Below are 142,332 nucleotides of genomic sequence, written 5' to 3' on the forward strand. Positions count from 1 at the left end.
ACTCCAGAACCGCCTGGACACAATCCTTTACCATGTGCTCTTGGACGACCCTGCTTGACCGGGGAGGTTGGACCACTGTGGTCCCTTGAAACCTGACCGCTCCTGTGATACATATTTGTTTTCTGAGCATTTGTAAGGAGACAGAGGGGTGGGGGAAAAAAAGAAGAGTTAAGACAGGCGCGGCCAGGAGAGAATCGCCCCGGTAGGCACAACTGCGTGACGATTACTACGGAAATTACTCTTTCCACACTGGCAAGGGAAGCGGAAAGCGCTGCCGTGCCGGGGGCGGCGCTTCCCTGCCGGCTCCCGCAGCCATGGCGGCTCCCGGCGGGATGGTGCCGGTGCTGGCGGGGCTCTACGTGGGCGGCGCGGACTCCTGCGCGTCCCCGGCGGCGCTGTCGGCGGCCGGGGTGGTGGCGGTGCTGACGGTGGACGCGGAGGAGCCGCCGGCCGTGCCGGGGCTGCGGGCCATGCACGTCCGGGCGCGGGACGAGCCCGGCGCGGACCTGCTGAGCCGCCTGGACGAGTGCGCCGCGTTCCTGGGCGCGGCCCGGGCGGGCGGCGGCGCCGCGCTCGTCCGCTGGTGAGCCCGGGGCCGCGGCGGGGCCCGGCGCTGGCCGGGGCCGCGGCGCTGCCGCTGACGGGCCGCCCTTGCCTTGCAGCCACGCCGGGGTGAGCCGCAGCGTGGCCGTGGTCGCCGCCTACCTGATGAAGACGCAGGGGCTGGGCTGGCAGGAGGCGCTCGCCGCCGTGAGGGCCGCCAAGCCGGACGCGCAGTGAGTGCCCCGCCCGCGCCCCTCGGCCCGCCCGGCCCGGCCGGCTCCCCCCTCACGCCGCTCTGCTCTCGGCCCCGCCGCAGGGTGAACCCGGGCTTCCAGGCGCAGCTGAAGCTCTACGAGGCCATGGGGTGCGCCGTGGACACCAGCAGCGCGCTCTACAAGCGGTACCGGCTGGAGATGCTCAGCCAGAGGTTCTCCGGTGAGTGGGAGCAGCGCGGGTGCGCGGAGCAGAGTCCCAGCAGGGGAACAGGCTGGAACAGGCTGTCCCGGAGTGAGCCCTGTCAAAGGAGCTGGACTTCAAGTCTTACCCTCAAAGGAGCCAAGCCTGCACTTGGCCAGGGCAAACATTCACGTTACACCAGCCCTAGAGAATCCCAGCTCATCAGTGGGGGAAAAAATGTACCTTTGAGAGATGCATGGGAAATGAGATCTGTAAGGAGCTGCGACCTTTAGCAAAGTGTGAAAAATGGTGAAGGTCAATTTTATATTTTTCGTGATTTTTACATCCCTGGCAAAGCAAACAGCATCCTCAGAAAATATGTCAATGTGATGAAAAAAATAACATGCAAAACTTGAGATAAAGTTGAAATGCAGGTAATGAAGTAAACTTTCATACATTAATTTTCAAGAGATACGTGTGCATCGGTGTAATTTTATAATAAATTTATAATCTGTAGCTTTTCTTGCACGATCTGAGTGTTGCATCACAGTACTGTTGCCTTTTGTGTATCATCGTCCTTAGCAGTTTGCAAGCTGACTTTGTCAAATTGTCCCATTTGCAAGCTGACTTTCTGTATTTTGGGCACTCAGACATTGGCACAACTGCTCAGAAACCTCCTCTACCTTTAATTTCTGCTGAAGTAAGAACACAGAGCAAAATATCATTATTTTATCATGGTTGAGGCCATAGTCTAGATCCCAGTTCCTTGCATTAAGCAAACCTCCGTCTTAGGCATGGCAGGATGAGGCTCTTTTGTTTTTAGCTTAATCTATTGGAATTGGTGAGAGGGCAAATGAAAGGGAAGAAGGTGGCTCCTGCAGGCTGTGACTGGGACAGAGGCGCACTCCTGTCTCCTTCCCAGGAATGCAGCATGGCTGAGCTGGCCTGATTCACAACATGGTCCTGACCCCTCTGCAGAACCTCAAGACTTGCCCCGAGAAGTCTTTGCAGTTGATCCTACTACTATATGTCAAACTTTGAACACAGAGGTTCTCTACAGATGCAGGAAATGCAGGTACTTAATGTATTAAAAAAATATGTATTTTTATATATTTATAAAATACTTTATATTTCTCCTTAAAACATCATTGTGAAATCTACTCAAGAGTAGAATAACCAGTGTGAATCAATGGGCATGTCATTGTTGTCAGGTCAGGAATGAGCTGTTGCCTAAGTTTCCATACTGTGTTTGCGAAAAAAAAAAAAATCAAAACTACAAAACACAAAACCTTTTGTTCCCTGGAGTGGTGCTTGTGAACCTTCTAGACTAATCAAAAACATGTATAATTTGTACTCCTGTTTAAATATTCAGTCAGGAGGCCCATATGCCCATTTTCTGTTGTCTGTAGATTTGCCCAGTTAAAAACCCGTTTGTTTTACTTCTTTTTTCCCATGTTGTGGAGGACAGACGTGCTCTGTTCCGTAGCTCCAGCATTTTGTCCCACACGGAAGGAATGGGACCCACAGCCTTTGCCCACAAGAGGATAACAGAGTCTGCACGGCTTTCTGGGAATGGCCAGGAAAAGTGCACCTCCTACTTCATCGAGCCCGTGCAGTGGATGGAACCGGCATTGCTTGGAGTAATGGAAGGACAGGTGAAGTGGAGCATGCGCTTTTTCTTTGCATTTTTGGTTTGGGTTGGTTTTTTTGCAGAGGCAGAATTGTGTTTCTTCCCAGAAAGGAAAATCCCCACACAAGGTCCTAGGCCTCCCCAGCCTTTGTGATGTAAATTTTGCAGCTTACGGGCAGATGCTTAAATGTAAAATAGTCTTTCACAAGGAAATGCTCTGCTTGTGCTGACAATACCAGCCAGGATCTTGGAGAGGGTTTATCTGCTGTTTGTTTCCATTATGAGAAAGATTTCTGGCACTTCAGAAGCCTGTTGTGGTCTCAGGCTGACCGAGTCCTTTGGACCCTGGTAAAACTCTTGGAATCCCACCAGGTCCCACCAGCTGCATCTGCACACCGTCCCATCTGCCAGCACAGCTGCCTGCTACACCCCAGGGCTAAAGAGCCCTTCCAGTTTGGCTTTTTGGCCTCTTTCTAATTAGGTCCACATCAACACATGTCTTAGACTGAGTCCTGGGTTTTTCTTGCAGCTTCTGTGTCCCAAATGCACGTCAAAGCTGGGCTCCTTCAGCTGGAGGGGGGACCAGTGTTCCTGTGGCCGCTGGGTGACGCCGGCCTTCCAGATCCACAAAAGCCGAGTGGATGAAGTGAGGACATTGCCTGTTGGTAACTTCCAGACTGCCAAAACCTGAACTTATCGCTTCACTTCATGGATTTCTTAACATCTACTGAGAACTACTAGTCCATGGTTGCCAGGAAATGAGCTTATGACTTCGAACCCTTTGTGAGGTGGCGAAATTACTTGGAACACCTTCAGCTTGACGTATCTCTTAATATATTCTATGAAATACCAGAACACTTTATTCAAAGAGGTGTTACAGAGTGGTCAAATCTACAAAATGGGCCAAGTGTGATGTTTTTAGTGTATTCTTCATTTATGGTGTTGCTGTTTACAGAATGTCTCAACTCCTTATTCAGAAGGAGTTGCTGTGGGCAGTAGTGCTGCTCAGCTTCTGATCCAAAATGCCAACTGCCCTCAAATGGTACAATTACAGTTGTTCTGCATGCGTGGCAGCAAAAGGCAAACTTACAGTTACACTTTTATTGTATTAAAAGTAATCCTAAAAATACCTGCCCCAAGAGTATTTACTACTTTGTAACGCTTTCATGTAACGGGATTGTGCAAACTCTAATGGAATAGGAGAACTGAAGTAAAGAGTCCATGCCAAATTACTGCTTGCAGTTTTGAAAAATTCCTAAAGTGATAAAGTAATTTCTAAGCAAGCTCTCACCTTTTGTGATGGGCTGCTGTGTACACCACTGTTTAGCATAGGTTTGGTTTGACATAAAAAAAATAGGACAGATAAAACCTAATTTAAATCAATTTTATTTTCATTGACTTGAACAATTTTTTTTTAATTTATTTTTTTACACAATTTCCAGCAACATACATTATGAAATATACAAGATAAAGTAGGTGGTGGGGTTCTGCCCATGTTGTAATTCCTCCCACAGCTGTGGAAGGAAGACTTGCAGGACACAGTGAACATCAGAATCTCAACACTGAAAACAGACACAAAACAAAAAGGACAAAAATATATATGAAACTTTGAACTGGTCACACTTCAGGGCCAGGTACAGCACAATAAATATTAGAACTGCATTATCTTAGACATCTTCTGTAAAGTTTATAACATCCTCTATTTAAAGAGATAAGAACATCTGGTTTCTAGCATGAAATGCTACATTGTACAGTGGTGAAGGGTACAAACGATGAGCCCAGCAAGGGCTTGGATGGTGACTACTCATTCACACATGCTCGTTGATAAAATAAGCAGCATACACCAAAAGTTTAGTGAGCTGTAAACTTAAGCGTTCACTACCAGAATATCAGCTGCAGGAGCAGTTTCTTTTCGGGAGAACCAAAAATAGTCAATCCCTTTAAGTTTCAGCTGGGCTCTCCCCTGACAAACAGTGGGTTGATACCATAATGGAAGTGGCAGCATTTGGTCCGTAGCACAAGATCCCTTTGCATCACTACTGTTCAAAGCTGGCGCCGGTGGAAATACTTCAGTTCAGAGTTAACGCTCACACAGGCACGGTGTCACCAACAACAGGTGCTGTCTCAGGACTAACAAAGCAGTAGGTGGCAGCTGGAACCCAGCTGGGCATGGGATGCCACCTGACACAATCAAGAGGGAGAGACTGGAGAGGATGCCAGCATCTCTCTCTCTTGCACTCTGGAGCAATGGGATGAGTGCTGGGCTCAGGGAGTTTGACATAAAGGCTGCGCTCTGCTCATTCCTCATCTCAGTCTAGTTTTACCAATAAAAAAAGCCCAAGAGACAGCAGTTTCAGCTGCTTGACAGAGTGCTTCCACAGCACAGAGCAGAAGACCAGAGCCACTGGTTTCTCTTGCATCGTAATCAACAAGGCAGGAGTAAATACATTTTGTACTCTTCAACCTTCCCCCATTCATCCCCTGCCCCCAGCTGAGCATCACACATTCCTCTTACATAAGAGCTGGGGACCTTCTGTGCCACCACCCAACAGGCCAGGTGAGCACAGGTGGAGGAAGAAGGCCAAGCACGTGCTTTCCTTTCCTTGGCATAACCTGGGCATTGCACTGGGGGCAACTGCACTGGCAGAGCACCACCAAGGAAGGACCACGCTGTGGTCAGCACGTGTGGCATCACTGTACCTTGCCAACCATGCCCTGCAGTACATGGCAGCATCACAAGCTTCACAAAGTAAAGCAGCTGAGTGTCAGGAAATTTTATGGGATGAAAGGGAGCCAAGAAGGTAAAATTCTGCTGGAAGCTGAGCACCTGTGGCTTTGATTTTAGCTAATGCTGAGTCCAACAGTCCTATCTGTATTAAGCAGGAAGATAGAATTGTATTTCTCCAGTGTACAAAATTATACCAGTTGCATATGCTCATCTTCTAGTTAGTCCCTTCTTGAAGGGGACCAGAACTACCACATTTCAGTACCAAAAGACTCAGCTGAGAGACTCAGAAATGACAGAGTAGTGAAGAATTTTTGGTTGTGTCAATATGTCATCAGAATATGGTCAAAAATTCTGTTTGAGAACAGGGAGTTCTATGTCTGATAGTCACTTAGCAAAGTGGCAGGTGTAAATGCCCTTCCCACTGCCAGCTCGCAATGTACTGCATGACTGCATGAAGACCTACACCTCCTCTGCCAGTGCAGCTCAACTGGTTACACCCCGAGGTGAAAGACTGGTTACCAGGAGAGCTGGGAGAGGAAAGATGACATTTTTCCCACCCTAGAAGTGTACAACAGCATTTCCTCACTCAGCCAGGCCCATTCACACATCACTCACCACTTCAGATGCACAAAGCAATGCCAAATACAAACTAAGAGGAATGTTTCTTGTAAAGACACTCTCTGAGTATGAACAGGGGAAACACAGGGTTATTTATCAACTCAAGTACTGTTGCATCATTCTTGTAAGGTAGGGAAGCAGAGGAGCTGAGATGAGGAACTGAGAGGACAAACTGGAGTGGTCACAGAGGTCGAGTCTACTCTTCCAGATTTCGAAATGCATTCTGCATGTCCTCAAACAGCTGAGCATAGTCCGCCTTGATTTTTGTTTCACCATCTTTGACAGGGTCCTGAAAGAACACAGCAAGTAAACAGATCCATCAGGAAAAGCCCATGGTAATTAAGTCAGCCCTGGTTTGCCACTGCTGTAACCTCTTGACTCGGGATCAACACTTGCCAACTGCAGAGCAGGCACTGTAGCTCTGTCTTTGCATCCTGTCTGTCTCACCAACAGCCACAGGGTTTAAATCTCATTCTCTTCCCACATTAGTGAGCAGGCAGAATGGGTACTGGAAAAAGATTTTTTTTTTCATGAGCAGTGGTTATTGTACAGTAAAGCAACTGATTTGGAAAGCAATCAAAAAACACTGAGGGTCTTGGTTAATGCTGTGTGATTTAAGAGCTGCAGTGATTAATACCAGCTCCTATCCCCACACCAAATGCAGTGCATCCCCAGTAAGTGGAAGAGTTACTCTGCAATTACTTAGAGGTTGTTTGGTTCAAATTAAAATGTATTGTGTAATCATTAAAATCTCAAAAATATCTTTGTACAGCTTCATTTTCTCAGAATATTTTTCATGAAAGACAAAGGCAAAACATTTATCAGCTTTGCTCTGGGGCTGCAAGGTTTTCTCTGCAAGAAGCATGAACTGTTGGGCTGTGAAATCTGTTTAACATCTTCACCATGCTCATCTGGGTCAGTGCAACTCTTGGTAAACAGAGAGGCCTTACATGTGTGGATGCACTACTTCTTACATTGTCTCTCCAAAGTACCCAAACCACAGGATGCAGGACATCTGAATCCTCACACCTGTCCAACTGTGACCTGGGGAATACAATTTTACTTTCATAGCTATTAGAGGTCCAGCTCCACTTAACATACATTCACTCTCTGGATTCCCTTTTTCAGCCATGCTGTCCACTGCTCTGCTGTACCTCACACGCCTGCTGGTGAGCCAGGGTTTGTAGGGAGTGTTTTAATTATTCTATCTACATAGGCAGCTCTTAAAGAAGCTCATGTCCCCAAGGGCATCTTGTTATGTTCTCGATGCTTTGAGAATATATACCAGGAACCCATGTACTGCAGAAACAAGCCAGTACCCTGCAGGAACAGAATACATTGGCATGGCAGAATATTTAATTCTAAACATATTTAATCCAATGCTACTTGTTCTTCAAAGATTTGCAGTATTGACTTACCCAAGTTTTAACAGAGTAAGCATTTCATTTCATTGAGGAAATCAGTCAGTATCACAGGTTACCATTGTCCTACCAGAAACTGCTACACCAGCATGCTCTGGAGGAGTTTTAGTAAAGCTGTACCCTAAAATGACAGCTACTGAAGTTACCCAGGGCAGGTGCTCCAATCCACTTGTTTTGTCTTAAGCCCATGCTAAAGTTACTCCTCCCTTCCTCTCCCCACTTCAAGCAGTCTCTTTTATATTAGAGACAGGTATAAGCAGCCTGGAGTTTAAATCCAGGAGAAACTGAATGATAGAAATGTCAACTGAGCTATTGTAAATAGAAGTTAAGGAAAGAAATGCTCCTGCAATAGTATGTGACGTGTCCCATGTTTGGCTTCAGGCTGCTTCTCTCTGACAATAGTCTCCTTAGAACATGTTATAATATTTTTACAGAATTTTATCACAAAACCCTCAAAGCAAACTAGAAAAGATGCTTGTACTGTTACCATGACTATATGTAACATAAAAGAGAGTGCTGAAGGTGGGGTTGCCAAGGCTGCACAGTCAGCATAAGCTGACTGGATTTCTGCACTGACCAGTGCTCACAAACCAATTCTTAACTGCTTTCAAAATTATAGCAAAGAGTCTCTGTTCACAGACGTTTATCAAAGGTCTTTGGTGTGTTTACCACTTTGTGAGTCAGTCTTCCAGAGGCCCTGGAAGCTCACAGGAAGCAGGACAACCCAGTTCCTTACAAACATACCTTGAACTTCATGGAGGTAAGTCTGTAGAGGATTTCGCTCATGTTCTCTCGGATGATGGACCACGTGATCTTATTGTCACTCTGAGCTGTGGTTTCTACAGCACGGCGTGCCATGTCATAAAATGCAATCATGTTGGAAAGCATTCCCACTGTTTTATAGAAAGGGCAGAACCTGATGGAATAGAAGAGGACCTGTCAGGCATCTTGGAACAGTTATCAGCATCCTCCCCTGACAGAAAGAGTGCCAGCCTGCTTTATTCCAGGGATTTTTAATGGATACTGCCAAAGGAGAGGGGCTGCCTCAAATAGGTCCCACATTTTTAAATGGTCAAATTGCAGGCCAAGACAATCATCCTGAAGCTGACTGAAGTTGAGGTTTTTGAAGCAGTACCCAAACATTCAGGCAAAACAGGAGTGAACAGGAACTGCTGCTCTACAAGTCTCACATTTCAATCTGTGCCAATGCTAACAAGTAAAGGAAAACAATGAGCAGCCAACAGAATTCCTCCTTCCTGTTTTGTCCATCAAGGGAGCAGGCTTCCTCCTAACAGGCTGGGATGACAGCTCTGCAAGTTTCTTTGCTCACATGAAAAGGAGTTTCTCTATGACAGGAACACTTCATGCAGTTCCATTTTTAACGGGTAGGTGAGTGCCATAAAAGGTACCTCATTATTATTTATGTGCTACTTCTGTGCTTCCTATAGCATACACACACACCTGTCCTAGTAACCTGATCAAAGGCAGACACTGTTACAAAATTATGGATGTTGACATTTCTACTGATGACATTTCTCGAGACTTCCTGATCTACCTGGACTAGAGAGTGAGATGAAGTACAAAAAGACCCCTTGTCAGGCTGTTAAAACACAAGCATAGCACGGAAAGAAGAAAAGTTCACTAGGGAGAAAGAGTAAGGTTTTTTTTGATGAATTGAACTTGACTCAAGAAATATGCAATAGTAACTGAAAACAGATTCTTGCAGTCCCCTGTGTATTGAAGGAATAAACAGGAAGACTTTGGATGTTGTCTATGAAAATAAAGCAGTCCTGTCCTCCTCCTCAGATGTTCTACTGCAGAAACATTGGCTAACAGAACAATAGAGGAGGACCTGGGAACCTCAAAGTTTTCTGCTTTCAGAAAGGGTCTGCATGCCTTGGGTAAGACAATGTGAATGCACTGTTGAATGAGCTACCTAAGCACAGTTCTTCCACTTCTTCACACACAGTAACATTAATTTCTGCACTGGTCAGCTTCCATGTGAAATAACTGTATCAACCCAGACTGCATAGGACTAAGAGGGCAGAGTGGCCAGTCACATCTCACCTGTCATAAGGCGTGTAACCATTCTGCTGCAAGAAGTCATCTTTTATCAGCTTGGCAACCTCCAAGGTAATTTTATCTGTTTCTGCCAAGGAAGCCTAGAAAAGTAAGGTAAACAGTTAGTTTAGTACTCAAGTCCATGAAGACACAGGATGTCCTGGCCAAGAACAGCTGTCTTTCAGTACCTGTCTCCCCACCCTCCTAAGACAGGATTAAGCAGAACTCTTGTCTTTTGGGTATTTCTCACCCCCTGCTATAGAATAGCCAATTTAACTGATTGCCAGATTAAGATGAGCCAAATACTCAGTAAGTCTGCTTTAGGTCTATCTGATGATAAAGGGAACTTCCTTCCCATTGTTTAAGATCATGGAAAAGCCACCAGACACTGAAAATCCAAACAGCTTTGCTATTAGATACATTGAAACATCACCCTCCTACATAAAGAGAAATTAATTTTTACCTTTCTCAACCTTTATGGAAGAAAGACTAGCATGCTAGATCAAGAAGCAAACTAAAGAATTTGGTACTAGTCTGCACCGTTACCAATGTCCTTTTCCCACCTGGCATTCAAGAAAAGAAACGGAGTTGATGAAAATGCCTCTCATACTCCACAGGAAAGCCACAACTGCTGCACACTGCTGCTCTTGGCACCACTTGGCTCTTGGTTGCTCTTCTCCACCTTCATCATCCTTTTGCTAAAGAGGCCTGATTAAGCTTTAAGTAGCCCCACTTGCTTACTAGATAGGAAGCTTGAACCTTCCTTCATGAGGAGACTAACAGAATTCAGAGCTAAAATAAAAAACTATACTGACTGTACTTCCAGAATTCTGCCTTTCTAAAGGTTTGTTGCAGTTGTTAGCCAAGCCCTGACAGAAATAAACTGTCAAAGATAACATCTCTGAGAAAAAAATGACCAGTTCCAGTAATTCTATCGTGAGAACAACGCCTAGTCACAAGTACTGGCTTATGAACATCCCTTCCACATCAAGGACCCAATCCTACCCTGCTTTGCAAACCACTCTTTTAGAAGATGGTTTTGTAAACAGAGAACTGCAGAAAGTCCTATGACCCCATTTCCTTTTCTTCAAAGACACATCAAGAGAAGAGAGCTCTGCTAGGCAAGATGTGATGAAAGGTCTTGTCTTGGTGGGACTAGAACATCAGTGAAGAGACAGAGCACCATGAGCAAACTTCCTCCATGTAACTACATTTAATACATGTTACTACACACTACTACAGCTCTGTAAATCACAATAGCTCATCTGAACATCACAGAATTAAAGTACTGTCAAGTATGTGCCAGGAACCTGCCAATTATCATATTTACAGTGCTAAGCTGAAACACAGTTTTCACTGGGTCCTTTCTGAGAGCTTTCAATGGAAATTTTCCTGTCCAAGTTTAGCTTTCTCTTCAAAACACTGAAGTGAAATAAGGAAATTAAAGAATGCCTGCAAAATGGAGCCATATGTCACAGGTTTCCGAAAGAAAAAACCAGATAATCACAAGTTCTTTAAAAAGCAGACTTCACATTGTTTCTACAGGCCAACTTGTAAATGCCAACACCTCTGTCCTGAAGCTGGCAACATGGTTTCTAATAAACTGCAACCCTTCAGATTACTTCAATAGTAAAGGTGGGTTTGCATAATTCCTCTACAAAGACTACTTCCAATGGAATAGTACTTTAAGTTGCAGCAAAGGGCATTTCAGCAATAGAACTGAATAGAATAGAACACTAAAGCAAGTGAACTTTAAAGCAAGCAGTAGATGTCCCAGTATCATTTACACGAGAAAAGCAGCACCAAGACAAGGTTTAGCAAATCTGAAAAGCTATCTGTCATTAGAAGTTAAACAACATGTAGGAAAGTTGGAATAAAGCACAGTTTGAGATGAGAGAGTCTGACACCTCCCAGTGATCTTTTGCGTGCAATGCACAAGTCTGCTCTAAGACATGGCCAAAAGCCTGCACTAACCATAAGAAAATGGAGGATATGGCTCAATGACACCACATCTGGTCACTCACCTTCCCAACAAGCTGCACAATCTCTGCAAGGTCCTCTTCCTCCTGTAGGATCTCTTTGGCCTTTGTCCTGAGAGGGACAAATTCTGTGAAATGTTTGTCATAGTACTCGTCCAGGGCTCGCGTGTATTTGCTGTAGCTGATCAGCCAGTTCACAGACGGGAAGTGCTTGCGCTGGGCCAGCTTCTTATCCAGGCCCCAGAAAACCTGCCAGGAGCCAGAAAGGTCAATCAGCTCTCCAAATCAAAAGTGAACTAAAATAATTTAAGGCAATTAAAAAAAAATAAAGAGAGGAAGTCAAGCAAGTTGGAGTTAATGCAGCATAGCAAAGGCTTCACAAATGGAAGCCTGGGAGCCCGGTAACTATAGCAGTGACATTCAAATAACACTTCTCAAAAAATGACAACTTCTAAGCTGAGTTCAGATTTCTTCAGCTTGAGATTTTTCATGAGGGAGCAGTTAGCCACAGCAATGTCAATATTGGAGTCTACGTAAAGCAGAGACCAAATAGATGTAACGGCTTTTCCCAAAACTGCAAACAGTTGCAAGACACTCCCAGTCAGCTTCTCTGAGGATTTTTTGTGGTTTCAGTGCACCTATATTAAGAGTGGTCTGCTTTCCATCTCAGCTAGAACAGATAAACTTCCAGTGCAGCTCAACAGGCCGCACTTAGAAAGCACACAGACATCCCTGAGCAGGCAGTGTTGGAAGGAATTGCTGCCTTCACTCCTTCTTCCAAAGGGATCTCAAACACATCAGTTTGAGACCATGTCACAAGGTCACTCTTCACAGTGTTAGGACATTTTCCAAAACACCCTACAATGCTGCCTGTGTCAAATCAAAGCTCACCCCAGCCACTGGCACAAATGTGCTGAAGTACAACCATATGGAGTCTAACAAAGTGGACAGAAGAGCTGCAACATTGTGGGACGTACCTGAACAATGCCCAGGGTAGCAGATGTGACAGGATCAGAGAAGTCACCACCTGGGGGAGAGACACTGAGCAGGAAGAGATAGGGAAAGGTTATCAGAGTTACTTTCACAGTTCAAACTGAAGTACTGAACATATGACTGACTGCATAGCTCAGTGCAGAGAAACCAGAAAAGTCAACATGATTTCAAGTAAATAACAGATTGCAATATGTTTGCACAAAGTGCTTGATGAATACCCACACAGGGGTAATATCAAGCATACCATGAAATAGTTACATCAGTGACAGATTGACAGTATTAAGGTGTAATTTCAGTCATGTTAGCTGCAGATAGTAACTCCAGCTTGGATCATCAAACCTGTCTCAACTCGAACAGATTCAGCATGAGTGCTGATAGAACACCATGAATACACGGTGTAGTGATTTTACAGAAAACAAGATGCCAATTTGAAATTATTTTTGATATTCACCTATACAGTCACTACTTCATTTGTGCTTGACACTCCAATACATGCCTTCCCAGAGATTAAAAAAAAATTGTCTTCCAATCTCAAAAGCAGAAAGCCCTTACATATGTATGTTGTGAACAGAACTAAGCAGAGCAAAAAATCAGCTCTGGGTGTTCTTGCAGATGCCCGGGGCCCTCCTGAAAACACAGGGAATCCACTTTGCCCAGGATATGATACACAAACCAGTATTACCTAGGAGAATGCCTACGGACAACATGCTCCTCACAGCACATCACAGCCTGAGATACACTGCTCCATGGAATTCTACTCTATTTGAGCATAAGAGTCATGATTCATTATGCCTCCAAGTGCACACACTGCTGCTCTAACTGCCCCTTCTTTCCTGCTCTGAGCATAGTTTGACATACTTTTCAGAGAGCCCTAATGACATTCTTCCCTGAGCCACTTGATCCGATTGCTGTGCCTGTGATTCCACAGAGCTACCTGTCCGCATTCATTCCTTCTGCCCCCACGCACAATTTAGCAGCAGTTCTGGACGAACAGAGACTAAGCATCTACCTACTCACTCTCATATTTTTAAGTTCTGCAGCTGCACAGAGCAACGAGACCTTTTTGTCTGAAATAAAAGGTACTGTGTCATGTTGCAGTGTGATGTCATGGTTAGCCTCAGTTTCCCGGTGGTCCTTCCCCAGGTGCCAATCACCACTCCTTTCCCCCTCCCTTGCCCCCTGCGGAGTGCTGTCTGTCAATCCAGCAATCCAGAAGGGTGATTGGCAGAGTCCAAAAGATGCCTTTCGGCCCTGGGGGACATTAGGCCATCCAGGTGTCATTTGTCCCCTGAGACTTCCCCCCCCCTTACCTGGTTGGTGGGATCCCTACCCCTTCCCTCCCCCTCTCCTGGGGTTAAAAGACACAGCAACCACACGGTTCGGGAGTTCTTTGGAGCTGTTGCTGCATTCAGAGGTCTGTGGGCCAGGAATAAAGCTCTGGATCAAAACGCTCCAGAAGAACCCAACTCCTTTCCTTAAAGCTTCTCCACCAGAGGTAAACCTGAGCTCCTGCATGCCTGGACTTGTCCCAAGTGCCCAGCTGCAATATCCAGCTAGCCAGGGGTGTCTCTGAGGTGAAACCACCACAGCTGCTGCCTTTGGTCAAGCAGCAAGGGCCAGACGAGCCCAGGCATGTTCCATCCGGATATATTGGTTTAATTCCAATAGTGTCATACAAAGCAGGTGCAGAGGCAAAGCAATGCAACACTCACGCTCCGACAATGCTGACGCTGCCTTCCCTCTCAGGATTCCCCAGACACTTCACTCTCCCGGCTCGCTCGTAGAAAGAGGCCAGCCGGGCACCGAGGTAGGCTGGATAACCACTGTCTGCAAACACCAACACACGGAGATTCAGTCAGAGGCTCCCAGTTTGAAGGGCTGCATTTACAAGCCTAGACTGAGGAAAGACTACTCACCAGCTGGCATTTCAGCCAGTCGCCCTGAGATCTCCCTGAGGGCCTCAGCCCACCGGGAAGTGGAGTCTGCCATCATACTGACATGGTAGCCCATATCCCGGAAATACTCGGACAGGGTGATTCCTGTGACAAAGACAACAGCCTGCTGCAGGATACAGTGCAGAAAGGAATTCTATGTCATCACAAATACGTAAATAAACTGAATTATTTGATTTACATTTTGATGGAAACAGACAATGGAAGTTACTCTTTCTTCCTGCTTATGTCCTTGCTGTCTTTCTTTTTGCAGTTGCAATTTAGTTCTTCTCACTCACCTCATTTTTGTTTATGAACCACTCAGATTCATCTTACGTTCATGTGTATTTCTTTGAAGAGACACTGCAATGTCACTGATGCTACTCTTTCCTCTCAGGGTCTCTAGCTGGTCAGAGTGACCCCAAGATACATGAGAAAGTCTCTTTTCCCAGTTTTCCCAGCCCGGTGCTTGAAGAAGGAGTTGGAGCTCTTCATTTCTCGGTCTCAAGGTTGTTTATTGTATCTTATCTATAAAATTTTTTCTCCTGACCTGCCGAGGTCCGCTCAGCAGGACAGACAGAGGCACACTGCCTGCCCCTGGGCCGGTTATCTTTTTATACTAAAAACTACATGTACGCTATTTACAATAACTTTCCAATACCTATCACCTATGTTAGACAGTGAGCTTCTGCTCTAAATCAATCTAAAAGTGCCAACATCACAGCAGAAGATGGAGGCCAAGAAGAAGAAGGAGAAAGGCTGGACATGCCAAGATTCCTCCATCTTGCCCCCTGAACCCCCATTCTAAAAACCCCAAAAATCTATTTTTCACCCTGTGATAAATTCACTGTCATTCTACTTAAACTTTCATGGCTTGTAATTCTTCATATAAGGTTGGTAATTGTTTTTTCCAAGGGCTAAATCAAAGGCACAGGGGTTTTGGGCTCTGTGCCAAGGTCTCTGAGCTCCCTGGGCAAGGGCTCGAGTCCTCCAGGGCAGCCAGAGGAAATTCCTGGGTTCCAACACTTTTCCTCACTGAAACCATGAACAAAGACTCTTCTAACTGTAAAATGTCTCTTTCCCCTTCAAACCACAAGAATACAAGAGTGAGAAAAGGTTGTGTTTTATCTGAATTATCTGACAACTGTTCATAAAAAAGAACTTTTAAAAAAGTCTTTAAGAGGCTGCAAAGGAAATATTAGTCTACCAGCTCAGAGAATACTATTCCTGTCCTATTCCTATTAAGTAGCTGTACTTGTCAGCAAAAAGCCAGTCAAAAACTAAACCTTGCAGAATTAACACATGCAGAAAACCTACACAAGTCTTGGCACAGTAAATTCACTTTATAAACAAAATTTACTCAATATTCAGAAATGGCAATTATATGCAAGCAAGCCAGATTCAATTAGGATACTAAGACTTGGTGCAGGCAAGGTCTGAAAGGGTTTACTTCTGAAACTAAACTGGCTTCTTGACATGGTCATCTCAGGAACTGAATATACTAGAGCATGATGGCTTGCTTTATACAACTTTATCTTCTTGTAAATCTTACCAGTATAGATGGAGGCTTCTCTGGCAGCCACAGGCATGTTGGAAGTATTTGCTACTAGAGCTGTTCTCTTCATGATGCTTTCTACCTTGCCATCAACTTCCATTGTTAACTAAAACACAAGAAAAGGAAAAACACGAAAACTGTAACAATAGCAAGATTTTTTTTGGTTAACTTTTTGCTGCTTGGTTTTTTTGTTGTTGTTGTTTGGGTTTTTTTGGTTTTTGGGGTTTTTTGTTTGTTTTTGGTTTTTTTTTTGTGGGTTGGTGGTTTGGGTTTTTTGTTTGTTTGTTTGTTGTTTGTTTGTTTGGGGTTTTTTTTTCACTGTTTTACTTGCCTTGTATCAGGATACTCCCCTCAGCTACTCTGAGAGTAGAGATGAGAGTCAAAATTTTGGTATATGTTGGTTTGTCTTTCAGACTGCACACAGCTTAATTTTTTAATGTACATGCTTCAGCCTCAACTCATCTTCTGCAACTGCCAAATCCCTGTTGATCCCATTCAAGTAAGTAATGACAAACCCACTGCACTAGGAAGCACATGGTCCTCTCTCAGATTTCCAGGCTGAAAGAGCTAAAAATTCTTAGCCTGCTGTCATAAGTCCATTAGGATTTAGAGAGTTTTTCCCCCCCCATCTACAAGAAGCCAATTAGTATTTGACAACTGGACATAAAACCACATTTTTAACCTCAGTGAAGCCTTAAAAGCCCCTGAACAACAGAATGCACACCCTGACATTTGTGTAGAATTCCACTTATGAATACCCTGGGATTTGCCTTCTTCAGGGCTATCTCAGCTTGACTTTCCCACTTTGTCACCAACCAACACATCCAAGCCTTTTAGCCCCTATTTCTGACAGTGAAGTTTCTACCTGACAGTTTATACTAGCTGACCCTGGCACAACAACTTCAATAAAACATAGTAAGAGGTACAAGGATTGCTAAATCTGTTGCTTGGTCGTTGTTTGTTTGTTGGTTTTTTTAATTAACAAGGTATTTTCTACTTCACTCAAAAGGTATTCCAAAGCTTAACATGTCAAACTAATATCTGGTAACTGTATCACCACCCTGCAACTTGTAAATGGATGCAGCATTTTCTATGCATGGTCAAGTTAGAGACACGACCAGCGACAGGTGAGATGCTTACAACTGTGCTAAATTCTTCTCTGACATTCACTCTAGCTTTATTTTAAACAACTTAGAAGGCACACCCAAAAACTCGTCCAGATGTTTATTAAGGGACCACTGAAGTAATTATTGAACAAGCCAAAAGGGATTTTTGCCAGAGCTTCATGGCAGGTAAGATGATCTTTTCAAGTCGCTCTACCAACATGATATTTTACTTGGTTACAATACCAGTATGATAGCAAGTCTTCCCAGGAAGGTTTACTCTCCATGAAATCTCCATACTAACCTCAGGGAAATCTCTCAGTACTTCAGACATTTCATTTCCTCGTTCTCCACAGCCTACATAAATGATGACATCACTGTTGGAGTACTTTGAAAGAGACTGTGAGATCACAGTCTTTCCACAACCAAATGCCCCAGGAATCGCTGTTGTACCCCCTTGTACACACCTGAGTAAAGAAAAAGGACTGTGATTTGCAAGGAACTAAAAAACAGCTCTTTCCCATCTTAGAATATATTTTCCATTAGAACTCCCACATCAAAAGCAGAATGACAGGGGTCACATTCAACTATCTAGGTGAGAAACACAGAGGTATTTCACTAAACCAAAAAATCAAGGAACTAAACCATCCTTTTCTTCTCCTGTCCTTGAAGTATGTGACTTATGCTGATACAACAGCATGACTTTTGGGCTTGAGACATAGCGGCTTTCACAGCTGGAAGCAGCGATGGAATGGAAATACTAAGAAAAGAACAACTGTACTTAGCTGTGCCTTATGGAATAAGCAGCACAATATTTCAGGACCAAAATAACTGAATTCAATGTCTTAGAAGTTAGCTGCTTAAATGAGCAGTTTGTTACAGTTAAGTGCAAGTGTTTTCCTAAAAAAATCACTGGAAACTACACATCCTCAAGACCATGGAAAGATATCCTACTCATGCATCCAAATGAAGATAGCAAGCTTGAAAGTTCTAGCCTTTCTGCAGATGTGACATGGTTAAGTTTATGCACGTCCAGTTTTTTCTAGATTAATGCACTAGAACAGTTTTGCTAAACTTCCTTTTTCCACCAGTGGGTTCACCTGCCAAATAAATACGAGAAGTTCAGCTTAATATTTTTTAAGATTATGCTGTGACACATGGTGAAAGCTTACCCTTAAAAAAACCTAATGCTCTAAGGCCTCCTGCTTCTGCTTCCCCCTAAGGGAGAGATTTGTTACACAGTAGAAATAAAAGGAAGTACTTACGGGAAGAGGGCATCCAGGACTCGTTGGCCAGTTAACAAAGGATGATTGGCTGGTAACTTCTCGGTGACAGGACGGACCTGGCGTACAGGCCACACCTGCACCATGGTGAACTTCTCCTTCACACCTTCAAACTCCAGCTCTAACACAACATCCTAACACAAAGACATGTGAAGTAAGCAAACAGCTGCACACTGGACCAGCACATAAATTCTCATTGTAACTACTCTGCACAGGCTTTTGGTAACACCACAGAGCTCTTAGAACCTCAACATGCAATCATCACCTCCCAAGGGAAGGCTCTTTCCCATATTTACAAGGCCTCTGGGGGAAAACAGAGCAAGATACACCAAACATTAAAAGTAGGCTTTTGAAAAGCAAGTGAATTTTACATATTCATAAGATATTGCAGATACCCACAAAGGTCATCAAACATGGCACAGTGGAATGCCATTGGGAAGCCATAAACATAGAAAATAGCTGCACAAAATAATGCAACTCCTGCAGGCAGGGTAGCAGAAGTGATCATTAACTCAGACACCTTGTCGCATGAAACACTTTAGCTGGCCTCATGCAGAACAGAAAGAGTACATCAACCTTATAAAAGAGACATGGAATACACCAGAAGCTGCTGTTTGGGAGACTTACTGAAGTGTCATAGTTTCCTGGAGGAGCAATGTATGTAACTGTACCCCTGTTCCGTGGGGGCAGCATGATTTTGTGTTTGATCAGGGAGTTTTCATTCACCACACCATAAATATCTCCACCAGTGATGTGGCTGCCAACCTAAAATCAGAACAGGTCTATTAGTCATAACTTTTAAAAAAGAACCTTTACAAACTGTAAAAAATACTACAGCTATTAAGTCTAGCACTGTGATTACCCCTTTTTTAAACGTTCCTTGTTACAGCACAGTAGCTCATTTACATAACTCATTACTCCAACAGCATTGCTAGCAACATTACCTGTGCTCAAGTGCCTTTCAAGGCTCAGACAGGAGCAATTACTAACAGACAAAAGAAATTTTCCTCGTTTCTTTTCCACCTCTCAACCTAATGTGCTAAGAAGAGAAAGGATAGCAAATGCTAACCTGCAGGGTTGGAAAAAAGATGCTGCAAAGGGCTAAAGCCATGACATTTTCCAGCTCTAAGGCTACCTTCACCATTTGCAAAATGTGTGCTGCAGTCATTCTTTTTTGCTCAGGTAGCACTTGCTCCTGCTAATACTTACTGCCATTCCATGAGTTTCTCTATGGTTTGGTAAATACACCAAAACTCTGTAAATTTCTCATATGCAGCAGCAAGACACCATAAGTCATATCAAGTAAGTTTTGGTGATCTCCATCCAGTCTCATACACCACTACCACCTCCTAGCACTCCTTTTTGCAAACTTAATAATGCAGCATTAACCACAGGTCCCAGCAGTCACAGCCTTAGCACACTGCTCCAGGCCTAACCTCTGGGGGCAGAGGAGCAAGGGGGGAACACAGGATTGTCAGAACCTACCCGCAGATTTTTGGAAGGTGTGAAGTCCCATTTGACATCTCGGCTCAAAGCTGACACATTGACACCTCTAGGGATATAGATACTTTTGGTCAGGGTGCTGATGTCTGAGAGAGGTCTCTGGATACCATCAAAAATAGCTCCCATAATGCCAGGCCCCAGCTCCACTGATAGGGGCTTCCCAGTACGAAGCACAGGATCTCCTACAGAGACACCAGCTACAGAATTGCTGAGGAGAAGTTCATCCAGAACAAGGGAAAGAAACCAGGCAGAAGTCATCAGGTTCACATCATACTCTCAAACCCCTTTTCTGACTTTAGGGTAATACTGTTCCTATGTTACACATCATCATTCGAGAAGCATGTAGGCCTTATAGTAAATTCTGAATTTGCTCAAACAGCAAAGTTCACCATCCTCTAGAGAGGCAGAGTAGTGGCAAATATTCTGCTTTACAATCATTTGTTCAAGTCAACTGTTGTTGGCAACTAATGTCAGCTAATATGGATGAGTCCACTGGAGTGGCAGGCAGTGGGATGACAAAACATCACACATTCCTTACATCTTCAGACCCAGAAAACAGATTAGGCTGTTTAAGTCAGATAATGTTATGAAGTATGGAATTTTTCACTTCAAAATTTGTTTAGAGAACACAAGTGCTTTGGTCTTGAGCCTTGCACAGCTTTTTTCAATAGCAGCCTAATTTTATAAAGAGTTTGTCTAAGACCAGCACTATTGCCCTCCTATCTTGTATCAAATTGTCAGGTCTGTGCACTACATAAGCTCCAAAGATTCACAATGGACTTTTCTCAGCAAAGAGCTGGCACCTTAGCAGAAGGGCCTGCTAGAATTCAAAAGAAACCTCCAAAACTTACACAAACTCAACAAATTTAATACAAGTTGACTTCAGAGAGGCCTACGACCAAGTTTCCTCTCAACAGGAGATTGAAAGTAAACTATACTCAAACTTGTTCCATGTACTGATGGAAAACTACTTGATACTGTAACAATGATGCCATCTTAAATGATAAATTATTAGGCAGAGACAGGACCTAGTCAGCACAGCAGTTTGCCAGCAAGCTCTTCAGAACCAAGGTTTGGGAGCCAGCACAGCCTTTTTCCTAGGCTCTACAGATACACACAGCCCCCTTGGGAAGGGGAAAGAGGCTTGCCTTCAAGTTTTATGATTTCTTTTTTGACATTTTCTCATATATATATATGTAATAAAAAATACATTTTACATTGCCTAGCTTTTAGAATATATGCTGCATCATAGCTGGACCAAGATACTGTAAGCCTACTGCAGAAAAAAAAAAAGTGTAATCTGTTATGCTTGGCAAAATACTCTGTGTCCAGAAGAAGGCATCCTGCCCACTTCATATTTCTATTTAAGCATTATACAAGCACAGTTATGAAAAGCAAAGATGCAACAAATATTGCTTAGGTTTGTAATTTATGATTGACACTTGTCAACTGCTTTAACAAAGAGGCATCAAAATGCACTTGAATTCTAAGATACACTTTGATTCCCAGTCAAAAAAGCCTCCTTGTTACACAGCCCCACAAGGAAAGATTCACCTCAAACCCATCAAAATTTACAAAACAGATGCAGAACAGATGTCCTGCCAGATCCCAGAGAATCTGGCAGCAGAGAGGGAGCAGTGAAAAGGATACAAGTTTCCTCATACACCTGGACAGTTGCCAGATCCCCTTCCAGGCGGATGATCTCCCCCACCAGCTCACTGTGTCCCACTCGCACCAGCTCGTACATGGCAGCACCTGCCATGTTGCAGGCCGTGACCACTGCAAAAGACAAGCACATAGGCGAGTTATTTTTCCTGCAGCTCAGGAAACCTACCCTTCACAAGTCTGTAAGAACTGCACAGCATATTCACCCACATGGTGAATATTGGTATTCACCCATATCAGACACACACTCTTGACTTGACAAAAGGATGCCACAACTCCTGGTATTTCTAGTTTGAAGTCAAAAGAATAAGTTTTCCTACAGTTTTCACTCTGTCCTTTATCCAGAAGAAAAGGACACTATGAGAATGTAGTAATTCACAGGACAATTCAGGCCATAATTTCTCTTATCTGTCTTGACAGATTGCAAACGTTGAGGGTGTGAGATGCTGTAAACTTTGACAAACAAGTTCTATAGGCACTTCTCCCTTGCAGTGAGCTGGGCCACATTCTCATCTGAATAATTAAAACACACAAGAAAATGGCAAAACTCACTCGATGCCTGCTAGTTACACAAGCCTGTGGTTCAGGGGCAGCATTTTCAAGTCACTAAACTTCTGTTTACCTTGGTAGCATCTGGATGTTGACATAAACATGGATAGATAGAGCCAAGGCACCTGCTAAATACCCTTGCATCTAAAGCGATGCCTAGAAAGCTTTTAAGAAAACACTATTTTTTGCTTTATTTTGTAGAAAAACTACGTCTATCTTGGCAAAATACTCTGTCCAGAAGAAGGCATCCTGCCCACTTCACATTTCTTATTTAAGCATTATACAAGCACAGTTAAATTAACTTTCAACAGATGAAGGCTGTTGTGCAGCATGTTTTGGGCCTGAAACTTCTTGCTGCTTTGAGTTAGATTTCAGCAGGTCATATACAGAGTCCTGGCTGCTTTAGAACAAAATTTACTATGTCTTGCATATTATGATCACAGTCACATATTTACACAAAAATACATTTTCCACTTCCTGGAAAAGAAAGCTGTGTCAGTTTGAAACTGTTTCTAAGCACCACCTCTGCATTTACAGAATGTACAGTTAAAAAATTGTGCCTGTTTAGGTAGGGAATTTCTTATTCATCGAATACATTGCATTAACAAAAAAACTTGATAATCTTCTGTTCTCACATTCCCATCCTTTCCTTCAGCTCTTGAAGAGAATGCAGGAGGGAGCAGAAAAGCCAGTAGAGTCTGCATCTATTCAAAAGCTGCTCCTAGCAGAGCCTAAACTATTTCAGCTGATAAAGATGAAGAAAGAGTCCTCCTTCTCCCAGCTGCACTATCACCACATTCTATCACCTTCCCTGACTCTTGTGGCTCCTTGCTGAGCTCCCCAGCCCATGGTGCAGTAAACAGAGCAGCTTGACACTGACAGGGACTGAGGATATCAGAAAGCACAGGGATAAACCTTCAGCAAGAACAGACTATTTATTTCATACCCTTTTAGTGAAGCTTAGCATACTGGGCCCTGCAGATTTCCAACCAAGGGGCTTTTTCTCATACAGAAAGCTTGCCTTTTATTATTATTATTTTTGTTTTTATTCAACTGCCTGCTTCTGTTCATTATGTTTTTAAAAAAGGTTAATTAATAGTAACATCTTGTTAGCAGGTTTTTTAATAGTTTGTCACACTGTAAGTCAGTAATTCTTCTTGAAGTCCCCTACCCAAAAAAAAAAAAGATGAAAAGCACTACCCAGAGCTCTTTTATACTTCTTTCAAGTGAAGATTAACAAGATCCTAGATAAAACAAAATTTATTACTTCCTCTACAAAATAATACCTACCAGGTCCTGAGACTCCATAAACATAGCCAACAAAAGCCTCTCTGTCCTCATCACGGATTTTGGGGAGCTTGGAGAAGTCCATCTTGCCTGTTCAACTGAACAAAAGAAAAAAAAATAAGAGTCAGTCCTGAAGAACACACACACATAGTAGCTTCCTCCTCTTCCCTCTGCTCTCTTATTTTCAGTTAAAAAGAACTCTGAACTCATAGCCAGAAGCACCTTAGCCTTAAGCACTTTTAACTCATTTTAAAGCTGTAAAAAGTTAAAAAGTAACTGATTTAAACAAACAAAATATCTGAGATTCCTTACTGCAGAAACACAGGGATAGAACATCACCCCATAATATGCTCTACAAAATGCTACTGAATGAAAAAGATGCAGTGCAACAATGCCCTAACACGGTTTCATTCTTTTTAAGCTTGGTAATAGGATATTTAAATGACAGAAAATCTCTTTTGTATTCCACATCTCATTACCCTCCTTCAAAATATGGAGTTTTCCATGATTCTGAGTGAGCAAGAGAATGTTCTGGGTCTGCTTTACTGCCACCAGTCTCTAAAATGCAATACTACAAATATTAATTGTGAAAATTCAATTTTTGCTATCTTAAGGTGCTGAATCACAGTATTTAGAGGAAGAAACACAGATTTTCAGAAGCACGTGAATCCTTTCTATGTGTCTCACAGCTACATACTACGCAGTCTTTGCTCTCAGGGAAACCCACGGAGCATCACAGAAGAATTGTGCTGAATAATGGGCAAACCCCCCAACGTGCAACAGTTAAACAACAGGCTGTCATCTCATGCCAGTAACTGCTTAACAAATCTCAACAAGTGGCACTGGAAAAGCTGTTTTATCAAGAGACTTCCTCCATCCATGTTTGTCCTGTGGCTGGCAGCTGGGCTGTCCTGCTTCCAGTGCGGATCAGAGGATTTAAGGGTTTTGCTTTGTGAGCCCTTACCATGCTGTGTGTTACCTTGGAAACTGATGGGTGTTAAGAGAACTGCAAGGCCACACTCTTCCCATTTCTCCTGTACAGACACCCTTAGGACACAGCATTGGTGAAAGGTGCACCATGGCAGCCCCAGCACAGAATGCCCCATGCTAACCAGCAGCAAGGCCCCTGGGCTGGTGACATGAACTGGGAGGCATCTGCTGACACTCATACTCAAGTCTTTGAGAGAAACCTAATCTAACCCAGCATCTTCCACAAGGCAGCAAATACAAAGGCATACTCAGGCTTAAAAACCTGCCCTGTGTATAATAACCAAGACAACAACTCCATTGCCACCCTTTCCAGCACAATTAAAGGATACGTTTTTGCCTATTCTTTGGGAGCAGTAGCTGACTTGGGCTATTTTTTAAACCCTACAACTGCTTTCCAGCTTTTTCACACAGCAATACAAGTCCTCTGCCCCTCAGCCTCTTTACTGATCTATAAGTTTCAAATTGGTGGCACTGCTCTTTAAGAAAAAGATCTCCCACGATTCCAAACCCCTGCTCATCCTGAAGGAATAGCTTCTCCCAGCTCCATGTCTCTGTGGAGTGTACTGTCTATCATGGCTACCACTGATTTATTCCACAGCAGCTGATCATGGCTCAGTCACCACCAGCTTGGAGCAGACCTGCTAATGGGTCTTGAGCCCAAAGGCTAAGCCAGATATCCATTAGATCCCTCTACCCTCCATAGCCATAGGTTATCTTTCACACTTCCTGGTGTTTAGACCAGGAGACAATTCTAATTTCACTGTTTTTTTCTCAAATGCTTCCTCTGACAAATGGCAGAGGGGAGGTCCTCACAAAGCAATCTGCAGTTCCTGAGCAGCTGGTATGAGCTGGTTCTGATCTGACTAACACAACCATCTCATCTTTTTTGCTTTTAACAACTAAAACTCAAGGACAATTGCTGTTCATACTGAAAGAAGCAGTTGTTCTTATAAATTCAAATTAAACATTTACTTCAATATAACAATACAGAACAATGTCCAGTGTCTTACTATCAACATCTCTAAAAGCACAGTAGAAAGTCAAACCACATTCTCATAACTGAATTAGTGACACAGCTTGGCAATTAGACAACGTCCTATATGAAAGAGTCAAATTACAAAGGTAAGGAAAAGCAGGAACACTGGGCCAGTTTTAATTTAAATTAACTTTTCTTCATAATCAAAACCTGCTTGAAGTGACTGTTTACCTTTTAGGGAGGCAAGTAAGAACCTCAGAACAGCCATTCTGTGGTTAAATGACAACATCCTGACAGCCAGCACCTGCCTCTCCTGTTCCTGGCTGCCCTGCTCCCTCTCTCTTCCTGCAGCCACCTTTCCAAATTACTGGCCAAGCCAAGAAGAGCAGGGGATTTCTCCACTAGACCACCTAGCAACACACTAATAAACCCTGTCTTTACCATGATCTTTAGCATCTGCACCAACAGCTTTGAAACACATACCTATTAACTATTTCAAGTGTAAAAGATGTGAATTCCTTCTCACCTTTGTTTTACCTCCACTATACCTCCAAAGTACAGTCTACACAAAGCCAGTGCCCACCCAGCCAGGCTGACCTCTTTCTTAAGGGCCTACACATCTCTTAACACTGAATACAAATTAGGAAAAACAGCTGTTATCTACCTCTGCATCATTTTCTTGTGCTTGTGTACTAGCACTACAGATTTTCAATTTTTATGGAAAAGTCCTTGAGGATCAAAATGCTGTCTTACCTTCCTACGTTGTTAGATGTTTTCATTGCCAGTACTCAAAGAAAATTAAATTCCCTAGAGCATACATGTACCTTAGGAGCCATGGTAGCTGACCATTTTAGAAATCTACAGAGCCCCTGAGGCCTTTGAAAGGCCTCTTGCCAACACAAGATATTAGGCACTATATGCAATTCCCCCCTACTAAAGTCCACTAGCATACCTACATAGGATATCAGCTTAATTTTAATCCTCTTATGAGTAAAGATGCATCTTGCATCCTTTACAATTTATATCTTCCTTATCTAAAACAGTTCACCAATTGATTTCAAACATGGTCTTAATCTCTAGCAGTCATATTCTGATTAATAGTACCAGAAATCAAAGTATTACTTGGAGCAGAACCTTCTCTAACTAAAAGGTGATTTATTACACTGATTTTAAAGCCCTAACTAAACATGAAAGAGCCCACAACCAGAGCTTTCTATCTTGGTTTCTCCCCAGCACAGTAATCTGGTTACACAGTAGCCTAAAAAATGTTAACTGCCCTGCTCTCAACGTTGGAGAAACCCATTTTGCTTCACTGTTCCTGGGTTTTGCATCCAACATTTGATCAGATGCAGAATTTACATTATGAACTGTCTTAACACAAAGATTTTTTCAAAATTCAGACTCCGGTGAGATTTTCAGGAGCCTTCTTGCAGCAAGGAAGAAAATCTACGACAATTTCATCACATAAACCCAGCTCCTTACCTTATTTTGCAGAAGCAGGGAGCATCAAAAACCCAGAGGCCCAATTCAAAAGCTAGAATTCAGCAGTGAAGCATCACTGCTTGCAAAATAATCGTCCTTCCAGTGCCCCTACACAGAGGGATGAGAAAGCTGCTGCAGAGGGGAACGAAATTTCTGACACACAGCAGAGGCACAACCACCTGACTTGATGAGTCATCAGTCTCTCTCTGCCTCTCTCTCCCACCAGCACCGAGGAATGCCGCAATAGCAATTCCAGCCACCTCGAGCCCAGCTGAACTCCCATCTGTGCTCTCCCCACTGCACAATGCCCAGCAGAAAAAATTAAAAGGCTTTGGCATTTGCATTAAGGGCCTCGTATAAAGCTGGGAATTCCAATGTCCCGAATGGTGCCTACAACTATCCAAATATCCTTGAAAGAGGTGCATGTTTTCTACTGGGATCTGTTCACCTGCCCGCCCTCCAGTGTAATGCAGCCATGTCAGTGTGTGCTGTGCTCTGGAAGAGCTTAACAGAACAACTGTTTAACAACAGACTGCACAGGGAGGCACTGAGCACACTGCAATACTAATTGCTTGAGCACGCTGAACAGTATTGATTGCCTCCAGGAGTCTGGTGGCGCTTCCTTAGGCTCAGAAGCCCTTCCCCTGGCCAGCAGAAGCACTAAGGCAATTGCACAACATCCAGCACCCCGACAAAGCAGAGAGCTGTGTGCCACCCTGAGTGACAGCTGCTGGAATCTGTTTTCACAGATCGACAGGCACTGCCCTGCATGCTGAACAGAACAGGGGCAGCTGTGTGATCCCTCCCTAAGAACCTGCATGAAGCTGAAGAGTTCCCTGCAGTCTTCATAACTTCTCAAGCCTATTTTTGCAAGTTCTAGGATTACCAACACTTCAAATTGCCACAAAAGCCTAGACACACAACTCATCAGTATCAGCAATTTGGAAGCAGCAGCATTACCTCAGTAGGTCACCAGTGGTAGGAATCATTCTGCTGGAATAACTTTGAACTTGAAAGTCATAGATTTTAGTACATGTGAAACAGACTGATGTGGTTTCATTTCCAAGGGTAGAAAAATAGAGTCAGAATATAAACCCTTACATTTGATATCCAGGAAAGCTTAATAGGCCTAAACAGTAAAATATAGACAGAGTTTTCCAAAGAAAATAATACCTCCTCCTCTTCTTAGTAAAAACCTAGACATTACAGGATAGTAAAGATCACCACCCACACTGGACAATCACCTTAGTGTCACATTGGAGAGATGCTTCAGATTCAAGGCTGCTGCCATTCACTGTGTTCACCTGAGCAGACTCTGGCCCAGTGCATAAATCCCAGTGTCCAGCTGCATGAAGATCTGTTGCAAGGGCCTCATAAATAACCAGATAATCACTGCCACAGATTTCCTGTAACTAGGACAGTTTAAACTTCCCCTTCTAACAGATGATATCTTTAAGAGGAAGTATTAAAAAAAAACCAGTGCTTGAATTACTAGACAAATGCAGAAGTCTGGCAGCATTTTCATATCTAGAATTTGGGATATTGTCCCACAAAAAAACAACACGCCCAGAACTCTAACACAGGTCACTGGGAAAGGAAGCCCAATAGTATTCTCAGGAAACCTGCTCCTTCACAGTATGCAGAGCTGTAATTTTACTATAAGACAGCAGGGGAAATTACTCCAGATTTCACAGTCACCAAACAATTGAATTACTGAGGTTCAGGGGCACCTCTGGCAATCATCTACTTCCAAGCCCCAGCTCCAAGCAAGCTGATATAGGCTGCTCAGGGCCACATCCAAAAGTGTTTTGATTACCTCCAGGGATGAAGCCACCACAAGTCTCTGGGCAACCTGTTCCAGTGTTCAGACACCCCTGAAGTGTTTTCCTATGTTTAAAGGGAATTCCCTGTATTTCAGTTTGTGTCATGTTACTTCAGCAGGCACCGCTGAGAAGAGTCTGGCTCCATCCTCTTTACTCCCTCCCATCAGGTGTTTATATACTTTACAGTAAGATTCTCAGAATCTTCTCTTCCTGAGGCTACATAATCCCTGCTCTCTCATCTGCTTTTCCTACATCCAAATGCTTAACAGTCTTTGTGGCCCTTTTCTGGATGCACACCACTAAGCCATGTCTTTCTTCTACTGGAGAACCCAGAACCAGACACAGCACTCTAGATGTGGTTTCCATCAAGTTTAACCAAGGTGAAAAACCACCTCCCTGAACCTCTTGGGATTCTTCCAAACACAGCCCAGGATAGTGCTGGCTGCCTTTGCCACAAGGGCACATTGCCAGCTGATGTCCAGCTTGGGGACCCCCGGTTCTTTTCAGCACTCAGTCAGCTCTCAGCCTGTAGCAGGATATGTGGTTATTTTGCCTCAGGTGCAGGACTTGGCACGTCTCTTTGTCAAACTTCATGGGATTCCTGACAGCCAACTTTTCTAGGCCAGGTCCCTCTGTATGGCAGCACAAGCCTCTGCTACACCAAACTCCTTCCAACTGTGTCATCTGCACTCCAATGAAACCAGGCAGGAGTCACCTCCTGTGCTCAACACAACCACGCGGCTCAGTCTTCTCATGACACAGACACAGACATTGTGAAGTGAACAGCACCAACCTTCCTGCCACAAGCTCTGAGCTAGAAAGAATATTTCTTATACTCAACAATATGGACATTTTTTCACTTAGTTATTCATACAATTTCAGTTGTCACAGGGCACTTTGAGGCCACCTCTGCTCTAGATAAATCCAGAACCTGCTTGAGTGATGCTCAGCTGCATACTGTGGACCAATCTGCAACCCTACAAGACCATTTCTCTTTTACATAACTTGTTCCTTGGGTTCTTATAAGCCACTTCCTCTCATATGAGGCTTGTTTTGCTCAGCACATGTACACATAAACCCATGTGAAAGAGAATTATGCTGCCACTGTCATTGCAGCACATGATTACACACTCACTACAAAGTGAGACCATGCAACACTGAATTCATGAAGTCCACCACAAGCTCCTACTGTCCTCTTCCTAAAAACAGATGGGGACCTAGCTGCGGGCATGCCAATACATACAAGTTTGATACTTCAAATAAACATCATGCCTTGCAAGCAAGCTAAAGATATAACAATATATTTATATTTTATACATACATACAGCATAAAGTACATATTCCTAAAGCAAGGGTGTGAAGTCTGTCCATGCAAGATGTACCACCACTACAAGCTGTAACTCGAGCACCCAAGCTTTTATTCAGCAGCTTGGGAAACTCCTTCAGTTAGCCCAGAACAATACTAGAACAAAGCTGTTTGAACATGACTAAGAAGTCAGCAGCTAAAATAAAACTAGACAGAAAGGCTGGCAAGGTGTTCATTGCATAAGTACTCTGACCCACTGAAGATCTGATCAGCTCAGTAGATAAGCTGCCTTCAAACATCAAACACAGATATCATGCTATATCTAGAATTGATAAAGACCAAAGCTAAACTCCTGTTACTAGAGAAAACCATATTGTCCATGTGAAAAAATGCTCATCAGCTGACTCACATGCTACAGTTTTCCATAATAGGGTTTTCTATACCAATTTTTTCCTCTCAGCTGAGGCTTCTCCAGAGGAGGAAATTGATGAGCCTCTCCTTAGTTCTTACTTGCTACACTGCTTCACAATTTTATTACTGTGAAAAATTTGACATTCCTTTCAGCCTGCTACACATTCTGCCCTTTGGTTTGATAAGACTTTCACACAAAAGAAAGATCTAATGCAACTGAAATCCAAACCATACTACAGAACACTAATACAAAATTCATCTCTGTGTTATACAGTGACCTTCTTTTCTTATCCTGATCCTGTCATCTAGCTGCTAGGGCTAAAAAGTTCTGCAGCCATCTGCTCAGTGCAATGCTCAGTCATTTGCTCTAGATGAACAGTTTCATTAACCTCCCTAACATTACTGCTAAACTAAAATCTACCCTAGCTTTTATTAAGTACAAGTCACTTGATTTTCAGGTGTATTTGGCACTGTTACTTGAAATACTTTTTGTTGCTCTAACCTTTAAGATGACAAATATTAAAATGAAATTAATACGCAGCTGTAAGCAACTATAACAGCAAACTTTACTACAGTTCAGCAGAGTGACTTCTGAATTGCTGAAGATCTTACATCAACAGACAAAAGGTGTGCAATTTGACAAAACCACTGTAACTAGATTTTTAAGTCAGGCTCAGTTTTACACACAGAATCACACGAGTTGTTTGGGCTCATTAAAATACACTGTCTCCTCTATAAGCCTCACTACTGCCTAACCCATCTGCCCAGGTGTAATGGCTAAAATACTGAGCATGAGTTTGGAATAAGCACTTCATCATTACACCTAAGTTTCAGATTACCTTTAAAGCTAGGATATTATGGAATCTTGAGTTTATTATGCAAGGCATTTGACAGCTAGTCTGAAGAGCTGAACCAGGAGTGAGTCTGCATGAAAGTCTTTGAGAAAGATCCAACATCCCTAGCAGATAGAAGTATTTTTATAGCACCTTTGGTATAATGAAACACCTGGTTGGAATCACAGCACACCTATTGGCACTGGCTTCCAGTAAAAGGAAATTAAGTTGAGGTTGACTTTTCCTGTAATGACAAACCGCATCTTTATGTTTTAAAGCAAGCTAAGCTACATTTGGAAATCTTATGTTCAAATAAATTAATACCTGAAGTATTTACAGCTTCTTTAGAACAGCCAGAGGCCTTCCAACATATTGGATTTTACCATTGTTTAAACTACATATTGAGATGGTTGTCTGAATATCTACCAGCCTCATGCAAATCTATCCCATGATAAGAAAACCCTTAAAATTTTAAGGATCTATGGGCAGTTCACATAATGGAATTGCTTATTTAGCCATCTTTACCAATACAGTCGGCAGCTAGTCTGAAATACCATCTTAGGGCTTTTCAGAAGAGCTGCTTTTTAAGGTCTTGCTTTCAGAGTGGGAAATAAAGTAATGATACAGTGTAACAAGAACAAGGGCCAAACATTTGCCCCACTAACTGCAATTATGGGAAGATGCAGTTTCTTTGCTTGGATATTAAAAAACTGTCAAGTCATTCTTCAGGCTCTTACACAAAACTTGCACACCTGAAAGCTTTTGTCCAGCTCTAATAAGTTATTCCCATAAAGGCACAGCTGTCTCTCTATGAAGTCCATGGCTTTTCCCACATCCTTTTTGTATCTCCTCATGCCCAACCATCCCAACCACAACAGGACTGCTCTTCATGCTTAGGGCACAGAACACAGATCAGCACCACAGACATCCAAACCACCTCTCTTTACATGAACCACCACAAACCACTTCAGTAAGCAAGCACAGCTTACAGCAGCCTAAAGATGGGACACAGCACACATTCTGGCATTCTTCAGGGGATGCTGTCTGGCAAAAACACAGCTGGGCAGACTGGTCAGCTGAAACTCACCAGAGCACCAACTTTTCATCTTGGCTATGAGAATCCTTACAACACGAGCATTTTTCAATTGATTAGGAAGGACAAAGATAAGGTTTTTATATTACAGAGACCCTCTGGACACCACATCTCTCAAGCATTTGTATCTGCAATGGGTCTATTTCCAGCAGGTTTTTAGCTCATTTATCTGTTCAGCACAATGAGTCTCAGTTAACTGGGGCAGCTTCCTCTGCTAGTTTTGGTCCGTGCTGATTACTTTTGATTTGAACATAACAGACTCCCCAAAATGTAAACTATGACAAAATTAAAAGAGGGGCCACCGTCAGACAAATTATTTCTGAACAGAGTGAGCAGTGACACTGAATTTTACCATTACACAAGCTCAGAGTCAAGCTGATGAAGCAAGCAAATAAATTCAACAGCTAAACTGGGTCTTTATCTGCCATTTGGTCAAGTGGTATTAACAAGGTCTGTTAGACTTTCGGGATTTATCCATATACATCTTACTGGTTTTCACAGTAAGCGTATCATTTCGGTAAAGCCAGGCCTTGGAAGGCAAAGTCTGTCAGAATAGCCATATCATGTATGGACATCTAAAAAGCTGGCAGCAAATGGTCAATGTTTCTGAGACATGGGAGTGCTGAACTTGAGAGCTTGACAAACACAGGAGAAGTAAATGCTTGGATGAAATAAAGTAACCAAACAACAAATATTTACGAGTGCAGAACCTAATGCCATGAGAGATGACCAAACCCAAGAATTTGGTATAAACTTAGCTGTCCACTCGCAAAGGGAAGAATGGAGTGAACACATCAAAGACAAGCAAAAAGCTTTTTATACCATAAAAGAAGATCCAGTAAAAACCGGTTCTGCATGCTGGACATTTAGGTGATTACTGGTTTATTCTGTACAGGAAAAAAAGGACTGAAAAGTTTAAATTCATTCTGCCTCTCCTGCTGGAGTAGGACCCTGTTTCTCTCTGCTCAGCTGGAAGGCTAAAGGAGTCACATGTTTTAAGATGTCGAGTAAGAATGAATGAGCATGATATTCCAGTTGACTACATGGTCTGTTTTCATTGGCAAAATTCCAGCCTAAAAAAAAAAAAAGTCACATGGATACCCTTGTTCAACAAAGCCTCAATATTTCCAAGTCTGAAATCCCCCACTTTTTAACCAATGAAAAAAGCATGGAGAAAAGACTATATTTCAGACAATGCAGCATTGGGTTGTTGCATGGTTTGTGTTTTGTAGCGTTTTCTTAAAAAGACAGGAATAAAAAAAAAGAGGGATTACTACATGGTCAGCAGTAGCATTCAACATTTTATGGTCAACATCAAAGTAACCAAAGATCCCAACTAGGTTATCCCATAATCCTTTTTCTAAAGGAGTAATTAGGAATGCAGCCATAGTCACAAACATGCAATTGAAAAGCACGAGGGAAACCCATCAGTAGGAACTTTCAGGGTTTGAGAATCCAAAGACAAACCATTATGGCATCAAATCACAAGGGGGAATGCACAGTGCCTCTAAAAGGGGTATTATTCAGGGGAATCATCTGGTAACCTGCTGGACTACAGCAGCTTTGGATGACAATGTGTAACACCAGCACCCATGCAAGTCTGGAAGATAAATGCATGAAGTCATCCTGGGGAAAAAAAAATTAGATGAGAGAAAGACACTTAAGGCCCACAGACCTTGTAAATGAGGGCCAGTGAGGCATAAAACTGTTAATATATACTTAGACCAAAACAAAAGCTAAATTTAAGCTAATGCTCTATAAAAATTAAGCAACACTAATCACTCATGGCTCAACCCTATTACCAGTACCATTCTTTTCTGCAGAAAAGAATTCTTGATTTGGAAAATGACAAGGCAGCATCTACAGGAAACAGAGATCTTGTGTTACTATTGCAACACAAGACTGCAACCCCCCTTTGAACAGTCAGCTGATGCCAGCAGCCATTTTCCACTGTTGCCTTAATTTCTTCTTCCCTGTTCTCTCAAGTTGATGTCCATGGTGATTTAGTATTTCTGAATGTCAGACTTCACCACCTGATCATAAAATAAAGACTAAGTTTTTCCCCACATAAAAGAATAAAGCTTTCCCAGAGGACTTTGCATTACAGACTGACAGGAACAGCAGAAATAATCTGCAGTATTTTTGGTAATACAAAGACCTGTAGATTCTGATCTCACTTCACATATTCTTACATCGAAAATAATAAAATGTAGATATTATTACATATTTATATTTGCTGGTCATTGAAAAGGCCTTTGGAAGTACCACACAGAGAAGTCAAACATTCAGCTGAAGATCTGCACAGCGCAGAAGTCAGCACACATACACCACAACTCACAGATCTGCCTCAGTTACTCAAACTTCCACTTGCAAATCCCAGTTTGTATTTGGCATGTTCTTGCTAATAAATCACTTCGTGCAGTCTGTCAGCAGGTTTTCCTATTTTTCCACCCCCTCTCCACTTCAGCAAGCAGAATTAGCATTTGAAATACCATGCTAGATCAAATAGCCAGTGTACTTTGCTGAAGTATTGCATTACAATGAATAAAACTATCACCAAATTGCTTTTATGCCCAACAGGAGTACAAATTCTCTGAGAGAAGACAGTAAAATTTCAGGAAGAAAGATTTTACTTTCTTCCTTAGAAAGTAAATCACTATGGGCATCTGCATGGAATGGATGGATCTTGACATGTAAGTGCCACATATTCCAATGTCACAGCTACCTGTGACATTGGAAAATCATCCCGAATCCAGTCATGCAAGATTTCTCTCTTGCCTCTAAGTGAATGCCAGGAGTGATGTTCGGAACACCTCATCTAAGGCAGAATTTTGTCACTGGCTGCAGGAATAGGAAGCACATTTGATGTGCCACCAGGATATTCAACTGTAAAACAGCAGCGGGGCTCTTCTACCGCGGAGGGGCTGCGGAGAGAGGCCCGCAGCGACATTCCCCTTCCAGAGCCGCGCTACTCGCTCTCTGCTGGGCTGCGCTCAGACACCCAGAGACTCAGATCCACCCACTCAAGATGGTGGGATGACCTGGCACTGGAACCCAGCCGCTATCACCCCGCTCCTTTTCTGTACGAAATTCTGGCACAACCCTAAAGCATCCCACTGGGCGCCTTCTCAGGTTTTTCATTCAGGGGCCGCTTGGCTTTCCAGGTCTCCGCTCCCAGGAAAGCGGGGTGGGGAAGCGCATGGCCGCCTCCCGCGGGCTGTCCTGCCGGGACACGGCTCCCTGAAGGTCGGCTGCCCAGGCCCCGGCGACACCCGCTCCGCAGAGCCGGGGCCGCGCTTCCTCGGCGAGCGGCTCCGCGGGGAGCCCGCGTCCTTCCCGGGCAGGGTCCGAGCGCGGCGGCGAGCGGCGAGAGCCGACCGCCCCCCCCCCGCCCCCGCCGTCACCGCAGAGGAAGGCAAGCCGCGGGCGCAGCTCGGGAGCGGCGGAGGCAGCGGTGCGGGGCAGGGGGCGCGGGGCCCGAGCGTCTCACCTGGGCCGGCCCGGCGCGCCCGAATCCGCCCGAGTCCCTGCGGCGGCGGCAAAGGAGGCGCCGGATCAGCTGACGCCGGGCCCCGCGCGCATGCGCCGCGCCGCACACCGGAAGCGCCGGGCGCGAGCCGTGCCCGACTCCGGGCGGAGCTTCGCCCGCCCAGCCCGGGCCGCTTCCGCGCAGGGTGCACAGGGCGCAGCGGGGCGCGCTGATTGGTCACCTTGTGTCACGTGATAACATTCACGCCCCGCCCCCCGAGACGCGCGGGGGCCTCTCCGTCCTCCCCCGCCCCGCGGGCGCGCGTGCGCGGCGGGGGGCGCGCGGGAGGGGCGGGGGCGGGGCGGGCGGGTCATGGCGGGCGGGGCGGGGGCGCGCGCGCGGCGTGAGGTGAAGGGTCACGGGGCGGGGCGGGCGGAGGCCCATGTGGAGCGGGAGCGGGATCGGGATCAAGATCAAGACCGGGACCAGGAGCGGGATCAGGAGGAGACTGAGCTGCTCGCGCTGAGCACGGAGAGGCCGGAGCCACACCCGCACCGCCGGGCCCCGGACGCAGGCAGTGCGGACGGCGGGCAGGCCGCGGACGCGCCATGAAGGGGTGAGTGCGGGGCTCGGGCCGGGCCGGGCCCGCCCGGGAGGGGAGCTGGGCGCGGGGCGGGCCCGGGCGGCGCGGCGGGCGGGAGGCGGAGGGGGCCGAGCGGCGCCGCCGCCTCTGAGCTCGGGGGTGTTGCTGGGACAGGGCCCATGGCAGGGAGCCCCTCTGGGCGAGAAGAGGCGGCGGTGCCGCCGCTGGCGCTCTTTGGGCTGAGCGGGAGCTGCCCGCGGGGCTCCCGCGCCGTCACGACCGTGGCGCCGCCGGAGCGAGGATTCTCCGCAGCGAGCCCCGCGCTGGAGCGGGCGGGACGCGGCGGCTCCTCGTGCTCGGGGGATCCCGCCCTGCGGGGTCTGGCGAGCTGCACGGCGGGCGGGGATGCCGGCCGGGCTGCCGTCCCTGTCTGCTCCTCGTCTGGCGGTAGCGAAGAAGCGCCGCTCACTGTGTGCGAAAAAGCTGCCAGCCTCGGATGTGTGTGGTTTTGCAGTGCTATTGTGTGCAACATCCTCTTAGCAGTTTTGTTGGTTTTTTAAGTCTTTAATTGCTACGTGCAGGCTGTATGCGTGGATGGATGACAAATGAGCTGTGTTCTGTGTCATGTTTCTGTAGCACGCCCGCTGTTTTGGGCCTGGCATCGCTTCTCTCTGTCTCCTGAAAACTAGAGATTTCAAATCTGGTTGGCTGAAAACACTGATTTCCTTCTCAGTGGGGGCACTGAGGTGCCGTTTTTGTACAGGAGACTAGAGGCCTTTACACTCACAGTCGTGCTTTGGTGTCAGATGACCTGCCTGACCTTGTCCAGGTCACTTTGGGACAGGTTTTTCAATGTTGGCTAAACCACCTAATGTTTATTAATTTCAGCATCAGTTGTGCTCCACAAAACGTGCTTGTTCCAGTTCTGTGCCTCAGTTTCTTCACAGACACAGAGGAAGCTTTCCCCAGCTGATTCTCAAAAGAGCATTAAACCAGTCCCCTTGGAACTGGTGTTATGCAATGATGGGTATTATTATTCCAGTTTGGCAGCTTAAGGCAGGGTGAATGGAAGCTGAATCACCTAAGCTTTTACTAAGAAATGGTAAGGGGTTTAGCTTGTTAGCAATAAGGGTGAGGTCATACATGACTACTTGATAATACACTCTTAGCTGGCTCTTACAGCTTGTAAGCAGCTTCAGGCATCCTCAGGGGCTGGCAGGTGTCTGTAGAAAGAGGTTCAAGGATGATTGCAAATAAACAAGCTCTCAGCTGACACTAAGATAGGTGTGTTTGGGACATTGGACAACCCCTTATCCACCTGCACCACCCTACATAAAATGGGACACCTCCACTCAATCCCCAAGGACGGCGGGGTTTGCGGGAAGAGCGGCAGCACGGATCAGCCGGGGTGAGGTGGCAGGATCGTTGTTCCGCAGTGCTCCCAACAGAACTGGGATTCCTTTTATCCTTTGTTGACCGTCCTGCTGTTTGCTACAGCTTAGCCTTGCTTTGGTGGTGTGTCAGTCGTGGGACGGGGTTACTGGGACCTGGCTGTGTGAGTGGGAAAGCAGCCCAGGCGTGCCAGGCTGGTGCTGTGGGGATGGCTTGGCAGGGCACGGCCAGAGCTGTCTGCCGTGTTCAGTGCTCCCCGAGGAACTGAGCCTGGCTTTGCTTGCACTGATCGGGAGTTCTCATTTTGTGGGCTTTTTTACTTCTTGTAACTTTTTTTTTAGGCTAAAAGGCTATGGAGAAAAAACCTGCATACCACTCTTCTGCTTCCAGAGCACTGAACTTCATTTCTGTCACTTTACTTTTACTTACAGGCAGCTTTATTTCTGGTTCAACTTCAGAACTTACTGCTTTGGGTTCTGTACTTGGTATTTCTGCTCTTCTGATACTCTTTCATCTCTTTGAAGAGCAGCATATTCCTGTCTTGCCAAAACACTGTTAGCACCACACAGCAAGTTCTGGTGCAGAATAAATTCATATTCCTGTGCAGATTCTCATATTGAATCCAGGTGTTCTCTAAAAATTCAGATGGAGGCAAATATGCCAGCAGAGCTCAAATTGAAAAATAACCCCATTTAAATCCAATGAGACTCAAAGGACTAGAGAATAGTTCAAAAGGAGTGTATAAATTACATAGGGGTACTTGGGAACAAATCCAAATTGTTTTTTAAGTTACAAAGATCGGTGAAGATCCCTAAAGTACAAGTACTGTCAAAAGATGGGTCCAAAAATAGATCTAAAGCTTCAGCTCCCAGCATACAGAAACTGATAGGCTTGAAGAGATCTGGTCTGTCTTCAGTATTGAATCCAAAATTGTGGACAAGTCTGTCTGAACAAACTGACTCCATCTGACTGTTTTTTCTGCAATGTATGCACTGCATTGTAACCCACACCACAAAATGCAGAGATGATTTTGGAAGCGCTTAGAGCAGCTGATGTTTAATCAGCTGTCATTATGAAGACTCTACTTTGGCAGAAAAAGAATTAAAAAAGAAACTATCTGGTTCATTGGCATGAAATTTCAGATCTAAAAGACTGTGTAGTCAATGTATGTGTCCTGTAGGCTTCTTTCGTAGCTCTCTGAATTTGAAATAGCACATAGATGTGTGTTAATAATGCACAGCAGGTTGTAGTGTCTCTGTCACCAGGGTAGTTGAGGTTAGGGTGTTTCTATGACCTGCCTGGGCCCTCTGGTTTCAGAAATAGCAGAAGATTTTTGTGCTTTCTCAGCTGCTTACAATTTTCTGGATTTTCTCTTATTTGATTAGTTAAACACCATCTTCTCAAGTGGGAACTGCTATTAGCTTTCACCTGGTTTTGTGAGACTTGGCTTTATGTTCACTCTATCCTTCTGAATAATTTTAATAGAGTCTCATTATGTTTCCCTTTTTTTCTTAAATGTGACTTGAAAAACTGAGGTAATTCACTGTTCTGTTAGTGAACCTTGTGATTCTCTAGAGATTAATTTATGTTTTCATTTATTATATGTTAGTATTGTTATTTCTTGAATTTGAAAATCTGTTTTAGAACTGTGTTTGCATGAGGAAAAATACCAGTGGAAGAGACTTAGGTTCCACTGTCTGTAGTAATCTGGCTGTTTTTATAGAGCAGATGTAAATAATACTCCCTGCACTTTGCTGTTTTCATGGTGTTGATCCACTTGCTGCTCAGTGGTTTTGTGTTTTCATTGCAGTTGTTATGCTGCTGGTTTTCAGGAGAGAAAACTGAAAGTCTTGCATTGATTCTTGAGCATTTGCTGATTGCTTTTTGTGGCATTTCATGTCTTAAAGTAAGGGTGCATTTCTCACTTGTTTCAGTTCAGATGAAACCTATGAAAGTACAGCATCCAGCCTTTCCCTGATAGCCTTCCCTAAAACTCACATTCTACGAGGCTATTGCAGGACCTGTGTGCTCCATTGCGTGCATGTACCCGCTGTGTGACCAGGATTGTCACATACAAGGAGCCAGCAGGGCATGTTACAAGCAGGGCCCAGTGCCTGTGATCCTGTGCATGGGTTATTTTTCACATTGACCAAATGCCTCTCCACTTTTGATGAGAAACACCTGGGAGATTGTCATGCAGCAGCACATCTTGAGCCATGTGGTGGAAAACTGATTGAAACAGGGAGTAAGTACAGTGCTGTGTGTTAAACCAGCCTTAGAAAGAAGTGTGCACTAGCTACTTTTGGGTAAGACACTCCTAGGAGATTGCTTCTCAACTTTGTTGTGTTTGCAGCTAAGTCTCAGGTTTTGTAGTTCCTAAGGGTCCTCCTGACTTGCTGTGGAAGAATCCTACCGGCTACATCCTACACAACAGGTACCTGCTGCCTCAGAGAGCTTCCTAACCCTGAGACTTTGCAGCTTGTGCTGCTCTGGCTGCCTCTGTAGGACATCACAGCTGAGGAGTACTAAACATAACAGAAAAATATCTATATTGTGTCTGAAGTGTGGGGAGTCATTTTGGTAAGCTCTGATACCTCTGCTTGTTTTGCCTGGATTCAAGGAGCAAACCTTTCAAGGTCCTGAAGATGATCATGTTTCTGAGGAGAGCAGGGAGAGATTTTTCTCTCCTGAGTTAGTATGACAGAGTTTGTGCAGAGCTGCTGAATTGTTTCCGTTTGCTCGGCACAGTGCTAAGCTTAACATATATGGGAGGAAGTTCCAAGTTTATGAGAAAACTGCTGAATGGTCATATGCATTGGAGTCAGGACAAAAAAGGTAATTGAGCTTGAAAATCACTTTATTTTTAGGCTTTTTCTGAACCTAGAAATGTCCAAGTGTGAGCTAAAGTCTGCATTTATTTTCATGGGCAGTAAATTTAGACCTTGCCTATATGCAAGCTTACAAATGGCTTAACAGCTTCTAAATGAGTTTATAAAAAACTCAGTGCAGTTTATTATAGGCACTTTAACCTGATTTATAACTCTGACCACTTTGAGTTTAATTCCTTAACCAGATTAAGACATTCCACGAAGTAGGAAGGATGGGGAGGGTAGGAAGGTAGCAGAGGAGTTGTAGCCATTTTACTGAAGCACTTTGGAACCCAGTCTTGTGTTTTGAGTACTGTTTGACCATTTGGTTCTTTCTGTGTGTAGATGTAGCTTGGTAGTTTGGGACATTTTTATGAAAAATGTGGTAACATTAGTTAATCACCAAATGCCACAGACTCTGCTGCCATCTCCTGAGGACAAGAAATGATGCATCCTCCTTTGCCACACTAAATCTCTTTTAAAATGGGGAATAATGGGTGATGGTTGAGCCAGAAAAATACTTAAATCCAAGTGGAAGTCATTCAGAACTTGAAGAGCCTGCCCATTTGGCAAGCATTAGAAGTGTTCAGACCAATAATCTGAGAAGGCACTAGATATTTTTATCCAGAAGAGGAAAGAACATGAAAAGTTGGAGCTTTATATTTGTTTGGGAATTGATAAGAGAGAAGTGCAGTACTTCCTTGCATCATTCCTGCTCTAAGTGAGGCAGGCAATGCCAGGATTACTTTCTGCTCCTATCTGGAAAAGAGAAAGGGAAGAAGTGACCCATGTGGGAGTTGTTGTAAAGCAGCAGAAGTTTGTCAGGAGGGAGTTTGAGGCAGGGAAGCCAGGATAAGAGAGAGTCTGTGCGCAGAGGAGTACCTGGTTATTTGGAGACTCTTGGCCTTGAAGACCTGAGAGCAGCAAAGCACAGCACTGAAATGGGGTAACTGTGTATTTGTGTCAAAGCATATTGAATGAATTCATTATCACAAGGAAATTATACCTTAGGCTTTATTGAAAAGAGAGCCAAAACCATTTCCACAACATTGTCACCAGGCAACTAAGATTAAGATATTTGAATTTTCCTGGGGGCAGAGTATTTCTATCTTTAATTAATTGAAAATACTGTGCTTCATAGTAAGATCTTCATGCATTAAGTACTTCTTGAGCTCACTTGCCCTCTCTTCTCCCTGTTCCTTTCCAGGCTCTTTGTGATTTTTGGCCCTTAGCAGACTAGAATCTCTAACCCTGAAAAAATTCTGATTTCCACCATCTGAGCATTGTATTTATGTTCTCTTGAGAGAGCACCATCTATGGGATGAGACCCGGGCAGCAGCTGAAGGCTCATGAAAGTTTATTCTACATGGCACTTGGAGTTGTTGGCAAAGATAACAAATTAAGTTGAAAATTGCATTTAAAGGAGATTTGTTTTTTTGATCTTTGGCACAAATTTTTATTTGAGAACAATTCATTCTTAGTGAAAATCAGGAAAAGGATGGGAGGAGGGAAATGGTTGTTTTTAAGGTAGCCACATGAAACTGATAGCACATACAGTTAATTTTTCACTGTATGTTATTAATAGAATGTGTGATTTGAACACCTTGCAAAACCCAACTCTGGGACTGAAATCCAAAGTATAGGTAGGAAAGCCATAATGAACTCACTTTTTTCCCCCCACTATTCTAATGGACAAAGGCATTTGTAAAGAAATGCATTTTTGGTGACCTACAGAAATTGTTTGTGTGAAGCAGAAAAATTATTTTGTCCTGGTATGTCAATTAGGTAGTTTGTTACCTGTGTACATACAAGAAGTGCCCTCAAGATGTATTTATGTAAATAAGGTACTTTGTAAGCATCACTTCTATTTTGAATTTGAAGGTAAGCATCTGTTCTTACCTGATGATCATCAGGTACTTCATGAACACTAATTAGCAAAGGCTCATGATCTTCTGGGAGGCAAGTAAATTGTTAGATCTGGGGATACTGAGGGTGTGGAAAGGGGCAGTAATCTATAAGGTGTCTCAGGATATAGTTAGTGGAGGCACAAAATTAATTTTGAGGGAAGCTATTTCAAAATAGTGAAATATTTCTGTTTAGCGATCATAGATAAAAATCAATGTTCTCGTGAGCTTGCTTTAGAGCAGCAACGAAGAGTTGGGGTTTCTGGCAGCCCTTTATCTGCTTTATGATGGCAGAAAAGTTGTTTCCTCTTTCACCTGATATTGATGTAGCTGGGATAGGCTGAATAAATATTTTGGCCTTAACCTTGTGAGGTGCTCTAGAGCAGCAGAATTTTATGGACAACTAAGCAATGTATGTGTGTCTGCTTTTCTGTTCTAGACCAGCTACATTTATTTTTGCCATTTTAGAGTTTGAAAATTCTGTTAGCTGGGCATAGTGATTCATGCTCTTTGTATCCCTCTACAGAATAGGATAGCTTATAATTTTCTTGGGACAGTTTATTTTTCACTTGAAGATTTGAGACCTAGGTAGGACATGTTTCAGCTGGAAAAACTGTGAGGCTATTATAGCATAACTTTGCTTCTTGCATATGAAGACTGGCCAGTCTTTTGCATGTGGTCAGGTTTTCTAGGCTGAAGCAGAGTAAATTATACGATATCCAGATATAATGAAGAAACTTGGCTGTAATGTGCTGTGTATTTTTTTCCCCTTTTTTTAATGCTAAAGGGAGAGGCAGCAATGGTCTGATGTATGTCTTGGGGAATTGTGATGCATGAAGCGCGTTCACAGTGACATCCAGTAGTCTTGCAAGTCTTAAATGAAGTCTTCTGTTAATTCTGATTCTAAAATTGCTTTGTTTTCTTCTGTACATCATTGTGCTCTTCTGCAGGCCGGAACTGGGGGTAACGTCCAGCAGGGTATCAGGTGTCATGCGACACATGTTTTCAGTAGTAAGCAGGACTAAAGAAGATCAGGGGTCTCAGAGCAAATTGGTAACGCTTTTTGCATGCTAGGTTTGTACTTATCCTTCTGGTTTTCTGACAAGCAAAGCAGAGTAGATATGCAGCCCACAGATCTTTGAGATAATTGAAAACATACTGGTCTGCCCACAAGAACTAGACTAACTTGTGTGTGTGTGTAACAAGACAGCTCATCCATTAAAAAAATCCTAAGCAAAAACAAACCAAACCAAAAAACCCATAAAGTTCCCAACAACCCCAAAACACTAGAAGAGGTTCTTTTGGCCTTGGAGTAGAATCTAAGCAGAGCCTTCAGGTCTATAGCCTTCATAGTTCTGGTTTGGTTTGATTTTATGAGCGGATTATCCTGTCTAGACTCCTGCTTTGACTTGGATGCCAAAATAGAAGCAATAAAGCTAGCTGGCCGCTTAGCAGGTGACAAACCTTCTCTGAAGTCCTCTTAATTTGTTGGGGCCCATTTCTCAGTGCTGCCTCTCCTGACTTACTCCTCAGTAAGTTTTGCAAGTTTCAGATACAGCTCTGCTAAATTTAGCCTGCCAGATGCCTTCAATAAGCTCGAGCCCAGCTATCAGTTACAGGGAGATCTGTTTCAGTCAGGCACAGCCCTCTGGGGAGAGACTTGCACTATTTAAAGTTGAATGAGACTGAGATTCTTACAGCATTAAGAAACTCTAAATCCACTTTTTCTCCCTGATGTTGGTTCTAAAGTAGTGTTGGGCACTTGTTATTCCCAGGGAGTGAATTTGATTCCTGTTGAACTGTAGCTGGAAATTGGCTGCCTCTTGAGCTGTCATTCTGTATAGCAGTTCTCCTTTGGTATATGTTCAGCAGCAAAAGGCAGTCTGAACATAAGTAACACTAATGGCTCATGTAGCCTGTGTTATTTCCAGCAGTATCAATGTACGACATTGTAGGAAAAATAGACTGTTCAAATCACAGCACTGTAAGCTGCAGGCAGAGCAATCAACTGCAGCAGGACTAACTGGATTGCATTCGGTCCTACAAAACATGTGAGGCTTTTTCTAGGCAGTGCCTGGAGGATCTTAGGACACTGGTATGAAGAGCAGGAGTGTTAATGCCAATGTTCTGGGCATGCATCCAGTTTCAGGAAGTGGTGCCTGTCACCTCGCTATAGTCACACTTCTGTTCAGATTTGGTGGATCACTCTTCACTTCCGCTCTTACATCCCTGGGCAGTGTTGCTGTGCACTTTTAGCAGATAGCGGCCTATGCACCAGGAGCTGATTCCCTTTACTAGTGAATTCTCCAAGTGTTTTTGTCCCCAGTGACCAAGTCATGGAATGTAGCAGTCATGAAAAACACTGAATGTTTCTCATGAAAATGTAGTCCTAGGATATGTCAGGAAAATGCTTCCAGTAGTGACAAGAAAAACTTAGTGCCAATGGACAGGACAATAGTGTTTGGGCTGCTGTAATTGGTTTTGGTTAGCCATGTTTAAGGAAAATCAGCTTTAATCAGTAGGAATGTAAGGAAGAGCTACTTGTCAATAGTAGGAATTAAGAGCCAACCTTACAGGAAAAGGCCTGAGCTTGGCTTTGGTTAGAAGAAAGACATGAAGAGATGATTATAACTCTCTGAAAAGGCCTGAGCAATGGTACCCATCATCTCCAGGCAGCACAGAGGTACATTTGAATATGCTGGAATAACTAACTGAGAATAATAGTAGTGTGGGAGCAGCCTTGCAATGGAACATGTTTAAGTGGCTTCAGAAGGCTGGTATTTCATAAGGAAAGTGTGAATTTGTAGAACACTGTAGTAGTCAGAGACCTGATCTGCTAAGCCAGGAGTCCCTCATTCTTCTTAAAAACAATTAAAAACAATTGCTTGGAATGGGGTGACTGGCTTGTCCCAGAAGCTTTGACATCTGAGATGGATGATACAGTTGTTTATTGCATCTTCCATGGAGTGCCATTTGAGCTGTGGGGTGCCAGTAGTAAGTGTGGATCTTCTTAGGAATATTAGTGGCATCATAGAGTTGAATAATTTGTTATGGGAGGGCATGTCCCTTCTGGGCACATCAAGTTCTTTACACATCTTTACGTTGTCTCATATGCTAATTTGAGCTCATAATTTAATTTTTTTCTTTGCAACAGCAGTGAACAAGTCCTTCTGGTACACCTTCTATTCAGCTGGAATGCACAGGACTGGCCTAGTCAGACCTTAGCTGACACAGTAAACTTGCTTAAGTTACTGATGTGGCTGAGACTTCACTTGAAGAACCAGGTCTAGTTGTGAACTGCTGTTAAAAACAAACAAACAACAACAAAAAGGAGTCCACAAAGATACGTGCTTTACTTTGGTGAAAATAAGGGAGTGATAATTTTGAGTCCTTTATTACAGGTGCTTTGTCTTGGCTATTTGGAGTAGTTTTTCAAAGTACATGTTCTATGGATGATGAAGTGTAGCACAATATCTGTAGACTATGTTCACAGATGTACTGGATAATCTACATCCCTGTGCTCCTCTTGCACAGTATTTCAGTTTAAACTGGGGTGAGCTGGCACTTCTGCTCAAGAACCAATTAGCTCTGCCTATGGAAACTTTTTTTCTCTTCTTTATTCTGGCAGAGGACTTGTGTGATGAACACAGTCAGGGAACTGATGTGGGTTAAAACTAAACTTTCCCTTTTTTGTCCAGGTTAGTTTTAATTGGTGTTGGTTCACTACATTGATGCACAAACATTTGTGCCAGCAAGAGGATGGAAATGAGTGGCTCGGAGACAGCAAGAGTGCTGCTTTTGGCAGCAGTGCCAGCTTTCCCATGATTTTACACAAGGCCCCAGTGGCACTTTGGCCGCACTGTCCTCAGGCAAAAATGATGAATTCTCATAATGTGGGACTTCCTTTCCATGTTCCTACTTAATTTACGTATTAAATGGTTTTGTGCATAATAGATGTGCTGCTGATTTAATCAGCTAGTGCTATACGTTAAAGTAATTTATGGTTTGAGTATGTGCTATTTAAACAGATATGGTTGGGGTATTGATTTATGCTTCCTGCAGTGTTTCTCAAACCTCTTTCATATTATTCTCCCGGGTAAGATACTGTCCCTGGTGCAATTCTTGCTGGGACAAACCAGATAGTGACAGAGCGTAGGAGACAAGCAGCTGGAGATGGCAGGAGGCAGCAGGGAATGTGGCAAGTGGTGAGAGATAGAGGGGGGGAGTCCAGGGGCTTGAGGAAATGTGTCAGCAAGGGCCTTTTACCCATCTACTAACAGAGCTCGTTTCTCTGGCCTGATGCCAGCCTCAGAGGTGATGTCTTGGCTCAGCAGCTCCCAGCCTTAGTCTCTGCTTCTGCATTTATTTATTTATTTGTTCTCTGTCTAAAACCTTCTTGGTGACAATCCATTTTCTGGCCATGTTCCCTTTCTTGGCCATCTTGTCCTGGCTGCCTGTGGTAATATATTTTTGTCCTGTTGCACTGTTGTCATAAATATTTCATAGGGACTGTCTTCTAATGCCTGGTTTGTTTGATTAGTAACCAATTAATCTTTAAATAATATTAGAAAACACTACCTGATGATGGTCTGTGTCAGGGATTTTTGCCCAAAATGACATGTGGTGTATGACAACTTTGTTGTGGGTTTATCATGCTAGCATTGCTGATCTACTGAAGCTTGGAACTATTGATACTTTTTTGTATCACCAATGTTAATATTTTTATTTGGAGAAGTGGTCTCGGCTTTCAGTAACTGAGTATGAATGTGAGGTTTGTCTCCTCCCTTACTGACTTTCTGCACTGCAGTTCATCTGACCTAGCTGGGTAGTTGAGACTTGCTCCCTTTGGTTTCTACTCTCATGCAGACTGCAGCAAAGGGGACTCTTCAGGCTTCTTTTCTCTCCTAGTATAAGATTACTGAGGTGCCCTACTCCAGCAAAACCCTTTCATGGACACAAATACACCCAGGATCCCACATGCCACAGTTTTACTCCCGCCCTTTGGAAGAAAATGCGGCAGCATTGCTGGCTGGGATCAGAACTTGCCTTCTGTGAGCCTGAAGAAGCCCTGCTGTGCTAGGCTGAGCAGTTGTGCCAAGCTGGGCATAAAACAAGTGCTACGGTTTCTCCACCGTCTCATAACTTTGATTGCATGCTTGTTTACCCTGGGAGTACTTCTGTAGTGTGAGAACATCATCCTTATAAGCTCGGGACTTGCACTGTGTTGGAATATAATTCTCAAAGGGACTTGTGCAAATGGCCATACATGAAGAAAGCAATCTTGAGAGCAAGCAGTGTCTTTACTGCTATTTGGGCAGAAAACAATGTGGCTGCCCATATCTATTCAGTAAAACAGGGTTGATAAGAACCTAGAATTGTGTGCTTTTCTAATTCCATGTGCACTGGCTTTCTGTATATTCTGGTGCTCGTTTGGGAAAAGATTTTTATTATCTTGGTATTTTTATTTTTCATTCTTGTAATCATTGTTAAAACCGCTTGCCCTCGCCCAACGGTAACTAATCTTTCTTTTTAATTTTTTTTTTTCTTCTGTATGTATAGTCTTTCTGTCAGTTAGTCTTAGAAAAGAGAGAAGCTTGGTCTGTTTCTTCTCAGTATAATTCAGTGTATTTTAAGGTTGTGGTTCTGCTCTCAGCAGGAAGAAAGGTTTCAGTGATGATCAAAGTAGATGTCGATATCACCTTGAGAGGGGCACAGTTGCATATTAACAGGCTTAATATATTTGTTGCACACAATACTGTTGGTTTTCAGAGAAAGATGTCTAATAATGACTTTGTCTAAGCATAGGCTTTGTATTGAGAGGTGGTAAAATTGAGGCTGTCTTTGAAGCAGGATAAGGACTTAATTTCCTTGGTCTCTGTTCTAGCTTCCTGTTCCTCCCATATTTTCACTGGGGGTTTAAATTTTTTTTTTTTTGTGACGTTGATGATCAGAGGGGAAATGAGTGGCATAATGTTAAAGCTAATACTTCTGTAGAAATCCATGTTCTCCACCCAGTAAACCACATATATACTATGGTACATCAGTGTTTAGTGTGGCATGAGAAACTTCTGACTGTACAGAACTGACTGAAACTAGATTTGGGACTTAAATCAGCCACCAGCATAAGACTTGACTGCATGGGTTGGATGTGGCAGTTCAAATATGTATTGAGCTGACTGTTACGTGGGACAGTTCTCTAAGGATAAGCAAAGCAATTGATCTTGGGTGTCCTTAAAAATGTTGCAGTATGTCAGATGTTAAGCATGTTTTGATTTGTTCCAGTAGCCGGATCGAGCTGGGAGATGTGACGCCACACAACATTAAACAGCTGAAGAGGCTAAACCAGGTCATTTTTCCTGTCAGCTACAACGACAAGTTCTACAAGGATGTACTGGAGGTTGGCGAACTTGCCAAGCTAGGTACAAATGCTCTTGCCAGTAATTGTGGGCTGTGGTGGCAGAAGTGGTCATCATTGCTATCCATAATGGTTTTAAATAGCAGCTCCCTCTATTTAGTTGTTATACATCGTGAAAAATAACTGTTTGAGAACCTCAAAGAAGCCGCAGAGGGTCTGTGTTCTGACTAGATTACGTCCACTGGGAATAGGCATGTTTTCTGTTCCAGAAGAAAGCAGTTGTGCATTGCAGCTTACCTCCTGATGCCATTGCTGGTTGGTGTGAACAGTGATGAGCAACCACTGTGTCAAAACAGCACTAGTTACTTCATTCCAAGTGTGAATCCACAATGTATGTTATTTTATCTGGATAGGAGAATTAACGAGACGGGAGGGAGGGAGGAAGATACAGGGTGTAAATAAAAGAGCTGTATGTGTAGTTTGAGACTTGTTACTGATAAACCTTTGTTTCCCTCCCTGGCAGCCTATTTCAATGATATTGCAGTGGGAGCAGTGTGCTGTAGGGTGGATCACTCCCAGAACCAGAAGAGACTGTACATCATGACACTTGGATGCCTGGCACCCTACCGAAGGCTAGGAATAGGTAAAGAGGGGTCTTCTTTTGTATCTGAGGCATCAAAGAAACCAGGTTGCTGTCCAGCTTTTTAAATGCTCTTTCAGATCTTTAACCAAGTTAGTGCACTTTAGACTGCTGGTTTCTTTGGAAGGGACTTGGGGGAAAGAGTATGATTTATCATGTGTTCATTCTTCCCTGCCTTTCAGAAATGAACTTTTGTAGAAATTTATAATTCAGGATTTCAGATTACTTTAATCTTAATCATATTATCATACTGTGATGTAAATACTCTGCTTCTATGGATGTGAAAATTGTTGCAGAGAGAGATTAAATAATTTGTCAGAGATATGTAGCCAGTATGCAAGTCATATATAAGTAGAACGCAGCAGTCCTTCATTGGCTTCTCTCTTCTAAATCTCTTCTAAATGTAGGGGCTTTATATTTATTTTGTCTTTATCACTACTGACTATTGCTGCTCAGGGGTAGCACCTACTTTTTGTCTATATTGCATTTAGTTCTTTGCTCCACATTGCAAACCCATAGGACAGATTAATCAAGACCTATAGTAACCTGTTTGCCTTGACAAACTGGAATGAAAAGATAGCTTGATTTAAAATTATTTTACTAGGTCTTTAGTAGAAAAGCTTAGCAGTGCCCTCACAGCTTTATACAATATTTTGGCTGTATTTTGAGCTGAGTTTGAGACCTTGAGATTGGTATTAAAATAAGCTCATTTATACAAATGCTTCTGGTCTGTTGTGATTTTTTATTTCTTCTTCAAAGAAACAATTAATTAAGGTTTATGAGCAGTCAGAGACAGGATGAAATACTTACACATCATGTTTTATTTGCCTTTCCTAGTTTTCACACTTTATCGTTTTAGTCTACCTACAGTTAACCTGCGTCTCCTTGAGGAAGCATCTAGCTAAGTACAGACTAAATTGTCCCCTTCTAGTTTTCTTAAGTATCTCTTTATCTTTTGGCAGGAACTAAAATGTTGAATCATGTCTTAAACATCTGTGAAAAAGATGGCACTTTTGACAACATCTATCTGTAAGTAAATGAGTTACACTTGTGCATTTTTTGAGAGATGACAAAGGTAGATATGTGAGCAAAGGGATGGAGATCCAAGTGTGAGTTTAGTGTATATTTTTGTGGGGTCATGGAACATAGCAGGAAAGCCAGGGGTCATATTCTGGGTTTGTTGTGTAATGCTGAGAAAACCAAAAGCTGCTTGATTTAGAAAGGGTGCTGCAAATTTGCTGAATTTGAAAGTAGCTTAGTCACAAAATTATGTTCTAGAGCAAAATTACACTGTAAGACCAAAAAAAAATTTTTTTAAAGGATTTCATTTTTATCATACAAGGTCATCTTCAGAATGGAAAATACTGCAAGTCTTGAATACAGTTTTGATTCATTTGCTTTGTCTTTTATGACAGCACTCTGTGGTGCAGCACTCTGGAATATTAGAGATGTTTGCAAGCATTGAAAGTTTACTACATTCAGGAATAAGGCCCAACTGCTATTCCCATTCTTGCACACTGCCAGGTCAGCTCTTTGTGCAGCAACACAATAAACTAGATCAGTGCCCTGACCCAGCCGGGGAAGCTGTTTTCAGTTTTGTTTCTGGGTGTTGTTCTTTTGTTCTAGTGTGGTTTGGGGTTTTGGGGGTGGTTTTCTTGTGCTTTGTTTTGGTTATTTTTAAAATCAACTGCATGTCTGTGTAAGCACTTGGCATGATGCAGGCAAGAGAACAAGCACTGGGGTAGAGGGCAGTACCAGTAGTCCCCCTGGAAAGAGAGTCTGAAATCCATACGTACCAAAACTATGCTTTGCCTTTGCTGCTGGTTTCACACTTCTGCTTTTTGCTGTGCATTGGTGTCTGTGTGGTTACCAAGTGAGTTTGGTTTGATGGCAGTTTTTGGCCTGATCTCTTCTCTGAGCCAACTCCTCCTTGTCCATCACTGCCTTGCCATCACACCAGTGCAAGCTCGACGCACTGCTGGGGATAGCCCCACAGCAGGTACAGCTCGGATGGACTTGCACTGCTGCAGAACTGCACCCTGAAGACTTGCCAGGCCTGTGGAAGATGCTCTGTGAGGAGTGTTTCATACACTGATATCACTGTAAATGGAGTGACTTTCTCCTCAAAGTCAGTCCACTTCTTACCATGGAGGTGCGGACTCTTCCATGTCCTCTGCTTTTGTTGCTTTGTGCCATCTCTGTAAGAGGAATGTGTTTGAAAGAGGTGTCTGAGTAAAGTTGCCTTTGGCTTGTGTTCCTTCCTGCTCTCCTCGCTCAGGAGAAGTCGTAAAACTCTCTGAGATGCCTGCATACTGGAACAGGGGCTGTCCTTTTTACTTTTGCATCTTACTGTGTGCACAGTGAAGGAACTGTTTGCTGGTTCTAATACAAAAAAACCCCAAATCTTTCATAATCCTTCTTTATAGCTCCTAGACCAAGGATTCTGACATGACAATAAATAGCGCCCAAAACTGGGCTAAAGTTCTTTTAGTGACCCATTGATTTTATTACTATGTCTATTGCTTGTGCATTTTCTATTTGAACATATTATGCAGTTTAGCACCAAATTTGATATCACTGCCTAAATTTGTCATTACAATAAAGTTCCCTTTTAGCTTTTTGGTGCTTATTTGGCTTAACACTAAGATCTTTTGTTGTGTTCTGCTGTTGCTTCCACAGTTACTTTGGTTCTATGGTTATGCAGTGTGTTGTCATGACAAAGTGATTCATGAAGTTCTGCAGTGTCCACTGAATTTTTGAAGTGTTTAATGAATGCCTTTTATTGATATAAACATTTTTATTTCTTTTTTTTTTTTTTTTTACAAAACTTGTGCAAATAAATGTCCTAGTCACTTAGGATAAAGAGCTGATGGCTGTTTGTTTTGGAGGCCTTGAAACACACTAGCAAAATCTGTAAAACTCTAAGGGAAGTAAATACAAGGGAAAAGGACTTTGTAAATCCATAGGACTTCTTTGTATTACAGCTTTTTGTGAGGAGAGAGGAGTGGTTAAGGTAGAGCAAGGTGTTAAAATCGTATCAAGCACCATTGCCAGTTGTATGTTACAGTGTGTTGGGATCATCCCTGAGATAACTCCTCTGGTCATCTGCAAAGTGTTACTACAGGAGGTTAAAGTTGGCTTTACAGTGAAACTCTGTTACATATTTCCACTGAATATCTGCCATATTGCTTTAATCAGATGAAGAAAGATTGAAATTACTGAGGTAGTAACGCTTCAGAGTCTCTCTGCTATTTTGTGTTGCTTGAAAGAGTTTTATCAAGGGGAAACATTTACTATTGTTGACAGCCATGGGCCATCCAGGACCTGAGTGTTAGCCCAGAATTGAATTGGGAAGACCAGCATTTCCAGTCTTGGATTTACACTGCTGTTCCTGTCTTTGTCTATCTAGCTGCATTTCTTGTCTTTGACCATTCTGAGTATGGGGGCAGATTACTGACCCCCATCTCTCTATGTTCTGTCCCAGGCATGTCCAGATCAGCAATGAGTCTGCAATTGACTTCTACAGAAAGTTTGGCTTTGAGATCATTGAGACGAAGAAGAACTACTACAAGAGGATAGAGCCCGCAGATGCGCACGTGCTGCAGAAAAACCTCAAAGCCCCTTGTCTTGGCCAGAATGCAGATGTGCAAAAGAACGACAACTGAACAAAACCCCAGCGGACACTTTCTTGCACTTGCTTGTCGCCAAATAAGGAAAGAGAGGCCTCTTTTTTTTTTTTTTTGATTGGTTGGTTGGTTTTTTGTTTTGTTATAGTTTTTTTTTTTTTACTCCAGCCCTTCATCTTAATTTTTTTTTTCTTGACCTCTCTCCAACAAAATGTAATGCTTCTTCCAAGGATTGTCCAATCATGTTTGGGGTTGGGTTTTGGTTGGTTTTGGATTTTTTTTTTTTGAGCTCTCCTTTCTGGTGTTTTTTGGTTTTTTGAGGGCAGGGGGGCTGATTTTTTGGTTTTTGTTGGGGTGGGAAAAGGTGTGCAGATCTCTTTTAAGTTTGAGGTGTGGAGGGCTTGAGCAGGTTATCCTGATGACAAGTTTCCTTCAGAATTATTCTTTCAGTAAGCAGAATGTAAACCCAGTGGGGGGGAAAAGGCAAAGCAATATCTTGTCCTTTGACTCCTACATTATTGTGTTTTTTATAACCTACAGGGTACTTTACTCTCCCCCAACCTTTGAATGTTACTTCAGTACTTCCCGCTCTTCCTTTTAATTCCCCACCTCAAAAAGGTATATTTAGTTCTTCCCAATATTTTTGAGTATGGCTTTTTCTTCCATCTTTTGCTGAGAAGGGTGGGCTACTTTACCATACCTTTTCACTCTGTCTGGGCTGATCTTTTTGGATGCTTTTTTTAAATACTCCTCACCCAAGCTGGTGCTACACTTCTTAACTGACTGAGAGGAGGATTTAGAGTGGTCTTTGTTTTTTCTTGTTTTCATTTACCCAACTCCCAGCAGACTTTTGCCAGAGCAAGAGCTAGATCTGGCGTTGGCAAGAATAACCTTGTAAAAATATGAATCCTGAGGCAACACCCTTGCTTTTAAAATGGGTGAAATTCTGCAGGGCTCATTGAGAGTTAGTTTATCTGTGTTGTTGGGATGGAAAAAGTGACTGTGACCACCTTACCAGCTTTGATGACATAAGGCAAGCACCTGTCTCCAGATAACTTTTACAGCTACTGAATCTGTGGTGACAGATGTAAGGGTTGAGGAAACCAGGCAGCAAGGCTAAGAAGGCAGACATGAATCTGACCCTAATCACATAGCTTTGCAGGGTCTCCTGGATTTGCTTGGGATTGGCTTGACTTGCTGTGTTTATGAGCTCCTTTGGGAGGAGGTGGTGAAGAACTGCGTGGTTTTGCTCCTTTGAAGATTATTTTCCCCTTCCCCGTTGAGTAGTAATAATGCAGTTCTCCTCTGGTGAGAGGGTGTTGGTGGAGCACCGGAGAAAGCAGCATATATTAGAGCATTTTATGGGTTTGGAAAATAGGCTGGCTGGCTTCTTCCTAGTACTGTAACTTTGAGGCTACAGTAAACTGTACTAAGCTCTGCTTTGCATCCTTTCATGCTTTGTTTGCGTGAATACCAGTGCTCCTTTCTAGGCACTGTTGCCAGCAATTTTATGTATGCCAATATAAATACCAACTTGAGCTTGGACTCTTCCTCCAAGCATCTGGGAAAGTGCACTGAGCTGAGACAACACCAACCTGCCCCATCCCCCATGTAGATGCTGAACTGTATTCTTTTCCTGTTTGTTTTTTAAAAGTTTAGATCTGCATCTTGAATTCTTCCGCTCTGAAAGCCTCCAACCTGTAGTGTGCATTGCAGCATACATCTGGTTAGTAGGTGCTGTCCAGTCATTAGAGGGTGACTTGGAAACCAAGGATTCCAAAACGGGAATTGTGGTGAGGCAAGGGATGGCACCCTCGCTGCACGTTAGGTGGTCTTTGATACCCCAGGGATGACTATACCAGCTGCTACACAGTTACTCTTCTTTGACAGAGGTGCGTAGCATTTGTTGGAGTGCATCTTGACAGACCTGTGCTGGAAAACGGCTGCTTAATTTGCTGAGTTTGCACTAATGGAGTCTTGGAGATGGGCAGGTGGCCAACACCAACCCGTCTGCATGGCCCGAGCACCTGCGTTTGCAACACGTGGTGGCAGACTCTGGCTAGAAAGATGCAAACGGTTACCATGGCCAGAGGCAGCCTAGTTTGACAAAAGCTTATTTTCAGTACAGCTAGGACCTGCTCGCGGTGGTTATGTTGGCAGCCTGGCATCTTTCTAGAAGGGGATGTATCGAAGCACAGTTGGCTTGTCATATGCCAACATAGTTTCCCTGGCCATCTGTAGACCAAACCAAGAGAAGTATGTGGAGGGAGAGAGAGATAGTATTGTATTTGAGGGTGTTGGTGCAGCACAGCTGTAACTCAGACCATAGCTGCCTCTGGTGCCAAGCAAAGTGCTCTTCATTCTTCTAGAACTAAGTGGTAAGTGTTTGGGTTGGGTAGATGGGTGTGGGGATATGAACTCTTAGGATTTGCTGTTGTCGTAGGCTTCCACAAATCAGTGTGTTTCACAGACAGTTATTCTTCAGGTTTAAAAGTACAAGTCTGATGTCTGAACTTACTTGGATTAACCTTTGTTTCTGTCTCTTTTTGCTTTGGGCTGCCATCATTCTATGAATGTATCCATAAGAACAATTCTTAAAGCTCCTATTCCACAGCAGACCTGCCTCATTGTAACTTCTAACAAAATGTTTTGTAGGAGGTGGAAGAGAAAATAAATCTAAGACGTTCTTTTTCCCAGGCTATTAATCCTGGAAAACAGTTGTTGAATCTTGAATACAAGGTTTAATCTGAATCTTAAGAAAACTGTGTTCCCTGTACATGGATAAGGGCAAGTGAAGGTCAGTAGTTCTGGGTGACAAACAGTTGTATTTTATTAGTCTGCCAGTTGTGTTGAGTGAGGGAGGAGTGCTGTATCTTAGTGCTGTTACCTAGAGACACTGAAATTGTGTGAAGTATGGGCTTACTGCAGAGAACTTCAGTTACTTTGGTTGTTGCTGCAGGAGGACATCCTTCTAGCTTGAAATAACAGCTTGTCAGCTTGTGAACAACTAAATTTCTGCTAAGTTGGGAGTTTCAGTGGGGGAAAAAAAGCCACCAGCACCTCCTGCTCTGGATGAAGATCTAGCAAGAAAAAGTATGCGACTAACAGCTTTAGAGTGTAAATTGTGTATATACAAGTTATTCCTGAATCTCTGCAACTGGCTTTGTCACACATCGGTTGAAGTATGAAGATATTACCTACAAAAAGACTCCTACTTGAGGAAACCATGGTACAGGAGAAAAAGAATCATCCAGAAGAGAGATCCCTCATTTTTGGGAGGGGTAAGGGGGAAGAATGTATTTAGTGTATACAGAAACTGGCTGAGTTTACATGATGCAGCTAATGCTTAAACCTGCCAACTAAATATGACATACTGTTACAATTGAAACAAACTTACATGCTATTTAGTTAAATCTTGATGGTGCCCTGTGTCTAGTAAAAATTTGATCCTCCGAATTGTTTTATTCTCCCCCATGTTGTAATCCAGGGTCAGCTGCTATGCACAATGTCTGTGTTTTGTAAAGTGTTTGCTGACTTGGATGTTTCTTTTGAATCTGCAACTGCTTCCTGATTAATTTGGCTAAGACCACCCCTGGTCTCTTGAGTTAAGATTTAGTGAAAGGTATGCTGTATGCAGTTTACAGATGCATTCTCAATGTTACAAGTTAAGTTGCAGGGGGAGCAAATTCTTTACAATAAGATGGTCCATTTTTAATCTATATCATTGCCCTCGTTGTACATCAGGAGCATGTTTTTGTTTTTCTCAAACTCTTTAGAAATACCGTTCAGAATAAACGTGCACTATTTGAGTTATGTCATTTACAACTTGTCGTCTGCATTTTTTTGCTGTCCAGCTGTTTCCTTTGGAAATCAGATATAGACTATTCCTCAGATGTTTCATAAACTGTGTAACTCAGAAGATTTCTAACATGAACTGTGTGTTGGGCTGCTGGGATGAATGCCAAGGGTGTCTGACAACTGTGCAGAGTGAGGTCTGTTTGTTTGTTTTATCTGAAGTTATGAACCTTTCCTCAGAAGTCCTGTCTTGTGGGGTAGGAGGGAGGAGAGGAAGAACTGTTCTGGAATATTTTTGACTGATTAGTGAGCAGTTTGGAAACAAACAGACCAGGTGTCAAGAACTCTGGTTTGGACTTTATAGGTTAAAAAGTTTAAAGTATTCAAATTAGCTGCTAGTCGTTGCAAATCTTGACCACAGCCTTTGAAAAACTATGGTCCATATTTGTAAAAGTGACTGGTCTTAACATCCAGCACTGACTTTTCTCAGAAAGGTATTTAAGTAAAACTCATCTCTCTTCTTAACAATTCCTGTCTCTTCTGTTAAAGCCATTTTTTGTCTGTAATTTCAGTGTGCTCCACTTCTGCTTTGAAAGTGCCATTTATGAAGTGATGAAGTTGCACTCTGGCCCAGGTTCTGGAGGAAAATAAGAGTTTCCCTAAATATTCTATAGTGTGTTCTACTCACTTATTTAAGTTCCTCTGGAAACTGCTTTATTAACAGATGGAGTTGCTGCATTCATTAGAATAATGGTGCAAAGCAAAGCTCAGGCTCTGAAACTTGTCTAGTTTTGAGTGGCTGCTTCCAGCTGTCTTCCCCGACCTCTGCTGGAGGGCCTGGAAGGCACAGCTGGAAGTGAACTGCTACCAGAAGTGCAACCTTCATCACTCCAGCCTCACCAGCAGCTGCAGAGGCTGGAAAATCTCTGCTGTACTTAAACTGCTGCAGCTGTTCTCCAAACCATTCGGCTTTTTTTGGTTTGTGTTTCTTTCCTTCTCCTTCCTCATTCCAGTTTCGTCTTAGAACAACCTGTACAACACTAGACAACTGAGTTGTCCTTTACAGGGAAACTAGCAGGTACTCCTGCTCTTTTATGTTGTGCTTTCCAAAGCTGTGCTGGTTCTACAGGCACTCCCATTCCCCTCACTGCATTCAAAACTTGGGTATTTATGGTGTCTCTGTAATCACTCAGATGTGCTGTTGTCTCTAATTTGTTACTGGTACAACTACTTCAAGAACAGTTACCACACCAGGGTGGAGTGAGTGAGTGGTCAGTCATTCACTTTGTGTGGAACACTGGGATTGTTCTGTCTTTTCATCAGTTCTCTGTCCCTGTGAGAACATTATTCTCTGATCCTGCAGTATCTTAGATTACTTTAAAAAATCCCTGTCCAAAAGCTCTTATGTGAAGTCCTTTTGAGAATCTACTGAACCAATCTTGTCAGATGAGCATTGTCATCTGTTTCTGGCAGTATTACTTTCCTTTCCATAGGGGTTCTCTAAATCTTTTCAGCCCATCTAATCCAGATGCTTTGTAAGGGACAAATGTCCTGCCTTATGTTCTTTTCTCTTGCCCCTAAAGAGGCAACAATTCAAACAGATAATGGAATGGTTACTCTATCCCTCTCTTTTCATTCTGCCTTCTTCCCTCCTCCTCAGTGCTTTAACACTGTAAAAGCATTCAGCTCTGCTGCCATTCTGCCCAAAGGCATTGTGGCACCACCAGCTGAAGCTCTCTAAACTGCTGAGTTGCCAGCTTTCTTTCACTCCCTTGAATGTACATGACCCATAGTCCAAGAAACTCCTGCACTGGGAAAGATGCACTGACCTGTGTTCTGATTGCCTGTCAGCTGCTGGGTCATATCCTACAGACTTAGGCCAGTACTGCTCACTGAATTATTGAACCCAAACCTGCACTACAGCCAAGAATTTAAATTATTAAAAAAAAATGAAAAAAATTGCACTCAAGTTCCTGATTATCTGAAATAAAACTTGACTTGTCAAAAGAATAGCAAATTATCTATCCAATGTAAAGCTTTCCTTGCAAATATTTGTACAAAAGCTCTTCATTTTTTTAAACCATCTTGCCATATAATTGTAAATTTATATTCTCCAAGAGAAACAGGTAGGGTCCTGTGGTATGTGATATTTTCCTGTGGATTTTTGCTTGCTGCTGGATTTTCATCACAGTATTTCATATATTTAACCCTGTACTAGTATTGACCACTTATGAACTCAAACACTGTAGATCACAACAAGAGTGTCAGAAGGTAGACTTGGTTTTGCTGCTTTGGATGGGGGTGCCTATTTAGTGAAAATCTTCACCAAAAACAGCACACTACCCTTTAGAAGAGAAATCTCCCCCCCCTCAGTTTATATTGGAATAAATTGATGGAGAAGTGGCATTTCAGATTTCACTTGTCTTCCAGTTTGGTTGTGTCATATCAGAACCAAAGATGATGAAAAGCAAAAAAGTGCATTTACATTCCTACTTTACACTTTCAAGCTGGTATTTATAGTAATGTTAGAATTCCTCTGCAAAAACAGCTTGGGCCTCAGTTTTCTTCACAGCTCGCAAATGGGCTTTTCACTTAATGTCAGCTGCGAGGTTATTTTGCAAGTGGCAGCTATTCAAAATAAAATGCTTTGGGTTATTTAACATCTGATTGCTGCTATGACTCATTTCAGCAGCAGCGGAGTTCTTGGACACCGCTTCAGAAACTTGTCCCTGCTCTATTATGTTGTAAGGAGGCATATGAATACAAGATGCTTTCTCAGGGAAGCAGTTGAGCTGGAACTGGGAAGGCGCCTTATCATGGATGATAACTGAAGTAGGCATTAGCAAGAAGCAAAAAGTAGCGGGGAGTTGTTAATGATCCACCATCCCTCATTTCGTGGATAAATCAACACTTTTCCTAAACTGATTTAACTCATGAGAAAGATGGACGGAGCGCCTTCTTTCCCAGAACTAAGCATGAGCAGAGCGTGTGAGAAAGTTAAGGAAAAATGTCCATTAAAGCATCACTCATGGCACAGAACAATCAAAGGACGTGGCTGGCTCCTCATGGACAGCTCCATGTAGCAAACCTTTATCCAGCCTTATCTCTGCTCGCCGCTCCGTCCCGGAACGCCGACTGCCGAGGGCGCGGGGCAGCAGCTCGGCGCACAAACGCTGCTCCGCACTGCTCAGGGCTCTCACACCCCGCGGCTGAGCTCGGCGAAGGGCAGCGCTCGGGTCACTCGCCCTGGCAGGACGAGATTTTTTCATCTGACAGCAACACACACAAAATAACGCCCGGCGCTTTCTCACACGCGGTCCTTTTTCCAATGCCGGTGGTGCCACTCAGAACCGACCCAACGCCGCAACCTTTCTCGACCCGTCCCGCCGCGGCCGCGGCCCCTTTAAGCGCTGCCTCCCGCCCCTCCGCGCGCCTCTTCCCGCTGCGCTCATTGGCCGCCCGGGACGCCGCTCCCCGCCAGTTCCTGTTTCGGCCACCTTACCTTGTTGAGGCCAGTCGCTGCCTCCCTGCCCTCTGATTGGCCCGCGCCGCCAATGTTTGTGGCGCCCATTGGTCCGCTCCCGCTCCGCCCCGCCCAGTTGAGGGCAAGCGACGCCCCCTCCGGCCCGACGTTTGTTGATTGGCCACGAGGGCGGGCCCAGCGCGCGGTGATTGGCCGCGGCGCGAGCAGCAGGGTGGGCTGCGCGGGCGGGCAGCGGCGCGGAGGCGGCGGAGGGGCTGGCGCGGGGTGTCCGCCCGCCGGAGGATGGTCCCGGCGCTGGGGCCGCCGCGCAGCGCGCCCGGCCCGACTGTGAGTGCCGACCGGGAACCGGGGACGGGAGCGGCAGCGGGAGGAGAGGGACCTGGCGCGGCCGCGGCAGCGAGGCCGGGACGTCGCGCTGGGCCGGGGCCGCGGTCGCCCTGGGATGCCGGTGGGGTCGGTGCCCCTTTGTCCGGCCCCGGTGTGCCCGGCCCAGCCCGGGCAGGGGCTGCCAGGCCGGGACGGGCCGGGGCGCAGCTGCTGAGTGCGGGCGGCCCGTGGCGGTGCGGCCCCCGGCGGGCACGGCGCAGCGGCGGTGCCCGGGCTCCGCTGCCCGGAGTGGTGCGCCTGCGGCGGCCGGCCGTGCCGGGGCTGGGCTGGGGGAAAGTCAGGGGAACAGCGGTGGGGGCTCGGGGGGCGGTGAGGGCTTGGGGAGCGGTGTGGTTCTATCGCTTTGCGGACGCTGCGAGATAATCGAACGTGAGCCGCCGATCGGGGGGTTCGCTCGGGAGGCAGCGAGAGGCGGGCACCTTCCCGCAGCCCGGCACCTTCCCGCAGCCCGGCACCTTCCCTCAGGCGGGCCCCTTCCCGCAGCCCGGCCCCTTCCCGCAGCCCGGCACCTTCCCTCAGGCGGGCACCTTCCCTCAGGCGGGCACCTTCCCGCAGCCCGGCCTCTTCCCGCAGCCCGGCACCTTCCCTCTCCGTGCTTGGCGGCGGTGTGCTCGTGTCGAGTGCCACCCCCACGGGATGGGGATCCCCACGGGTTCAGGGGATGGTGTGCCTCCCGGGACAGCTTTTTTTTGCTTAGAATTCGGTCACTCGTGGCTAACGTTTCTCGTGTAGTAAGCTTGCTCTCCGAAGGAAGTAAGTCTGATGGATGTGTCTGTTAATTCCTTCTCTGTCTGCTAATTTCAGCTCTCTGGCCGATTTCGGTAAAATTTGCCAGCAGCAGAGGCTTTAAAGAGTTGGAAAGCTTCAGTTTCACGGGAATCAACATTGACAGGCACCGAAGTGTTTGTAACTCGCGGGTACTGCTGGCACTGAGGGCAGGACAGCTCAAATGCAGCTCCGTGTGACAGCACAAATGAGCTGAGTCCATTGACACAACTATAGTTGGATACAGCTGTGGCACATGATGCCCATTGTCCAGGGGAGTCTGTAGGGAAAAATTGGAAGTAAGGCAAAGAAAAGGGGAGTAGTGATGTGTTGAGTTTCTGCCCATAAGTACAAAAATCACAAAACTGTGTTTTTGCTTTTCACATAACAGCTTGGATTTCTTTTCACATAAAAGCTCGAACTTCTATTAGGCTACATCTAGACATGCAATTATTAAGCACTTCTAGCAGAGATAATGATGGCACAGTTAAGCAGCCAGGTGATGTAGCAGCTTATTTAAGAGGCATGATTTGAGCTTTACTTTTAATATACGAGTCGTTGGGACCATCTTATTTATGTGACTGTGTTATGTAGCACTTTAACCAACTGCAGAGCCTTGTTCACTGCTCATGAATTGTGTGCACTAATCAGACAAATGGGAAGGAGTAGACTTCCTATGAAACTTCCTTATTATTAGAAAGATTTAGAACCTTTAATTTTTGATTTTCAGTTAGTGCCATAACAATAACTCATAGGTACGTTTTGGGATGAAGTACATTTGACAACTGAAAATATGTTTGCCACTGAATGGGAAATAAGCTTAGAAAAATGCTCGTGTTGTGAGCATGATTTTATGGTGCTTGTATTCACAATATCGTGTCAGGTATGTGAAACAGTACAAGAACATTGCAGATTTTGAAGTATTTGGAAATTACTTATTCCCTTAGAGACTTACTTATTCCCTTAGGTTGTGGATACATGGATACATTTTAACGGAGTAGATGAAAAATGTTGGTGGATCCTGGAGGAGTCTGGCAGCTGCAAAGAGATAATTAGGATGTAAGTTTTTGATAGTGGCTTTGCTGCTTTGATTGCTGGTGTTTGAAGCAGTGTTCTGAGGAGCTGGCCAGGGACACACTGAAGGGACTGTCACTGGAGTGGCCCTGTGACACGTGCCTGGCCCACGCCTGCTGTGTGCATTGTGGACTCCTGTTTGTAGCTGAAGCTCAGCTGTACTCTGAAATGTCAGAGACATCTTGGGAACAAGACGGCAAAGATTTTGTGAATGTGTTCTGCTGGCACTGCTGGCTGAGCTACTCCAGCCGTTCTTCACCTCAGCTCTTCTTAGGCGAATGTGGGGGATGCTCCTGACTCTTTTTAGGCAGCGGAGTTACAGAGGAGCTTTGTTGAGCATTGTTTGGTTGTTGATGGTTTCTCCCCATGTGCTGAAGTTGTAAGAACACCTCTGGCTTCCACATATTGAAGCATAATGAATTAGGCTGCAGTGAGATTCGGGATGGTGCATTCCAAGTATTTAAGCACACTTTTAATATGCAATGTGCTTTGATGCAAAGTGTGTGACATTGTAACCAATCATGTCCCACTTGGATCTGAATTAATACAATGTTTGAGTTGAAGCTGGATGCTACAGAAAAAATAGATATGTGAGGAAGTCAAGGGCTGGGGCATGCTGAATTTGACAAAAGCCATTCTGTGGTTTAATTTTTGTACAGTAGTGCTTTTTAAGGTCTTAAAAATAACTTTGCAAGTGACACCTGGCTGGGAGGAGGTATAAGAAGCATAGCATTTGATACAAAGGGTTCCCCAATGAATCATGGTTGGTTGTGTCACAAGAACTTGTGAAAAGTACCGCAAAGTCTGTGCCACTTTGAAGGACAGTGACACCTTTCAAAATAGGAAAGCATGTTCCTGAGGGATTTAATTTGATTAAAGGAATCACAAACACAACCAAGATGAAGAATTATAAAATGACTGGCAATATTGTGGATGGACAGTCCATCAGGCTGGAGGCAAGTACACCTCTTCAGAGCCCTGGGATTTATAACTGGTATTGTTACAAAAAGATTAGGAGCATTAAAGCTGTTAGGTTGTATGCATGCACACATTTACACATCCATTTTCATTTAAAAACCTGGGTTGTATGCACAGCTTCCCTGACATTTTCATCAGGGACATGGCTCACTAGTGTTATTTAATTGAAAACTGTCTCATCTGGAACTCTACACTGTGATATGTATTCAATTTTAATAACGCAAGCAGTGTTTATTTCAGATTACAGTAAAACATGTAAAGGTCTCAACTCCTTGATTAGGAAATGTTGTGCAGTTTATGCTGACCTAACTTGCTGTTTGAAATGCAATTCCAGCTTTTATGGGTGGATATAATGTGTCCAAAGTGTACTTTGGTTTGCTACCTTACCAATGTAGTGCCGTTGTCATGCTTAGAGTAAGCACAAAGGAGGTTCTGCTGTGTGCACAAGATTGACAAATTGTGTGTGAACTGGGTTTGTTTCCTGTATGAAAAGCCATGGCTTTAGTCCTCCAAGGTGAATGAGTTCCTTTTGCAGCCATGACCTACGATAGCAATCTCTTACATCAGCCACGCTGGGTGCCATTGTGGCTCAGATAAGAAGAAAGCCCTAGGCTGCTAGAAATGTTTCATGCTTCCTGGTAACCAATGTCTTTCTCACTCAGTTCCCTGAACTCCTGTCAGGTTAACTGACCAGCATGAAAACCATGAACTGAAATCAGCTCCATCTGAAAGCACATCTCAGTCATGCTGGTATTCTGATACCTGAATGGGTTCTTTGTGGTCCATCTCTAGTGAGGCTGGAATGATCCAAGTATGGAACTGTTAGCTTTTAGGTCTAAATCCATAGGTTCCTCAGAACCTATGATCCATTTTTCCGGCTTCTGGTGTGGTGGGCAATGCCATGAAGAGATTACAGAAAACGTTGTCCATTAGCCTGCTGACACAGTTAATAGAAGTGTAAGGGTTTTATGGGGCGAGGAGAGCTTAAAGATGTGTTTATTCTTCAAGTAACTGAAGTTCAAGTGAAAATAATACTGTCCATTGGGGTTGTCTGTCTGCAGCTGTACTCTGTGATGTGGTTGGCTTCAGGGACACTTAATTCATGCCAGCCTTCCACCTTTGAAGTTGGACTCTGCTTTGCTTTCATGCATCAGTGAAGCTGTTAGCTAGAAATTGAACAGACTTCTTGTACAAAGCTTCATGCTGCAGCTCTTCTTGCTCATTTACTCCAGTAGTAAAGTGGAGCTCCAAATCAGCAACATAATTTTTCCACTATTGGAGTATTCCTAATGTTCAGAGATGCTTTAATTCAGGAATGTTTAAATATTGTGCATCTATAGCTTAAATCCCTCCTCCTTCCACATAAGTCTCTCGCCTGCTGGAAATTCTGGGACTTCTTGTGTAATTGGAGAAGCTTAACTAGTTTTGGCATCATCTTGGGTCATAGTTTCACAAATATTAAGTCAGCACTATCACCATGAGAAGCAATCTCGTTGTTTCAGTGTGCTGATTTGGTAGTGTGGGGTGTCTCTGTGATCCTTTTGCAAAGTCAGTTTTAAGTTGAAGTAGTGTTCTCATCTGGCCTGCTGGGTGAGGGATGCCAGTGAACCAGGGGAAAGGCTGCATCTCTCTGCATTATTTTGAAGGAGTTGGGGCAGTAGGGGAAGATAATCACAAGTATTTTCCCATTATTGCTTGGAGAAATGGGCTGATAGGAATTTCATGCAGTTCAACAAGGGCAAAATCCTGCAATTGGGGAAGGACAGATCAGTCCACCAATATATGGTGGGGGCGATGTAGCTGGAAAGCACCTTGGCAGAAAAGGACCTGGTGGACACCAAATTGAACCTGACCCAACAGAGTCTCCTTGAAGCACAGGTAGTGAATGGGCCCCATTTGATACAGGAGTATCTGTGAGCTGAGGGAGGTGATCCTTACTCTACACTTGGCGCTGGTGAGGCCACACCTGGCATCTTGTGTTGAGTTTTAGGTTCCCCAGTGCAAGAAAGAGATGGATGTGCCATAGAGAGTCCATTGAGAGGCCACAAGGACAATTAAGGTACAAGAGCATCTCTTGTCTTGGGAGGCCAAGGCAGCTGTGATTGTTCACTCTGGAGAAGAGGAGGCTGAGGGAGAATCCCACCTGTGGATTGTCTCAAGAGGATTTACAGTCCATCTTACTTTGTGGTTTTTCTGTGTTATTCTGAGCAGAAATGGGAAGACCCTGTGTTTCCTAGCTTGGAAATATTGTGTGAGCTATCCCTTGCTAAGGAATGCAATGAAGTTCTCCCACTCCCAGTTTCATTTTAAGGTATTTTTGCCAAGTCAGTCTTAGGTGGCAACAGGGAGGTGATGTCATACACTTATAGAAGAAGAAGATAGAGTAAAAGTAAGGCATTTTCATTTTATGGAATGATTTTTAATGAAGTAAAACTTGCAGGATCATGGTATCAGTCTATCCCCTTTATCCATTCCTTTCAGACCTGTGCAAAGTAGTAACTTGGAAATCTGGGTTTAGTTTCTTTTCCATTGTCAGTGCTAAATTTCTACTGTAGTCTCATTTACTTTTCCCAGTGCTTTCAGAACTACTTATTCACCCTGGATAGTTCGTGTACAGTAATTCTCCTAAGCTAAATAAGTAGTTCCTAAAGGAATTATTGTATTCAGGTTTTCTATGGATTTGCAACTAGTAGTTACATTTTCTTGTGTCTAACATGCGTTAATTTTTATTTTAAATTTCCTCTTTGAAAGTGTTATGAAAGTGCGCTTGCTTTCTCTGCTCATCTGGGCTCAGATAACTTTAGTTTGGACTTCTCTGTTAAATATAATTAAAATAATGTGCAGCTTTATCCCTGCCAATATTATTCAAAACTGTCAAACATCCAGATTGCAAGATGAGCCCCTTATTCCTGGAACTGAAGTAATTGCCCAGTACACCCACTTCATGGGTCCAAGAAAAAAACCTCTGAAAAGCAAAGGTGTAATTGCATTGAGGTTGTGAAGGAGAATGAGCCTTCTGTCCACTAAAACCTCTTGTGAGTAGTCTGTCTATAAATGTATATTGCAAAGTTGTGGAGTTTTTGTTTGGTTTTTTTGGGTTTGGGGGCAGAGTGTGTGTGTGCTTGTTTTTGAAAGCTCATTGAAGTGTAAATAGTGAGCTTCTTTGATAAGCTTATACATTAAAACTGAAATTCTGGTTTTTGGTACCTTCTACCTCAGCCATTTTTACCTTTGGCCCCACTAAGATTCATAGGGAAATCCCTTAACTCTGGAAGGGCAGTGTTTGTAGCAGAATCTCAGGACTGATCTCTTCTGCATATTGTAGAGGAACTCTGTAGTGCAGGCCCATAGAATATTGCTTCCTATATCATGAAGCCTTGATGTGTTCTTAGTTTGTGTCAGATTTCTCAAACACCAAGCCTATAAAATATTTAAGAACTTGACTGTCTAAATCCTTTGTACTGAATGACTTATATCTGAAAAGATGAATTAAAAAATTTGACACATAAACTCTCTGGATGCCCTGAACATTTCAGTTCTAGGATATTTTGCACTGCTTGTTAGTCAGGGTCCTCAGGAGAGAGCAGCAAGGCAGTTCGGCACATGTCAGAAAATGCCTTGATACCTCCTTGGGACCATGTGTGCTTTTATAAACAGACTCTGTGAGGACAAAAAGAGCTCAGCTTAAAACCAAAGCAGTGAAGCAAAGAATACTGCTCTGGCTAAATCATTGTAGCCAAAATGAATGTTTTTGTGTTGTAATTCTAAACTGGTTGTCAGGCTCTGTGATGAGGTACTGCTCTTTGGATAGAGATTTCATTTGGAGACAAGGTCACATGAGAAAGCAGAATTGGACTGGCTCTCACAGGAACCGGTTGCCCAGAGAAGCTGCAGATGCCCCATCCCTGGAAGCGTTCAAGGCCAGTCTGGATGAGGTTCTCAGCAACCTAGTCTAGTGGGAGCAGTCCCTGCCCATAGCAGGGGGGTTGGAATGAGACAATTTTTAAGGTTCTGTGAGAGACAACTGCTCGCTTTGAAAATTTGAAGAGGTTTATTAAACCTTAACAAAAATACAACAAAGGACTACATAAGGTAAAGCTGCAGTGCTGGGAACTGCATCTCGTGCACACCACATGGCTGGTTTGTCTTCAAGATGGATGCTCAGTCTTTTATACTCCTGGGGGTTGCATCAGCCAGCCCAGCCCTCCCAAAGTCTGTCAGTCAGCTCTTCTTTGCCATTTATTGGTGGAGACTTCCTTGTAAATTGATTGGAGGTCATGCTGCACCCCGTAAGTGCCAAGCTTTTCCATTCCCTACTGCCCCATACAGGGGGCAATGTGCACCCCTTCTTTTTTCCTGTCCTAGACAACCCAGGCTGTCTGATGGTAACAATACAGGGGGAAAAGGGAACTATGGGGAGAGCAGAGGACATCCAAATTATAATAACATAACTATACACCACTAAAGCTTTTCTTAATATTCATACAATAGTTATCCCTTAATTGCGAGAGCCAATCATCTCATTATCCATCTATAACAGTTCCTTCCACCCAAACCATTTTGTGATTCTATGACTTACAGCTTCCACATTTTCCAGTCAAGTCTGGAAAAGTCTTCAATGTTTCAAGTACAATTTTCATATATGGATGGGTTCCGGAGTTATAAATAACCATCTTGGTCACAGTATTTGGAGACCATGATGACTTATATGCTTCCGCTGTTTCCAAGAAAAGATTTCCTTGTTCTTTAGGCAGCATGCTGCTTCAAGGTGGGGCTCACCACCAGCTGCTCTTGCACAGGAGTGAGTGGGAGAGCAGCCTCAGCCTGGTACAGGTAATCTTTGCCATCTGATCCAGGTAACCTCACCCTAACCCACACACAGGTGATGACCTCTGTTAGTAGGAACTTGCCTGCAATTAATTCACGTTGTATCCACCTAGCTTTCACCATCAAAACACACTTGTGGCTCCTTTGTCAAGCACAGCATAATTAGATGTCTGTCTTCTCTTTGAAAATAGTTTGGTTTTGAGGTGTACCATGGATCATTGGAAGCCAGGGAGATGGGCGCTGTCTTGCAACATAGAGACATTTCTCACACTTTCTCACTTCCTTAGTGAAATTGGTATGTGGTAACTTGTGAATTTCAGCACAATACATGGGATCAGGAGGATTTCCCTGGTCATTCCTTTTTGATTTCCTAGAGAGAAGAGTGATGTTCCCCTTATTTTGATATAAAGTAGCTGAAGGCTTTAGGTGAGAGCTCTGGTCTTTGTGATTGTGGCTTGTGCACTGGTTCCATAATTACAGCTCTTTAGCTCCCAAATTCCTGCTTCCCTATAACAATTGCTCCAGACCACAGGAGATGGTTCCTTTAGGCCTCTTCCTTTACTTGCACTGTGTGCACCTCAGTTTGTTTGCAGTGCCAAGATCATCTGCACATTGTGAGAGTGGCAGCAGCTCTCATCTGGGTGCAAAATGTGCACTTCTCCTTAAATATTTTCCAGACCATAAACAGTGAGTGAGATACTTGGTTCTGAGGACATGAGCTCTATCTCTGCTCCTCCTCTAAGGTTTAAAAAGAAATTATGTTTTACTTAGGAAGACTTGGAGGGTAGTAGACAGTAGACAAAGAAGAATAAATATGAGAGGTGGATCTTCAGGTGATTCATTTCTTCGGGTGATTAGATCAGGAAGTTGTTTTTTGGTTTGTTTTTTTTTTTCTTCTTATGAAGTTTTCTTAAGCAGATCTGGTCAGGATTTCTCAGAATGACCCTACACCTATGCTGTCCTAAAACTGCTTGTTACTAAATGGCCAGTGCAATTGCCACTGATATTTTGAAAATTACAAATGAAACAAAACCAAGGTAGATATGAGGGAATATCACTTGAGTAATTACCCTTTCTCTTCCTCCAATGCTATTACAAAAAACCCTAAACATTTTCTTTCTAGTTCTCTTGCATGTTCTTATATAAGAGTCTTACTAAAACTTTATTGCTTTAAGTCAGCAGGAGGAAAAATACTAATGTATTTGAGTTTAGATAATACAAACAAAAGAGGCAGAATAAAAATATCTAAAAGTGGTGAAGTTTTCTTTCTATGTGTTATTTGCAAGCACCTTAAAAAAAAAGGTTGCCCCATGTAACAAGTTTGAGCTTATTGGCTTTGGTTTTCTTTTCTTAGCTTTTGCAGAAGCTCTGGGAACAGTTTGGTTGGCCTGGGAAGCTCTCAGCTGGTTTGCATCAGGAATATCTTCCTCAGCACAAGGTGGCAGTGCCCACTGAGCTGGTCGGCCAGCACACCCATGCTGCAGAGCTGGTCACAAACCCAGCTGTGTCCAGTGCCTCACCTGACCTCCTCCTCCTCCTCTGCTCACTCCCAGGTTTTTGCAAACATCTGGAAACTTCATCTCTTTGAGAGGTTGTAGTTAAATCAGTCAGTGGGACCAGCTGTTGTGAGGGAGTGGATTAAGGGACACAGTAACAGAGAAATCCAAATCCTGATTTCTTCTGAAACCAAACTGATAGATTTTTTTTTCCTCCTGTCAGGAAAAATAGCCTTTTTCATTTTCCTGTATGATAGTCTTACCAGGTTGCTTTGATAGGCCACAGTAGTTAATACACACAGGTAACAATCACAAAGGTCAGCTTTGAGTTATGTTTCCTGCAGTCATTTTATTAGGTAAATACAAAACTAGAATAGATCCATTCCAAGGGGGAATAAAGAAAGGGCAGTAAATTTTGTCTTCTTGATCTCGAGGGCACCTTGCTTGTCATTAAAAGCTTGGACTAAGTCCAAGATTAAAGCCAGCCTTGTTCTAAAACGTGCATGGAAGACTGGAGAAGTGAGCTCCAGCAGTTGCTTGGATGAAGAAGACACTGTGTCAGGAAAAAAGCATTTGAGTAGTTCTTGTCTATGCCTTGGAACTGACCTTAGCTTTACATTAAGAGGTGTACATTACATTGCATTACAAACTACACGAGGTATACAAAACCAGTAAGAACTGTGAGACTGAAGCAGTGTCACAGCATGAGCTTGCTGAAGGAGATTCAGAGGAAGGAAGATTTGGACTGCTGGTAGGTTTGCAGAATATGTAAAGTTGCATATAAAATGATTCTTTCTGCCTGATGCAGAAGAATGGAATGACTTTACTAATTTGAGGAAGATTGTTTTGTGCAGCCAAAGATAACAGATTGGAATAATTATTTTCTTTTTAAAAATTAGTATTAAGTTTGGAAACAATTCCAAATAAGGAGTAAAAAAATAATGCCAAATAAAATAATCTAAATTAACTTTTTATTGTATTTGCTGAGTGCATGTTTTGAAGAAGAGATTTCATAAAATTTGCTAAATACTACTTAGAAAGATGGATGGTATACAAGAAGATGTTTAAATAAATTGGTTTTCAAGTTTTATACCCTATGTTTCAGAACTATAGAAGAGATTAAATTATGTTAAATTTAAATCTTCAGAACACAAAGCATCCTTTAATTTCTGAGGATGACGTTGCATTTAAATTAAAATCAATGTTTTAGGTTGATGTTGTGAAAGCTGTTAACTACATAAAGCTTAAGGGAAGCTTGGTACTAAATAAATAAAAATGATGAGTTACTGCTTCTTCATCTATTTTAAGAATTTGATTTTTGCTACATTTTCTCTGCAGATGACATTCAGCTGAGTTAAGTGAGCATATTTCATGTGTGAACTTAAAATACATTTGTCTCTGAGCTTATGAGGCAAGTACATGTCTTCTGCTTTAGAGAATCCATGAAGGGATCTTGATGAAGAAGCAATACTTGATGTGGAATAAGTAAAGGAAAACGCACTGTCAAAGCTCTGGTCATACAACAGCTGAGGGGGAGAAATGGAGACAGTGTAAACATTCATCAGCCCTCAGAAATCTCCACCTAGGCAGTGTTTTTAATTTCTTTTTAATTCACAAAGCCCATATTTTCAGCAGCCCTTAAGAAAACCTCCTCCCTGGTATTGCCAGCTTCAGCTGTTCTGTGGAGTATCAAATAAAATGCAAAGGTTTCTGTCCTTACAGAATAAGAATGGGAAAAAACAGCTTCAGTTCACCATTTTTCTCATGGTACAATCTATCAGTAGAAAGCCCAGAGTTTTATACAAGTGTTGTTTAGCAAATTTAACCACCTCTTTTCAGTGGAGCTCATAATAAGCTAATTGGTTCATTAGATAATGTGTACAGCCTTGCTTTTTGCTGTCAGGACCATGAAAGTGAGAGCATTGGTTGAGTGGTAAATGGAAAAACTTCACCTGAAGTAATTCCACAGTAAAGGGAAATTAGGGTAACAGTCCCAACATTCCTGTGCCATGTCTTCTATATGAAATGGACTGCAGATCCCAGTGGAAATGAAGCATATAAAATACAGACTTTAAGTTTACATTTGTGAGGCTTATACACTCAATGTGGCAGCAAATGGCTTGAAATATGCAGGGAGCAGCATCACTTGGAGGAAGTTTACTGACATAATTTTTATAAAAGGGCATAGGAGGAAGAAAGAAGTAAGGTCTTTGACATATAATAAAGATTTTCTGTTCTTTTTCAGAATCAAAAAATGGTTAGAAACTGTATTAATAAATAACAGCACAAATTTTTACTAAGGCCTTGTCTATCTTCCAGAATGCTGCATACAATTAATTGCTGAATCATTTTAGCATCTGCTCAGCATGAAGAAATAAGGCAATTGGAATATTGTGTATATCATAACTTTGGAAGATAGGGATGGCTGCTGTTAAGAAAAAGAACTTTGCTGAGTGGATACAGAAGAAGCCAAAATGTTGGAGTAAGGAGATCTCATGTCAGGAGGGAGAAAGGGGTGCTCTGACTTAGGGCAGGGGGAGGATGGGGTTGTGAATGTGTTCCAGACTGTGCAGCTGGAACAGAACAACCATGTCTGTTCTGGGGAAGGGTATTTGTGGCTGGGTGCTTTTTTTATGCCCTTACCTTCACATAACTATGCTTCAGCTGTAGCCCGGTGTGGTAGCTGGCCGCCTAAATCCACATTAATGCTTCCTATGTTAAATACACTGCAATACAGAAATAGTCCTTTGGTTCTCAAGCTGTATACATTTGCACAACTAAAAAAAATACCGTTGCTTGGTTAATATATTAGTTTTTCAAAAATGCTAAGTCCACCAAAACTAAGGCTTCTTTTATCTGTTTGCTCTGACTTCCAGTATATTTGCTATGGTCTCATAATGCCCAACAACAGACACATCAGCTCTGTCTTTATAGGTGGTGCAGAAATCAAGAAACAGGGTATGTGACTGCCACATGATACAATCCAGCATCTTCCTTTTTCTAAGTATGTTTGAGAGCTTTGCTTTACCAGAGCTGTGTCCATGTGCTCACATCCTCACTAAACAGAAACAGTACTGGACACAGTAAATTAAATTGCCCCTTTGCCCTTTGAATAGTTATTTCACCACTCTGCTGCACAAGGTGCTGCCTCAGTGATGGATACATGAGTGTAGTGTCACCAGGCAGCTGCTCTGCTTCTCCTGTCCCTGCTGGAAGCCTTGATGGATACAGGTTCTGCTGGGCTGCTTTGGCACACTGGAGCTGCTGAAAGGAGATGTGCTGGCCTCAGTCACTCCCTGTACACCTGAACATCTCTCTGGTTGCCAACAGCATCCAAGATGGCTGGGCTCTAACCAGGTTTTGGTTTTTTATTATAATCAAAATCACTCATCTGCTAAGGTCTCCCAGTTTACCCCTTCATCATCACCTGGTACAGTGAATGCAGCTAGAATCAGTGAGCAAGTACTACTGACCATCACCAGCTGTACCCAGGAGGGATAAGTTAGAGATGCCTTGGTGGGAAACTAGCTTTCCTGGCTTGCAGAGTTGTGAGTGTTTACTAACTTGGACAACCTGGCATAACAGCTGGATTACTCTTACTACCTATAAACTTAAATAAATTTGCTAGTGAAGTAAGCTAATTGGATTTAAAGGAGAAGAAATCTTGTTTTGAAGTAACACAATTTATAGGAGTGTGCTGAAGTTGCACCACTGCTTTCTCCCACAATAAAAGACTGTTAACTCTGTCAGGTGTTTTCATAATTTGTGCAGGGGATGGTCAGTGAGCATGGAGAAAGCAAAGTCCATGGAGGGATATAAATAGAAAGTGATGTATTCCCATTGCTGGGCGGGAGAGGTCTGTGGTGGCTGTGTTTAGGTAGGCTGTGTGTAACACCCAGTGGGGCAATGGAATGCTGTAACTCATCCCAGAGAGGATTGTGTGCAGTTTTGTGATGGTGTGAACACTTTCGGGTAGGTGGAGTTGAATTATGTTCCTGAAATCTTCAGGCACTTTGAGTTCCCCGAGTTGGATCTATTCATAAGTTGTTTCCTGTTTGCTGTATTTTATGGTTTGCCAACATCTCCCAAGTCTTCCCTGGAACAGAGAAAAAAGTATTTCAAGATTAGAGTGGTAACCAGCAACAGCCCTAGTGTTTCTCCTTCTCTAATCTTGCTGTAGTGCAATCTTACTGAATGCACGACATTCAATTAACTTCTAGAGTATAAAGGCTGGAAAGCAATATCTGAATTCAGTTCTGGTACAATACAGATTATTTCTGTTAGTTTGACACACACGGGTGTGTGCACAGAGCACTTTGTGAAGTGTATGCTTCAGTGCTTTGGGAGCTCCATAGGTGTCTGGCTTTCTGGTTTGTAAGGATATTATTTTTGGGGCTTGTTTTTGATATCAGTGCCAGTAGTGGTAGGCTCAGTTTACATTAAGAACTGCTTGGTGTTTAAAGTTATATTAAAAACCACCTCCACTTCCTTGCAGTTCAAACAAATAGACAAAAATACCCTAAAGATATGAAGCCTGTAAAAAGAAGTCAGTGAGCTTTTTGGGAGGAACCAGAGAAAGGTGAAGCCACAAGGAATTTGAGGGCCCTTGGGAGGAGTTGCAATAACAAGTTGGTTGGTGAGAGAGTGAAAGGAACTGTGAATGTAAATACAGAGCTCAGACATAAAAAACCAGATCTATTTTTTCCTGTTGTCATCTACAGAATACTTACGTTACTTGCTCTCTAAAATTCATTTTTCTGATATTTATCCGTTCAAGTATCATTAACTTAATCTCATCTTTTGTGTATTTTTAGGTTTTTGTTTGTCTAAATACAGGCTACCAACCTGTTCAAGATGAGGACAAGTTAGATGCAATTCATTAGGCTGGTATACATAATTTTAATTTAAGGTGAATTTTACATATCTGAGAGCCTAGGGGTGTCATTTTTGGTTGTTTTAAGGTGTACAGTAATTTAATAGCAAGTAAGTTTTGTAATCTGCCACATTAAGAGCACTCTAAATTTGTAATTAATGAAATGTCCTCGTTGTAGCTTGTTTTTTGTTTAGCATTCATACCTTGTTTTGAACTGGGAATTGAATGCATATTCACTGAGGAAGGGCTGATAAGAGAGAGTTCAGCTGTTCCTCCTCCCATTTGAAAAGCAGTCGTATACTCTTAACTATCCTTCTTGTTTGCTGAAAGTGGTTGGGACTGTGATAGTTTTTAAAGTAATGGAGGAAATGGAAACCAGTTCATCACAGACAGGTTTTGCAAAACATCTTGATAGGTAACGTGCTTAATTTTTAATATCATAACATCAACTGCTCTGAGTCAAGGGCATGGACTTGTGCCTACATTGTAACAGGGCCCTGTCCCTGTGGTCCAAGGCAAAGTCATGCAAATGTCATGGGCTAAGGACTCAGAAAAGTGCAGGAGTTGTTAATTCCTTCCATGATTTTTCCTCAGGCTCTCTTCTCCGAAACCATGCCAGAGATGACAGAGAATGAGACACCTACTAAGAAGCAGCATAGGTGAGTTCCTGTGGGAAAGGGACTATTTCCTACGTCTGTAGTCTGCAGTCACATTGCAGTTACAAAGTTTCTAGCTAAAAGTTTGGCAATAAGGGTATGGACAAGTTCTGTGTGTTCATCAGGGTTGATCCAAAAGTTTCTCTCTTGCCCTGTCTATGCCAAACTATTTGTTAAAGATATATCTACTTGGGTCGCTTAGGCAAAAGAGATTCTTTAATTATTTCACTGACTATTCTGATGTGTGTAAAACTGTGTTGCTGCCTTGGTTAGAGCACAACCTCTATTTTTGTGGAGGCTCCTTGTAGATATCGGGGGTAATATACTAATTTTGACAGGGTCATTTAGATCTCTCTCTCAACTCCCAGTGGAATCTGGATCTTACGTCTCAAACCGCTGCAGGAACTCAAACTACACCTTGAGGTTCTACAGCAACACTGACCAAAGTTTGTAACAAAGTGACTCAACATTCACTAGAACTTTTCCAGAGTTTTATTCCTTTGTATTGACATGGGTGATCTAATACCTCATTCAGTCCTCAGTTAAATGCAGCATTCATCTTACACTAGGTAACCATGTAGGATATGATTTGTGATCAGGAAAACCTCAGAGAGAACGCTGATTTGTCCTACGGAAGGTTTTTCTGTCTTCACAAATTTCACAACTCTTTCTTACCTGACTAACAGAGTATTTTGTGTTCTGTAGTGGTAATGTCAACCAAAGGACAGCTGTATGTTCTTGTGCATATTTAGTATTAATGATCATCTTTTAGCATTATTTTTTAGCAGATGTCTCTGGGTCTGACCTGTAGCAGTGACATTACAGTCTCACAATCCTTGTCTAAGTTACTCTACGTGCACACTATCTTTAGTGAGTTACCAGAAATCAGAATCAACTCAAAGCACAAAGGATAGATATACTGTGCCTCTTGGTAATCACACATCACTTCCACATGTATCATGCATTCTTACCTCAGATTCCTTGTCACATCTGGACTGTTCTGTAACAGTCAAAAAGGACAGCAGAAGATGCTACTCTGCTTTTTGCATACCCTAGCAGACATCTAAACTGAGAATGTGCTGCTGGACAGAAGCTTTTTGAAATTGTTTTTTTCTGGAATTTTGCTTTTTCCAAAAAACATGTGATTTTCTTTACTGTACATCCTGGAAGTATTTGTCTTAGTGGATGTGTATAGTACATCTTATTTTTATATATGTAGACTTTGAAGATTTGAAATATATATATTTGAAATTTATTGACTGCCAGTAAAGCAATTTGGGGCATTACACAATAAATGTTGTCATCAGTCCAGTAATCCAGGTGAACGTATGAAACCAAACACAACCCTCACATACTGAAATCAAACGTATTCAGAATTTTGAGACATTAAAGAACAGCAGCTGCAGAGGAACAGTAGCTGCAGAGGAGCAGTATTTTTGGTTTCTCTCACAAAGGAAGCCTCTTTGATACCAGAAGTTATGATGTTTGAAGGCAGTGTGGCTGGAAAATCAACTTGCATGGTAAAGTTTTCTCCTGTTTCAGTGATCCAGTGAATGTAAAAGCAACATTTCAGACAGATACTTAAGTGTCTTGTTCCTCAGAAACAAAACTATTTTTAAAAAATCTTTGGCTTTTTTGAACACTGCATAGTGTAACAGGAACATAAAAACCCAGTTCTCCACTATAAATATGTGCTAATAATCAAGTGGAATATTGTACTGTGACTTGTTGTATTGCAATTGATTTAAGACTGAACATGAACAAATTTTTGTTAGAAACTGTTTAATACCAATGTCTGAGAACATCTGATTGTGACTTCTGCTGTTCTAGTTCACATAATTACTATGATAATTAGTAATTTTAGCTGTAATAGAAATAATATAAGAAATATTTGTTTGTATGCAAATCTTTAACCTTGAGTTTCACATGAGTCTTTTCCCTTTATGTTTCACAGAAAGAAAAACCGGGAGACACATAATGCAGGTGGGAACATCATGCTTTGCTGTTTGGCCTGGAAATAAGCACAGACACTTTGGATTAGTAAAACATACTTTACATGGAGAAGGTTCCCCCATAGGATTTTAGTACACTGAAAAAGCCTCACCCTACCAGACACCTTTCTGTGTCCTTGCATAAAATATCTGAGCAGATTGTTTCTAGTTTGCTGGTTTCCACAGTACAAAGTTAAAGTATGAAGGAGCACCTGCCTTTCCAATGCTGGTAAATTAAGAAGTAAAGTATTTCAACTGTGTTCAGTTCCAAAGGAAAACAACTGCATAGGCATTCACATGCAACCAGTATCCACCTCTGTCAGAACAGAGACAGGTGTCCTACCTGAGAGTTTTAGAGGCTCCCTGGATTGGAAGTATTCCTCTAACCTGTTCCTAAGGCACCCACTTGGATGTCAGCACCCCAGAAATTCTGTGCAAACGTCGGCTGGATGTTGTAGGAGTCACATCCCTTGGGCAGCACCCGGTCAGTTCTAGTGCCAATGGCATCTTCTACAAGTAGGACCAGAAAGATGGACTGGGGAGGAGTCTGGCAGGCTTTGGGCTGGTTTATCCAAAGAAATTGATTGCAGTTCTTTTTTCTGAACAGCAGTATCATGTGATCTTCACAAACTCAACTGGAAAAAGCCTGTGCAGTGCTGTGCTTGTTGAGTGTGCTCAGGGTGTGGCCAGTTTCTTAAGAATTAAGAAGAATCAGGAAGCAGTCTTATCAAGTTTACTTCTAAAATGGCTGGCCTCATTGGAATTCCTAGTTCCTGTTTCACTTGTTGATAGCTTTGCAAAATCTTTATCACCTGGCCTGAACTCTGCAGTATGTGGGGACCAGTTCCTTCCAAGCTTATACTTTCTTAGTCATTAATATATGGAAAAGCTGAGGAGAGTGTTGCAAATATTACCAAAACAAAAGAGTAGCACTTCACAAACACTGTGATATGTGTATGTATTAGTAAGATATATAAAGATTAAATCCCAAGTGTCCTGTGTTTTAATTTTTACAGAGGTGTTCTGATTTATATGGTAAATTTCTTGCTTAAGAAACTTTGTCTTGCTGTGTTTAGTGTATTTGGGCCTGTTTCTGTCAATGCCAGCAATCTCTCCTGAAATACAAAAAAAATTGTTTGAGAAAGGTAAATTGAAGTGACAGGCTACTGAAATAAGACTATTTAAATTAAATTAATGAGTCTTTTGTAACGGAGCAAAATTAAATACAAACACCTGCAGGTCACAGTTTGTTTCTATGTGCCACCAAAAGCAGAGCAACTGCACAAACCAAAAGGTTCATTCAGCATCATGAACAAGACAGTGGTTTGAGTCCTGACAAAGCCATGAGAGAACTTTTTCTTTTTTTTTTTTTTTTGAAAAAAGACATCTAATAGTTTGAAGTTTGCATAGGACATGAAAATATTTCATTAAAAAAAAAAAAAGCTGCATGACAGTTAACTATGTTTGAAAGAGGCTGACTGTGGTGGATGGAAAACAGAGATAACTGTCTGTAAAAACCACTCCTAGACTTACAGTGTAGACCCTTTCTGCCAATATTCAGACCTATTGAAGAGGTAAATGGTGTCACTAGAAGATTATAAATGAAGCATTTTCTGACCAACCTTCTCCAAAATAGGTAATTCATTGGAACTGCTCTCCATTCAGTATTTTCTTTACTCCTAGCCAGTTGGACCTTATGGAACAGTTAAACCTTTGGACATAGAAAAGAGTAACTGATAGTCCATATACCTGGAGCTTCAGCTATGTTCAGTGTTGGCTGGCTACTCTGTAATATAAATTTAAAATTTAGCCTGAAGACTGCTAAAATCTACATTATTTCTCTTTTGGTGCTAAATTTGACATTAGAATTTAAGAGGCATGGGTTTGCTTCCCAAATCTGAAACTGATTCTTTCCATAATCTTTGTTCATTTGCTTTCTGTATGCATAAATTTAATCAATTTAAAATTTAATCTGCCTTGTGAAGAGAGTGTCATAAAACTGTGTTAGAAAGCAGTTTCAAAACCTGAGTTTTGAGTTGTAGGAACTTTACTTTTTCATGAAGGGGTCCAAAATATCCCCATCTTTTAAAGGCTATTTAAGTTATGGCTCTTTGATTCCAGTGAGTATTAATTTGATAACTGAGGTTTACTTTATAGGAACATTTTTCCTCACTCAAGTTACTCCAGGTTCCAATGTGTAATGAAATAATGAATTTATAAGCCCTTGCATTATCCTAGTTGTGCTGCTGTTGTGCTGCCTTGCCCACCCAGATGACACAGTACATATTGTTTTTGCTTAGTGGAGAGACATCGAAAGAAGAAGATTAATGCTGGGATAAACAGAATTGGAGAACTCATTCCCTGCTCTCCAGCACTTAAGCAGGTGAGTGTCCATCCAGAGGTGCATACAAGTTTTCTGTCAAATGTCCAAATGTTTCTCTGTCTGTAGAAGTCTAAATACTTATTTTACTATTTGTATTAGCAAGAAGGCAAAACTGTCTGAATTAATAGACTCAAAACTATCACTAGTTATTAGTATTTAAAAAACTACTTGTAATAGAATTCCTACTTGGAAGTGCAGGGTCACATGAATGTAGTTACACAAAATTTGAGCATTTTATCTGAAAGTGTTGCATATGACTGCTTATTTTTATCATTCTCCATATAATGGCTTGAAAGCAATTCAGAAACTGAAATTATAATAATGGTAATTTAAGACACTCTCCTTGCAAAAGATGAAGCAAGACAAATGCTTTGAGGTTGAGGCACAGAAGCATCTTTTTCAAGGTAGAGGAATCCCTAGCAGAGACTGTTCCTGCTGAACAGTAGAAGAAATTAAGAAGTGAACAAAGGTTTTGCAGACAGAATAAGCATAGCTTCTTAAAAAGATGATTGTGGATGGGTCATTTTCTTTTCCCATATTCCCTAGTATACTACTTTCAAAATTATGCATATGTCTCCCTGGATAGTTTTTCCATGTTTGTTGCCTTTCTAATAAAATATTTACAAGGCAGTATCCTGGAAATCTCATGTGATGTGTATGTTTATTAGTGAACATGAATTTTAGGCTGATCAGTGAGAAAGGATGCTGGCTGTTCAGGATCTGTGGCCTTAGTATCTACCTCTGGGCATCAGAAAGTGTCAGCTCCAGCACTGGACATGTTATTCTGTAAAATCTCAAGGCATTTTAGGGTCAGCATCACTCACAAAACCTGTAGTTTCATCTTACAAAAGCAACCAAACCAAAAAACAACCTCTAAAAAACCCTACCCAAACCAGAAGAAAACAAACTCTACCCGGGGATATTCAGAGCATATTTTTAAAGTAAAAACCTCTTGGAGTAAGTGCAGCCTTATGACTAATGGATTTACAAATTCTAGACCTTTCTCCTAATTTTATATGTGTGTTTTCTTTTACAGAGCAAGAACATGATCCTGGATCAGGCCTTTAAGTACATAACAGAAATGAAAAGACAGAATGATGAACTTCTGTTAAATGGAGGGAACAATGAGCAGGGTAAGTACAGGTGCTGCTGGGGACTCTAGAATTTCTATCCCTCACTTCTGCTGTGTCTCTGTACTGACCAACAACAAAGCCTGGAACCACACATGAGAATCCCAAGAAATTATGCACATACAGGAAAAATACAGCTGCTTAGAATATCTTGAAACAAAAAGCCAACAGAATGCCCAAGTGAGTGTTCTGGCTCATAGCTATCAGATAATGAAGCAATTGCATTGTGATGTAAAGCAATTACAGAGCTTATATGTGATGTGCCATCATCTGGTAAATTCTGCCCCAGTTTATTCTACTGTAGTGACCAGAATGATTTCTGACAAACTTCAGTTAGATTTTTTTTCATTGAAAAGATGACGTTTTCTTCATTCATGAAGCTTTTTTTTTTAATTTGAAAAGCTGTAAAAGTTGTAACAGCTCATTTTATAAAAATATAATGCATCACATAAAATTTACTTGAATAGATGTGTAAAAGTACAGTGATGGAGGTGTGACAGAAATAATCTCAGGGCTGATGTTGTGGTTTGTGATTTTTATTTCTGCTATATTGTGATTTTCCCAGTTTGGTTGAGCTATCTCCCAGGTGCATGGCCAGGTTTTGTGGCTTTACATGAGTGCTCTGTATTTCATTTTGTCTGTAATTTTTAGATGTAATGAAACTTAATTCTTCTGGAAAGCTGTAAGCTTATCAATTAAAACAGTTTTGGTGTTTGCAAAAGAGCAGGGAAAAGAAAAATATTAATGTGCTTGTCTTTCTTTCAGGAATTAAACAATTTTGATTAGCATTTAGTTTCATCTGGGTTAGTCCTAATGTTTTTTCCTAAGTAATTGGATATATCCTGCTATTGGTAATGGAATAGTCTGTGAAATTCATTCACTTTCCCATTCAGTAGGGAGACTTAGCAGGATAAGAGCGCATAGGTTGTGCTAACCATTTGAAAAGAACATACATTATTAACAATTTATTCAATTTATTTCTACAAATTATTTCAATACCACACAGTGTTTACTCTCTAAATCATGTGGTAACATTATTTCATTATTTGCTCTGGTGCTGATGTAATGGAGTGCTCTCGCTGTTTTGTAGCTGAAGAGATAAAAAAACTCCGGAAACAGTTGGACGAACTGCAAAAGGAAAACGGGAGATACATCGAGCTACTGAAAGCAAATGATATTTGCTTATATGATGACCCTACAATCCACTGGAAAGGAAACCTCAAAAATGCCAAGGTCTCAGTTGTTATTCCCAGTGATCAGGTTCAAAAGAACATCATTGTTTATTCAAATGGGACTCAGCCCAATGGAAATAACCAGGGAGCATCTGTGCAGGGAATAACGTTTAATGTTGGTCATAATTTACAAAAGCAAACAGCCAACGTTGTGCCGGTTCAGAGAACTTGCAACCTAGTGACTCCTGTGACAATTGCTGGTATTTATCCCACAGAAAATAAATCATGGTCACAACCTACGGTTTCTCCACTGGCTTCTGCCCAGACAGCTCCATCAGGGAATGTTCTTGAGCTCTCCACCCCGGAGAACGAGCCAGGTGTGCCCACTGCTGCTCCTGCCAGCTCACAGGGCACACCTCGGCCTGCAGCAGAACAGGAACTACAGTGTTCTTCAAATAATGCACCACAGAATGAGCAAAATCCCCCAAAAAGTAAAAGTGATGAGGAGGACACTAAATCAACAAAGAAAACGCTCCCGCAGGGAGCCAGCCTTCCTTCCAGTGCCTCCGTGGAAGCCTCCCAAGGTCAGCAGGTGAATGCAACTTGCTCAAGTACACACAATTCCCGGAATGACCTCCAGGAGAGCTGCACCGTTTCAACCACAGACACAGCTTGTGTGCCACCTGTGAGACCTGCAGAGAGCTGCTCTTCTGCAAATGTCCCCAAAAGTACGGACGTGGTCAGCAGTGCTGGCACACCGGTGACGTCTGCAGCAGAAGGAGTTAAGGCTGTGACAGCAATAAGCACTCTGGCTGGCAGTCCCCTGGAGAACTGCTGGTCTTTTTCAGGCTCTTCAGGTGTTGGCACTTCAGACTTGAAAAACATGAGTAGCCTTACCCGGATGCCTTCAGCTGGGAACACACAGACCACATGGACAACCTTGCAGCTGGCAGGAAACACGGTTCAGCCGCTGAGCCAGACGCCATCTGGGATCATGACTGCCCTCCTCAACGAGCCAGTCAATGCTGCTGGCACTGTGTCTTCTGCCCAGAGCAGGCCTTTGACTACAAGTATCAGTTTGCATGCTTCTCTGCCTGGGGATGGCCAGGCAGCTGAACAGATTGTAGTTACCTTGCCCTCGTGCCCACCTGTACCTATACAGCCTTTAATCAGCCAGCCACAGGTTAAAGCTCAGGCTGCAGGAAATATCCTTCCGTTAAACTCAGCTATGCAGGTGATTCAGATGGCTCAGCCAGTCGCCTCAGCTGTGACAGGAGCACCAGCAAACCAGAATGTCATCATTCTCCAGCCTCCAAACCCTGCTCCGTGCCCACCCATCGTGAGAGCGGAAGTTCCCAGTCAAAATGTTAGTCAGCAAATTGTAATTATACAAGCTGCAAATCAGAATCCTCTTCCCCTCCTCTCTGCTCAGCCTTCTGCTTCTGTAAGAGTTCCCATGAATGGGCCGAGTGCAGTCGCCAACTCCAGCGGTTCCATGCAAAATGCCTCTCTTCCACAGACTTTTGGAGGGAAACACCTTGTCCATATATTACCAAGGCCATCTTCTTTGCCATCTTCTAGCTCTACGCAGACATTTTCAGTGACAATGTCCAACCAACAGCACCCTCAGACTATCTCATTAAATGGGCAGCTTTTTGCATTGCAGCCTGTGATGTCTTCATCTGGAGCTTCAAACCAAGCCCCTATGCAAATTATTCAGCCCACCACCAGTGAAGATCCAAATACCAATGTTGCCCTCAACACATTTGGTGCTTTAGCTAACCTCAATCAAAGCATATCGCAAATGGCTGGGCAGAGCTGCTTGCACTTGTCTCTCAGCCACCCCACCAATCCTGCAACAGTCAGTAACCAGATTGCCACAGTCAACTGTGTGTCATTGCCAACTTCTGTGGCATCTTCAGTGCCTGCAGAGGTTTCAGTATTAACCAGTGTGTCTAATTCCATTAACCCTTCCCCACAAAAAGCAGCTGCTGGCTTGCCATCCAGTGCAAAATTAAAAAGGACAAACAAAAAGCCAAGCACAAAGAAACACCTAACAGTCAATAATAAAGTGTCCTGCCCAGCAGCTCCTTGCAAAGATGCAGGGAAGGTGGACTGTGCTCCTGTGGAAACGGTGGCAAAGCCCTCAAGTGGCAAAGGGCTGGCAGAGAATGCCCCAGCAGTGTCACAGGCTGTAACCACAGCGCAGGCGGGCGGCATGGCTGCAGCGAGCAGCGTCAGCATCTCTGACTCTCCTTCCAAAGAGGCTGCAAGCTCTGAACAGGCAGTGAAAACCCCCTCTGCCCCAGAGCCAAGCTCAGCAGAGGTGCCTCCTTCCACACCATTGGAGTCTGTAGTGTCAGAGCAGCTACTGCTCGCTCCCCCGCCGGCCAAAGATGCTGCTCCTCGCCAGCAGGCCCAGGGATCTCAGAGCCACCCACCACCTGCCTCTGTCCCGTCAGAGTCCCCCCAAACCCTGCACACCCCCCAGCACCTTAACATCCTCTGGTAAAGAAGCACAGGTGACACACTTGCATGTTGCAAATGAGACTTCAGCAGCACAGAGCAACACAGCAGGTCATACTTCCAAGGCAGGAATGATTTCGGAGTCCTGCAATGTTGCACAGGATTCCTCAGTGGTAATGCAAGATGCGGACTTGTTAGAAGGACAGGGTCTAACCAAAATGCTGTCTGATCTCACAAAAGAAAGAACAGCTGTGGAAAAAACCTCTTCATTTACTGTTCAGGCGGAGCATTCTAATTTTCCTATGGAAACCTCTAAATCAGCAGAATCAAATGTTGATTTGCCTGAGAAGCAGGAACTTTTGCTGATGAACACGGAAAGTGATGCTCTCTCCCAGCCTCACTCCTGCATCTCTGATCAGGAAGTGGTCAGTGCTTCCCTTATTAGTAGCAGGCAGGCAGACTCCCCCATGTCAACCAGCTCTGGCAGCAGTCGGGGCTTCTCAGTTGCATCTATGTTGCCAGATACCACCAGAGAAGATGTCACCAGCAGCACCTCTACCAGTACCTGTAACAGCTGCACATTTTCAGAACAGACCGACATTGTAGCTCTTGCAGCAAGAGCTATTTTTGACCAGGAAAGCCTTGAGAAAGGCGGAGGGGGAATACAGGTTAACACAAGGGATGTCATCTCTAAGTCTGAGGTTGCGCCTTTGGAGAGAGAGCAACAGCCTTTTAAACCTCAGTCAGTGAAAGAAAACAGCGCAGGGCCACTGGAAACGGCACCGAACAAATTCAGTGCTCATGAAACAGTACAGCCAAATGTTGACAGGCAGGTTGAGAAGCCAAGCTGCTCTGTAGGAGGTGTGGAAACATCAAACACTCCTTTGCAGATTTCCACTTCCCAGACACCCAGCATAACCAGTCTAAGTGTGAATAATCTGATACACCAGAGCCGCATTGTCCATCCCCTGGTGAGTTGCTCGGGTTTATCCCAGTCTTCAGAGCCTGCAAGCGTCCCTGCAACCGTGAGCCTCTCCCTTCCATCTAGCACATACATCAATCCATCTCCAGGACCTGCTCTGATGAGTGAATATGCTCAGGAGCAACTGAATGCTATCAGGGCAAGCAGCATGCAGGCTCCCCAGCTGCAGGAATCCCACTTAAAGCAGCAAAACCATGAAGGTCGCAAAGACTCTGCCAAGAGGGCCGTTCAGGATGACCTGCTGCTCTCTACAGCAAAGAGGCAAAAGCAGTGCCAGACAGCACCCATAAGGCTGGAGGGGATGGCGCTGATGAACCGGACACCAGAGGGTATTGCTGATCAAACACAGATGCTGGTTAGTCAGATTCCTCCTAATTCATCCAACTCAGTGGCACCAGTGAGCAATCAAGGGCACGCTGATGGCCTCAGTAGGTTATTCCCACCCAACAGCAATTTCGTGACACCGGCTTTGAGACAAACTGAAGTTCAGTGCGGTTCTCAGCCACCGCTCTCAGAGCAGCCAGGCCAGGCAGGGCAGCACTTGCAGCCCATCCAACATGTCCCTGCCCAAGGCATCTCTCACCTTCACAGTAATCACCCCTACTTGAAGCAGCAGCAGGCTGGGCAGTTAAGAGAGAGGCACCACTTGTACCAGCTGCAGCACCACGTCACTCACGGAGAAAACTCAGTCCACTCTCAGCCCCACGGCGTCCACCAGCAGCGGACGATACAGCAGGAGGTGCAGATGCAAAAGAAACGGAATCTCATCCAGGGAACACAAGCCACACAGCTTTCTCTACAGCAGAAACACCACGGAAGTGATCAAACACGGCAGAAAGGTGGTCAGCCCCATCCTCACCACCAACAAATGCAGCAGCAGATGCAGCAGCACTTTGGAGCGTCCCAGCCTGAAAAGAACTGTGAAAATCCTGCAACAAGCAGAAACCACCATAACCACCCTCAGAGCCATATCAATCAGGATATTATGCATCAACAGCAACAGGATGTTGGCAGCAGACAGCAAGGTTCCACTTCGGAACACGTGTCAGGGCACAATCAGATGCAAAGACTTATGACCTCGAGGGGCTTAGAGCAGCAGATGGTGTCCCAGGCCAGTATCGTTTCCAGACCATCAGATATGACATGCACCCCTCACAGGCAGGAAAGAAACAGAGTTTCCAGCTACTCTGCTGAGGCTCTCATTGGGAAGACGCCCTCTAATTCTGAGCAGAGAATAGGAATATCTCTTCAAGGCCCTAGAGTTTCTGACCAGCTTGAAATGAGAAGCTATCTTGATGTTTCTAGAAGTAAAGGGTTGGCAATTCACAATATGCAGGGCCGCCTGTCAGTCGACCACACAGTTGGCTCGGATGTGCAGCGTCTTTCTGATTGCCAGACATTTAAGACCTCTGCACCCAATCAACAACCAACGGCCAATTTTGATGTACAGGCTTCAAGAAACAGTGAAATTGGCAATTCTGTATCCTCCCTCCGGGGCATGCAGTCACAAGCGTTCCGAATCGGTCAGAATGCTGCGCCATCCATAGAGAGGCAGAAGAGACTGCCCTACCAGCCAGTGCAGGGTATTCCAACGGGGAATACCCTGCCATCGAGGGAAAATGAAAACACATGCCACCAAAGTTTTATGCAGAGTTTGCTCGCCCCTCACCTTGGAGATCAAGTCAGTGGAAGCCAAAGATCAATCCCAGAACATCAAAGGAACACGCAGTGTGGTGCCTCCTCCACAATCGAGTACAACTGTCCCCCAGCACGGGAGAGCGTCCACATCCGAAGGGATGGTGATGGCCAGAGCAGGGAAAGCTGTGACATGTCCATTGGTGCAATTAACACGAGGAACAGTTCATTGACTATTCCTTTTTCGAGTTCTTCTTCCTCAGGAGACATTCAGGGCCGCAATACAAGCCCAAACATTTCTGTGCAGAAGTCCAACCCCATGAGGATGACGGACAGTCATGGAACTAAGAACCACATGAATACACCTGTGTCTAGCAATATGCATGGAGTTGTGAGGCCAGCTCACCCTCATCCTGCAGTTTCTCATGGCAGCGGTGAGCAAGGGCAGCCTTCTGTTCGTCAGCCAAATTCTTCGGTCACTCAGCGCTCCAGGCATCCTCTGCAAGACAATGGGGGTTCTAAAATACGCCAGCCCGAAAGGAATCGATCCGGAAATCAGAGACATGGAAATGTCTTTGACCCGAGTCTTCCCCATCTTCCTCTGTCCACCAGTGGCAGCATGATCCTTGGGCGCCAACAGTCCACGATAGAAAAAAGGGGAAGCATTGTCCGATTTATGTCTGATGGCCCTCAAGTGTCCAACGATAACGCGGCCCCTGACCAACATACGCTTTCCCAGAATTTTGGATTCCCTTTTATTCCTGAAGGTGGCATGAATCCACCAATAAACGCTAATGCTTCTTTCATCCCACCGGTCACCCAGCCTAGTGCCACTCGGACACCAGCTCTAATCCCAGTTGATCCTCAGAACACACTGCCATCCTTCTATCCACCCTACTCTCCTGCCCACCCCACCCTCTCCAATGACATTTCTATCCCTTACTTTCCCAATCAAATGTTTCCGAACCCAAGCACGGAGAAGCCGAGCAGTGGAGGTTTAAACAATCGATTTGGATCCATTTTGTCTCCTCCCAGGCCTGTTGGTTTTGCTCAGCCAAGTTTTCCTTTGCTTCCAGATATGCCACCAATGCACATGACCAACACATCACACTTATCCAATTTTAACTTAACTTCTTTGTTCCCAGAAATAGCCACAGCTCTTCCTCCAGATGGCTCAGCGATGTCACCTTTGCTTTCCATTGCAAACACATCTGCTTCAGATTCTTCCAAGCAACCCTCAAACCGCCCTGCCCACAATATAAGCCATATTTTAGGTCATGACTGCAGCTCAGCTGTATGAAAACTGGCAGACTGACTTCTGGTCTGATTTGTTGTTTATATATTTAAGAAGAAGGAAGAGGATCTTAGTGTCACCCCTGGAGAGATCATTCATAGCATCACTGTTTATTTGCCTCAATGTATGTCTATGGTACTTTCCATATTCCGTTGTGTTTCCACCCACCTTACTGACTCTAAAGCACCAGTGCCTATAGCAATGCTTACTTACTAGGAAATGGTAAGGATGCAGCATTGAGAGCTGTGCAAATGCTGGTTGTTGATTTTCCAACAATCAGGTTTGATGTCTGGTTGTCCGAAGGTAAGGGCCACCCTCAGTAATACATGGAGTGAGAGCATCCATATGGAGATAAGAAACAAGTGCTACAGGTGTCAGTTTGTTACTCACGTGTTTACCTGAAACTGCAGAGGAGCTTGGAGTGGTTTGGGTTTCTCTTTTTCCTTTGTAAAATATCTTCAGGAGCTTCAACACAAGTCAAGTCTGTGTTAACCCAGTGCTAATTGGAAAAGGCATTTGTTGTGCAGCTTTTGTCTGTCTCAAGCTTGTCAGCTACATTTAACTTAAGGCTGACTTTACCTGGTGAAAATTACTGTGTGCTCCCATGGTCAGCAATTAAAAGTACTGTTTTAGAAAATTTAGATTTCTTTAACCCATGACTTTCTGTTTCCAAGAATCTTGTTTGGATCTGTTTCAACAGTGGCTTCAGTTACTGCTGAACTCAGTTACTGTTTCAGTGTAGCTTAAGACTCCTGGTGCAGTCAGCAGAGACAGCAGCCGTGTTTGTTGCCATTTCATTGTTGACTGCTGCAAGTTACCTCAGGGTGGGTTTTGTACCTTGTTTAGCACCTTCTTAATGTCTTTTTTTTCCCTCTCTACTGTTCTTTGGCCCATGCTCTAACACCAGCTTTCTGCTTTCTGTGAGTGACAGCCCTTTGTTGTAGCAGGCAGCACATGGGAGGAGGACTGAGCCTGTCACATCCCACAGAATGAGTGGAGATTCCTGGGGGCACAGTTTTTACTTGATATTGCTGATAGGATTGAGCCTGAGTTAATATCAGTACTCTGCACTTGAATGCACCTTTTATCTAAACCTGTGTGATTGTGGCTGAAGGAGGAACATGGATGTGTTGAGAGTGAAACACACAGGAAGACATTGGGATTTGAGGAAGGGTGATGTGTTTGTAGATGCATGAGAGACGGAGTGAATGTGTGTGCTGGCTGAGTCTCCAGTACTTTCACAAATTTTGGTCCTAATTCTTCTAAAGGAAAGGGAAGAATTAAGTAAATTTTATTTATGTAATGTCTCTGCAGTGTGCTTTTTCTTCTAACAAGGCAGAAATACTTGTCTTTTATGTGTTTGGAAGTACCATTCTGGGTTTGATTCTTCAAACAACATAGTAACTTGAGGTTCCATGGCATACAGTCATCCTCTGCTTGTGTGTTGCTCACCAGTGCATCATCTTGTTGCTCCCGGGACCTGTCAGAAGCTCCTGGTGAGGGCATGGGCAGGAGCAGACTCCCTGGGATTTTTTGTTTTGTTTCTTTTTCTTTGAAAAGTGGAAAGGAAGATATTCCTCCATGTCAGAGAACAGGACCCACAGAGAGGGACCTAGAACAGTTTTCCACAGCTTGACTGCCCAGACTTTGTTTTTGCTAAGCCCTTTTACACTGATCCAGGAAAGTAGGGAGGCTTTAACATGAAAAATAATTGGGCTGTGTCTGTAGTCTGTCCTGACATCTCTGCTCTTGTAACCTGCGGTCTGGTGTTTTTCTGCAAGGTGAAGTAAAACAGTTCTGATCCTGGTTAGGACTCACAGAAACACAGAATGAACTAGGTTGGAAAAAACCTTTGAGATCATCAAGCCCAACCTCTGATCTAACCTAACACCTCCTCATCAACTAAACCATGGCACCGAGTGCCACATCCAGTCTTTCTTAAACATGTCCAGGGATGGTGACTCCACCACCTCCCTGGGCAGACAATTCCATTGCTCCATCAATCTTTCAGTGAATAATTTTTTTCTCATGTCTAACCTGAACTTCCCCTGCACAGCTTGAGAGTGTGTCCTCTTATTCCGTCAGTTGCTGCCTGGAGAAGGAACCAACCCCCACCTGGCTACAGCCACCTTTCAGGAAGTTGTAGAGAGTGATAAGGTCACCTCACCTCTGAGTCTCATTTTCTCCAGGCTAAACACCCCCAGCTCCCTCAGTTGTTCTTCACAAGCCTTGTGTTCCAAGCCCCCTCCTCTGGATGTGCTCAAGCCTCTTGATGTCCTTCCCAAACTGAGGGGCCAGAACTGGACACAGCACTCAAGGTGACCCTTTTACAGCACTTGGCCTCACCAGTGCCGAGTACAGGGGAAGGATGACCTCCCTACTCCTGCTGGCCACACTGTTCCTGACACAGGCCAGGATGCCACTGGCCTTCTTGGCCACCAGGGCTCACTGCTGGCTCATGTTCAGTCCGGTGTCAACCCCCAGGTCCCTTTCTGCCTGGAATCATGATTTAATTCAGTTGGAACTTATTTTAAGACACTAAATCTAAGTGGTGCATCAGTTCTCTGTTTCTTATAAGTAATTGAGTGTTTCAGTTCACAGCAAGGCAGTTTCTCTGTGCCCCAGTGCAGTCACCAAGTGGCAGCCACTGGCCTGTGCAGGGGTTAGGAATGAGTCAGTCCTCAGCCTCAAACCAGCCCAGCCAGCTGCAGGTCTGGATGTGCCCTGGTGAGACTCTTGACCAAAGGAGTGTCTGTGGTGCAGGAAGTCTCAAAGGGTCTGCCTCAGAGGTGAGGTGAGCTCTGTAACAGTGGCTGTTCCATGGGTTCTGGATGGTAGGGATGGGGATTGCAGCAGCAGCCACTCTGTGGTCACACACACTTGTCTGGTCTTTGAGGAGGGAAGCAATTGTGCCCATTCTGGCTCTCTTTAAATGGAATTGTGTGTGCAGCAATGGGTTTGGCTTTCAAGACAAATTAGTGAAAAATTAAGCCCTGGATTCTAGGACTTTATATAAAGATTCTAATCCTGCTCATCATTCCAGACATTTACAGAAAACCGTATTGGTTTCTTCTGCTGGAAAAACTGCACTACTTTATTATGTCTGCTAAAACTGGAGAGAGCTTATGAACTTAAACCTGTTGTAATGCTTGAATGTCCACAGATCCACTTGGCCAGACAGGATTCATCCCAGAGTACTGAAGAGCAAGCAGGACATACAGCAGGACCCTGCTTGATCATCTACAAAAGATCTGGGATTCTGGACAGGTCCCTGCTGACAGGAAGGTAGCCAGTGTTATTCCAATCTACAGAAAGGGCATGAGGGAAGAACACAGGGAACTACAGACTGTGAGAGTCTGGGTTCCTGGGAAAACTGTGAATATTTTCCTGGGTACTGTTGAAAGGAGTTTTAAGGAATAATGCAGCCATCAGGCACAGTCAACATGGGTTCACAAAGTTAAAGTCCTGTCTAGCCAATTTTATACTTCTCTGTGATAAGGTCACCCACCTAGTGGGTGAAAGGAAGGCAGTAGATGTGATTTTTCTGCATTTTAGTAATGCTATGGATACTGTCCCTCACAGCATCCATCTGGACAAGCTGTTCAGCTGTGGGATTGACAGGTTGATGGTGTGGTGGGTGAAGAGCTGGCTGAAGGGTAGAGCTCAAAGATCTTAAAGGGAATGGGGCTATGTCTGGCTGGCATCTGGTCACCAGCAGTGTTGTCTGGGGCTCAGTTCCAGGGGCAGTTCTATCCCAGGTATTTATCACTGATCTGGATACACGAGCTGAACACACCATTGGCAAGTTTGCTGATGATACCAAACTTGGAGATGCTGTTGGCAGATGCTTTGGACAGGGATCTGGATAGACAGAGGGACTGACAGAGGGAGGTGCTGATCTCTTCTCTCTGGGATCCGCTGACAGGACACATGGGAATGGCTCAAAGGAGCACTAAGGGAGGTTCAGACTGGACATTGGGAAGCATTTCTTTACCAGGAGAGTGGTCAGACACTGGAACAGGTTTGCTGGAAAGGTGGTTGAGGCCTCAAGCATGTATAAGAGGCATTTGGACAACATGCTCAGCCCCTGAAGTGGATGAAGGCACTCCAGGCAGCTGGACTGCATGATCACTGTAGGTCCCTTTCAATTGAAATATCTGTTCTATTTTCTTATTCTTCCATATTTACTGCTGTTGTCTCAAGGTTAATGCAGCATTGAGTATTCAGGATAGAATTTGTCAGCTGTGATTTTATTTGGTTTTTTTCTAAGCTGCACATTATTTTCTGAAGAGGAACTGTCAGTAAACTTTGTAAACTTTCTGTCTACAAAGACCTAAACCAGCTCCTCCTTGCTCACAGGATGCCTGCAGTGCAGGGAATCACTGTTGGGATTTTGCAGGAACTGCACAATTTTGCAGTGAGTGGCTGAGAAGTATTTACTGTGTGACCCTTGGTCTTCTCTGGAGGATTGTATTTTATTGTGACTGGGCACTTTGTCATCTTCCTCAGGCTTTCTTCTGAAACCTGGTAAGACCAGGATGGAGAAATATCATTTCATTCCCCTCCCTGAACATAGGAATTTCTGCTGAAGTTCTGTGTGCGTCTCTTTTCATTCCATAAGTGACTCTAAATGGTCCCGTGGCATCGGTGTGGGGTCAGGAGACTGCTGTGACAAGAAAGGCAGGCAGACGTCTCTGTGAGGGCCTCATATCAACATATTCATCCAAATTCTGGTATTTACACTGCTGACTGGCCTCTAAGTAACTTTAATTAAAGAAAAATTGGATCTGTTGTGTAGCCTTTTGGTGTAATTGACTGACCAAGATGGGCTTTGAATGTTGAATCTGGCCTGGTCCTCTGGTTTGAGAGTAGCTTGTGGGTTTCAACTTCTCTCATGCTCATGATCTTTTGTCTTTAGGAGGGACAGTGGGGGACTGGATATTTCACATCAAAATAGAGGGAATTAGATATTAAATTTGTTAGTTTTTAATTATTAAATGGTTTGGTGTTTTCCTTCTCACTGTAAACAAATCCCACCTGCCATTCCACATCCACTAGGCTTCTTGCACTCAGTTTTGTAGGTCAGTTTGTGGCACTGACAGGTTGGTGTCTCAGTCCTTCCCCAGGGCCTCAGGCTCTGCTCTCAGGAAGAGGAGCAAATGCAACATCTTATGAGTCCTTCTTTTCTTCAGTTTTCCTTTCCCCTCCCACTGAACCCGTTGTGCTTAGCTGCCAGGTTGATAAGGCTCACCTTACCCTGATCTGTGCTTGCAGAGGGCAGCTTGAAAAAGGAGCTTCTGCAGATGGAATGAAAACCATTTGACAAGCAAACACATTTTATTCAGCAAGCATCAATGACATCAATTTTCTTTTTCTCTTGAGGACTACCCAGCAGTTAATGGTTCCCTTGTTTTTCAATATATACTTGGAAGAGACTTTGTGAGTTTAATTGCGATTTGTTGGCCTGAGAATGGCATTTTCTCTTCCATAGTACTTTTTTCAAGGTTACTTACACAGGGTTTGTTTTGGCTTTGAAGGAGGAAAAATACCCAGTACTGCTTAGTTTAGAAGAATCAGCAGTGGAAGGGAAAGGTTGGGCATCCACTCTGGGGTGGGAATGCCACAGCTGACAGGCATTGTGTGGCTGTGGGTTTCAGCTTAGCCTAAATGACTTCAACAAAGAATAGTAAATAATATTGGGCTGGATTGCATGTATGTCCATATTAATCCCTTAAACAGCCTAGGAAAGTAAGAGCAGAGATAGACTAATTTGAAAGCAGGGAATAAAATAGTAACGTGTTAATATTTATATGCCTTTTTCTTGAGAGAATGGACTTCATTTAGGAACAGTTAAAGAAAATGAGAACTGAAGTGATTTGAGCTGGAGGCTGGAATGGATTTTCCAGCTCAGACTTCCAGCTTGTCGCTGTGCTGCTGCCCAGGTGGAAGAGCACCTCTCTGAAAATAAGTAAAAGCAGGTGCTAGTCCTGAGCCTCCAGAACTTTGCACAGATTTCCTACTGCACTTTAAAGCCATGTTGCTGCTGCTGCTGTGGTTGGTGTCTGTAGTGCTGCTGCAGGAAACAAGTCATGTGGCAGGGCCATGGCTGGAGAAGAGGGGCCATTTAATTATTTCTGGTCTCCTGTTGTCTTTTCACCTTTTCTGAGGTACTTGTGCAGTCCTGGCTCAAGGGCTCAGTCAGACTCCCACTGTTCTGGATGCTGAGTGTGCTAAGAGCTATCATCTCTTGCTGTTCCCCTAGTAAGTTCCATGCTCATCACTTTAATAATGATCCGACTTCCCCTGGCAAGACAGAGTAGCATTGGCTCTGTTTGTGCCAGATCAGTCAATTTGTTTTGTTTTCTGATACAATTCTGTAAGAAGATCCATTCTTTGCTGTCACCTGACCTGTTACCACCTCCTGCTGTTCCCTTCTCCCACTGCCATCACCCAGCATGGGTAGCAGACACAGGTTTGCGTGAGGGTGTTTTCAATTTCCTACTGCCTCTGCAATCCAGAAATTGGAAACCTCAGAGCACAAGGCTTTATTCCCACTGAGAGAAGGTTCCTCTGTGAACTGGTGAAAGATCTAGGAGAGGTTTTTGGACCTGACAATACAAATTCATACTCTCTGTGAGCAAGCCCTTTTTTATTTGCTGATACCAGTTTTTCTGAGATAATTTTTTTAAAGGCTTTTGTTTCTGCCTCACTAGAAGTATCTTTATGAGAAGGTTTCCAAGTTTGCAATATGTGCTGCTGTTCTGGCAATCACAAGTGTGAAACAATAGAGCTCGTGGGGGGTTGGACCCTGTTCCTGCCTGCTCACTGTGAGAAGGGAAGCAAGTATGGATTGTGCCACAGGAGATTAATCAAAGATGCTGTTGCCCTCCACAATGTAAATTATTTATATTCAGTCCAGAGTATTCTGCTGTGCTTCTGTTTTATACAGCTGTAAATGACTTGGATACAGTCCCAGTGGAAAGTCCTTACTATTTTGTAATGGAAAATAGGAACTCTGCAGTAGAAATCTATAATGAATGAACAGGAACATCATCTTCCAATTGTAAATAAGATCTTGCTCTGTTTATTTTGACATCTTTTTACAAATGTGTTGCATTCAGGTGTAAATATCCCAAACCATGATCTTGTTCAGAGTTCTGAGATTTCTATTGTTAAATGTAATACTTTGTTTAATAGTTGTAATAATTATTTGTATAGATATGAACATGATAGTATTTTATTAAAAAAAGAGAAAACCACTCTTTGAATATTGTGTTCTTTCTTTGCCCACAGAAAGCTATGCCATTCACTCTTAAGTAGAGGTAAAAATAAAAGCTTTGCTTTGAGACTGGGAATTTACAGTCAAAGTTTTCCACTCATGTACATTCTCTGCATACACCAGAGTAATGCACCATATTAGCTGGAGATATAAAACTACCTAATTCAGAATAAATAAATACTGATTGTGTAGTATCTAAAAAATACATGGCAGGTGCTGTCCCTGCCCCAGGGACAGTGATCACTGTTGAGACAGAACTTCATTTTATAAAATGCTTCTCATCACAGGCCCCTTGCATTGCTTTGGAAGTGGTCTAAGACAGTTGTTCTGTCACAGTTTAAAGCCAAAGGATGCAGTTTGGATGAGAGCAGTACAGAGACCCTGCAAGGTAAGTAAAGGCTTTTTGGGAGATTGCACAATACTGAAATTGACAGAATTCCTAGGAAACAATTCTTTTCAGGGGCTCCAGAAAACCTGGCTTGTAAACCTCAAAATTCTTGCAGGCATGGAAGTTGCCTTCAGGGAAGGTCTTAATTTTAAAAAGGTTGAAGTTTAATATTAAGACAGAGGAGCTTTTGTTCCTTCAGTGACAGCCATTGTATGGTTCAGTCACAGAGGGGAGGGGAAACAGGACACGAGGGAGCTGCCTTCCTTTTTCATGCTCAGTGCATTCCCCCCTGCCTTGGCTGCTCTAGTGCCACTCCAGAGGCTCGAGGGGGAGCTGTAACAGCTCCCATGACCCTGGTGGTTTTCCTAACCTGTGAGGGGATGTCAGTATTGTACAGAAGCTCTTTCCTTCTCCTTTCACTTGTACTGGGCTGAACGATTTTACCTACATTTCCTGAGAAAACAGAGAGTATATGAAATGTAAGGAAAAAGTTTTTTACAATGAGTGTGGTAAAATACAAGAACAGATTGTCCAGAGAGGTGGTGGATGCACCATCTTTAGAAAGGCCTGGTTGGATGGGTGTCCCTGCCCAAATAACCATGGTATGGTTATTTTCCTTTCAGGAGTTGTGACAGCAGCTTTTCCCAAGCATGGATACAGCAGGGGAACAGGAACTGCACTACCAGCCCATGGGCAGCAAAAAGGTCTCCTCACCTCCCAACACAATTCCATGGTGCTGCTCTGCTTTTACCCCAACACATCTCTCTCCCTCTGTGAGCAGAGCAAGGTGAGGAAACAACAGCATCACCCCTGCAAATGAGGGAATGAGGCTCTCCCATCTACCCAGCAAGCTGCTCCTCCTGCCCAAGGGCAGGGCCCAAGAAGGACAGCAGCAGCCAAGAAAAGCCACATTTCTGGGGCAAGGGCTGCAGAGCCAAGCGCGCCTAGGACAGCTTGGGAGCACAGAGTGCCCAAGTGCCCAGCCAGACCCCCCAGCAGCACAGCCATGGAGGGGTCAGTAGCCACCAGGAGGGAGAGCTGAAGCACCAACAGAGCCCAGCAGGCAGGGCAAAGCTAACAGGAAATTTTAAAACTTGGCGCAGCAAGCTGGAAGCACAGAAGCACCAGGGAGACTATTCCAACCCTTCCTCCCATCTCTGAGGCTTGAGGTGCCTTTCCTTGTATTTAGTTGAATCCTGTCACGGTTTTCTGTTTGTTCTGCGCTGTTCCCCAGCCTCCCTCCCTCCCTGCTACCACCTTACCATTCCATGCTGTGCTCATCTCTGCTCAGCACAGCGAGCCCATATGTTGTTCTACCTCCTACGTCGAGCCTTCCAACTGCTGCTCAACATTATTTTTTCCTCACATTTCAATGTAGAGAAGATAACCAGTTTCCTGTCCAGAAACAAATACAAGCTTGGAACATGGTCCAAGACTACAGGTTATAAAAACACAGGGAGAAGGTATATTTTATAAAAATGTGTCCCCAGAACTGGACACATTTGAGGGCACAGAGGTCCTCCTTCAGTCTGGCACAGCTATCCAACACACTCCAGAGTAGCACAGCTCTGCTTGGGAAGATAAAGGCTGGCACCCTCTTGTGTCTTCCTCCAGCCCTCCCCTCACCCTGCCCAAGGGACTGCAGTGACAAGCAAGAGTGTCTGTTCTTTGCTCTATGTATTCCCACAAAGGCAATTTGGTTAAGAGAACAAGCAGGTCATCCACACCTATGCTCCAGAAACCCCTGAGACAGTCCCAAGGGTGACAGCATCTGTGTGACACCACTGGGCATCCCTCTGTCCTGACTGCTGTCTCTGCTGCTGCTGAGAGCAGGAGCAAGAAGAATTTAGATCAACCTGCAGAGCAGGGAACCAGGAACATCCATTTTATTGACCATCTCGACAAACTCCAACGTAGGAAAAAATAAAAACCAGCTGGTGCAAAACTCTTCAAGGAGATACAGACTCTTGGAGTAAAACATCACCAGAGTCACCTGCTTGAGTAAGCAGAAGTGGAATGAAACCTTTGCATCACAGGCTACATGCACATACACCAAAGTAAAAATGCTCAGGCAGACGAGAATAAGGACAGCAGGCCTCAAAGAACACTTTTTAATTGCAAATTAGCAAAACAGGTCCCATTTTAGATGCAAGGCCTGAAATAATTAACACCTTCTTGTTTTTTAAATAACTAAGAAACTGGAAAGAATGCAGAAGCCATTAAAAAACTCATTTCCAATTTGGACAAGTTGGAGAGGAAAATTTGGTTCACATCTTTAGCAAAAGAGCTCAACACCAATGCCCCAAAATCTCCTTCATCCTCCCAGCCCATAAGAGAACCGACTTTGCCAAGGCTGTCCAAGGCAAGCTCATGGGAGGAGAGAGTCTGAGGCTGCTGGCAAGCCTCCCTGTGCCACCCTGTCCCTTTGGGAAGGCACCAGCAGGAGCCAAGGGCTGCCACACGAGGCTGTGGCTTTGCCGTGCGCTCTCTGGCAGGGTCGCTCCAGGAGAGCACTTGTGGTGCCCTGACAGAGTGCAGAGCACTGCCAAGTGCCAGCAGGAGCTGCCAGAGGAGCGGCTGCTCAACAGGAGTGACAGAGAGGCTGCAAGGGAGCAAGGCAGGAGGCTCTGAGTCTGGCAGAGCCCTCACAGGCAGCTCGAGTTCACCACCTCCGACCGACGCTGGAGCCTTGGTACCATGGCTCCCCACCAGCTACGGAAGGAGTCTCTCCAACAAAAATGAGGAAAAAAGAAAACACAGTCCCCCCACTGCCACCTCAGTTTGGAGTCCTTTTCTCCCTCAGCTGCTGCAGTACAGGAACCAAATGCTCCCCTGTGCTGCTGAAAGGACCTCTGAGGGCAGCAGACTGTAGGGTGCAGACATCAGCTCCCTGTGCAGGAAGGTTGGCATGGCACTTCCCAAGCCTGCTCACCAGAGAGGAAGTGGAGCACATCAGCAGGGAGGAAGGGAAGCAAAGGTCTCTGACGTGCCCCCCTCCTGTTTCCTCCCCCCTCACTGGCCCCAGCACCCACTGCACCCACAGGCCAGAGGGCTGTGCACGGGCCTTGCCTCTGGATCAAGCCTGCCCCAGAGGATGTGGCGGGAAAGGAGTGACATCGTCTTCCCTCCTGGTCCCACCTCACTGCCACAGCACCCCTCCATGCCTGCTGGGGATCCAGTTCCCTGCTCCCACTGGGCTGCTGGCCATGGAAGCAGGCTCATTCTGCACAGACACCAGTGGCCCAGTGCCTTTGGCTGAGTGGTTTGGGACACCTCTGTGCCCCTGTCCCTGGGGACTCAGAACACTGGGATCTTGTCCCTGCGCACCGTATCCAGGTCATCGTCCAGGGTCAGCAGGACCTGAGGAGGAAAGTGAAAGCCAGAGTCAGGTCTTGCTGGCCAGGGAGGTCTTCCTTTCAGATCTTCAGGCCCTGCCTTTTTGGGAGGTATTCACAAATCCATAAGTCATTGGTCACAGCAGCAGCCCCTCAGCTTCCCCACAACAGCTGTGTGACCCACAGCCCCAGAGGGAATTTGAGGCCAGAAGGCACTGGCAGAGAAATAAGACAAAGGAGAAAGCCTGATCCCACTGACAAGGAGCATCCCACTGTGAAGGATGTCAGGAGGTAGAGCCAAGCAGAGGAGTTGGGGCCCTTCTGTGGAGTTCTGGAACAGGCACAGCTCCATGTGGATAAAGAAGCAAGGTGAAAGGAGAGGGAGAGGCCATCCAGCAGAGTGGGAGGCTCAGCAGGACTCACCAGAAAGGAGAAGAACAAGGCAGCTGCGGAGAGGAAGTGCCAGACATCGTGGTCATCAAAGAATCCCAGCAGGATGCACGGCCGGTTCTTTTCCCGGGACTCTGCTGGAGTCTCCTAGGAGGGCAGGCAGAGGGTCAGGACCAGATATCCACCCCTACTGGACCCTTGCTGGCCACACCAGACCCTGTAGGGATCACCCTCTCTTAACCCAAGTAGGATCCTGGAAAAAGTTGCTGTGCTGGTCAGAAATGTGGCACAGGCAGTCCAGAAACAACACAATGTTATCCTTGGACTTCCAAGTGGATCTAGGACCACAACCCACATGCAAAGGGAACCCTCTGGTCTCCACCTCTGAGGTCCTGCATAGCACAAGCTGCACAGCCTCCACCAGACCACCCTGCAGCAAGCCCCTCATTTCCATGGAGATGGATGTGACATCCTGTTAAAAGGCACCCAGTCAGGATTTAATGGCTCCTAGGCCACCAAGAGCTCTAACAACCCCAGGCAGGTTGAGCTGGTTGACTCCAGGTGGCCATCTGCTCCAGGGATGTCTTCCATCCCTGGAGGATGGAAGGGTTAGGATTTCCCAGTTTTCCTTCCAGATCCCAAGCTCCTCCCTTGTCCCCTAGGAAGGACCAGTCACCTCCAGATCACCTGGTTATAAACAGCCTCTACACAGCTACAGTCATTTTTGGCTCAGCACAGCTTCCCATGCTTCTTTCACAGATTTGCTACATGAGTTGAACCCTTTCAGCTCCCCATCAGCAGCCCAAGACTCCTCTCCAGAGTTGTTTTTGTGCAAAACAAGCACCAGGAAGGAAAGATGATGAGAAAAAGATGGACAGAAGAACAGTAAAAGGGAAATTTACCTCCCAGCTGCTGAGGGTCTGGAAGAAGAAGTAGAGGGCAGCTGCCCACACCACTGCTGTGGCCATGATGCAGAACATGGGGATGGGCAGGAGCCTCTCAGAGCTGCGGAGCTGCAGACAGGGACACACCCTGAGTTCTGTCCAGGGCACAGAGCCATGCACAGGGCTCACACACCTGTACTACCTGCATCTGGGAAGGGCTGCCCACCCCACAAAGACACAGCCCAGCCACCCCTGAAATGGCTCCACACCATCCTCCCCAACACCCTGTCCCAGCCAGAGCCCCACAAAGGTCCCTCCACACCCCTCTGCAGCACCACAGGAACCCAAAGTGCAGCCAGAAAAAAGGCCCATCCCTTCCCCTTTGGAGCCAGGAGCCCCAGGGACAGCTACAGCTGCCTCCCATTACCTTCATGATGATGTAGAAGGCCAGATAGAGCAGCAGGTTACAGATGAAGATTCCCAGTATGTAGGAGGCAAAGTCTCTGGGCCGATACACCAGCCCAAAGATAGCACTGAGGGAGAGGACAGAGGGGACATCAGGCAGCTTCCTTCACTGGGGACTGGGTACATCCCCAAAGTGACAGCCACACACTGCTCTACTCCCCACCAGGACTGCAGGACACAGCACCAGTGCCACAGCTTCCCAATTCCCTGGGGGAAATGCACTGTTTGCCTCTGCTCCCAGCCAAGGAAATTTAGCCATGGTCAGCTGCTGAAGCAACTGGAGACCCCAGAGGACAGGCAAGAGCCTGGACTGCTTCCACCCCATGGCCAAACACATCTCCCTCAGTAGGATCTGGCCCTAGACCTGTACATCTGGTAGAAGGCATGTCCCTGAGAAGCAGCTTCAGTGAAAAGCAAGAGCCTGGGGCAATGACTTGAGGTCTCATCTGAGAGCTGATCCCTCCCATGCAGCTACTGCTCAGCCAGGCTCTGTGACTGTGTCTGCCAGGTCTCGTGCACCTTGGCCATGCCAGAGACCTCCCAGCTCTGTGGGAAGCACCACACAGCAGGACAGTACCTGCACAAGCTCCCTGAAACACGAGCCATGAGACACCCCCAGCTGAAATGCTCAGGGGATGCTCCATGTAGCTCTAGCGCTGCACTGCATCCCATGGATCTGCCAACCACCCTCAGATCAGCCTGCCTGCCAAAACATGTCAGGATTATTGCACAGACACTGCTGCATCTCCCCATCACTCCAGGCCAGCTGTGTCCCAGTACCAAATCCTGCTGTCCACAAGCACCAACACCCCAGTACTTACAAGGACCAGTTCACCAGGTTCCCAACAATGAGCAGCACCATCCTGTCCTGGAGAAAAGACACTGATGAGCATATAAAGTGAAAAGAGTATGCAAAAAGGCCTTTGCCTCAGAAATTCAGGAGAGCATTATGTGAGGATTTGGAGTTCAGTTCCTGCAAACACACATGCATCTGGCTCTGTGGGAGCTTTTATCAGATGGAAACTGCTCTGACCCTCAAAAATTTTAAGAAAGTGTGGCAAGGAGACTAAACATCTAAAAAAGGACAAGCTCAGCACTTAAGGGATCAGCCTCAGGAGGTTCTGTGAATCCTTTGACTGCTTCTACTGTTTTTCTAGCTAGATTCCTTCCCTCCCACTGTTTTAAAAAGAATTACTGCAGAGAGCAAGGACGTGCTTGAAAGAGGTGGCAGGGGAAGCTCTGGACAGCATCCTGCACATATTCAGGGAGCCTTTTTTTCCTTGCCATCTCACCATTAGCTGGAGAAGCACTGTAACAACAGGAGGCAGAAGGATTATATCTGTGGGGCATGTGCATTTATGCTTACAGCTGCTTTCCTGATGTAGCTGTTTCAGGCTGGCCAGGCTTACTTCATGCCTGAGTGGACCAAGTTTGCTTATTCAGAGATGGGAGAATAAATAAAAAATTAAGAAGGCTTATGGATAAAAACTCCATGTGGCTTCAAGCCCTAATTAGCACTCTTTGCTAAAGAGAAAGCAATCAGTGGGACACAAGGTAACAGCCACCTTTTCTTAACTTTTTGCTATTTGCCCTGAGGTGCTGCAGAAATGGCAATTGCTTTTGCTTAAGCCACAGACCCAAAATAGCTGCAGCCTGCCCCACAGAGGCTGCACTGCACAGAGCCTCCTACCTGCTCCTCTGAATAGATGCTCCCAGACAGCAAGTGCAAAGGCACATCCTGCCACACTTGTATCACCTTTGCTCTGACGTTTTATTCACCAAGGCTGAGATCAGGGGAGGCCTGGAGGCTGTTGGTAAACCACTCCAGCAGAGACCTACACTTACCCAACCATTTTGGGGGAAGGAGAACAAGGGGAGCAAGGACCATCACTTTTTCAAACAGCCCCCCCCCACTCTTTCCTCTGCACATTGCCTAAGGAAGTGAGGAACTGCAGAGAGGTGCTGGGATGAGAAGTCACCTACCATGTACATTGGCCGACTGCACTGCTGGATACAGTCCGTGTACAGCACCATCACTGCTCGTCGAAATATGCCCATGTCTGTCAAAGGAAAGGGTAGAAAGCCAGGACAGCCAGCACACTGAGCTCTAAAATGCCTATGAGGAAGAAGCTGACACCCACCAGCTGACAACAGACAGCCCAAGGTGTCAGCAGATTCATGTCCTGCCCTTTGGAAACACTCTGTGCTGAGCAGGAGGGCATCCAGCACAGGATGTAGATGGAAGTTGGCCAGAACAACAGGTTACAACAAAAGTAAATTTTAAAATCCTGTCTACACTAGCACTGCCCAGAAGTCACAGGGCCCTGCCTGTACGTGTAAAGAGGCTGGCTTGCAACCTCATATCTGGAAGAGAGGTGTGTGTATTAAGGGGAAAAGCTCCTTCCATGGAATAAGCTGCCAAAGCATGGAAACAGTAGAAAGAAGTCCCACAGGCTTTAGAGGGTCCTAGAGGGGCAGAGCACACTCAAGACACTCCTGCTCTCAAAATCATTGCAGAAGCTTCACTGCAGAGCCATCAGTGGCAGCGGTGATGGACCAACATGCATGAATACACATGTTCCCCTTTAGCCACAACACAGAGCTTGAAAAGGCTCCTGCACCAAGATCTGAGCTCTCCTGTGCTGGATCACTCCCCTCCTGCCAAGGAACAGGACTGGCAGCACTGCTGGCAAACTGGTTTCACTTCCCAAGAACTGACCCCAGATGGCACACGATCCTGCCTCCCCACATACATCCATGCAATCCCTGGCTGCTAAAGCTCAGCACCATCAGTCCAACAGGGAAAAAGGAAAGCTGTGGTTACCTGAGTCAGGGTCATCTGAGGCAGACAGGGACAGAAGAGGAAGAAGAAATAGGTTTAAGCAGAGCACAAGAGCCAGGCTCCCCAGCAGACCCTCTCCCCCGCATCCCATGACAGGGTGTACCACAGCACGAGGGAGAACTACAGCTCCTCAGAGCACACAGCTCCTGCTCATTCCCACTGGGAATCAGGAGCACAACGACTTCAGAGGCCAGGAAAGCATCAGATGGATGAGAGGACAGGGTAGCCCAGAAGAGGGGCCACAGGACTGTGCTGCACAGGCAGGGGAGGACAGGAGGCACCACACACGCGGCAGGAGATGGTTCAGTCACAGCACTCACCGATCTTGAAGCGTCCCATGTAGTAGATCTGGGTGCTGAGAGCCAGTGAGCCCAAAATGTGGATCAGTGAGAAAATAACCCAGAACCACATGTCATTTTTTCCAAACACCTGAAAAGCAAAAACAATTTAAAAGTAACCTGAGCCCTCTCTCAGCAGGACAATCCCTTTCCTGTGCTGTATCACCATGGGACATTAAACAACCTCACTGAACACAGAAAAAAACCCTAAATCTTCCAACCGGAAAACAGATTTATAAATTCAAAATTAAGTCCAGAGAAGCAAGATTAGCTCAGCATCCTGGAGAGGAGACCATTTTTGCTGAATGCCCCTTTAGACAAGGCTGGATGGACAGCAGCTGGCCCAGGGAGCAGAAATACAGGGCCAAGCAAGCTCTCTCTGCTGAGCTGGGCAGCAGCTCTCTGGCCAGGAGGTGGATTTTTACAAAGGCAGACAGGGAACCAACCATTACTTTAACAACGGTACTGAAGTAGACCAAAAAGGACAGAACTGCTCTGCAGGCAATTGCTCCTATGGTGCATTTTCATTTTATTTAAGGACTGGAAGTAACCTGCAAGCACAGGTTAATGCAACATTAAAATCCTAATTTTTCATTCATACAATAAGGAGTCCAGAAACTCTGATCTGCCATCAGGCTGTGACCACTTCCCTACCCTAGGGCAAAGTATTCTCCTGAAATTTTCACTTTGTGTGGGCAGAGATAAAAACCCACATACCAAAAAGCAAGCAGAAAAGCCACCTCTCCATGAATGGAACAAGGGAGACATGCTGCTTTCAAGCTCCACTGAACAGCTTCAAAGCATCCCACAAAAGAAGACAGAGCAATCCATAATGAAGTCTCAGTGTTTTGAACCTTGTCAAGATCTACCACACCTATCAAGAGATTCTTGGGAAGTCTCAAGGTCACCAGCTCCTCCTGCATGCCTTATCCCACAGACAGTCTTGTAAACAGAGACCTCTGCATTACGTGGTAGTGAGGAGCTCACAGCCCACTGGGATCTAGCTGCTAGCTCAGAGCAAGAATTCCATAGATTTTGCCTGGTTACTGATGGATGAAAATGAGTCCTTCAAAAGAAAGAAGCAGAGACCTCCAAGGAAAAGCACAGCTTGAGGATCCTGGTGAGCCCAGCTCAGAGCAAACAGGCAAAGTCTCATAGCTTCTGCTCCAGTGCCCTTCCATGGGCAGGTACTCCAGGAATTTGCCTGGGAGCCCCCCATATATCATCCTAACCCTGCTCCTCTCCAGAAATAAGAAAATCAACTGCAGTAGCTGTGACAAACAACATGGAGTATTCCAAAGGCGAGAAACAGGCACAAGCAACTAGGTATAAGATACCTGTCTTGAAGCCCAGCCAGCCTCACCCCTCTTTCCTCAAATATGGATCATGCCCCAGGAAGACCATCTGTGCACTTGGACATGAACATCTGGGTGCATGAATTTCTCCTCTTGAGAAGGATGGCATGTGGTGGCCAAAGCCCAAAACAAGAGCCCACCAAGAGGAAACTGTTCTGCTCTTCTCCTGCCTGAAATCTCAGGGGAAGGAAGGAGGAAAGCCCAGCAGAACTGAGAATTCAAATGCTGACAGCTGCTTAACACACTCTTATCCTACTCTGCTGCTTTCCCCAGTCATTTTCACACCTCAGCCATGTTTCCCAGCCATGCCACCTCCTTCCCACAGAAGCAGTGGAGTAAGAGGGAGCCCTACCACTCCAAGGACAGCCAGGGAGATCACCACAGCAAACGAGGCGTAGGCGGAGTAGGCGCTGGCATTGATGTCTGGGTGCCGGGTCTGGTAGAGCTTGAGCATGCACAGCCCTGCAATCATGTACATGAAGGAGGTGTCTGTGGAGGGACAACAGAAACAGTGTGAACACCTATTGCCAGTGGCTCAGAAAGCTGCTCCAAGGGCACACAAAGCATCAGGGATCTGTGCCTGCCAGCCTCGGGTTTGGCCCTGCTGCTCCACTACACTGTACAGCATTTTGTACTTTGCCACCTTGCAGCAGCACATCTTCCGTGCTCTGGGGCAACAAAAACTAAAGGGGATCAGAAAATAAGCGCCCACAGGGCATCACAACCTCCTGACTGAGCTTTGAAACAGGCAGGCTCCAGGGAGACTTGAAAGGGTGGAGAGATGGGAAACGTCAGCAACTCAGCAAGAGATAGAACATGGCAAATCCTAGCTCCAGCTCAAAAGGAGCAAGTAAACTCAGCTTACCAAACTGGAAATTGGAGTAATTAGGGCAGACGTGGTAACAGGCACTGAGGACCCCTTCCATCATCAGAGCAATGCCCATAGCATAGAAGAGACCAAAATGCTTTGGGATCCCATAGTCCTGGAAGAGAGCAGAGCTGTATAGTGAGTGCCCTCAGTGTCGTGATCACAGGCAAGCTTCCATTCTCCATCACTTCATCCCTCCTAACTCCCACACAAGTTCTCCAGTCACCAGTGCAGCACAGTGTCCTGGGTGCAACCACAGGCTCTGGATTTAGATACATGGCATAGCCAGGTGAATCCACAGGCAGCAAACCTAAGCTAAATCATGCTGGAAGCTCTCATCTGAAGACCTCGTGTCTTGGTACTGACATCATGAAAATCTCTGTCCTGTACCTCATGCCATGCTACATCCTGTCCAAAACAGAGAGGACTGACCAGAATTGCTCTTGTGGTCAGTAGGGTCTTAGAAGCTCTTGAGCAGAGCCCATCAGCCAATGTGAGAAGGTATTTTCATCACAATTTGGCCACGATTTCACCTGAAAACCACAAGCAGCAGCCCCTTACAACTCCTATTGCCTTTACTTGATACCAAGCCCATGAGAAGAGAGTTGTCTGTCTCCAGAAACCACCAGCACCTCTGCCCACAGGGCTTCAGGTTTCTCCATTCTCTCCCACGAGAGACTACAGAAGTTCTGGCTACAAGAATCTCTGCTTCAGAGACTGAGGCAGCCAAATTTCTCTGAGTTTTCATAAGCAGCTCTTGTGTAAGACAAATCAAACTTCACTATAAAGAGAAGCATCTTGGGACACTCCTGCCGTCCCAGTTCCTCCACAGCAAGAGCTGCAGGAAAATCCAGAGCCATGGGAATTCTCCCTCTATTAATCTCCTTGTCTTCACAGGCCCAGGCTGGATCACCACCACAGCAGCATGGTCATACTGCAAGCAGTAAAGCACTGGGGTGTGCAGGAACACAAGCATCCCACCTAGACACTTCTGCACAGGAGGAAAAAAAAGAGGAGGATTCAACCCTCCAGTGAGGAAGACAAGTGGAAACCCATTGTGTATCACTCTGCTTTTTGAGTTGACTCCATGTTCCCTGTCTCCACTCAGCCCCAGTGCCTCCTACCAGGGTGTAGATATCCTTCATCTCCATGGCCCGGCGGTGGAGGATGTCCCTGCGCAACACGATGAGGAGGAACAGAAAGCCCAGCATCATGTGGCCCACGTTGCTGAGGATGTTGTTGAAGGCACTGCAGGAAAGAAGAAGGTTTAAGACAAAGACAGCACAGCAGCAGGAAGCTGAACCCTGGGTTGTGATAAGCTGAATCCATTCTTCTCCCCCCTCTACCACCTTCCACCTCAGCAGCTGCCGAACTGCAATCTAACACTCCTGATGACAATTTTAATTTGAATCGTTCACCTGTCCCAGTTCATTTAACGCTTCTGAGAGATTCCCAACTCTGGGCTTTCTTTGCACTCACACATTAATTTAGAGAAATGCTACACTGGAAGGACTGATCTGAACTTCGCAGAGCTGCTGCTCCTTGTATAAAAGTGTCCAACAGAGCACAGGAGCACCTCGTTGCTGTGCCAAGGATTTGTAAGGGGCACCCAGGTGCCACAAGTTCTAGGGTGAGTGTGTCTCACTGCAACAGAGCAGCACTGCTGAGCAAAACACAAAGACCAGAGTCTTAAACTCCAGTGGTCTTATCAACACTGCTACTGTGAGCCTGGCAAGCATAAAATCCTGACCTGGGCACAGCACAAACACTCAGGAGGCATGCGACAAATATGCAGTGAGGAAAAGGCTCACTCACCTCAGCACCCCAAGGGGATGAGCACACAGGAAGTTGTAATAGCAGATGTCCTGATTGCCAGTCACATTCACCACCTGGACAGAGAGCAGGTGGGAGGCCTGCCATTAGCAAATCCTCCCTGCTCTGGGGGGTTTGCCCCATGCAAACACGACAAACTAAGGTGTACCAGGACACAGCCTAGCTCTAGAGCCAGCACAGGGAGTACTGACATGTGCAAGCAAAGCTTTTAGGGTGGGACAAGATGTTGTCAAGGGCCACAGATCTGATAACAGTCTTCAGAGGAAACATTGTGCGCTCTCAACCCCCCCACTAATACACCTGCTTGCAGATATCTGCATAACAGCAGGATAGCAAAGGTTGGCAGAAGGCAGGAGAAATCACAGCAAACACTACTTGCTTTCAGCTGTCTCTTAGAGATAACATCAAATTCCTCCTGTCTCTAAAATGAAACAGGACCCAAATGAGACATCAGTTGATCAGGAAAACAGCAGCACTCCCACTTCCCAAGCAGAAACAGCGTAAGTGCAAGCCCAATGAGCCAAGCTCACTGTAACATCAACACAGTGCAGCAAGAGCAGCTAAGGTAAACACAGAGCAGAACTCCTGGGTGAGCCCAGTTCCACTGTGACCATCACCCTTGCCCAACACAACCCCAGGGCAAGTTTAAAGCAAGAGGGGGCAGCCATGGGGCCAAACGCACCGTCTGGTAGGTGATGACCAGCTGGATGACCGGCAGGGCATAGAACACCGCGATGGTGATGATGTTCCTGCAGAGGGAAGACAGCCCTGCACTTACACACACACCAAAACCAGGGGGGCACACCCTGAAGAAAGGCCCACAGTGCTCGTGGAGGAATGTGCACACCTCACTGCTCTGGGGTTACAATCTCATTGAGAGCCCCTGAAGCAGAGGAGCACACAGGAGGCAAACCAGAGGCAAATGCGAAGGGCACAGGAAAAGCCAGGATGTTGGCCACAAGCTCACGTGTCTGAGTGCCAGTTTCTCCCCCTTCCCATTGCTTCAGTGCACTGGTTGTTATCATGCTTAAAAGCAAATGATGCAAAACAGAATCCACTTCCAGGATCATGTGTGCACTGGTCCACAAATATCCTTACTTGAGGTATGTGGGATCTGCAGTTACTGATTGGAACAGGGTCAGAATGGGCAACAGGGTAGTTCAGAAGTGGTTCAGAAGAAAGGCATGTGGACAGACTCCACAACCAGAGACTCTGGGTTCAGAGTTTGGGTCTTACCAGTTTGCTTTCTCCTTACCAGAAATAGATTTTGTATTTTTTGCTGACAATTCTTCGGTCTTTCCTGGACAAATCTGAGAGATAGAGGAACACCTAAAACATTATCAGGTGGGGAAAGAGGGAAGAAAACACAAAAGAACAAATGTAGATTACAGATGCCAGTAGGAGATCTTGACATATTTGCAGCTTGGTGGTATTTGAACTGGTTTTACACAGTGAACTCACTGTGTCCCCTTGATTCTATGGGGGTGAGTTCTGCAAAATCCTCTGACCTCCAGGAATGGCTCCAACCACACAGAGCAGTGCAGGATGACAAAAGGAGGAGTTTGAGAACTGGTGCTTTAAAGCCCCTCTGTACATCCACACAGTAGTCACATTACTGTTGCAGATTATTTTCTCACCATCTTCACACCTCCTTGAACTTTTCTGGGCATTTTCCTCCTTTCTCAATAGTCCCCAATACATTTTGATTTTCCATATTAAAGCACTCACTTCACCAGCACTCTTATCACAGTGGGAAAACTCCAATGACTGAAAAAATACTAAGAAGCACACTCAGCTGTACTGGATGAAATCCACTGTGAAAGGGAACAGGACTTTTGAGATTTCACTGATGTGACCAGTCCTGGTCATGGCCCAGAGGTGCCCATGGGTGAGCACCAGCCGTACCTTAGTGCGGATGATGTTCTTGTCACTCTCAATCTCCGGCATGGTGTCGAAGTCGCTCTCCTCCTCCACGGAGCTGTCAGTGTCCGAGCCAGCCGGGGCCCTGCGCCCGGGAGGACAGCTGCCGGGCACCGCTGGAGCTGGACTCGTCTGGGCCACAGCAGGGAGAAGGAGACACACAGGGTAAATGCTAAATGCCTCTGTGCAAGAATCCAGCTGTCCCAGATGCTTTGATGCTTTGACAAGTTGATGGGGTCAGTTCAGGGAAAAAAATTTTTCCATGATTGTCACAGACATATTTATGAAAAATCCTTTTGTTAGGATTTTTTCTCCTGAGAAGCTGAGAGGCCTCAGGAACGAAATGTAAACAATAATTATCTGCTGCTGTGGAATGCAACAGGTGCATCTTTGATTGGTCTCATGTGGTTATTTCTAATTAATGGCCAATCACAGTCCAGCTGTCTCGGACTCTCTGGTCAGTCACAAGATTTTATTATCCTTCCATTCCTTGCCTTTCCTTGCAAGCCTTCTGATGAAATCCTTTCTTCTATTCTTTTAGTATAGTTTTAATATAACATTTTCTTTTAATATAATCTATCATAAAATAATAAATCAGCCTTCTGAAACATGGAGTCAAGATTCTCATCTCTTCCCTCATCCTGGGACCCCTGTGAACATCCACCACATTTGGTGACCCCGAGTGAAGAAAAATTCCACATTGGGTGAACCCTGAGTGAGGAACATTGCCACACATGATCCCAAACCTTCCAGAAGTTTTAGGTGCTCAACTAAGAGCAGTTTGAAGGACCATTATCTTCCCCTCTCTGCAGCATTTTAGTTTTTACTCTGCTTTTATTCTATTACTTTTCATCTCTTAACATTTTCTATTCTCTACTAGCCCAGGCTCTGAAATCTGGAATTCTGGGAGAAGACAAATACCTCTGCAGAAAGAAGCAGACTGTTAGGGGTCAAAACCACACTCAGCTAGTTAACCTTCAGATTTTATGTAAGCTTTATATATATCTAAGCTTTTCTTAAAATACTGTAGAACAGAAGACAAAGAAGAAAGTCGATTTTTCAAAGCAAGCAGAGTACCAGCTTTATTCCCATTGCCTCCCTGGTACTGGTCACATAAAAGTTAGCAGGACCTGCCTGCACTTCCCACAGGCTGGGCAACTCCCAGCTCACTGCCCACATGGACATGGGCAGAACACAGGTTTCTGCCTCACTTCCCAAATGCTTTTAAAAGATTTCTTTGGAAAAAGGGGAAGGAGGGGTAAAGTGGTCATTGAGCCCTCAAGAAGGTTCCTTCTCCTCTGCCTCCAGGGCATGATTCACCTGTTGGCAGCATGACATTATTTCTTCCCTAGTGAAACCCCTGGGGCCAAGAAACTCTGATTGTGTCTTGCTTTATGGCACACAACCCTTCAGCCTCCCAGGGACAAGCATGCTTTGGTTTAAAAGCAGGCTGTGAGCTAATAACAGCCTCCTAGAAGCTTGCTTGAGAGGGACCTTTTTCAGTCACTAATAAATGTCCTGTCTGAAGCAGCAGTGTCACTCACAGCTCTCAGGTGACTGTAGCTTTGTCTAAGACACATTTCCAATGAAATGTGTCTCTTAGGGCACCTCTTTCAAATTTGCCACTTTTACTATGCAGATGCTTTTCCCTAAAGTGCAACCTGATCCTCACTAACTGCAATTTGGTAGTTTGGATTTTGTTTTGTTTTTTAACAGTTGCAAGATGCTCCTTAAGTTAAACGACCCTAAAAGTGCCTTCCTCCACCCCAGGGAGAAGCCTCCCTGTGCCCCAATTCTGGAATATACTGTACCAATAGCACCGTAGCTGCTTCCCTCAGGAGTGCTGGCTGAGATGGGGTGTGAAGAAGTCATCATCCCAGATCCTGCAATGAAACAGACCCAGGAGGGACTGTTAGTTTCATGTCAGTGCTTCAAAACATCTCTGAGGTGAACACAAACAGCTTGAAGAGCTGGAGGGGCTTGGGAAAAGGAACATTTCTCTAAAGAGATGGCAGCCTCCCTCTAGGGCATACTGTGCAAAAGGGAAACCCTTGTTTTGCAGTGTGAAGGAAACCCATTTCCTTCAGCCTCCCCACACAGGGTGCCAGTGAGACTGGCAGCAGGAGCCCCCTCCAGCACCCTGTACAGATCACACTGTGGGGATGCAAAACTTGGTAGAATTTAGAGCAAGTCTCATGATGTTCTTAACAGCCTTCTGAATTTCTAGTTCTTCTCTTTCCCCATCTCATGCAACTCTTCAAATCTCTTCAAATCCTGCTGCCTTCAGCTATCTCTGGAAGAGTCACAGACTTTGGCAGGACAGCTGCTACATAATTTTAACCAATCAAGGAGAAAGAAAAAAATGCTTTATGCAAAAAGTGGTAATGATCTCGTGCTGATGACAAGAAAGGCAAGCCTTTGAGGGCTAGGAACATCCTGCCTCCTGCACACATACATGAAGCAAGGAGGAGTGCTCTCCTGCCTCCACATTCCCTCTTTTTGCTTCCAGCGGTGGAGCTCAGAGCTGACCTACATGGCAGGAAACAAAGCCAGCTGAATCCCTTCACTGAGAGGTCAGTCACAAAAGGGAGGGAAGCAAGGCAGCAGGAACAGGACCATGTTTTCCAGTAGTGACAAACAGTGAGACAGGTTAAGTTGCTTTAAAGCTTCATCCCTGCAACAATCTCATGTGGTCAGTCAGCAGCACAGCAATGCAGAACATGGCACAGTATTTAAAGCCTTACTGCAGCCTGGCAATGGCCTGGCTTCCCAAGCTGCATCTCTGGCTTCCCAGTACCTGACTGGTCTCAAACTGACAGGCAGAGAGTGCTCTTTCCAACTGGAAATTCTGGGCATTTCTGTAACACCTTGCATAGGTTTTTATACCCTTTTCATCAGCCACAAACATAGAGAGATCTAAAACTTGTCCCTGACTGACCCCAGGTCAGTCATACACCCATCCATCCAAATGATATTTGATATTTCAAGTCCCAATTACTGCTTTTCTTTGGCATGTCTGCTATGCTTGTTGGGCTGGGGGCTAAGACTTGGTCTCAAATTTTGGCTCCTTTAGGCTCCTGCCCCATCCCTCTATCAGAGAAAACAAACAGCTCAGAGGAGCATCAGAAGGGAACATGGCATGGACTGAGCACCAGAGGGAGGGCTGTGGCACACTGCAGCCCCCAGATGACAGCCCTTGAGCCCCGAGCTGAGATTGGCAGGATGTTGTAGGCTGAGGCACGAGCAAGATGCAGCTTCTACTCATCACCTCCAATCCAATCTCCCTCTCTCATGGAAGCTTCTCCTGTGGCTTTAGAAGTCATTTGGAAATCCAGATCACTGGGAAGAGGGCAAAAGCATTTCCCTGTGTTCACAGCAGCAAGGCACTAGCACAATTCCTAGGCCTGTCTGTCCTGTTCCATGAGGATACTCCCTCCCATTTTAGACCTGGCTTTATTCTCTCAAGTGACCTGTCAACCTTCTCTCCCAAGTTACCAAAGATTTAAATCTGGACAAAGCAGGCAAGCCAAGGAGAAAAGGCACTCTGCCCTGTCTCTAACAGCCACTTTGGACCCAGCTTACCCACTAATTTCCATCCCACTTCCCACTGGGAGAGTGAGTCAGCAAAGTAAATGTACCACACCAGGCGTGGTTCCTCCAGCTATTGCCTCCACCAAACAGTGAGGATGTGGAAGGGAAGGCGTGCCATGGGATTAAAAAAAAAAAAAAAAAAGTGAACCACAGAGGCCAGATATAAGATGGCAGGACATTCCAAGACCAACGGCAAAGACACATTGCTAAGCACTTCCATCCAGTTCCTTGGTGGGGAAAAGGAAAAGGGAGCAATGAAGAAGGCAAGATCCAGGGGTACTTGGGAGGTAAAGAAATTCCAAAGGGTGGGAAGGGGATTAAAAAAAAAAAACAAACAGAGAAAGCCAGTGTGTCCACTGATCTGGAAGACAGGGAAGCTCTTAATTACCATTTTATAAGCATCAGTCAGACACACCCTGAAGAGACAATAGATGAAGAAACAGCGTGGGTAGGACCTGATTCCCCCCCAGAGGAAAGGACATGACTGCAACATTCAGTGCCAGGTATGTGAAAGTGGCAATGCATTACAAGGGAGAGGACAGGTCACAGAAGCAGTAGGTGCCTCTGGGAGGAAAGCTGTAAACTGTGAAGGAACTGTGCTCCTCTCTCCCTCCACAGGGATGCTGTTCAGCAGTCCTCCCTGCTCAGCTACCCAGTTCTCTACTCTCCAGGTCCCTACTAAGTCCAGCATCTGTGCCCTGCAGCTTTTTGGGAACTTTCCAAACACCAGAATTTAACTTCCACCTCTCAGCAGGGCAGTTTAGAAGGCAACTTCTAAACACTCCCTGGAACTTCTGGTCTCACCTGGCTGAGACTGTGCCTCGTTGTCTTAGACAGTGACTCCTTGTCAGCACCCTGGAGCTCTTCCACAGCCTTGGACAGGTCCCTTCAGCTTACTCAAACTCCCCAATACACAGGCCTTTTCCATTGCTCCAGTGCCCTAAAACCTGCTCTTGTTTTACAGCAGGATCCATCCCAAATGATATAAAATTAGATTATATTTATGGACACTTTTACAGCTCCCTGTACATGCTGTGAAAAAAATCCCTTTCACATGTACTCCAAATACAGGGATACATGTGGATCTTAGTGGCTGACAAAACAAGTCTAAGAATTCAAATGTCCCCAGGTCCTCAGCAGAAATATTGAGCCAATTAATGCCAGTCAGAGTGAAGTTCCACTGCTGATCCTTTAAACATAGCTCAGTTATACTACCATGCTTATCAGATGGGATGCAGCAGATCAAAGAGACTGAAAATGCTCACATCAAAAAAGGAATAACATCAAGAACCTCTCAATGCTGCCAAGACTATGTCCTCCCTTCCTCCAGGAGAGACGTACAAATGACCTCAGCACCAACGCTTTGAACTACTCTGCAGGCACTAAATATTTAATCAAAATGAAAAGACTCCCAGTGCCTCACCAGAAAGCAAGAATTCCCAGTGCCCCCCATCCACATGACAAAAACTTCCATCTTTCACTGGCAGCTTCTTAGATGCAGCTCTGTTTTTATACGGCAGAAGGCTGCAGCTTGTGGAAATGTGGGTGCAGCACAAAGTAAACTGAATCCAATGCCAACACAAATATCATATACACCACTACCTAACTCTGTTAGTCATTCATTCAGCTGGCTGTCTGCAACATCCAGTGAAAAACAATTTAACATTAAATTCAATTAAAAGACCCCATGCTTAAATCAGGCAGAGGAATTCTTAAAGCATAAGAGCTGACATACTCAAAAGTGCCTTGTTTAAATATCAGCAGACCTGGCATCAGGAACATCAGCCTGTAGCCAGGTCCAGGCAAGGCTTGGCCTTCCTCCACCCCTTTAAAGGCAGCTCCTAGGGACAGGAGTCAGGACCAGGTTCAGGGCAGCTGGCTTCAAAGGACTCTCTTGTGAGGGCAGAGAGGAAGCTCTAACTTCTTTCCTCAGCACCAGAGACTGTGTGAACTACCAGGGAAGACAGCTCCAGGACAGAAGGTACTGGACTGACAGCCTGTGCTGCTCACTCAAAGCTGTCACACGGCAGAGAAGAGACCTTACCATGCTCAGAGCTCAATCTCCCAGCTGAAGCCTTCCTCTGAACCCTGCAAAGCAACAGACAGCACTCATGAGACAGCCAACAAATCTCAGCACCTGCCAGCCATGGCAGGATTATCTAGGACACCAACAGGTAAATATGGCACAAGCTCTAAAAAAACAAATAAAACCAACAAAAATAAGCACAAAAGAAACAAACACGCACAACAAAAAAAAAGAAAAATACTGTTTGGACTTGACACAACTCAGCCATGACTGCTTGCTGTTTGTCTCTCTAACTTCTAAAGCAACAGAGGGCTTTTTCACTCCCTCAGCTATTCACCTGAGGCAGGACAACCATTTCCATGACTTATCCCATCCTACACTGCTCAGTATGTTGGGAGAGACCCTCACACCATCTTTCCAAACCCATCTTCCCTGCTCAGGGGAACAAGCACGTATGAATCTACTGAAGTGGCAGCAGGATTAAGAGGCACTTACTAGCACAATGCTTAAGAAGCCCCTATCACCTCTGTCAATGCAGATGTCAAGCAGAAAGAAGATGGTAAAAAAAAACCCAAACAAACTAACAAAAGAAACCCCTACCAACATATTCCCACAACACAGAAAAACACCAGCAAATAAGAGCACACACTTAAGTAACTTCATTGAATTGCTCCAATGAAATGTGTTTTCATTGATGTGTCTTGAAGTTAAGTCATGCCCATGCAGACATTCTTCTCAACACAAGCCCAGACACCAAAGCCTGGGGCAGGGGAGGCAGGTAAGGAAGGAAACCAGCATTCTTGGGACTCCAAGGCCCAATTTGTGTCACTGCCACTTATTCCAGCTCTCAGTGCAGCATGGTCTCATACTCCATATCCCAGACTGGTCCCTTCACAATTCCCACCTGCTGCCCAGTGTCCTTACATAAGAAAACACAGGGTTGGGGCACTACAAGATTGGGAGGGCAGACCCCTAGATTTTCATCCTTCCCATGGTCCCCATAGCAGAGGAAGAAGTATTTTCTGCCTGATGCTCAGTAGGAGCCCACGGAGCAGTCATGGACTTCTTCAGCTGCTCTGCTTAGATGCTTGCCACCCCACTCATCCCAAATTTTCTGTAGGGTGTGGTGTCCCTGATGACAAGAAACAGAAAGGCCGCTCTTTTATAGCCCCTTGACTCACCTAATGTAATGCACAAAAGCAACAACCACTGAGCCCAGGTAAAAGGAGAGGAAACTCAGGAAGCTGAAGAACATGGCCTGGACATAAACAGACTCTGAGGAAAGAGAAGGGATCAGTCAGCTCACAGAGCAGGAACAGCACCTCTCAGGGCCAGCACTCTTCCCAATACCACCTTATAAAAATGCCCAGCCCCAAACAGCCCTTCCAAACCCATTTGCTTTCTTCAAAAGGAATTGACAGAACCTGTTTAGCATGACCTGTCCCCATTTCTTCATCCCCAGTGCTAGCTGGTGTGCCACACAGCCCTTCCTGGAAGGGAGCAGGCTCCAGGTGGTTTTGTCTCCTTTGCTGGTGCTGTCTGCACCATTCCTTCAGAGGCTGCTGGCCCAGTCATACCCCTGTATTCAGAAGTGCCAAGTTCCCCTGCAAAGTTGCACTGCTCTGCCCAAAGACACTGACTTTTAATGGAGGGCACAATTGTCACTTGAAGGTTCTTTGTCCGCTGCAGGTTCCAGGTACGGTTGACATTCCCTGTGAGGTGCAGCATACAGAAAATATAAAAACAATCAACATTAATGATTTCTGGCACTGATCTTGGTTCTCTGAACTTGCAAAAACAACAGGGTCTGGCTTTTCACTAAAATGTGGCGTGGTTTTGCTTTAAAATGTTCTCTGATCTATCAATATACGCCTTTCCCAAATGTTTCCCCCTTCCTCCTTGTCCACAAACTTTTTTTCAGACCAGAAATCCCTGCTTGAGCCTTCCATATATTGCTTAATTCTGGCTGTCTTAATCCCAAAGGCATCTCAACTCCTATTCATTTAATCCCCAAAGGAGAGGTTCTCTCATTACAGGTAGTGGGAGGCCATTTTTGCCTTTGGCCAAATCTCTGTGAGTAAAACACTTCCGTGCAGGATGCCACTCCAGGAACTCGCTCTGTTTCTGCAGGGCTTAGCACACCTGGCCAGTACAGCTCTGCTGACAGCATTAGGATGAGAAAATGACACTCCAAAGGACACAGTTCTTTTTTTGTGGGAAAACTGGGGCAGAAAGGTGGCAGGGGAGTAGTAAAAAGCTGTTTAGGGAGCCCAATATATCTGTTGGTTGCAGTCTTGCTTCTCCTACAGGGAGGAAGCTTTGAGGCTTTGAGAATAGGAATGTTCCCACTCCAGTTACAGCCACTGCATGAGTGGTGGAGACTTTGCTTTTACCACTGCCCAGCAAGTGGACAGTGTTTTCTGGTTGGAAAAGACACTAGAACAAGTCTTTTGTAAAACTGTTTTCCCAGAATTACCAATTTTTCCTGTTCCCCCAAGTTCAGAGCTGTCACAGATCCCAAGATAGCAGTTGGAGAAGATGCTCTCTGCAGGAACTGAGACTCCATGGAGCCAGGAGGATAATACAGCAGCAGGGAGCAGAGGTGAGAACCAAACAAAAGGCTGTAAGCAGCATTGCCAGTGTCTCCCAAGGCCCCAGTGGTGCTGCTGAAAAGCACATAACCCCAGCATGCCAGGCACTGTACTAGCCAGCCACCTCCTGCCACGTCAAGACTTTTAACCTGCCCAGCAATATCAAATTGATACTTCACTGTTCCTCACAACTACCTGGATAAGACAGACCTACATAAGCACCTGGTGGCATCCCACAGGAAGGTCCCAAAAGACACCCACTGCTCCATTACTCAGATGCAGCAATCAAATCCACCTCCCAGAACAACTCACCATGAATTGAAGAAGGCACAGAACCCCCACAGGCATAATCCTCTGGCTTGATGACGAACACAACGAAGAACTGCTCACCTGGGAAATCTTTTCTCTGCACAGAAGGATGGAAGAAGACAGAAAATCCATGAGACGCAAAGCCTCTCCTCTCCAACAGGCCAGAGATCAGGTTTTAATTGCTACACAGGCAACAGAAAACACTGGGACACAAGTCAGCATCTCACCTGCACTGTTATGGCTGCCTGCTTTGTCATAGACTGATAAACTCCATTGAACTCCACATTATGGTCCAGATCATACACTGGGCACTAAAACAGACAAATCAGGGTTAAACCAGGGACAACATCCAAACCATTTTCAAAGGAAGCCAGCTGGAAAACACAGCACAGAACAGCAAAAAAAAGGCCCCAGTTGGGTTATCCAAGGGAATAGAACCTCTTGCATCTCTCTCTGCTCCCATACTGCAGCCCCCTGCATTATTCAGGGAGATAGGAAAAGAGAGTAAGTATGGGGCCATTTCCCAGCTGCAAGCAACAGCCAACCTCCATGACAGGGAATACCCCAGGAAAGGGGGTGAAATATACACAAAGGAGCAAAACTCAAGGAAGAAAGGCACTGTGTGTCTGAAAATCTGAAGTTCCCCAAGCTCCCTTGAGCCCAGGGAGAGTCAAGGGAACAGCACTGTTCTCTCCCTGAGCCACCAACATTCCACTCAACACCCTCCATGGAGAGACAGACCCACATCTCAGAGGAGCAGCGAACCTCACAAGGGAGACATAAAGTCCCTCTGTGGAATGTGTTCCCTATGGATAGGCTAGAAAGGAACAGCTTGTTCACCTATTTACAACAAAAGTCTCTGTATGAGCTGCTTGAACTCAGCATCTCTCTCTTGGCCTCCTTCCCACAGAATTTTCATTCCTCTTTCAGGGGCTCCCTTCACCACCACCACCAGGGCAAAACCCTGCCTTGGGCTTTTCCCTCTGCAGGGCCCAGACCCCTCAGAACTGGACACAGCTCCAGCAGGCAGCTCCTCACCCTTCTCTGCTCAGACTTACCACAATATCCTGCACAGAGACAACTGAGCATGGGTAGGCTGCATCAGACACCACATTGATAATGACTGAATCGACATCCTGAGGAAATTTGTACAGAAAATACTGTGGAGAAAGCAGAGTACAAGAGACATGATCCAGAAAACACCCTTGGCAGTATCTTCAACAGTTTCCTAAGCTACCTGAACAGCCCTAGATGGGCTTTGGGGTTGGATGTGGATGGCTTTCATAAAAAATCAGATTCCAAATATTAGGACCTTATGCTACAGAAGAGCAGATTAAATATATACAGGCAACTGTCCCCCTTGCACAGTATGCTATTAGACACAAACATCCTCAATGTGCAAAATACAGCATTGATTCCTTCACATTTTTTCCACCTGATGAAGCTAAAGTGACTTCATCTTACACCCCATTCCATTCTACATTGATATGAGCAATTTCCAGATGTTTCCATACTGCTGGCTGTACTTTTATATAAGGAAAACATCATGGAGCTTTCTCAAATGGGTTGCCTCAAAGGCAGACCATGAACAGTATTAGGTCAAATGGCTAAAACTCTGTCAAGAGTTTAACAAATAAGTGACTGATATTAGCTGAGGGATTTGGGGTTGGTTGTTTGCTCTGATGGCAAAGCATAATGGGGGTTTCTCTTTGCACTTCAGCTTTGAAAACAATTCAGCTGTAACTCTAAAAAAATTTGTGAGACACTAATACCTGGCAATATTCCTACTTTTCCTGTGGGGGGAAGGCATGGCATCTCCTTCATTGAGCAGGCCCACAGGACAGTTTGTGGGGTTAGAAAAAGCTGTTTTTTTCAGATCTGGGCAAAAGATGTCCCAGACAATATCATTATTTGTATATTTGTTCAGTAAAAAGTTTGATGCACTGCTGGAGGAGTGGGGCTCCTGTGCCTGCCCCAGCAGGACGCCTGTTGCAAGGGCTCCCATCATCCCACTTGGAGGCCAGACCCTGATAGGCTCCAAACCACAGCTACCCCAAGGGGCTGATGGGCACCTCACACCCTCAAAGGGACACAGGCTGAGGAGTGCCACCAGCCACCTTCCTCCCTTCCATATGGTCACCAGGCAGCCATTGCTGCCACACTGGGAGCTACCACCACCCCTGCTCCAAAACCATCACCTGAGACATTCCCAATTGTAGAGCTCCCTTTCTGGCATATAAACTTTAGTGCTGAGCAAGCACTAAAGCACACCAGCTGTTTCCTGTTTCTCTTCCCCCATGCCAATCCCAGCCCCAAAGTGGGAGGGCAGGGAAAAGCAGGAAATCACCCAAGCCTTTTCCAAGTTGCCCATTTCTACTAAAGCATTTAGTCCCAGCCCCCCTCCCAAGCAGGGTCCCTTCCCCGCTGAAGGAGTGCTGGCTCCAACCACAAGTCCCTACAAAGAGCAAACTCACCAAGCCAGTTTCCTTAGCAGAGCACGTTTTGTCTGCACCAAGAAAGGACAAGGGCAGACTGAGCTTCTTGGTTTCCCAGGGGCACTTTTCCCCCTTGGAAAGTTTTAGGGGCATGAGGGTCACCTTTTAGTCCATGAGGACTCTTCTATAATTTCCTCTAAGCCATGCTTGCACCAAGGTACAGAATTAACACAAGGGCATGGAGGCCAGCAGTTCCCTGCTGCACACACTGCAAGTGTTAAAAACATGTCCAGCCAACACTTCTCACCTATACAAGCATATCCAATTTCTGCTTCTGCCCTCAGGCACAAGCTGGGCTCCAGACAACATCTCCTTCAGTTGTTAGGTCTTTTCACAACACCAATCTAGATTTTAAATAATCTTTATTTTCTTCCCCTTATAGACTGCTTAATACTTTGATTTACAAAAACCTCAGCATTATACCAATTAAGAAGCAGTCTTCTGCTCCATACACCTGGTTATTAATTAAAAGTCATAAATCTCATATTATTAATTGTAACAAAAAAATCAGACCACAGTCACAAAGTTAATTTCATATCCTAAACATTCTATATTCAAATCACAAAATCCTAAGTAATGAGTGCTTACAAAAATCACCATCATTCCCTATGCTTCCATAGTATAAAACACTGCATGAATCTGTAAACCAGATTAAGACATTTGTCAGCAAAAAGGATTAGCTGGGATGCCTGGTAATACAAAACCTAAAATTAAATGGTGTTATTAACAGTGAAAGCAACAACAAAAACAGAGTCCCAGAAGCCTGGGTAAATCACACACCCTCCTAGCTCTACAAGTTCCTATAGCTCTATAGTTACTGCCAACAGCATTTTCATTCAAGAGGGGATTTGTATCTGCAGGGCTCTAAGCAAAGCTGTTCAGCTGGAGGTGCTGCTTATATGTGCCTCCTTCTGAACTAACAGACATATTAATGCCTTAAGTTTTAGCTTTCATATTTTCTAGATTCTGTACTGTATTAGTATGTAACTCTGAACTTCATATAGAAAGATCAAAGATCACATCAACCACTTGGATGTGGTAAGATATACAAGCAATCTACACAGGATTCCTCCTTACCTGGGGCTGGGAAGGGCTGGCAGTGAAGTTAAAGGCTTTGTTGGTCCTAGAAAAGAAATGCCAGAATGCTGAAGTCTAAAACTTTTAGAGCTGGAACACACCCAAAGTACCCTGAGATTAAACAATTTTTTTTTTTTTTCCCTAGGAAGGAAAAATAAGGGAAGAGTAGGCAGATGGACCAAGTCCCTTAAGTGATGTTCAAGTGACACATGAAGAAATTGCATTTGTATTCTCACATCCCAGCTTACTCAAGTTGGAAGTTCTCCAGCCTGGTGACTAGCAGCTCATATGCAATACTGAACGGTGCCATGGAAGCGACGTCCACAAATATGATCTGCTCAGAGGGTCTTGTTTCAGGTGTTGGCTCAGAGGGACAGAGGGTCCGACTCACTTCTTGGTAATTGTAGGTCCTCTGATAGCTACAGCAGCCAGGGAAAGGAGGGAAGAGAAGGTTGGATAGGAAAGAGAGAGAGAGCAGTTAAGAAGCTTTTCAGCACTATTAAGAATGGCACCATTTTGCCTCTGTTTGCATAACCGAAATTCTCATCTAAAAGGCCAGGAGCATTCACTCTTTTATTCAGCATTCAAGCTCCACCTCTGTTGCCTCTTGCAATCCACCCAAGGGAATGGTCATCCTCAACATTTCACTTCCCTCGGGGATGCCCACGACAGCTGTGGATTTCTAACATCTGCCATTTAGCGGAGGCAAAGAGAGCACTGACAGCCACTGCTGTACCCATCACCTGCAACAGGCAAAACACTGCAGGATATCTGCTGCTGGCACCAGGATTCAGTCACAGGATGAAGCTTCACATCTGAAATGGACTAAGGTGCCTGAAAATTCTCTATTTGCAGCCCACTGAGCCCTGGGGCTAATGAAGATACAAAGCAGCATTGCTTTCATAAAGAAGCAGCCCCAAAACAACCATCCCCTAGAATATACTTAAATGTTCCTGAGGTGAGAAACAGAAGCACTTTTTCCAGAAATGCACTGTTACACAGAAGCTACAGTACTCTTTCAAGAGCCTGTTCAAACCCTGTCCCAAACCAGGGCACAGGAACTACCTGCACACATGGCAGGAAACTCTGGAATGACAGCAACAATGTGTGGTAGATTCAGTGACTGGTGCCACAGGCAGATCCCTGCAGACAAGCCTCCTGCTGCTCAGTGCACATATCTGAGAAGCTAAGAGCCAAGAGCAGGCTGCCAAGTCAGAGGTGACCTATCAAATCCTGCTCTCCCTACACCCAGCTGGCATTGAGCAAGGACCAACCAAGCTCTGCAGTTCACACAGGTTACAAGATGCAGCATTGAGGGAGGCTGCTGATGAACACAGCTGGTAGAGGAGTGTGCAGAGAGAGGAGTGTGTCACAAAGAAGAGCCTCCAGTACTTACAGGCCTCGGAAGATGAGTGGGACCTGCCAGGAGAGCACTCCCTTCTGCTGGCGGACTACAAACAGGACGGGGTACTGGAGGTTCTCGGAGCTGCTGTTCACGTACACCCGCACTGCATCCACCTGTGGGGAAAGAGAGCATAAGCTGAGGGTAGAGAACAAGGCAGCTCCAAATCTAGGAGGGAGAAGCCTTTCCCCCTTCCTCAGTCTGATCTAGGTGCTGACAATATGCACAGGGAGATCAGCAGTGTTTATCACCAGACTAATTATTCAGATCCAGAAGTCATTTACAGAAGTGCCTCTCTGCTGATGCTGCAGTCCAGAATCAGAGCCCTGTGCCCACAGAGGTGACTGTCAGACAAGACACAGTGGACAAATACAGAATACATAAGAGAGTTCAGTAGCTTCTGTTGGGAGCAACCTACATAACTTACCTTACAAAAATTAAGCAAACAGACGTGGACACACAAGACAAAGACTCAAAACTACAACTAAGAATTTCCTTGCCGGGACTCTTATGTGCCAAACTCAATCAACATTACTGGGAAAGTCACAAAGATGACATCAAGAGCCAAGGATAAAAAAGCAGATTAGCCGTGGGCTCTCATGTAAACAATTCCAATACGACCATAACCCACCTAACAAAACAGGAATACACTGCTGACTGTCCTCAAGTGGACAAGAAAGGCTGCTTGTGAGAAATGTTTTAATGCAGCCCACTGCACCAGCAACTGAAATTTCTCCTTACATTATCATTGGCCACCATGTGGTTGCAGAAGTAGGACAGCTGTGGTGTAACACACCCTCAGTTCACTATTTCAGAAGCAAGAAGTTTGTCTGTACCACATGGAAATATCACCATTTCCATTTGAAAACAGCATCCCTTCAGCTCCCTCTCCAGAACTGTAGACACTGATGAAGAATACAAAATACAAGAGTGCATAACTCATCATATGATAAGAAACAGTCCATCTCAACTAGAGGCCTTGAAATAATGAAAACATATTAAGTAGATAATGCATACACATTTTAAACCTGCCACATCCTGAAAGATTATAATGGACTCTCTCACTAGATCAGTAAAATACTTCTCACAGATATTTTGATTTTATTCCTCCAAGAAGAGTAAAGGGTCAAGGAGGTAGCACATTCTGCAAAGAGCATACAGAATTAGGAAGCTAGAAGAAGGAGAGTTATCAGAGACAGCAACTTATTCTTACCCTGGGGACACCAGTTTCAGAGAAATTACTTACCTCTGCAATTCCAAGTAAAAGAAAATTTCCTATTTATTCTTGTGTGGTGATTCTTGACTCACATGAGAGTTGAATCTAGTAGAACAAAACACCTTCCTGAAAGCCATAATCATCAGTTTTCCTGACATTATTACCATAATACTGAGGCAACAGCCACCAATTCCTAAAATATTAGGTCTTCAACAAAAAAACCAAAAAACAAACAAACAAACAAAAAATTTAATTAAAACCCCCTTGAAATAGAAGGGTGTCTTTTCTCATTGCCTTCTGGCTTCTAAACCTTTGCAAAGCTCTTTTGGCCTGCTTTCCAGTTTTTCCTTCCAGTCACAAGAACTACATATGCAATTTTGTTTCCAAAGATATTTCACCATAAAGTGCTAAAACAAACTTAAGTAAAACAGCATCACAAAGCAAAACACACAAGGAAAACCCGAAGGGTGTCACCACAGCAGCATTGGAAGATAACTCGGTGGCTTCCTTATTCCCTGCAGCTGCCCCAAGGGAGCCAAGCCAGCACACATTGGTGTGACTTGGAAACACAGGGACTGGGCTGAACAAGCTCCTGCTCCTGTTTCTTGGTGTTTGCTGTGACAGGGAATGGGGACATGAAGGAAGCAACTGGAACTGAACAAGAAAACAAATCTAAGGAGCGTGAAGACACAATGGTCAAGCCAGTCTCCTGCAAGGACATGGAACAATTCTCCACCCACAGGGAAAACAACAATTCTCCACCCACGGGGAAAACCACCACAGAAAGGACACATTTCAGCTGCCTGTCCAGCAGCTTTTTGCCCATGAAACAGTCCAAGCAAGCCCACCTCCACAGGTGAAATGATTCTTGCTTGCCTCAGGCTGGACATGGCTCTGTGAACCCTCCAGGGCTCAGCACATCAGCTCAATGCAAAGGGGAGCTCACATCAAACTCACAGCAAATATCACTACTGGCTTATGCATCCTCAACTATCCATAAATACAAACCAGAGATTGGGAAATTCTCTTCTCCACTGACTGCACAAATACAGAACATAACCCAGGACATGAGTTATGCATATATTGCAGATAGTCAGGTTTTCTTAATTGTACATGAGTACGTGTACATTAAATGAGTATAATTCCCTCCCAGCCTTCTCCTTATGGGAGAGATATTCCAGTGCCTTCATCTGCTGTGTGGCTCTGCACTGGACTCACTCCAGCAAGTCCATACCTTCCTTATACTGGGGACACCAAAATTGGCACAAACAGGATCCCCCAGAGCCAGCTGAGCATGGATGGATACTCCATAACCTCTCTGGGAGACCTGTTATGGTGATTGATTATCCTCAGTAAGAAAAGAAAGTTTCCCATCTATCCTAGAGAAGCGCAAGGGAAGGGAAATAAAAGCATTGGTGATTAATGCTCTGACAGAGAAAAGCCTGAGAACTGGGAGGGATTCCCTTCCCTCTACTGTGATCCAGCAGCCAGACCCTTCTTTTGGTTTCCCTCTCTCCACAAATCTAAGCTGATTATACACCACCTACAACATTTATTCAGCTTTGCTGCTGATTCCATTATCTTATAATATGTGCAGGAAATAGGAATATCAGGAGAGAGAGGTAAGAGTCTCAAGACTCAATACTCTTTTCAATCTAAGCAATTACACACAAGAAAACTGGTATTTGCCATATTACTACCATAATGACTCCTCTACATCCTTACTGTGCTCAGCACTCTCTATTTGCTCTCTGTTACAGCTGGTTATAGCTTCTTTGCCCTGCTCCACTAAAAGTCCATATCCAGGTGCCTTGAGTTCTTTTTGGTCTGATATCTGGGGCAACACTGAGCTGCATCAAGGCAGGACCAACTGTGGCCTAAGTATGGGCTTACAGATGGGATCCCACTACACTTCTTTCCCCCTCTAACCTTCCTCTCTGCACTCTACACAGGCAAAGCTGCTTCCCAGGCCACATTCAAACAGGGTGCCTCAAACAGAGAGGAACATCAGAAAGTCGAAGCAACACTTACAGAGCAGCTTGTTAAGAAGATCCCAATGTAATTTAAATTTCACCTCAAAATACCAACAATTCACTTGCAATGAATACTTCTGCTCCTCCTACATTTGCACATACTCAGATCAATCTGGAGCATCACACTGAGTCTAACCCCATCAATATCTTTATAATAAAGTCCGGGAAACAAACAGGGTGATTAAGAAGCTGGACAGATGGCAATTGAGGTTCCAGACCATCTAGTTATGTACCCTGCTGACATCCCCACAGCAACACAAGGCCTCCTGTGGGCAGATCCTACACTTGCAGTGAGGGGCCAGATCCTCATCCCAGAGTGCAACTCTACTCTCCCCTCACAGGATCTCAGGGATACAGCAGCAGCTCCCAACAGCTTTGGTTGATGGGCATCTTTCTTATATGACAGCTATTTCTGCCAAACACTGCAACAAAACAGGTGGGATTTGCCTTCTGGCCAAACCTGCAAAAGAAGTTCCCAATTAATGGTTGATGACTTGGAAATAAGCTTGAGCATAAGTCCAGCAAAATGCAGGTGCAATTATGAGGAAGCTTGGGAAAGTGCAGAAAGAATTACCATTTAACTGCAACCAGGGCTTCTCTTCATCTGTTGTCACTCACTCTCCAATTTAGTGCTACAGATTAGAAGGAACCCTAATTAGTGTCTTGGAGAAAGACATTTTCCCTGGCAGGATGAACAGTCTAGCAGGAGCATCAGTAGGGACAGGGATAAAAATATAAGACTTATGAATGGATATTTATGATTTTTAGGTCTTCTTCTATTTGACCTACCTTAAACTTGTAATCCATGCTTTGCTCCTAGATTCTCTTGCCTTGATATAGACAACATATACAGTCTCATGCTACAGATTTAATGAATTCACTATTGAGTCAATGCTACTAATCCCATCTTTCCCTTTGAAAGTCATTTGGCATTTGCCTTCAGCAAAATATTTTTACAAGAGCGAAAAAAAGCAGGAGGTGAAGAAAAAAAAGTGATTTATTTATTTCAAACATGCTTCCCCCTCCACACCTTCCCAAAGGTTATTTCATTTTAAAAACAAGCAGCTCTAAATCAAGAACTCTTCCTGCTACAGAACCACTGCTCCCATCACACATACCTCCCCCTTCCAACACAAAACTTGATGTGGAGACAAGAGGACCTCCAGTGAAAAAGCAGTGTTTTAATTTAAAATTATAATCATTACAAAGACTATGAGCTTTCTCTGCATCCATCCCCACTCACTTAGCACTGGTGGGATGAGGAGGAAGTTTCGCCTGGGCAGAAACAGGGTCAACCAGGCTGCTGTCACTCCTGCATTGCCAGCACTGCTGAGGGACTTCATTTTGGAGCAGATCATTGCCAGCCCCACAGAAAACTAGTTGCACCTTCCCCTTCCTTGTGCACTCCCAGTAGGAGGCTGGCATTATAATATAGTGCTAGACTTCATCTGCACCGTCCAAGCTGAAACCCCCATCTTGGGAAACAAACTTGTGTACCAAATGCTCCCTTGGACAAGGCAGGCCCTGCACAACAAATATTTGTCAGCAATAAACACTGTTGCCTTTTGTGCTGTGGGGCTGAGGCAGGGTCAGGAGTGCTTCAGAGACTTCTGCTCCTCACATTCCTTCTCAGTGCCAAGGCTCTGCCGTGTGCAGGGGCGATTCACCAGCCAGGCTCATGATAGTTTTGTTTCTGAGATGACTGACCTTGAAGTTTCTCCTGTGTTTCAAGGTGAACAGAGCAATAAGACAGCTGAATAAAGAGAGACCTCTTGGCTCTGCATAAAAACGTGTTAGACCAGGAAAGACAAATATTTGTACTTCAGTTCCACCACCACCATGGAGATAGGGGGAGGGAAAAAAAAGAAATGAAAAGAAGTACAACTGAATTCCATTCTCTAGATGGGAACATGCAGAAGGAGCCAACCCCAAATTTGCACAGCTGAACAGAACCAATATGGCTGCAAACATTAAGCAAAATAAACTAGGTTCTTGTTGACGTGAAATAATCTTTGGACTGATTATTAAATCTGCATTTGCCACAGAGATTACACATCATCTTAAGACTGTGGGGATGTGAATTTAAGGGCAAGGCAGGAGGTTGCAACAACACCTTGTGCTGTAAGCAAAGGTTTTCAAGGGCTTTACCATGGACTCCTTTCCAAAAGCTCTTGCTAAGCAAAGCCTTTAAGTCACACCAGGGCTGCACCCACACGCCAGGCGCTCCTTGGCAGCCTGTTGGGATTACCAGCCTGCGTTGCGACAGCGCTCGGCCGTGGGCCTGCCAGGCACCGGGCCAGGCCCGTGGGCAGGGAACACATCCGGCAGGCAAACACTCACTGCTGCTCCAAGGAAAGGTCTCAGCACTGGATATGTGTGCAAAAGGCACTGAACCGCTGCTGCCGGCTGTTGCACGAGAAAGAGGTGCTTCATTTTTATACAAACCCTGAAATTAAGTGAAGTAGAATTGAGCCAGATGGACTGGAGCAATCAAGGCAGCGACCCCATCAGCATCCAGCTCTGCTGATCTTCCCACTGACAAGGCAATGGGGGAAGCTGAGACTCAGAAGGAAAATAGTTGAGACAGTGACAGGTTTCAAGAACTTCTTTTCTGCTGTCCCAGGAGATGTGAGCACCACTCCTGGCTGACAACAGAGCAAGTGGAGCTCAGAGGATCATTCCCTTTCAGCCTTTCTCTGTCTCTGCGCTCCAATGTCAATAAGACTTAATTGCCAAAAGCAATCTGTCAAATAACCTTGGCCCAGAGTTTTCTTCCAGCATTTCTGCCAGGAGTATTAAATACCTGAAGCAGCATAAATGAAGAGACAGACTCTGGGTACGTCAAGCACAGCCTTGGACACAATAACATAACTGCTCTAGGATTAGTATTTTTCATTTAAATGCTTCACTCTGTGCAAATGTGCTGTGTGGATTTACAGTCTGCCATGGACTTTCCCATGAGTTCACTTGTTTGCAACAGTATCTGTGAAGCATAAATGGATGTAAGACAAATATAAAATGTGATAATATTTATCTTTTTCCATTATTGAAGTTTTGCCTTCTAACTAATGTCGCCAGGGAGTCTCCAGGACAGCCAGAAGGATAAACTGGGAGTTGCTATGCTGGATGAAGTAGGTACGTGTTTCTGAACACCCTCAGACTTCAGAAAGATGTTAAAAATAAAAAATCCTATTTTGAACAGTCAGTTAAGGAACAAACTACTCTGCAATAATTGCATCTTCCTAAACCACAGCAGCTGGAACTCTGGGCCAGGCCAACCCTTGAAACAGAACAGTATATAACCTTTCCAAATCATAACCGTGTAACTCCAAGCCCCTGGCAGTAACTCCAGGGTTTGCTGTCAGAACTTAGATACCTGGTTCTTTCTTGGCTCCCAAGTTCTTCACTTCAGTATGTGAAGAAGTTCAACACTTTGGATGTGGATTGAATTATGTCTTGTAATGCATGATGTCTTTTTTTTTAAACCATTTTCCATTTATTTTAAACTACTCTGAAGCAGCTATTTCTATGCTCAAAGAAAAACATCAGTGTAAAAAGTAAGGAAGGCTGTTTCTGAAATTCTCTGTGGTTCTCCAAGTGTACACAGCACAAAATTATGTTTGCTTATGCAAATGTACTAAACTATATTTTCAAACTGAGCAGATGGCACACCCTTGCAATATACCTTTTACAGTCTGTACTTCAATTCCTTCAATATCCCCTGAAACAGCAGATGAGGTCCATACAGAAGGAGCTTACCTCCCTACCAACAACTTCTGCACAAGTCATTTGAGGACATTTCAGCCTCTACTTACAATGCAAATGTATAATAAATTGCTGCACTGTTCTTGGAAAGAGTTCAAACTGAGGAGAGGCATTTTGATGAAGTTCCTCAATTCAGAATTTGTTTTCTTTTTTCATCTAAACATCTTGGGGCTGGGAAGGGAACAACAAAACCTGATCAGCTTTGATTTTAAACATGACAGCCCAACAAGAAGAGAATGACTAAGATTTAGAACAACATTCAAATTCAAGAGAGATTCTTTAGTTCAAGGACAAGCTATCGAGCTTGACAGCATTAGCTTACACATTAGAAATAAAAATAAAATTCTTGCCAGCACCGCAGTCACCATCTGAAGGTCTGCTGGCTACCCTGCAAGAAACCAGAGCAGCTTTCAGTTTTTTCCCCTAAAGCCTGCAAACTGATAGCCTCTGTCAAGATGTACTCTCTTTTTGCCTCCTAGGTAGGAAAACCCACAAAGCGCAAAATCCTAGAAAGATAAAGAATAATTTAAGTGTGAGGGGATCTCAGTTGCTTCTATCCCCAGGCCAAAGCAAAGCCACATCCCACACCATTCTTTCAGCTAAGATATCCCACTTTTGTCAGAGTTTTCAAAACTGTATTTTCTGATGCAAAAAACAACAGTCAAGTTTGAGTTTTTAGTAGATCCCCATGCAATTTCTCTCATAGTTTACTTTTGTTTTCCCCTGTAAGCAAAAGCTTTTTGTGTGACCCTAGGCAGGGTGAGGAGTGTTCAAGAGAACCCACTGAGAAGCAGCAAGCACATTCCAAGTGCTGTGTGCTCTACACTGCCTACGCTGTCACCTCCTAGGGTTGCCTGTTTTCTTTAAGAAATATAAATTATATACACAAAAGTTACTCCAAAGGGGTTCTGTTGAACCTTGCTTGGCTTCAGATACCATATACTATAATTTGCTTTGATTTTTTTTGGACTTGACATCGTGCCTACGTTCCTGTCACATAAGACATTTACTATTAGGTTCCAGAAATGGTGTGCTGAAGCTCTTCCAGGGTCCTGTGGTGAACAGACTAGAGCCAGCAACCAAAGAGCAATAGTGTTCAGGCCCTGGAGATCCTGTAATAACAGCAGCTCTACCAACATCAGGAGATCTTCTTATGCAACTATTTGTAATCTTCCCAATTTCTTTGATTTTTACCTGCATCTTTGTGGCTAAATTGGTGGGCTTCCACTCAGCATTAAGGAAAGACAAAACTCAGCCTGTTGTCCTCACTACAGCTCAGGCTCAGCCTTCTCCAAACAGTAGACTGAAGTTTTATTGCATGCATGGTGTAGCTGTGGACTGAAAGCTGGGCTGGAGCCAAGACTAACATTATGGAGAACGTGTGCAGGACACCATGGGAATACTTCAAGGTAGTTTAGCCTGAAGGTTCCTACATGTGAAACCCAAAGTCAGCTCAGAAGAAAGAGGTGAAAAAATTGCTCTTAGAGTTGTTATAAAAGACATGGGTGCTGCTGGAGTGAGACCTACACTAGCATGTCAAACACCAGAGAACAGCAAACACAGATTTGATCACTGCCACTTATTAAACCAGGCTGCCCTGTGTAGCAGAGTAAGGAGTTTTCCTGTAGCTAGGACATATGGCTTTAGTCTGAGCAATTGTGTGAGTCATCACACAATTCCAGAGGAACATACAGGTTCTGGCTTCTTGCCTAAAGGAAAGCAAGTGCAACTACCATCCACACCTCAGAAACGAGACCCATTCACTAGAGGTCAGAGGAACACAAATGCATTGTGCTCTTTGGCTGGAAAAGGCACTTGGTCACAAAATTTAAGGCGTGTAATTGGAGGACTTCTGATCTTCTTGCTAGTGTTGAAACCACTCTGCCTTTAGGGATGTCAACTTTTTCATATCTGCAACTCTGAAAAAATCAAGGGTAGTGATGGTAGCAACCCTCCCTGGCAGCACACAGCCTCTCATAGACTGAAGGTAATTTTTTACCCATCACTCCTCAGACAGACTTCACAGACAAGACACTCACTCCAGGGCTACACATCCTCACACTGCACAACTGCTCAGCAGAGAAGCCACAGCTTAATCAACTGTCAATCACAATTTATGGTAAATTGGGCCATATGGGAACTGGGACTGGGGCTCTGTTCCTAGTCCTGGCAAGGGAGGAGGAGGGAAATAGCACCCACTCTTTCTCTTAAAATAGGCACAGCCCACTGCTCAGCTTCCGAGCTCATCGCAACCAACATGTACTGCATGAATGTCCAAGAACTGTGTCTGGATTGCAGCAGCTTTGCCTACAAATGGAAAGTTGGAAACTTGTTCTCTTCAGAGATACTTGGTTTTCTAAATATAGTGCAAGTCTTTCCCAAATCATACATTCAGCTGACCTGAGCTCCAATGAGGAAAAAGAACTTCGGATGTCTTCTTTCTCATCATATTCTTCTGGACTGCTTACACTTTGGTACAGGACATACCAACCTGCACAATATTAGTACAAATTGTTTTTTCAGCAAATCAACCATTAGCAACTGCCAGATCCTTCAGTGGTAGAAAGTCTCATTCACTTTGAATTCCATCAGTACTCACACACACACACTATTCGTTCTGAAAACCTGGTATTACTGCAAACATAGAACTAAGCAGGGTCTTACTTGTCACATAAAGCCTTCTCCAGTCTGTGGTAAATCCAGCAGAAACATTCTACAGCACTTTTTCAGTCTTCTGAGCAGGAACACACTGCATATGCAGTTCCAGCAAATCAGCAAAGGTGTCCTTCCTTTCTCCCTCCCAAGCAGGAACATGTTGAACATGTGGAATGAGTGTGCTTGTTTTTTACTTCCATCCTGGACGTCTCCAGTGTAAATAATTCTAAAATAAAATAACCCTGTTTGTTCAACTAATTGTTCACCAGACTTCTAACAGTGCACATCTGCCTTTGCTGTTACAGCATGAGGGCATAGCAACAAGTGACACAGTTGGGTTTATTGCTATATTTTTTTACACTTGGAGTTAAAAACTAAACAAACAGCTGCACAGGGAAGGAAACTTCAAAGAGTAGCTAGAAGGAAAAAAAGGGAATTCAAAAAGCAGTAAGACTACCCCCTTAGTCTTAGCAGTAAGACTATGCAGAGGTGGCTGCGCTTCTCCTCAGCGCAGCTTTAGCTTCACATTTCCACCTCAGCAATTAAGGCCTAAATCCTAGTACATAACAGACTGTCAAGCTGTCCTGCCTCAAGACAAGTGTTTCTGCACAGCACATAGGAAGGCTTTCCCCCTCCACACACAGAGAGGTTCTACACATAGGAGTTTCAGCTAGGTGGTTTGGTTCACATACATGTACCATCATTTTCATTTTACCCACAAGTTGTAGAGAAAGGAAGCCACATGTCTCAAAGCAGCTCTGCTGCAGAGCCCTGAGGTGTGGTTTCTTCACCTTGTATCTATCTGCTTGTGAATACTCTCATGGCACTCGTTTTTTCCCTCCTGTCTTGCATGCATATCCATATCCTACGGAGTAAGGATGATGATGTGGATGAAGAACATCCTCTGAGATCAGGCAAGCACAACACTTTCCAAAAAGCAGCAAGTCTCTAAAGCACCTAACAGGAGAAAAGGTCTTGTTCCCTCCTTTCTCTCATCCAACATCCAACCACGGCTCTATTCAGATGCATTTTCAGATGTGCCTGTGCACCCATAGCACCTCAGTAACCAGAAAATTTACAGAAGGTTGATGGATCACAAGCCAACCCTCACATTTTGTCCTTGTTCCCAAGTTTTCCCTTGCTTTGTAGGTCTGGCCTCATGAGAGAGAGAAGCAGAGAGGAAAACAGCAGAATTTACAGCATCATGTAAACAAATTCCTATTTTCAGAACCAGATCACTCCAGACCCGACTTTGTTTCAGAGGGGAAAGCAATTAAACTCATCCACTGCAGCCCTTCCATATGGGGAATGATCTTTTTATTCAATTAACTTTTCTGTAACTAAGGTTAATTGCCCATGTAGTATCTGCCTCGAGTTATCAGAGGCTTCTGGCTAAACTGTCATCAGCACAGAGACAGGAAGAGACCAAAAAGATCAGGAAGAGCAGAGAGATCACAAGTGGCAGGCAACTGGCAAACAGTGGCTGGTATTCCCTCACTAGGAATTCAAGGCTTAAGACTGTAGCAAAAGGCAATGACTAATACACTGAGTTTTTGCAGGACTTGCATTGCTTTACAAGACTCAACACCAAGAAGACAGCATGTCCCTAAACACCTGCCCAACTTTTACATGAGAAAACCCTGCCCACAAGAACTTGGTCATTAAAGCCAAGGTTTCCACTACCAAGCTTCTAAATCTTGAGCAATTCTCAACAACAGGGAGACACAGAAACACCAAGACAGCTCAACCTTTGACCATGCCAGCAAGAGGAGATCCAGTCATGTTTGCCTCTCATGGGTTCAGGGCTGCAGCTGGGAAAGGGACTGCACACAGCCACAGCCAGTCCCCAACTAGGTCAGCCACCTTCTTCCCAGCTCCCACTGGTTCATCTCAGAAATGGCACTTGCGGAGCTCAGTGAGGAGTCACAGGAATTGGAAGATCATCTTCAGAGATCATCTAGTGCAAACATCCTGCCACGGGCAGGGAGATATCTTCACTAGATCAGGTTGCTCAAAGCCCTATCGAACCTGACTATGAACACTCCCAAATATGTGTACCCACAACTTCTCTGGACAACCTGTTCCAGTGCCTCACCATAAAATAAATTCTTCCTTATGTCCTACCCAAATTGACACTCTTTCAGTTCAAAACTGTTGCTCCTTGTCCTGTCATTATGATGTAGAAAGCTCTTCTCGATCATTTTATAATCTTTTTGACACTGAAAGGTCATAAAAAAGTCTCTCTGGAGCCTCTTCTATTATCAGAACCTGTTCTAGGCATCCCTCATCAGAAAACTTCCCATGAAATTTCATCTTTATTTAAAGAGTTTTTATCTTCCAAACACTTTTCGTAGCAGGAGCTGGTTGCATGGCTCTCTAAGCATATTCATGGCAGTGCTTGGTGAGTTCTGCATTGAAAAAAATGTTAAATCTAAAACCTGAATTTCCCCTTCCTAGATATGCTCTTGACCCTATCTCTGCAGAGACTTCATGTTCCAGCACAGAGGACCATGGAGATTAGTCCATTAAAGCTCCTGCTTAAGTAAGGCACCAGTCTGTACTGAGCAGTCTGTACTTCACAGCTACAGGAACACCTTAGTGTCTAGAAGTTGTATTTAGGTACCTGGAAACACCCCTGACGAGCCATGTGTTTCCTCCCACTGTAGCTCTCCAGGAGGGAAAGCTTTTTTTCCAGAGGTGTCCAGCAAAAAAACACACGGTTTCAAAGAGCACATTAAATTCAAGGAACCAGATTAATTTTAACTGAAGTCAGTATTTGTGCTGTCTCTGCTAACAAGCCACAGACAACATCTGGACTGCCTCATCATAATACCCAACACTTGTAACATCTGAAGATACCTAACTTAGACCTCGTCCAGCTTCCAAAAGGAGGCTCAAGCCCAAAGCGTGCTTTTGGGTGAGACTCCTGAGATCATTGGTGACACCCAACAGTTAAGTAAGGCTGGGCTCAGTTGCATCATAGCCCAGACACCCAACTGCTGGCCCATAAATACCAGGTGCATTTTATTGTATAGTATACAGTGTGGGGAAAAGCCACAGCTTCCATTTTCTATTGTTCTGTGCAACTGAGGACAGGAGGGAAGAGTCATCTACCTAGTTCACCATCTTTTGGTACATCAGATCATCTTACTCATCAATTAACACCCAATGCAAAAAAACGGGGTGGGGGGGCAGGCAGAGTTTCCAAGGTACCACTTAGCTACTTGAGATAAACACGGCACAAAAAGTGGGGTGGGAGGAACCCACAATAACTGGGTATACATAGAGGACAGGTTTCTTTTCACCATCAAACAGCCACGGATGGCCCTGGCCACCCTGCCCTGCATCCTCCTTACGACAACCTCACACGCACAGCCCTGCCTCACCTCCTGGGCTACCAGGGGAGAGCACCCTGATCCTAAGGAAATGCACAGTGGGGAAAACGGCATTTAAGAAGGCTTATTAAGTTCACACACACATACATTCTTTTTTTTTCTTTTTTTTTTCTTTTTTTTTTGTAGTTTGGCTTTTTTGTGGGTTTTGTGTTGTTCTTTAAAAATTATTTTTAATTTAGTACTATTACCCTCACAATTCTCTTCTAGACTTCAAGCGCATTCTGCTGCTAGAACTGCTGGATATCAAACCCCTCTTCGGCGGTGGCGGGCACCAATCCCCCTGCCCACCCCGCAGCCCCTGGGACACCAGCACCCTGCCAGCCGGCAGCCCCTGAGAAGGAAGGTGGAAAGGAGCCCGCAGGTGCACTGCGGCTCCGGACCAGCGCGGCGGCGGGAGGATGCGGGCAGGACAGAGGGGGAGCCCGGCCCGCTCCCGCACAGCGGCGGAGCCGGTCCCTCACCGGCACAAACCCCACACCCCAGAGAGCGAGGGGACGCGGTGCTCGCCCCGCCGGGGGCCGCTCCTACCTGCCCGGGCTCGCTGCGGTAGGCGAAGGCGTAGACCCGCTCCGAGCTGATGTTCACGGCGCCCCGGTAGACGTGGCCGAAGGCGCCGGGAGCGGGGTTGTCCCCGGGGCCGCCCCCCGCCGCCGCCGTCGCCGCGCAGAGCAGGGCGCAGAGCAGAGCCCCGGGGGCCGGGGCTGCCCTCCCGGCCATGGGCTCCTTCCTGCCCACCCCTCCGGGCGCTCGGACTGCGTGTCCCCCGCAGAGCGGGCGGCGAGGCGCTTTATCTGCGGTTTAAATAAATAGCTCGGCGACACGGGCGAGAGGCGGCGGCGGCAGCGCCGCACACCCCCGCCCCTCGCCCGGGGGACGCCGAGCAACTTTCCCAAGGGAAGGACCCTCCGCCGGCCGGCGGGGCGGGGAGGGGAGGGGAAGGGAGGCCGGCCGGCTGGCTGGCCAGCCCAGGGGAGGAGGGTCTCTCTCCTCTCTGTGACCGGGCCCAAATTCTGAGCCCGGCTTAGCAGCCGATTGTCAGGGAGCTTTTCCCCTTGGGGAGCCGTGCCGTGAGCGCAGGGACACGCTGGCATCGTCAGGCACGTGGGGATCAGCATCTGCAGGGCTTCAACACTCCCTGCCCACCGCGTTAGGGGCGTCCCCGCTCCATATTCTGCCGGCTTGCTGAAGCTGCAGGTCGCACCTGCAATCCTGTATGGGGCGCTCCCTAACCTTTATTTTTGGCTTCTCACAACTTTGGGATAAACGCTCTCATCCTAAAGCCCAAAGGTGTGGAAGGCAGCAGCAAATGTAATTTCATTAATCTGAAAATGGCTTGGTGCATCTTTTCTTTGCATAATCCATGGACCTGGCTACAAACCACACTGCAATGCTCTTAACCTTTTCAGCAAGATGAGAGCAATACTGCGGGGCTGTGAAAAGGCAAGGGATCTCTCTGTCATGGCTTAACACTCCTATGGTCTCCTGTTGAAAACACACCTAGGAAATGTGTCAGATCCCATGGTATAGGGATGCACTTTAAAATCAGAGAAAATGGAGTGTTACTTATAAAGTAATCGGGTTTTTCAGGCTGAGGATAAACTTTCAGGAGCCGCAGTTTTATAAAGTCAGCCTGTAGTCTCCAACTGCAGCGACTCTAGCCCCAGAAGCTTTACACAAGTTGCAGATTTTGTTTTCAAGGCTGAGAGATTTCTTGCGGATGTCACTTGTCTTTGGAGGAAAAGTTGCAAAGCTCAGCAAAGCGAGCCAGCATGCCTTGTGCTGCCATTTTGATCTCCGGGCCCTTGTATGATTTCTGCCGAGAGAAAAAAGGAAACAATTGTGTCAGTTCTGTTCGTCTTGAAGCAGGGTTCAAGTCACCCTGCCTTTTGTCAGAGTCCCAAGAAGTATCATTTAGAGTAAAATAAACCTCTTGCGGCCTGCTGGAAGATGGAGAACCCAACACAAAGATTTTGTCTTTCAGCCTGGAACATCATGCTCTGCAGACAAAGAGAGTTTATGACTCTATCTTGCCTCTTAACAGGACATGGCATGACCTGAACTGAGAGACTTCAAACTGTGGTGGCACTGGAAGACTTGTGGCTTCTCCTCCCCACCCTGCAGAGTCCAAGGCTCCTGAGCCCTACAGCTCCTTCCTTACCACTGCTCTCTGCAGATGCACAGGTCCCTCTGCCAAGGCCAGCAGCCCTCTAGCATGTGCTGGAGAGAGGACACCAGGAAACTCACCTTCTCCCAGAGGAGACTTCAGGCAACAGGAGGAGGTAAGGCAGGTGAGGGCCATGCCTGGTTCCTCAGAGCAATGTGACCAATGGCACAAAGATGGTGTTCTGCAAGCCAAGGTAGCTGTGGCAGCTGCAAATTAATTTTGTGTCATTTGGTGTCATGCATATTTCAGATTGGGATATCAATTCATTGTCCCTTTCTAGTTGTGTTGGTTTTGTGGCAAAAAAGTGGCTCTTCATATAGCCCACATTTTCCAGTGCAGAGTTATGGTATTCTTCAAGTGCTTTCCCTGATTAGTTGTACATTATGGTATCTTACCAACGACTACACATTTTCCCTCATTTTTAATTTGAGAATTCAAATTTTCTAAGTGTCATACATTGTTCTTATCTTAATTTAATCTCACTATTTTGAGGCTCTTTCTGTGATTTAGCAATGGTAAACCTTTGTTAAAATCTTTGCCTTCAAGGTGTGATACAGCTTGACTTGGTGTTATTTGCAGAAATTTGAAGTCAAAGGTCAACTCCACCATTCAAGTTGCTATTGAAAGTAAACAATCCTAGCAGACAGATCAGATCTCTTCGTATGATATATCTTCCCACTGACAAGAAAATATCCACTGTACCTGTTGGGGAATTGCTTTTTAATCACACACTCTTCTCATGTTAATACCATCTGAGGCTAATTTGCCTTTAGTAGAGTGGTATTCAAGACAATGTCGAAAGCCCTACGGAGTCAAAACATATTTCACCTATTCCTTTCAGCACTCAATAATCAGCTATCTTGGCAAAGAAATAAATTAGGTTAGTTTGACATGATTTGTTCTGGACAAATGCAGAGTGCCTGCTGCTCATCACTTTACTGCCGAACAGCTCGTTTCATTACTTTTCTAGATAACAAATGGAGGCTGGCTGACTTACAACACTTCACTCAGACCCTTTGGTAAAGATGAGTAGCCCATTTTTCCCTTTTCATTACACCTGGATCTTGCTCTTGAAGGGCAGCATGTACTTTGGAAAAAAGAACCAATCCCTCTAAGAGACAGTATTCTCATCCAGATACTCCATGGGTCTGAGGCACTGGAAGTGATCTTTTCTTGTGTATGCCACAGTACTCTGGCATCAGGAGCCAGCAAGGGCCAGATGCTCCCTGAGGGACAGGGATCCCAGTGCCACAACACAGAGAGGGGAGAGAGGGGCAGAGCAGGGACTTCACCAGCCAGGGTGATTCCAGCAAGGAATCAACAGAGTCCAGACTGGTGGACAAGGCAATAGCAATGGGACAGGTCTGAGGTCAATGCAGCTAGTGACTCAGGGCTGGTGATGGCAGTCAGGGACAGACACAGTCCCATCAGCAGCAGACAAGTCCCCAACAGTGAGGCAGACCTGCGGACTGGCCAGGAAGCTGGTCAGCAGGTCCAGGCCAAAGGGATACAGACAGGGCTTTCACATGGCTGTAGCTCCAGCAGAGCCAAGGACCAGAGCCTCACCCGAAATGCAGCTGCCTTGTGAGGGGCAAGAGAGCCCTCGCTGGAGCCTGCCCACAGCCCTGATGCCAAAGTCACTGGAGGGAAGAGGGGCAGCCCTCAGCTGGGCTGTTTCTAGGCTGCCTATGAACCCAGGGTGCCAAACCTCCAAAAAAGGGGATGATGATCTTGGGGCCCTTGTTTCTGGCTGTGAGGAGGGCATGTATTTTGTAAAAGGATCCATTTTTCCAGTATAAATAAAGCCTAAGGTTGTGAGTGTCTCAAGGGAAGAAGGAACTGTGCTGGATGAGAGGCTCACAACAGTGTGGTTTTGAGTTTTTTGCTGTTTTTTTTTTCTCTATAACACAAAAGCAGAAAATCTCATTGCCGTTGGGAACAAAATAAAAAAAAAAAACACCTCCAAACCAGTAAAGAAACTACATTTCCCCTGGCAACCATGGCTGCAAAAATATCCAGGATAGAGGATATTACAAAGGAATTCCCTAAATCATACTAACTAAGAAAGGTAAATAGCATGAATGTATAACAAACCAAAATGTTTGGAAACCTAATGATTTAAAATTACTGTTTGCATATGTAGTCTCTGTCTTATGTAAGCTCCTCTGCAAGTTAATAGATGCTGTAGATGCTCAGCTGGCTTCTGCAGAGATAATGCCACATTTTCAGACTGCTGAAAATGGAGCATGAAGAGTAACAAGAAGTGAAATGTAGACAGGCTTTAAAGATGTCTGATAGAACATGCTCCAGCCTTTCTTATACGTGGGCAAAGTGTCTGAGAATACACTGCTTGAATGTGAGTTGTCTTTGGCTTGTATCATATTTCCTTGTATTAGGTATTTACCATTTGTATTTGATTGTAATTAGTAATAGCAGAGAGGTTAAAGAGGTTTCCAAATAGACAATATGATGGCGCAATTACGCCTTTATTGCTTTTTTCCTTCAGTAGGCCTTGTTCTTCAAGACAATTTACAGCCATGTTAAGAGAGAAATCCAGATATGCCCTTGATTTATGCTTTTGCTTCCAAATTTTCAGACCAACACAAATTAATGAATTGCCTCGCATGGATTTCTCTTCCCACAGGCTGAACTCTGATGATCACTTTCAGGTGCATGTGGTACCTATGCTGAGTGTCTAGATGGAAACTGAAGATTTCGAGGTGCAACCTCCACATTTGAAGCACTTCATTACAGACAATTGCTGAAAGTATTTCTCAAATGCCTTTTACTTCCCTTGTGATTTCCATCTTCTCTTTGTATCACATGCAACACAATTCTTTCCCTCAATACACTAACCACTACCATCTGCACCTTCACATGAATCTTTTTACAGTGATGCTGGTAAAGCCAGAATTGCATTGATGGGGACCCTAAGCACCAGGAAATCTTGGTGAAATGGAAAAAGTTTTGAATGAAAAGATGATAAGCCTTATGCCTTCACTTTCCAGCTCCCATAGACAAAATATTATGTTCACACTGTAATACAAAATGTTAACTGTAGCCTTTTGGAGTAATTACATCATGTCTTCACCTGTGTGGAGGGAAGTGGAGGATGTGTGGCATATTCTGGGGTAAATCTGTAGGGAATATGTTGCACCCATCTGTAAGCTCAATGATTAATTTCCAGTCCCAGAACCAGTTCCAGAACCACCAGTTGCTTCACAGAAACCACAGATTCCTTGTGGCTACCGAGGTACACCCTTCCTCAATGGCACAGCTAATGAAATCTGTTCGTTAGATTTAAACAAGGGCCACTCTTTAATTCCATATCAC

The 142,332-nt window shown here is 44.6% G+C and overlaps 5 protein-coding genes across 8 annotated transcripts; 3 read left to right on the forward strand and 2 right to left on the reverse strand.

Annotated features, from left to right (window-relative positions):
* Window positions 1–296: 296 nt before the first annotated feature.
* On the forward strand, window positions 297–3,946 carry DUSP12 (dual specificity phosphatase 12). The gene is made up of 6 exons (XM_030944959.1): window positions 297–583; window positions 663–776; window positions 860–978; window positions 1,918–2,014; window positions 2,408–2,594; window positions 3,099–3,946. The coding sequence occupies exons 1-6, from the start codon at window positions 315–317 to the stop codon at window positions 3,258–3,260; spliced, it is 948 nt and encodes a 315-aa protein (XP_030800819.1). The 5' UTR covers window positions 297–314; the 3' UTR covers window positions 3,261–3,946.
* On the reverse strand, window positions 3,940–35,760 carry ATP6V1A (ATPase H+ transporting V1 subunit A). Of its 2 annotated transcripts, none has more exons than XM_030944938.1 (15): window positions 35,650–35,760; window positions 23,249–23,343; window positions 21,395–21,523; window positions 19,727–19,941; window positions 18,869–19,006; window positions 18,224–18,375; window positions 17,263–17,425; window positions 15,853–15,961; window positions 14,286–14,408; window positions 14,082–14,196; window positions 12,354–12,417; window positions 11,422–11,625; window positions 9,404–9,498; window positions 8,081–8,252; window positions 3,940–6,204 (listed from the first exon to the last, which is right to left on the reverse strand). In XM_030944938.1, the coding sequence occupies exons 2-15, from the start codon at window positions 23,328–23,330 to the stop codon at window positions 6,112–6,114; spliced, it is 1,854 nt and encodes a 617-aa protein (XP_030800798.1). In that variant the 5' UTR covers window positions 23,331–23,343; window positions 35,650–35,760; the 3' UTR covers window positions 3,940–6,111. The 2 variants fall into 2 exon arrangements, with proteins under 2 accessions (XP_030800798.1, XP_030800807.1); XM_030944947.1 differs by lacking the exon at window positions 35,650–35,760 and adding an exon at window positions 26,694–26,937.
* Window positions 35,761–36,044: 284 nt separating this feature from the next.
* On the forward strand, window positions 36,045–56,808 carry NAA50 (N(alpha)-acetyltransferase 50, NatE catalytic subunit). 3 transcript variants are annotated; one of them, XM_030949971.1, is made up of 5 exons: window positions 36,045–36,244; window positions 48,657–48,793; window positions 49,253–49,372; window positions 50,332–50,398; window positions 52,854–56,808. In XM_030949971.1, exons 1-5 carry the CDS (start codon window positions 36,237–36,239, stop codon window positions 53,032–53,034), a joined length of 513 nt encoding a protein of 170 aa, XP_030805831.1. In that variant the 5' UTR covers window positions 36,045–36,236; the 3' UTR covers window positions 53,035–56,808. The 3 variants fall into 3 exon arrangements, with proteins under 3 accessions (XP_030805831.1, XP_030805840.1, XP_030805820.1); XM_030949980.1 differs by having other exon boundaries at window positions 48,660–48,793; XM_030949960.1 differs by lacking the exon at window positions 36,045–36,244 and having other exon boundaries at window positions 48,622–48,793.
* A 3,701-nt stretch (window positions 56,809–60,509) lies between these two features.
* On the forward strand, window positions 60,510–90,579 carry USF3 (upstream transcription factor family member 3). The gene is given in 7 exon segments (XM_030951769.1): window positions 60,510–60,601; window positions 75,269–75,333; window positions 77,285–77,313; window positions 79,622–79,704; window positions 80,741–80,837; window positions 81,925–84,455; window positions 84,457–90,579. Coding segments are annotated over 7 exon segments (6,783 nt in total). The 5' UTR covers window positions 60,510–60,556; the 3' UTR covers window positions 88,390–90,579.
* Window positions 90,580–98,147: 7,568 nt separating this feature from the next.
* Window positions 98,148–137,835, reverse strand: SIDT1 (SID1 transmembrane family member 1). Its single transcript, XM_030956320.1, is given in 26 exon segments — window positions 98,148–99,410; window positions 99,809–99,922; window positions 100,678–100,788; window positions 101,087–101,192; window positions 101,946–101,992; window positions 103,108–103,184; window positions 104,287–104,395; window positions 106,012–106,148; window positions 106,525–106,642; window positions 107,652–107,775; window positions 108,343–108,416; window positions 109,043–109,109; window positions 109,616–109,689; window positions 110,266–110,362; window positions 110,364–110,412; window positions 112,092–112,163; window positions 115,916–115,959; window positions 117,079–117,172; window positions 117,538–117,609; window positions 118,801–118,894; window positions 119,025–119,108; window positions 119,856–119,957; window positions 122,370–122,415; window positions 122,618–122,788; window positions 123,766–123,887; window positions 137,364–137,835. Coding segments are annotated over 26 exon segments (2,457 nt in total). The 5' UTR covers window positions 137,553–137,835; the 3' UTR covers window positions 98,148–99,347.
* Between the last annotated feature and the right edge of the window lie 4,497 nt (window positions 137,836–142,332).

This window comes from Camarhynchus parvulus, chromosome 1, assembly GCF_901933205.1.
Source record: "Camarhynchus parvulus chromosome 1, STF_HiC, whole genome shotgun sequence".
Classification (NCBI taxonomy): domain Eukaryota; kingdom Metazoa; phylum Chordata; class Aves; order Passeriformes; family Thraupidae; genus Camarhynchus; species Camarhynchus parvulus.

Coding starts and splice junctions, on each gene's coding strand:
- DUSP12 (XM_030944959.1), top strand. CDS start 315: ATGGCGGCTCCCGGCGGGATGGTGCCGGTGCTGGCGGGGCTCTACGTG. Junction 2,015..2,407: donor TACAGATGCAGGAAATGCAG/GTACTTAATGTA, acceptor TGTGGAGGACAG/ACGTGCTCTGTTCCGTAGCT. Junction 2,595..3,098: donor TTGGAGTAATGGAAGGACAG/GTGAAGTGGAGC, acceptor TTTTTCTTGCAG/CTTCTGTGTCCCAAATGCAC.
- ATP6V1A (XM_030944938.1), bottom strand. CDS start 23,330: ATGGACTTCTCCAAGCTCCCCAAAATCCGTGATGAGGACAGAGAGGCT. Junction 19,942..21,394: donor CCAGGTGTATGAGGAAACTT/GTATCCTTTTCA, acceptor GCAATTCTGTAG/CTGGTGTCTCTGTAGGAGAT. Junction 11,626..12,353: donor CTACCCTGGGCATTGTTCAG/GTACGTCCCACA, acceptor GGCTCCTGGCAG/GTTTTCTGGGGCCTGGATAA.
- NAA50 (XM_030949960.1), top strand. CDS start 48,622: ATGTCAGATGTTAAGCATGTTTTGATTTGTTCCAGTAGCCGGATCGAG. Junction 48,794..49,252: donor TGGCGAACTTGCCAAGCTAG/GTACAAATGCTC, acceptor CCTCCCTGGCAG/CCTATTTCAATGATATTGCA. Junction 49,373..50,331: donor CTACCGAAGGCTAGGAATAG/GTAAAGAGGGGT, acceptor ATCTTTTGGCAG/GAACTAAAATGTTGAATCAT.